Source organism: Vipera ursinii, assembly GCF_947247035.1.
Source record: "Vipera ursinii genome assembly, chromosome: Z".
In the NCBI taxonomy this organism is placed as follows: domain Eukaryota; kingdom Metazoa; phylum Chordata; class Lepidosauria; order Squamata; family Viperidae; genus Vipera; species Vipera ursinii.
Window position 1 is genome coordinate 119587143 of NC_139517.1, and position 144179 is coordinate 119731321.

At 39.8% G+C, this 144179-nt stretch overlaps 3 protein-coding genes across 6 annotated transcripts; 1 reads left to right on the forward strand and 2 right to left on the reverse strand.

The window, feature by feature from the left end:
* Positions 1 to 34137: 34137 nt before the first annotated feature.
* Positions 34138 to 92226, forward strand: LMBR1 (limb development membrane protein 1). Of its 4 annotated transcripts, XM_083376714.1 has the most exons (17): positions 34138 to 34425; positions 49050 to 49122; positions 51358 to 51397; positions 55449 to 55588; positions 59537 to 59640; positions 65747 to 65873; positions 66394 to 66462; positions 69615 to 69679; positions 70985 to 71057; positions 73526 to 73606; positions 75597 to 75673; positions 75911 to 75988; positions 76775 to 76848; positions 77099 to 77189; positions 80217 to 80283; positions 87645 to 87806; positions 89201 to 92226. In XM_083376714.1, the coding sequence occupies exons 1-17, from the start codon at positions 34363 to 34365 to the stop codon at positions 89284 to 89286; spliced, it is 1470 nt and encodes a 489-aa protein (XP_083232840.1). In that variant the 5' UTR covers positions 34138 to 34362; the 3' UTR covers positions 89287 to 92226. The 4 variants fall into 4 exon arrangements, with proteins under 4 accessions (XP_083232840.1, XP_083232841.1, XP_083232843.1 ...); XM_083376715.1 differs by lacking the exons at positions 76775 to 76848; positions 77099 to 77189; XM_083376717.1 differs by lacking the exons at positions 80217 to 80283; positions 87645 to 87806; positions 89201 to 92226 and adding an exon at positions 77795 to 77907.
* Positions 92227 to 94020: 1794 nt separating this feature from the next.
* Positions 94021 to 112078, reverse strand: RNF32 (ring finger protein 32; the record flags this gene model as incomplete). Its single annotated transcript, XM_083378630.1, has 8 exons — positions 94021 to 94260; positions 95109 to 95276; positions 101600 to 101708; positions 103727 to 103851; positions 106653 to 106685; positions 107997 to 108139; positions 111227 to 111512; positions 112058 to 112078. 8 exons carry the CDS (start codon positions 112076 to 112078, stop codon positions 94021 to 94023), a joined length of 1125 nt encoding a protein of 374 aa, XP_083234756.1.
* Positions 112079 to 142132: 30054 nt separating this feature from the next.
* LOC310650217 (putative deoxyribonuclease TATDN2) lies at positions 142133 to 143884 on the reverse strand (the record flags this gene model as incomplete). Its single annotated transcript, XM_083379049.1, has 1 exon — positions 142133 to 143884. The coding sequence occupies one exon, from the start codon at positions 143882 to 143884 to the stop codon at positions 142133 to 142135; it is 1752 nt and encodes a 583-aa protein (XP_083235175.1).
* Positions 143885 to 144179: the final 295 nt, after the last annotated feature.

Here is a 144179-nt window from a genome sequence, read left to right on the forward strand (position 1 = left end):
ACCAAAACTATATTGTATAAAGATTATGGAGCTGAAGTCCATATAGCTTAAAAGTCTCCAAAGTTGAGAAACACTGGTCAACTACTGCATAAAAACTAGAAAAGGGTTATGTCCTTCCCTTGGGGTGTGCATATGATCCTCTTAAGTCGAGAACCCCTGGATTACACTAATTTAGGCAGAAGCTCCCAACAATCCTTAGGAAGTGACTAGAAGTTTAGCCATGCAGGCTGCTAATCAGCCAAGCCTGTGAGCCATGCAGGGTTCCTATAATATAAAAATTCAGACATCAATGGAAAGCTTACCTTTTTATCAGCATTTAGTAAGATTCTAAAACTAATGTGCCGGTCTTAATTTTTTGCCATTTATTTGTTTAAACATTTACATGGATATGGATGGTATAAGGATATACCATTTTCCCCTCAACTTCGTAACACGGAATATTTTGGTCTCAGGCACTCCTAGGCTTCTTGTGGCCTCAACATTTATGGTGAGAAGTTATATGCAGTCCCTGAATTATTCAGCACCTGAATTGTTCTGTATAGTTCCATGCAGAGGATTTATTTATTAATCAAACATATACACTGTCCATCTCACTATCTAAGTGATTCTGAGCAGTTTTACAAATAAAAGGCATAAAATCCATATAAAAATAAGACAATTTAAAATAAATAAAGTTAAGCTAAAAAGATGGAGAGAGCACCTTCAAACCACCAATCACCTCCAGGGTTGCCTGCCACTACTGAATCTCCATGTTAGTTGACAGAGTCAGATTTTGACTCTTCCAGGAAGCCAAGTTGAAATAATGGCCATGAGAGCGAGCCTAAAATTAACCATAAATTACTAAAATAACAGTTTGATTAAATCAACGATAGACTAACTTGATGAAAACCCTTCTCCAAAGACAGGACTTCAGCAACTGGTTATTCAGTGGAAAAGGTGGAGTTTCTGCCTTTGCTGTATACTTCCTTAGCAAAGTTCTACATCCAGTGTTTATTGTGGTTAAATCATAGCAGCTATACAATCAATCAATCAATCAATCAATCAATCTTTGTTCAGCATAGGCCGCACATAGCAACTGTAAAATCAATGGGCTCCATTTAGAAGGTTCTTTAAAGTTGTACAATAGTTTCAAAATTCCTCCTGCTCCCATTCCAAAGATGCATTTTCAAGAGGCAATTGGACTTTATTGTTTTTCTTTGATGTTTCGCTTCTCATTCAAGAAGTTTCAGAGCTGAAGAAGCTTCTTGGATGAGAAACGAAACGTCTTAAAAGAAAAACAAGAAAGCCCAGTTGCCTCATGAAAAAGCATATTTGGGATAACTATGACCTGGTTGACTGAGAATCCACACAGACATCCTACTCCTATTGCACTTAGACCAATTCCCCAGGTTGTCTGAAGATTTCCCTATTTTGTAAAAATAGGAAGGCTTGATGTTAGTGGGAAGGGTCAAGAAAGACCTCTTGAATTCATAAACTGTCCTGTTTGGTATTAGTATGGAATATACAGGTAGTTCTCAATTTACAACAGTTCATTTAGTGACCAAAGTTACAACGGCATTGAAAAAGGTGACTTATGACCGTTTTTCACACAACCGTTGCAGCATCCTTATGTTCATGTGATCAAAATTCATTCACTTGGCAACTGATTCATATTTATGACTGTTGTGTCAGTAGCTTAGTGGGGAGTGGTTTCTCCTGAAGCGGGAAACCTGGGTGCAGCTATTGGTTATTGTATTCTTGGCGGGAGATTCTGGGTTGGAGATTGGCTACTGTTCAAACGTATCAGAGTATTTAAGACGGAGTTTAACGGTTACAGTTCAGTTGACTTATGTGTGTTAATAAACGTTCTTGTTCTTAACCTCACTGTCTCGACCGTCATTTCCGAACACAACAAGTGGCGACGAAGGTGGGATAGACGGCGGACCAGTGAAGGAGCGGCGATAGTCAGCTGCGCGCAAGGTGGAAAAATTTAAAACAGTCAACCGCTCGATAACCGCAGCGGAAAATAAAAAATCCACAAATGGCGCAAGTCGGCTCCCTGAAGGAGTTTGACCCGAACTTCCCAGAGGACTGGGAGGAATATGTTGGCCAGGTCGAGGGGTTTTTGCTAGTTAATGGCATAACCGACGACCAAAAGAAAGCCGCAGCCCTTTTGACCATCAGCGGCACACCAGTGTACCGGGTTGCCGTCGGCCTTTGCCAACCGATGCCTGTATCCAGTGTCTCATATGCAGACTTATTGGCCAAACTGAAGGTCCACTTCACGCCGAAGAGGTCTGAATTATTTTGGAGGCGAATATTTGAGAAGCGGAATCAAAGACCAGGCGTGTCGATTACGCAGTTCGTAGCAGCGGTTAGAGAGGCGGCTCTGCGCTGCAAATATGACAATCTCGAAATCAGAATTCGAGATAGAGTGGTGCTGGGCTTGCGAGATGAACAATTACAAAATCGCATAATCGCTAAGCCCACTGGAGATCTACAAGAAGTCCTCGACGAGTTGTTAACGTATGAATCAACAGGGAGACAAGACCCCCCCCCACAACAGCATGGGCACTTCTGCTGAAATTAATCTTGAGAGCCATGTGGACAGTGGGGAGGTGGATCAACAGTGGGAGGCCGACATAGCCGAAATCACCAGAAGATTCGGGAAAATGGCGGCAAGACCCTCACGCATCGAAGGACCCGACCAGGGACGAAGACAACAGTCGCAAGCACCGCAGAGACCACCGAGGGACAACCAGTCTAGACCGCGAGACGCAGACACCAGATGTGGAAGCTGCGGGGGTAACCACCCCAGAGCAACATGCAGATTTCGCTCAGCAAAATGCAGGATGTGCGGGAAAACGGGCCACATCCAGGCTATTTGCCGTAGTCGGCCGCGCGACAATTGCATCCACGAAATCGACGTTTGGGCCGAAGGTAAGGTAACCCCTAGTTGTCGTGGCATAGAGACCCCCAGGCCTAAGGCACTTCAGCCCAACCGCGGGGAGGCGGCGCGAGTCAACCACATAGGGAACCCAAAAATTAATCACGTACTGAGGCCTAAATTGAAAATTGTAGTCCAATTGCAAGGAATTCCCTGCAAAATGGAAGTAGATTCAGGGGCCTCAGTATCAATAATTTCTAGGGAAACCCTGAAGTATATTGAACACAAAAGTGGCCACACAATTCCACTTAAACCAACTAAGATCCAGTTAGCAGATTTCCAAAAATCTCCAATAGAAATTAAGGGAAAAGCCACCATTAGGGTTAGATATAAGGGGTTCAATGGGTTGTTGGACCTGTTAGTTACCGAAGGCCAGAGAACCAGCTTGGTAGGCCTTAATTGGTTTTCGGCCCTGGGAATTTGGGTCGGGGGAATAAATACAATCCATAGCAAGACCCTCAAATCTGTCTGCGACGAGTTCGCAGACGTGTTTGATGGGTCTTTAGGTAAATATAAGGGCCCCCCTATTAATTTTAATTTAGACCCTGCAGTGAAACCCATTCGGCTTAAGGTCCGGAGGGTGCCTTTTGCCCTTAAACAAAAAATCGAGGCCGAACTAGATAAGCTAGTAGGCCAAGGCGTGTTAGAACCGGTCGAGGGAGGCCTTTGGGAGACACCAATCGTCACACCCCTTAAACCAAATGGGGATGTGAGGATTTGTGCCGATTATAAGGCCACCCTAAATTTAGGAATGAAAAAACATGCTTACCCAGTCCCGACGGTGAAGCAGGTCCTCGCGACGATCCAGGACGGCGCCATCTTTGCCAAGCTTGACTTGGCGCAGGCGTATTTACAGCTTACCGTGTCTAAGGAAGCCGCCGAGGCCCAAACGATTGTTACCCACAAGGGGGCGTTCTGCGTTCACAGGCTTCAATTCGGCATTGCAGCAGCTCCAGGCATCTTCCAGGAGGTGATGGAGAGGACCTTAAAGGGCATACCTGGTGTATGCCCTTACTTCGATGATGTCCTGATTGCTGGAAAAACTGAAGGAATTTTGGCTGACCGGTTGAAACAGGTATTGGGGAAATTTAGAGAGGCAGGGCTTAAGTTAAAAAAGGAAAAGTGTTTTATTGGAGTTAAATCAACTGAATTCTTAGGTTTTAGAATAGATGAAAAGGGAATACACCCAACTGCTGAAAAAATTAAAGCAATTATATTGGCACCTGAACCAAAAAACAAGGCTGAATTACAAGCCTTTTTAGGGTTAGTCAACTTTTATCATACATTTTTGCCACATAAAGCTGCTATCGCTGAACCATTACATAGGCTTTTAGACAGGAAAACCCCTTGGCAATGGCAGGAAAAACATAGAATTAGTTTTCAAACCTTAAAGGATATTTTGTCTAGCCAATCAACAGTCACACACTTTATTGAAAATAAACCAATCTATTTAGTGTGTGATGCTTCACCTTACGGTGTAGGGGCAGTCATCAGCCACATGGATGATCAGGGCCAACAAAAGCCTATTGCATATTATTCCAGGACGCTTACCAAAGCTGAACGGAATTATGCACAAATAGACAGAGAAGCATTAGCAATAGTGGCAGGTGTAAAAAAGTTCCATGATTACCTTTATGGTAGGAACTTTACCATATTTACTTACCACAAACTCTTATTGGGACTGTTTACCACTGATAAACAGACACCTCAGATCATGTCTCCTAGGATGCTTAGGTGGTCAATTTTCCTGTCAGCATATTCATTCTCTCTGGAACATAGACCTGGCAAGGAGATGGGCCATGCAGATGCCCTGAGCAGACTACCCCTAACTAACACCGAAGGTGATCCTGCACCAGTGGGCCAAATTATGTCCTTACACGAAATACCTGAATGCCCATTAACAGCGAGGGACATTGCTGCAGCCACTAAGAAAGACCTAATCCTCAACAGAATTACAGCCTGGGTACAAGGGGGGTGGCCCAATAAAAATCCAGACCCTAAATTCACACCCTATTTCAGGAGGAAAGATGAATTATCATCACATTTGGGATGCATCTTGTGGGGCAACCGGGTAGTGATTCCGGAAAACCACAGGAATTCAGTGATTGCAGAGCTACATGAGGGTCACCCGGGGATTGTCCGCATGAAAGCGTTAGCTAGAAGTCATTTGTGGTGGCCTGGGTTAGACACTGCAATTGAAAAGTGCGTATCTGGTTGTTATCAGTGTCAACGCTCTAGGCCTGAACAGGCACACACATCAACACACAAGTGGGAGGTGGCCAGAAACCCATGGTCTCGAATTCATATTGATTTTGCAGGGCCATTTCAGGGCCTGACATTCCTGGTTGTGGTGGACAGCTTCTCCCGGTGGTTGGAGGTTGTGCCTGTTAAATCTATGTCTTCTGCTAAAACAATTCAGGTTTTGAGGGGCCTCTTTGCCACCCATGGGTTACCTGACGTGATTGTCTCTGACAATGGGCCCCAATTCACCTCTGCTGAATTTCAGGACTTCCTCAAGGCCAATTGGATTAGGCACGCGACATCGGCACCCTTCCACCAATGGCTTGGCTGAACGGAATGTCAGAACAACGAAAGACGCTTTGAAATGGATCATCCGCGGCAATTGGCAACAGAGACTGGCACAGTTCCTGCTGGCTCAGCACACTATTCCCTGCACGGCCACGGGAAAAAGCCCAGCAGAAATGAGGTGGGGCAGAAGGTTAACCACAAAATTGGACAGACTACACCCCGACAGAATACCCACAGAAGTGGAACCAGTTATCCCAACTCGGTCTCTCAATATCGGAGATTTAGTTTGGGCCAGGAACTATGGGCAGGGGGACAAATGGGTACCAGGGGTGGTCATCAACATAACGGGGCCGTTGTCTTACACTATTGAGGGGGAAGGGAATAGAGTAATTAGGAGACATATAGACCAATTAAGGAAGAGGGCCCCGGAAATTGTACAGGATAATGCGGGTCGGAACGTGCAGACATATGACACAGCAGTATGTGGGGATGGAGTGGAAACTCAAATCAGGGTAGCAGAAACAATTCCACAGCACAGCCTAGCAGAATGGGAATTGTTTCCTGTAGAAAGCACAGCAGTTTCCCCTAACCCCCCAGTGGAACAACAACAATCCACTAACATTGCAACACCAGAGTCATTGCCCCAATCAACTGGGCCCATAACAAATTGCCAGACAGCGGATACAACTATTGCAAGCAAGACTAATAGATATCCAACTAGGGTTCACAAGCCACCAAAATATCTGAAAGACTATGTTAATAAATAACATTGACTAGGGGGGAAGGGGTGTTGTGTCAGTAGCTTAGTGGGGAGTGGTTTCTCCTGAAGCGGGAAACCTGGGTGCAGCTATTGGTTATTGTATTCTCGGCGGGAGATTCTGGGTTGGAGATTGGCTACTGTTCAAACGTATCAGAGTATTTAAGACGGAGTTTAACGGTTACAGTTCAGTTGACTTATGTGTGTTAATAAACGTTCTTGTTCTTAACCTCACTGTCTCGACCATCATTTCCGAACACAACAATGACAGTTGCAGTGTCCCGGGGTCATGTGATTGCCTTTTGTGACTTTTTGACAAGCAAAGTCAATGGGGAAGCCAGATTCACTTAACAACCATCTTTCTATCTTCACAACTTCAGTGATTCACTTGACAACTGTGGCAAGAAAGGTTGTAAAATGGGGCAAAACTCACTTAACAAATGTCTCGCTTAGCAACATAAATTTTGGGCTCAATCGTGGTTGTAAGTCAAGGATTACCTACCTGTACATGGCCATTTTTTGCCTTCTCTAAGAGGCAGCCATAGAGGAAGAAAAATCTGCTAACTTGAAGCTTCACAGATTGAAAAACCTATGATAAATTGGAGAAGCTCTGAAGAAAGAGAAGAACAGAGTTGTAACAAGAGAAGAAGTCTAATTAAATCAGGTGTTTGGGGAGATACCTCGCCTATGGGATTGGCCCATTCCACTTGCTCCAGGAGAAGAGGCTAGCTATGGACGCCCATCTGTCAAGGAACTTCTGCTGGCAGGATTCAGGAGGAGAACCTTTGAAATATTCTGTCATTGCAGGTGAGATCTGCCTCCATCCTCTTGGACTTCTGGAAGGGTCTTAAAACCTGGTTCCTCCGGCTGGCCTGAAGCCCCAATTGGGGGCTCTACAGTAGGGGTGGCTGATGGGGTAGAGAGAAAACCCTAACCCAATGCTGCCTGTCCTCTTGGTTTTAAGTTTCTATTTAATGCTGAAAATACTTATTTTTGATTGCATATTTACCTTTTTATCATTTTGTAACTTGCCCGGAATCACTTCCATGCGATTAGCGGCATATAAATTTAATAGATAAGTAAATAATATGCAGAGCTATTGAAAAATTCCAGAGCTCAGTTCCTTGATGATCAAGATGCCACATTAAGCCCCCATGATTGCACTTCAAAAACTCAGTTCATGTGAACTGGGTTTATTGGGCATTGCATTCTCATGTGTTTGAGCTCTCGGGAGAGGTTGGGAGAGTAATTAAGTTTCCTTGCTTTCTTGCTCTGCTTTTGACCTCCAAGATAATGGCCTAAAGGTGAAATGGAAACAGGATCATGTCTAGCCAGCTTTCAAGTCATCATACTGGTAACTGCCAACAAGGAATCTAGTTGCCAGCTGCCTTATTTGCATCCACCATAGTGCTGAGCCTGGAGTGGACGCAGTGTCCTCAGGCTTGTGTCCCAAAGCTGTCATTTCTTGTCCTTCTGAACACTGAACATTTGTATCCTGCTCTGGCTGCAAAACTTTAATAACTCATTAATTTTTAGAAGATGGTTTGTTAGCATCTCTGCCTTTCTCCTTTTTCAGTCATTACATCATGTATCTGAGGTGGCAAGCGCAGTGAACAAATAGCTTTTCAGTTCCAAGACCAAATCCTTTATACCTAATGAATATTTCTCATTTATTGGCACAAAAGGTTCTGCTGATCTTTCAAAGTATTCAGACATCAAATTTATAACTTTTTTTAAAGAGCACTTTCCTCATACAGGATTCCCTATGCATATATGGAGTTACCGAGTTACATATGGTGCTTTTTGCTTCCTTCCTTGCTGTGCAACCCATTTTAGGGATTTGAATCCAGAGCACTACCTAGCACAAGAGTAGGCAACCTTGGCTCTTTTATGACTCGTGGAGTTCAACTCCCAGAATTCCTGAGCCATCATGGCTCAGCTCGGAAACCTTTCTCAGGGAGAAGGGCGGCATATAAATTTAATAAACCTTAACCTTAACTCCCAGAATTCCAGCTGGCTCAGGAATTCTGGGGGTTGAAGTCTACGAGTTATAAAAGAGCCAAGGTTGCCTACCCCATGCTAGCATTTGCTAGGTTGGCAGGAACTGGGGTAAGAATGGGAGTTCACTCCATTGCGTGGCGTTCAGGTCTCAAATCTGGGCTGCCAGCTTTCCGGCTGACAAGCCCAGTGTCTTAACCACTGAGCCACTGTGTCATCCTAGTCGGCAATGACTAGCAGAGCTAAATCTGCAGGGACTCCTTTACCTTTAATTTAACTAGCATTTTAAACGTTTATGATACCCATTTTTGGTGTTTCAGCTTCTAATTAATTTCTGTTCCTCCAGGGAGATCGGGCAGAGTCGGTATGCATTGGGTGCCATTAATTTCAGTTTCATTTACTGAGATCCAGGAAGTACAGGAGCCTCAACTTAAAATTATTTGCTTAACCATTTGAAGTTACAATAGCACTAAAGAAGTGACTTACGATTGATCCTCACACTTAACGACCATGCAGCATCCCCATGGTCATGTGATCAAAATTTGAGTGCTTGGCAACTGGCAGGTATCTGATGGTTGTAGTGTCATGGGAGTCACATGATCACCTTTTGCAACCTTCCCAACTGGCTTCCAACAAGCAAAGCCAATGGGAGAAGCTGGCTGCATTAAACAACCACATGATTCACTGATCAATGGCAAAAAGCTTATAAAATTGGATGTGGCTCTCTTAACAACCATCTTGCTCAACAACAGAAATTCTGGCCTCAAGTGTGACCTAAGAACTGTAAACCATCAAGAATCACCAGCCTGTATATCAAACCTGATCCTTTTATGCAGGGCTTTTTTTCTCATAGAACGCTCAGAACGGAGTTCCGGCACCTTTTTTGGATGGAACCTTGTAGGGTAGGCAAGGCGGGTTGGATGACATGTGTGAGTTCCGGCACCTTTTTCTTTTACAAAAAAAGCACTGCTTTTATGACTTGTGGACTTCAACTCCCAGAATTCCTCAGCCAGCCTGTAGCACTTTTTTTTCCAAGTAGTAACATGATAACGTCAGTATTTTGTTTGTCAAATTCTCCAAGGCAACATTATTTAAATAGACAAACTTAAATAATATAAGCCATTCATTGTTTTAATATTCATCTATAATGGTATATGGGAAAATCCTAGGCCAGGGGTAGGCAACCTTGGCTCTTTTATGACTCGTGGACTTCAACTCCCATGCTGGCTCAGGAATTCTGGGAGTTGAAGTCCACGAGTCATAAAAGGGCCAGGTTTGAAGACTGCTGTAAATTGTTTAAATAAGCAAATAAATATGGGTGGGGGGAAACGTCACTACTTCGTCAAAGGTGATTTTATAAAGATCTTCAGAACTAAAGGTTGCCATCTCTGACACAGTTCCATTGAACTCGATGGGATTTAATTTAGTATATAAAATAATCTTTTAGAGAAGAGTAAGAAAATATGCAATGTCATGCAGATTGATACTGATAACTACATTTGTTTAAAAAAATACAATTTAGTTCTTTATAGTAAGTTGAGTGCCAATACCTAAATACATATTTGTGGCTCTCTTTTGGACACTCTAAGCCATTAATAGCCCTAACTTCACAAATGGAGGGAATTAGCATGAATGGCAAAATGTTCTACTCATGTCCATATGGATTAGGACAAGTTTCCATTGCAAAAAAGGCCAAAGGTGTAGATAACCTATGGATTGTGTAGGGCATGTATCATCTATTTTTCCATACACTTACTTTAGCCTACATGAGTTATTACAAGAATAATTATTATGCTTATTTTGAGCATGGTTTCAATATACTCAGTTACGGGCCAGGTGGAAAGAAGATCAGAAAATTGGTTTTGCAATGACTGACGAAAATTTGATAAAGCAAATTAGAAATCAGGGTCCAGCACATATCAAACGAATATATCTTGCATTGATAGAAATTGACTCAGAAACAGAACTTGTTAAAGACTGTATGATAAAATGGGCCCAGAATATCCAAGAAGTTATTACAATGGACACGTGGGAAAAGATCTGGGTGAGGAACGTAAAATTTACACAAGCTCAAAACCTAAGAGAGAACTTTTATAAAATGTTTTATAGATGGCATTTAGATCCTAAAAAGCTTGCAAGTATGTATCCGAATTATCAGCCAAAATGCTGGAGGTGTGGTGGCGAAGATGCAACATATTTTCATATATGGTGGACCTGCAAAAAGGTTAAGGCTTTTTGGATAAAAATTTGGTGGAATATGCAGAAGATCTTCAAGCAAAGGATAAAGTTTTGTCCGCAATTGTTTTTGTTGGGTATAATTACAGATGCTACTGTTGTGGACACTAAGTTGATGTTGAATTTAATTACAGCAGCAAGACTTTTAATAGGTCAATATTGGAAGAAGGAGGAACTGCCGACTATAGAAGAATGGACTTTAAAGGTTTCTGACCTGGTGGAAATGGCAAAGATCTCGGCTTATTTGAAAGATCATTCGCAAGAACGTTATATTATGGAGTGGAAAAAATGGATTGAATATATCCAGAACAAATATGGGACTAAAAAGTTTCATTTAGCATTTGAATAAGTCTTCCTTTCTATTTTCTTTTCTTTTTATATGTAATATTAGTATTGCTTGTAGTTTATTTATTTATTTATTTATTTATTTATTTATTAGTTTTTATAAACCGCCCTTCTCCCGAGGGACTCGGGGCGGTGTACAGAGGAAGGAAGGTCTACAGATGAACAATAAAAAGTAATAAAAACAATATTGAAAACAAACTGGGACCCCAATTAACGCTATCATGCCAGGCTGGAACAGGAAAGTTTTTAAGTCGCGTCGGAAGGTACGGAGGTCGGGGGCCATCCGGATTTCGGTTGGTAAGCTGTTCCAGAGGGCTGGCGCACCCACTGAGAATGCCCTCCCCCTGGGGGCCACCAGCTGACATTCCTTGAGCGGTGGCACCCTGAGGAGGCCCTCTCTGTGGGAGCGCACAGGACGGTGGGGTGCTGACATCGGCAGAAGGTGCTCCCGTAGGTAGTCCGGACCCATGCCATGTAGCGCTTTGTATGTCATTGTTAGCACCTTGAACTTCACACGGAAGGCAACCGGAAGCCAGTGCAGCGCACGGAGGAGAGGTGTGATATGGGAGTATCGGGAGGCTCCCAAGAGTGTCCGTGCCACTGCACTTTGCACCAGCTGAAGCTTCCGAGTGGATCTCAAGGACAGCCCCATGTAGAGAGCGTTGCAATAGTCTAGGCGAGAGGTCACAAGGGCATGGGTGACTGTACGTAAGGAATCCAGGTCCAGATAAGGCCATAGTTGGCGAACTAGTCGTACCCGGGAGAAGGCCCCCTTGGTCACAGCTCCTATGTGGTCTTCTAGGGAGAGCTGCGAGTCTAGGAGGACACCCAGGTTGCGGGCCCTATCAACAGGGGGTAGTAACATGTCCACGATGTTAAGCGATGGGACATTCTGAATATCCTGGTTTGCCGGAACGTACAGCCATTCAGTCTTGTCCGGGTTCAGTTGAAGCCTGTTCCTCCCCATCCATTCCCGGACCGCTTTCAGGCAGCGGAACATCACGTCTAGGGCATCACTGATATTGTTTGGAGTTGAGATGAAAAGCTGGGTGTCATCAGCATACTGATGGTACCCTACTCCAAAACTGCGAATGATCTCACCCAGCGGTTTCATGTAGATGTTGAACAGGAGAGGCGAGAGGACCGACCCCTGAGGGACTCCGCAAGCGAGAGGCTCGGGGTCGACCTCTGTCCCCCTGTCAGCACCGACTGCGAGCGACCCTGGAGAAAGGAGGAGAACCAACGCAGAACCGTGCCTCCCACTCCCAGTCCCCTGAGGCGTCGCAGCAAGATACCATGGTCGATGGTATCGAAAGCTGCCGAGAGGTCTAATAAGACTAGGACAGAGGAATGGCCCCTGTCCCGGGCTCTCCAGAGATCATTCATCAGAGCGACCAATGCCGTCTCCGTGCTGTAGCCCGGCCTGAAACCCGATTGGTACGGGTCTAGATAAACCGCTTCATCCAGGATCTGAGGAAGTTGGTGCGCCACCACGCTCTCAACAACCTTCGTGAGGAAGCGAAGATTGGAGACTGGACGAAAGTTATTCAAAGAGGATGGGTCCAAGGTGGGCTTCTTGAGGAGAGGTCTCACCACCGCCTCCTTCAAGGCAGTGTGGAAGTGACCCTCACTCAGAGAAGCAGAGATGACCGCTAGGAACCAGCCACGTGTCCCCTCTCGAGCTGCATAGGCCAGCCAGGAAGGGCACGGGTCCAGTAAGCATGTGGAGGAGCTCAACCTTCTCATAATCCTGTCCACTTCCTTAGGAGTTACAGGATCAAATTCTTCCCAGATGACGTCGACAAGACTGTCCATGTCTTGTTCTTCCATCTCAGCCCAGTTGGAGTCCAGGCCAGTTCGAATCCGAGCAATTTTATCCAGCAGATATTGACCGAATTCCTCGGCTTGACCCTGCAAGGGTTCCTCCCTCACCTCTTGGTTTAATAGGGAGCGAGTCACCCTGAACAAGGCAGCCGGGCGATTATCTGCGGACGCGATGAGGGTGGAAAAATAGTTGGATTTTGCCACCCTTATCGCAGCGAGATAAGACCTGGTGAGGATTCTTAGTCGCAATCGGTCGGATTCGGATCGGCTGGATCTCCAACGGCTCTCTAGGCCCCGTCTCCGCCGCTTCATCTCCCGGAGCTCCTCGGTGAACCATGGGGCTCGCTGGGATCTGCGCTGGGTCAGAGGCCGCAAGGGTACAACTCGGTCCAGAGCCTCCGTGGCTGCCTTTTCCCAGGCTTCCACTAAGGCATCCGCCGAGCTGTGAGCAGGGAGTGCATGCGTGTCCCTAAGCGCTGCCTGGAACTTATCAGGGTCCATTAGGCGCCTAGGGCGGTACCATCTGACTGGCACCGTGTACCCACGGTGGGGGGTGGCAAGGGGGAAGTCTAGCCACAGGAGGTGGTGATCGGTCCATGACAGGGGCGTAACAGTTGTGGTACCCCCACCGATATCATCACGCCACCGTCCAGACAAGAACACCAAGTCTGGGGTGTGGCCTCTCTCATGAGTCGGTCCAGAAATTATTTGCGACAGGTCCATGGCCGCCATGGAAGCCATGAACTCCCGAGCCAGTTCGGACGATCCTCCCAGGGACGGTAGATTAAAGTCGCCCAAGACCATGAGTCTTGGGAATTCAACCACCAACCCTGAGAGGGCATCGAGTAGCTCGGGCAGGGCCGCCGCTGCACGATTAGGTGGTAGGTACGCCAGCAGCAGGCCCAACTGCGCCCCTGGGCCGTATCTCAGTAGGAGAGACTCACACCCGACCATCTGAGGGACGGTGGTCTCTCGCGGGCTAAGGGATTCCCTGATGATAACTGCCACTCCCCCACCCCTCCCATGAGCCCGAGGCTGGTGCAGCACCTGGAAACCTGGTGGGCAGAGGTCAACCAGAGGACCACCACCCTCTGGGCCCAGCCAGGTTTCCGTGATGCAAGCCAGGTCCGCATGCTCGCTCTCCACTAGGTCACGAATGAGGTGAGCTTTGTTAGCTACGGACCTTGCATTCAGGTAGACCAGCCTTAGCATGGGAGGGGGGGCACCTTTGCTCCCGGGTCCTCCGGGGGAGAACAGAGGGTCGGAGCGTCTCACCGCTTTTACAGAGCGGAGATGACACTCCCGGTGACGATATGGCCCTCTGTCTGTGCACCTTCTGCCATTCCCCACCATCCTAGGGATGGGATGTTTGTCAGTACGCCACTGGGTGTTATCGGCGACTGGTCCTCGTTGTACGCCGTCGCGAACGGTCGTGGGCCTGGCATGCGTTATGGTGGCTGGAAGGCGTGCCTTTCCCGCGCAACCATAGTCTTTTCCCTCCCCCCTCCCTAACCCCACAAAAAACTTAGCTAAGAACTTAATCAGGGGCCTCTTGTTGGGCTTATGCTGGAGGCCCCTGACCCTGCCCGGCCATCTCTCAGAGGCCCAGTGGTTGGGCCCGTCATCGAGATTGGATGTGATGCAGGCGGGTCGCACCCAGGAGAGTGGGGAACCCCTGAGGGCGTGTAGTACTGTGCTGGAGTATTGAACGAGCATAGTCACAAGGGGTTCCGGGAAGGCAGTCCCCTGGATGGTGAATTTGTAGGAGGGTCGAGTCGGGTAGGTGCGTTCCTGGTTCGTCGCCCTGCCACTGCCACTTGGCCGGGCGAACCCCCAGAAGCAGGCCATTCCTCATCCTCTCACAATGGGTTGTGACTCTGCTTCCGGGGGTGGTCCAGAACGTACTCTGGGTGAAGCATACCCCATAGAGCTCTCACCTCTATGGGGTTGCAGGTGTAAGGCCAAGCCACTCTGCCACCGTGGCTTGCACCCAGGCCCGTTATGTCCTGTGGGGAGAGAGTGGGCAAGGATGGTTGAGAGTGGGTAGAAGGCAAGATGGAGGGATCCATTAATCGGCGTCAGCTCTGGTGGTTCAGCCGCCCAAACAGTTCTCTCCCTGATCCTCTGGGCGTTGTTCCTGGCCACAGCTCCATAGGCCCCTATTGGTTGGGGACCGTCCAGAGCGTGGCCTCCCAGAGGTATGGGAGTCCCTGGTGTCATGCCGCTGCTGTTATCTTATATGAGCTAGAGAGTGATAAATTTAAGAATTTATTGTTGGTAGCATATGGATGTTTATGATTGTTCTTTGTTTTTATACCTTGTACTTAGCTCTGGGAAGTCGGGGGGGGGGAGGGGGAAAGGGGGGGGAGGGGTAGGGAGGGATAGGTAGGGGTGGGGGGAGGGGGGGATTGTTAAAGATAAAATGTATTTTAAAACTTTTCAATAAAAAAAAATAAAAAAAAATAAAAGTACAGGTGCCACCAAAATAATAATAATAATAATAATAATAATAATAATAATAATAATAATAATAATAATAATAATAATAATAATAATAATAATAATAATAATAATAATTTAATTTCTATACCGCCCTTCTCCCGAAGGACTCAGGGCGGTGTACAGGGCAATACAATAAAATACAACATACAAAAATTAAAAAAATATTAAATATTACCGCCCAATTCAATACATTAATACAATAACATTAAAATACCCCTAAACCCATCAGACCAGGCCGGCTTGTTCAAATAAATATGTTTTTAGGTCACGTCGGAAGGAGAGAAGGTCGGGAGCCATCCGAAGCTCCACTGGTAAACAGTTCCACAGGTCTGACGCGCCCACAGAGAACTCCCTCCCCCTGGGGGCCGCCAGTCGACACTCTTTGACCGACGGCACCCTAGGGAGGCCCTCTCTGTGGGAGCGCACTGGACGAAGGGAAGTTGATACCGGCCGCAGGTGCTCCCGTAAGTAACCCGGACCCATGCCATTTAGGGCTTTATAGGTCGTAACCAGCACCTTGAATCTTACCCGGAGGACAACCGGAAGCCAATGCAGCTCGCGGAGTAGAGGTGTTACATGGGAGTATCGGGACACCCCCACCACAACTCGCGCGGCTGCATTTTGCACCAGTTGGAGCCTCCGAGTAGTCTTCAAGGGCAGCCCCATGTAGAGAGCGTTGCAGTAGTCCAAACTGGAGGTCACGAGTGCATGAGTGACTGTGCGCAAGGCATCCCGGTCCCGATAGGGCCACAACTGGCGCACCAGGCGAACCTGTTTGTCACAACTTAATAGGGTTCAGTTATGAGCCAGTGTAATAATAATCAACATGTCTTATTTTTTGGTGTCAGGCAGCAAGCAATATAACAATAAAGGGCAAAGAAATACAGGCAGTCGTTAACTATTCTTTTAGTTTACTGAAGTTACAACAGCACTGAAAAAAATAATGTATGGCCGTTTTTCACACTTACGACCATTGCAGCGCCCCCACGTTCACACGATTAAAATTTGAGTGCTTGGCAACTGGCATGTATTTATGACATTTGCACTGTCTTGGGGTTATGAGGTCATGAAAGGTCACCATTTGTAACCTTTCCAACCAACTTCTGACACCCAGAGTCAATGAGGGGAAGCCATATTTGCTTACTGACTGAATGATTCACTTAACTGCAGTGATTTGCTTAACAATGGTGGCAAAAAAGGTCATAAAATGGGGCAAAACTAACTTAATAACTGTCTCGCATAGTAATGGAAATTTTGGGCTCAATTGTCATCATACGTTGAAGACTATCTGTATAGATTGTTATACGGTAATGTTTTTCTGGATCCTGCAAGAGGAACAATGACACAAAATTTCTGGTTCTGGTGCAACAATGGTTTAATATTGGTGTAGGCCAGGGGTGGGGAACCTTGGCTCCTTTATGACTTGTGGACTTCATCTCCCAGAATTCCTGAGCCAGCATGGCAACCTCTCCCTTTCTCCTCAGCATGACTGGCTCAGGAATTCTGGGAGTTGAAGTCCACAAGTCATAAAAGAGCCAAGATTCCCTACCCCTGGTGTAGGCTATTGATATAGCTTTAAGTACCTGAGTTCTTTTTCAAGAACAGCTGAACAGATCAGTGAGAGACATTCCTTCAAGTAAGGAGAATGGAAGAAACAAATGTAGCGCGCTTTGCTATTCAAAAATAATTCTTTTGTCTATGAGGAAAAATGTAAATTTGGAGCCTGGCTAGAAAAGTGTTAAACAGACCAATTTCCATGTTACTCACGGGACTGCTGAAAGCATCATAAAAGTTGTGACTGAAACCTAGCTTTTAAATTAGCTGCTTGTTAAAAAACAGAGTTCAAAAATACACAACGATAAATCAAGAGAGTGGCATTAATCAATGCCATACATTATAGGACTCTGCATTTCCTCTATGAAATTTATATAATTAATGCGTCTATGCCAAGGAATGTAACTCTTTCTATTAGGAGAGACTTAACTTCAACCTGAAAGTTGACCTCACCTTGGAAACAATTTTCTGAATTATATTGCCATTTACAGGGTGGTTTTCATCAACACTGCAGTAGTAAATGGTTAGAAAATGTCATTTTCTTTCTCCTTGTCCTTTCTACATTATTTGCTGAATTGATGGGTTTAGTTATATATATGAAAATGTCCATTCTTTTTTTACCTAGCGCTCAATGTCAACCCTTATTTCCATTAAACCCCATCCATGTCTGTAATGCACATTTAGCAGCTATTATGCATGATTATAGTGAGGAGAAAAGAAAGTCAAAATGGAAGAAGCAATAATGAACATAAGCCAGAAACCTTCAATGGCAACATTTTTCATTTTAGGCTTTTATCTTTTCAACTGGGAAGCAAAACAAGATCTGCTGGATAGTCTGTTTGAACAGAATGTGATTTATTTTTTAAATACAAATAGGAAACATATTTTTCAGGTTTTTTTAGATGTCTTTTCAAAAATGCCACCTTTTATAGTCCTTTCTTTTTTTTATTAAAGAGTTTTACAAAAACAAAATTTTACAATATATCCCCAAATCCCTCCCACCCCAAACCCCCCCACTTCCCAGAGCTAAGTACAGGATTATAGTTACAATAATCATATTCTAAATAAAAATTATGCATAATATACAATTAACCAAATTCATAATGTGCTTTAACTCCCCTTTAACATAACTACAAACAAAGTACCAATAACAATATCCCCCTAAAATCTACTCATAAGCTAAATGGAACTTTTTAGTCCCATATTTCTGTTTATTTGATTTGTTTATTTGATTTGTATACCGCCCTTCTCCCTAGGGACTCAGGACGGTTCACAGGGCATACATAAACAACAAAACAAAAGTTAAAAGAAAATTAAACCAGTGCCCAGTTAAAACAACCATAATAAATACTAAAAAAAACCAATTTAAAAACCCATATTCCCCCATCAGGCCAGACCAGCTAATTCAAATAAGTGGGTCTTCAACCCGCAGCGGAAGGATCGGAGGTCAGATGCCATCCGGAGCTCAACCGGCAGTTGATTCCATAATGCCGGAGCGCCCACAGAGAAGGCCCTCCCCCTGGGGGCCGCCAGTCGACATTCCCTGACCGGAGGCACCCTGAGGAGGCCCTCTCTGTGGGCACGTACTAGGCGGAGGGAAGTTGACGCCGGCAGCAGGTGGTCCCCGAGGTAACCCGGACCCATGCCATGTAAGGACTTAAAGATCATAACTAGGACCTTGAACCTCACCCGGAAGACAACTGGTAACCAATGCAGCTCGCGGAGCAAAGGTGTAACATGGGAGTACCGGGAAACTCCCAAGACAACTCTCGCGGCCGCATTCTGTACCAGTTGGAGCCTCCGAGTGGTCTTCAAGGGAAGCCCCATGTAGAGAGCATTACAGTAGTCTAGGCGAGAGGTCACGAGCGCATGAGTGACCGTACACAGGGCATCCGGGTCCAGATAGGGCCGCAACTGGCGCACCAGGCGAACCTGGGCGAAAGCCCCCCTAGTCACAGCTGCTACATGATCTTCCAGGGTAAGTCGTGAATCTAGGAGGACTCCCAAGTTGCGAGCCCTATCCACGGGGGGTAACAGCTCACCCCCAATAGAAAGAGATGGAACATTTTGAATGTCCCGGGATGCCGGAATGTACAGCCACTCAGCCTTGTCAGGGTTGAGTTGAAGTCTGTTCCTCCCCATCCAGACCCGAACCGCCTCCAGGCAACGGGACATCACTGGGGTGGTTTGGGGTCGAAATAAAAAGTTGGGTATCATCAGCATATTGATGATACCCAACTCCAAAACCATGAATGATCTCACCCAGCGGTTTCATGTAGATGTTGAACAGGAGAGGCAAGAGAACCGACCCCTGAGGAACTCCACAAACGAGAGACCTAGGGGCCGATCTCTGCCCCCCTCCCAACACCGACTGCGAGCGTCCCAGGAGATAGGAGGAGAACCACTGAAGAACTGTGCCTCCCACTCCCAATCCCCTGAGACGCCGCAGCAAGATACCATGGTCGATGGTATCGAAAGCCGCTGAGAGGTCTAATAGGACTAGGACAGAGGAATGTCCCCTATCCCGAGCCCTCCAGAGATCATTCACCAGAGCGACCAATGCCGTCTCCGTGCTGTACCCGGGCCTGAAACCCGATTGGTAAGGGTCCAGATAATCCGCTTCCTCCAGGACCAGAGGGAGCTGACGTGCCACCACACTCTCAACAACCTTTGCAAGTAAGCGAAGGTTGGAGACTGGACGAAAGTTGTTCAATACAGCTGGGTCCAAGGCAGGCTTCTTGAGGAGAGGTCTCACCACCGCCTCCTTCAAGGCGGTGGGGAAATAACCCTCACTCAAAGAAGCAGATATAACCGCCTGGAGCCAGCCTCGTGTCCTCTCCCTAGCTGCATAAACCAGCCAGGAAGGGCACGGATCCAATAAACATGTGGTGGAGCTCAGCTTCCCTATAATCCTGTCCACTTCATCAGGGGTCACAGAATCAAACTCTTCCCAGATAACATTGACAAGACCGCCCGTGTCCTGATCGCCAGACTCTGCCCAGCTGGAGTCCAAACCGGTCCGAATCCGAGCGATTTTATCCGACAGATGTTGGCTAAATTCCTCGGCACGACCCTGCAAGGGATCCTCCCTCACCTCCTGATTAAGAAGGGAGCGAGTCACCCTAAACAGGGCGGCCGGGCGATTATCTGCGGACGCGATGAGGGTGGAGAAGTAATTACACCTCGCCACCCTCATCGCTGTGAGATAAGACCTAATATAGGTTCTTAACCGCAACCGGTCGGATTCAGTTCGGCTAGACCTCCAGCAGCTCTCTAGGCCCCGTTTCCGACGCTTCATCTCCCGGAGCTCCGCGGAGAACCATGGAGCTCGCTGGGATCTGCACCGGGTCAGGGGCCGCAAGGGTACAACCCGGGCAAGTGCCTCAGTGGCTGCCCTTTCCCAGGCTTCCACTAAGGCATCCGCCGAGTTGTGAGCAATGGAGGCAGGTGGGGACCCCAGCGCTGCTTGGAATCTATCAGGATCCATTAAGCGTCTGGGGCGGAACCATCTAATTGGCTCCGTACCCCCACGGCGGGGGGTGGCAAAACGGAAGACCATCCGCAGGAGGTGATGATCGGTCCATGACAGGGGCATAATAAATGGAGAGCCCCCACCAAGATCATCCAACCACTGTCCAGATAAAAAAATCAGGTCAAGGGTGTGGCCTCCCTCATGAGTTGGTTCAGAAATTACTTGCGTCAGGTCCATGGCCGTCACGGAAGCCATGAACTCCCGAGCTAGCTCAGATGAACCTCCCAGGGATGGTAGATTGAAGTCTCCCAAAACTATAAGTTTGGGAAACTCAACCACCAACCCCGAGAGGGTATCGAGCAGCTCGGGCAGGGCTGCTGCTGCGCGACTAGGCGAAATGTACACCAGCAGCAAGCCCAACTGCGCCCCAGAACCAAATCTCACAAAGACAGACTCACACCCGACTATCTGAGAAACGGTGGTCTCCCGCGGACATAAGGTCTCCCTAATAATCACCGCCACTCCCCCACCCCTACCATGAGCTCGTGGCCGATGTAGCACCCGGAAGCCTGGTGGGCAGAGGTCAACCAAAGGGACCCCACCCTCTGGGCCCAACCAAGTCTCCGTGATGCAAGCCAGGTCCGCGTGCTCACCCTCAACTAAATCCCTAACGAGGGGAGCTTTGTTAACCACGGACCTGGCATTCAGGTACACCAGCCGGAGCTCAGGAGGCTGCACATCCTCGCTCCCGGAGCCTCGGGGAAGAAGCAGAGGGTCGGAGCGCCCCACCACTTGCAAATAGTGGAGACGGCCCTCCCGGTAACGATACGGCCCTCTGTCTATCCACCTGCTGCCATTCCCCGTCGTGGGAATCGGTAATCCCACGACCCGCTCATGAGCCCCGGAGACAACCACACCCCGCTCTCCCCCCGAGCGGTCGGACCCAAGTCTGGCCTGAGCCATGGTTGATTGGCCACCCCCCATAGCCAAACAACCCCTATCTCCCACCCCTCTCCCTAACCCCATAAAAAATTTCGATAAAAAAGTAATCAGAGGCCTTCTATTAAATTTGTATTGACGGCCTCTGCCCCTGCCCGGCCATCTCTCCGGGTCCCAAAACCCGGGCCCGTCATCGAGGTTACGAGTTTGTTCTGAATATAATCTATCCATCTCCTCCAAACTGAAATATATCTTTCCTGTGAATGATCTTTCAAATAAGCAGAAATCTTAGACATTTCTGCAAGATTCGAAACTTTAAACACCCATTCTTCTATAGTGGGCAAACTATCCTTCTTCCAATATTGTCCCACCAGTAACCGTGCTGCTGTTATCATGTTCAACATCAAGTTAGTTTCTTTAACAACACAATCTACAACAATACCCAATAAAAACAATTGCGGAGAAAACTTTATCTTTCTCTTAAAAATCTTTTGAATGTTCCACCAAATTTTGATCCAAAAAGCTTTTATATTTCTACAAGTCCACCACATGTGAAAATAGGTAGCTTCTAAACTACCACATCTCCAACATTTAGACTGTAAATTAGGATACATGTTGGACAACTTCTTGGGATCCAGATGCCATCTATAAAACATTTTATAAAAATTTTCTCTTAAATTTTGAGCCTGAGTAAATTTAACATTTCTAACCCAAATTATCTCCCAGGTGTCCAACGAAATTGGTTCCTGAATATTTTGTGATCACTTTATCATACAGTCTTTAACCAGTTCCGTTTCCGAATCCAATTCAATTAAAGCATTATATATCCTCTTTATATGTGCACAATTTAAATCTCTAATTTGTTTTACTAAATTTTGATCTGTAATTGTGATAGTCCTTTCTTAACCATCAGTAGCGAACAGAGTACATAATGAGTGTTTTAGTCAGCAGTTTTTGTTAGACTGGAGTATAAAGACCCATGGCTCAGTATGGAAACCTCTTCATTTCCCCTCAGTATAGCTGGCTCAGGAATTCTGGGAGTTGAAGTTCATGAGTCATAAAAGAGCCAAGGTTGCCTACCCCTGGGATGGAGGCTAGAAAATGACTTGTTTTAAGAAAAAGAGTAAGTGAAGTCTTTCATTTCAAGTCAATTGCACTAAGGACAAACTGTGCTTTCAAAATTTGGGCTTTCAGGAAGCCCTCAACTTAAAATCACAACTGGGACCGGGACTTTTGTCTCTAAGCAACGTAGTCACTAAATCACTCATGGCCAATTTTATGACTTTTTCAGCTACAGTTATTAAGTGAATCTAACATCCCCCCATTGCTTGTTGGTAGTTCCCTGGGAAGGTCACAAATGGTGATCACATAGGATGCGACTGTAAGTGAAAGCTGTTGCCAAACTCTCAGATTGTGATCACCTGAAATGGTTGTAATAGTGAGGACTGGTTGTAAATCAATTTTTCCAGCACCATTATAACTTTGAACAGTAATTAAATGAACTATCATAAGTCAAGGACTACCTGCATATTTGTGAACATGCTATCCCTTAGTCCCCCACCCACTCACCCAATTTCTTTTCCTTACCTGGCACTCTTCTTTGCTCCTCCCTTAAGCACTGCATTCAATAAAGGAAGGGATTCAAAATTGGGGGTCCTCCAGAGAATTGCAAGCAAATTTAAGAGAGTCATACATTGCACCTGAAAAGCAGGATTGCTGCCATAAATTGTTTCTGCTTTTCCTGGGTAAGCAGAGAACAGTCAGAATTTTCTGCAACTGCTGCTACAAAGCATTAGCTTTTGACCTCAAATTGATGCAGAATAAAAAAAATAAGTGCCTGTCTGAAAGAATAGAAACATAAAAGAAACGACAGCAGAAAAAGACCTAGTGGTCCCCTGAGTCTGCCCTTTGAGTTTTTTGTTTTGTTTGTAATGTATTAATTTATTATTTTTAATTATTATATTTATATTCTATCAATTTTTATTTTATTCTAATTAATTTTATATTTAATTTTTAAAGTTTTAATTTTAATACTTAAAGATGATGTACACGTGTTTATCCCAAGCAAGTTTAAACTCAGTTACTGATGACTGAACCACTGGAAGTTAGTTCCAAGCTTCCCCTACTCCCTTCTGTGAAATAATACAGGTAGTCCTTGAGTTACCACAACTGAGCCCAAAATTTATGTTGCTAAGTGAAATATTTATTAAGTGAGTTTGTGATAGCTTTAGGAGGTAGTGATAGTTCCTAAAAACAGATTTCAAGAATTTTGCAAAACCAAGCAAAGACAGAATGCAAAGAATGTTCCCGTTTCAAGTTTCACTTATCTCTCTTAGTAATAAGGTATTGCTAAAAAATTTGTAATTTTGACTTCACAGCACATGGAATGAGGACTGCCAAAAATACAAGTTTGTTTCACAACAGCAGAAGGATGTAAGAACACATTGCTAACACCTGAAGAATAGTAAGATGTTTATTTTAGCTTTATTAATTTTACAGATCCTTCTGATTGTACATCACAACAAATCGGGGATAGTCCTTGAAAACATGGATGTACTGGGCCACTTAATATGCCCACTGAACAGTTGTATGATGCCTAAGAAAAAACAAAATGGAATATGAAGCAGTTAAATAATTCAAATGTAGAAAAAGAGTATGTCAAAAGAATTATAGACCTATTTATTTAATGCCTATGCACTAAATGTATTACTAAAAATGCTGAACAAGGAGAAATAGAAATTGGAATTAAAATTGCTGGTAGAAACATTAATAACCTCAGAGATGCTGATAATATTACTTTGATGGCTTGAAGAAGACCTAAGCCAACCCAATACAATTAAGCATAGAAGGTCAAACAGACTTGTATCTCCTTAGGGTCAAAAATTCACAGGGGCAATGCATTTTTGTAAAAAATGGAAGGCATTTGAAAAAAAGACCAACTGAAGATGACATGGCTAGATAACATCACTGATGACACAAGAATGAGCTTGCAAAAGAACTTAATTATAGACACACATTCCTGGTAAAATGATGTTTCTTGGGAACTGAGGTCAAAAGTGATTGTACAGCAAGCTCATCCTTCCTATTAATATATGATTCCAAATTGGATTGTTTTATTAGTTCTAACAAAACAAATTATTTTATAAGGTTGCAAGATTTCATTTGATATATAGATTAACATGTCATTATTCAAAAGTTGCAGATTTATTTCTTCCCCAAACTTAATTTTATTGAATGGGGAGTCACACAAAGCAAGTTATCATTTGAGGGAACCATAGCACTGCAAAATTTGAACTTTATAAAAAAGCATAATGTTTAATAGTGGCAAAATTTGTAGTATGAACTGCTGAATTGTTTGCTGAATTAACCATGATTTGTTATTTCTATTCTCCCCTTTTATTAAATTTATTTATTTATTTAGATTTATATACCGCCCCTCTCCGAAGGGACTCGGGGCGGTGTACAGGGCAATTAAAACACTATAAACAACACATAATATATAAAAATTAAAATGAGATTAAATCGAATAGCCCTAAACAATAAACACATTCTAAAATTTAATTTTTTAAAAAATTTAAGATCTAAAATCCCAATCCCTTAGTCCAGGCCGGCAAGTTCAAATAGCCAAGTCTTCAGGTTGTGGCGAAACGAGCGAAGGTCGGGAGCCATCAGGAGCTCAACCGGATGAACCTAGTATGCTTAAATATTTAATGTTATCCCCCTTTTTACCCATTAAAGTTCTCTTAAAGTGTTTCTTTTCTGAGAGATTGAACATCTTAAAGATGGGCTGGAATCTACATGAATAGAAAAGCAAGTCTGTTGGCTATAAAGCAAAGTTGTCTATCAACCTTGATGATTTCAGGTTATCTGGACTCTTAACTCCCAGAATTTCCCAGCTAGAATTCCCCAGCCAGAATTCTGGGAATTGAAGTCTACAAATCTTGAAGTTGCCAAAGTTGACAAACATTGCCATAAAAGATCAGCCAAGCAACAGTTAGCCTTCTTAAAGCCTATGTTTCTTCTGCAGGTTAACACCATTCTGATGCTATTTTGACAGCAAAGAATTGGACATTATTATTACATTACTCACAATTGCAATGTAACACTAAAGTAAGAAGGTTAACTTCTTGACAGAAGGAAGACAATCATGTCTGAAACATTTTAATTGAAATGGCAATTGTAAATAGATTCTCTCTGATTTATCATCACTCATTTGGTGACTTTTGAAGTTACAACTAAAAAAAAGTGGTTTATGACCTGTCCTCACACTTTTGACCATCGCAGTATCACCATGGTCAAATTTTGGGGGCTTTGCAACTAGCATTTATTTATGATGGGGCCACATGATCACCATCTGTGATCTTCCTAGCCAGCTTCTGATAAGCAAAGTTAATGGGAGGAAACGAGATTCACTTAATGATCACATGATGTACTTAACAACTCCAGTGATTTTCTTAAGACCAAAACAGCTTGTAAAATCTGTAAAATCAGATGTGGTTCCCTTAAACAATCACCTTGCCTAGCAATAGAAATTTTGGTCCCAATTGTGGTTATAAATCGAGGACTAACTGTAGGTCATCCTGGCACCTTTCTAAAATCTGCACACTAGCCCTGTTGCAAAGAAATAATCAACATAATGCATTGGTTAATGTGGCCTACATATTTACATATAAACATAATTTTTTAGCTCTAAAGACTGAATAGACCTTATCCATGCTCTAATTCTCCCAGACGTCAGTATAAATGTTTCCTGTGGATTAAAGCAAATCTATTTCCATTCTGGGAGAGGACCAAATCCTTTCAAAAGTCTTTCTCAAAAGAAATATGAAAGTAGCAATAACATAATGGGCCACAAGGTTAGAGTCCCCCATTAAATCTCATTTCTCAATAAACATATGCAGATTAAACTGAGATCATGTACAGAGATTGTTGTCAACAGTGTGATGGATGCCTTGCAGAACTTCCTCTCTTATGAGAACAAACATCTTGGAGGGCAATGTGTACTGCACAGTAACAATTGTTAGAGGTCTTTGTATTCTTCCCAGAACAATTGCAGAGGTATGTGTCTCGCAGAGAGTAAGTCTTTTGTCCTTCAGAATAGGCCTCTGATGAAGATATCTCATGAAACTGCAAACTAACAATTATGTGACTTGCAGCTCAACAAATTTTGCTTTCTTATCAACGCTGAAAATTAGGTTTGAATCCACATGAAGCTGAGGGAACCGTAGGTTTATACATTTCTAATCTTATCTTCATAGAAGATAATAGTGATATATTGATCTGGTATGTAGTTATGGATCCAATTTACAACTTGTGAGCTTTTGATGATTTGAGGTGTCCTGCTGTCATAACACAACTGTACTATGAACTTGAGAAAATATATTTCTCCTACAAAAGTTACATAGCATCAGATATGGACTCAGCATGGGGACTATTTTTCTCAGCCATGGTCATCTATAAAGAAGGGCAGCACCACCTTATTGTTAGTTTCTCAAAAGGTAAGCCTGGTTTAGTGACTGCCATGTTAAATACCTGTTTGCAGCTACAATGGTGATGGAAAAGTAATTTTGCGACCAATTCTTTCTCCACAGGTCAGTAAAGCAAAGGAAAATCAGTGTAAGAGTAGAAACACAGTTGTGATTTCAAAGGCTTCCCTGAGTTTCTGCAACTAGTTGTGGTCACCTAGTTATAAGGAATACCTGTATTGAAGTAGAACTGAAAATATGATCAAGCTTTAAATGCTTCCCATCCAACGGAACAGTTCAAGGACCAGGAATGCATTGGGTGTATTATGTTAGTCTATATAAGCACAGAATTTAATGCCTTCTTAGTGATAGTTACATAGATAAGAAATAAGATAAAGGGCATTTATAATTGAATAGCTGATGAAGAAATGAAAAAAGGACATTGTTTTTGTTTTTGCTCCAGCTAACCTCCATATCACTAAACCTTCCTGTGTTGTCAGTTATCTCCTGCAGGTAATAGAAAATACAGGTAATCCCTGTATTGTTTAGTGACTTTAAAGTTACACTGAATAAAAAATGACTAACAGCAGATCTTGCAACCATCGTAGCATCACCATGGTCAAGTGATCAAAATTTGGGCTTTTGGTAACAAGCGTGTATTTAGGATCACCATTTGCCAGTCAACAAAGTCAATGGGGGATGCCAGATTCACTTAATAATCATGATTGCATGATTCATTTAAGATCTGCAGTGATTCCCTTAATAACCATGTCAAAAACGGTTGTAAAATGGAGTGTGACTCATTTAACAATTGCCTTGCTTAGCAATGGAATTCCTGGTCCCAATTGTGGTTGTAAGTCAAGGTCTGTCTGTATTTATTTCTGCTGGGATAGCCTTCCCTTTGGCTGGAAGGAAAGTAGATTCCCACAATGTGGGAAATGCATCTTTCTGAAGGCAATGCAAGAACGGTTTCTTCCTTACTGGATATTGTCAGATGTATATAGCCAAATTTTATTCTATGGGACTCAAACTTTGTATCAGGAATTGAACTCTTGGATCTTTGCTTTTTAGAATATGATATACACTGTGTTAAAATCAAGAGCCACATTCCAGGTAAAACCCATATACATGTGTATGAGATACTGCAACATGCATATTCTTCTTGCTGTCTGAGGGCTTAAGAAAAATTGGGCTAGATTTACCATTCTGACTGCATCCTTTTGCACTTGTCCATAATCAGTCAAAAGAACAAGCAGAAAGGATAGTCAGAAGAGTGCATGTTGAAAATAGAGGAATTTTATTAATATTCACTTAGATATAGGGAACACTACAGGTCTCATTCATTAAATGCTCTCTTCATATCAATGTTGACTCCAAAGTCCAATGGTTTTTTACTCAACCTCTGCAATTTTAAGAATGGTATACTTCAATTGCCAGAATTCCTCAGCCAGTATTTGGGGTGTGGGGGGGAGAATAAGTCATTAATTAATATTAAGAGCTGTGGCGGCGCAGTGGTTAGAATGCAGTATTGCAGGCTAATTCTGCTGACTGCCAGGAGTTCGATCCTCACTGGCTCAAGGTTGACTCTGCCTTTCAACTTCCGAGGTTGGTAAAATGAGGACCCAGATTGTTGGGGGCAATTTTCTGATTCTATAAACCACTTAGAGAGGGCTATAAAGCACTGTGAAGTGGTATTTAAGTGCTATTGCTATTGATTGATTTCAATGGATCTTCACTAAATATGGTTATATTGGGATATATCTAATTTATTTATTTAATTCACTTTATGCCAACTCAAACTGAGTCTGAACACTATACAATATGAGATCATTTAAAATCTAGTACAAACCAAAAACAAGATGGGACCTGGTCATTACATACAGATAAAACCATATATCACAGACACATTCAACAAGGGCCCCCATCCATGTTAACTCACGACCTGGAACATTCAGGTCTTTAAAGCATTATGGAATGTCAGACTCAAGCCTCAGGGCTGATCACTGAATTCCTCTTGAATTGTTAGAGGTCAGTTGTGTGACACTACAAAAGCATAAGATAAATGTTCAGTATGTACTTCATATCAAAGGTACTTTAGAAGTGATTAAATATTTGCATTAATTTATGCAGAGTTTCTCCTTCTGAAGCAACATAGCCTGCTTACTCAGCTAATTCTAGCAGATCTTCAATTAAATTCCATCAGTTTCTCCCTCAATATATCTTTGAGTGCTTTGGAATGAGTCACAGTCTAATTCAGATCTCCTTTTACAGCAATCTGACAAGAACCACACCATCTTGTCCTTTGCCTTTGGCAAAGTCACAGATGTGTCCTGACCAAAGGGGTGCCTTCCAAAAGAAGCTATAAATGGAGGAGTTGTGATACGGGGAATGTAAATGTGGAATGCAAATGTGTCAACAAGCTTAATTTAATACAACCTGTCCTTTAGTAAAGGATATATTGTGTTGACTTAGCCCAAAATGGCTGGCCTTCAAACCTAAAGTATGTTTTGCTCAATACCGACACATCTTAAATGTTGTCACAAAATGTTGCATGAATCATGGTTTGTTTAGTTAAGGTTCTGGAATAAATCACAATTAGCTGTGTTTGTGCAACTTGCTGAGCCACAAATTGTGACTGATAAATCCTATCATTTATATACTGGCTAGGTTCATAACGCACATTAAATCTAAACGATTATCCGATAGTGCTACTAGATGTTTCTCGCAATTTTACAGGTTTTTTTAAAATTTATAATATAAAACACAAAAAAGCAAAAGCAAATAGTAGGAAAAATAAGGGAGGGAAAGGGGAAAGGAAAAGTTAGAAGAGAAGTGTGTGTGGGGGAAAGGTGTTTACTTCTGACTCCCTCTGGTGCAGTAGAATAAAACAGTAACATCAAACCTCAACTTTTTACTTTAACATAATAGGAGAAGCTAGCCATTTCTATAACATGGTTATTTAAAGGTAAGCATTTTCCCCTCCCCTGTGAGATGAGTACTCCCCTGCTCTAGGGGGCAGTACTCATCTCCGTTTTTTAGCTGAGGGAGCCAGCATTGTCCATAGACATTTGCAGCGTCATGAGGTTCACATGGGTCTATGGCGAGGCGCATAGAATGCTGTTGTTCTACGCTCATTTGCATGCTTTCAAACTGCTAGATTTGCAGGAAGTGGGGCAAATAACAGGCGCTCACCCCATTACTAACCCGGGCTAAGGGCTTTCTAGCTGACCAGTGTCTTTAACCGCTGAGCCATCTTACCCTCTGTTGGATGTCAGGTTAAGGTTATGGCTAAAAAAACCCCAAAACCAGTGAGAACCTCATAGAATGCAAGAGCTGTGCTCGCTGGGAATTACAAGAAAATCCAAAACATATGGAGGGCTCAGGTTGAGGATGGTGAGCTCAATCTCCTCTGACTACAGCAGGGGTGTCAAAATGCCGGCCCATGGGCCGGATGCATCATGGCAAAACAGCGCCCATCCCATTGCCAGCAATGGAAAAAAAGTTGCAATACATTGCGACATGTCACGTGGCACCTCTGAACTATAGGTACTCCTGAACTTACAATCATTCATTCAATGACTATTCAAAGTTACAATGGTGCTGGAAAAAGTGACTTAGGACAGGTCCTCAGAATTACAACCATTGCAGCGTCCACATGGTCACGTGGTCATGATCTGAGTGCTTGGCCACTGGCTTGCAATTACAATGGTTGCAGTCTCCTAGGATCACATGACCACCATTTGTAATCTTTTCATGGGTCTTCCAAAAAGCAAAGTCAATGGATTTTGGTTTCCAGTGAAAACTCCCTATAGCGCACAATGGGTTCACTTAATGATTGCAGCAAAAAAAAGCTAATAAAATCATGTCTGTCATGTGTTGACCACGGTTTTAACTTTAGTGGGCAGGCTCCATTCTGGTTGTTAGTTGAGGGTTATCTATGCTCCCCTTGCTATTTATACATTTCAGTGGAAGGATAACTTAACCACACATTAAGACATACATTTAACATTTTCATTTCCACTGAAATTGCAGTTTATTTCAGTGCATTTTTGCAGGAGCCACAGGTCTACTTCATATCATGTATGATGTCCAGAATCAAGGGATAAATGTACCATTCAGTTGAAAAGAACCATGCTTTTAGTTCCTTTAAAATCCTTTACAAATTGTCCAAATCACCCTCCCCACAAAAAAATCCAGGCAAAAATTGCAATGTTTAATATAGTAAATCATCTGATTACTCATCGTCAAATAAAAACGTATCTGTTACATGTAAACTCATTTGCTAAAAAAGTTTGAGTTTGTAAATGGAAGTTTTCTTTAAATGTGCCAGAAAATCAGGCACATGAACGATGGGAAACTGAAATGATGGATATAAATACTCTTTTTTGAATCAAGGCCAGAGATTGATTAAGATAATTACCACTGTAGCAACTGGCCACAAAACCTGAGACTTGGAAATAACTGCTTTATAAAAAAAATTAAGACACACGATTAGAATTTGGTGAATAAGTCAATTATTATTATTTCCTTCCCTTCAATCCTGTCCATTTCTCAGAGACTGCATGGATAGGTCCCTAAAATTATCTTGGCAAGGTTTTTTGTTTGCCATTGCCTCTTTCCTAGGACTGATTGGCCAAAAGTCACCCAAGGGGCTTCATGTTCATGATGGGGCTAGAATTCACGGTCTTGCACTTTCTGTGTCATTTGCATAGAACCAATTTCTTCTCTTTGGCCTTTTACAAAAGCCAACTTTTTGGGGTTTCCACACAACTTGATTCTTAATTCAGCTAAGGAATCTGATACATGGTCTACATCAAATAAAAAGCTGCAGTTTTGGTTTAAACTGTCCAGAGAATTGACTAGTAGTGTATCCATTCTACAGTATGCTTTTGAGAAGGCCTGTTCTCCTATACCCCATCCCCACCCCACCCCAATGACTAATTTATTTTGTTGCTTTGGAGAAAAGCATGAAATAGGAAACTTTTCAAACAGACGCTCTGGGCTAATTATTACAGAGCAATAGGTTAATATATTTGCAGAGAGAGCTGAGCTTTGAATAGAATATTATTGAGGCAGCCAACCTCAATTAGGCATAGATGGAATTTGGCTATTTTGACTGGGAATTGAAATTCTGGGAATTGAAATCTAACATATTTTGGAGTAGCTGCTACAAGGATGATCATGTTATGAGGACCTTAGCGCTCTCTGACCTTGGTTGTTTTCTTGCAGATGTTTCATTACTCATCTAGATAACATCACCAATGCTATAAAGGAGTTTGCAAACTCCACTGCTTTCTAGTACCGATGATGTTACCTAATTGGGAAATGAAACATCTGCAAGAAAACAACCAAGCTCAGAGAACACCAAGGACCCCACAGTTCAATCCTGACCTACAGATATTCTCTTCTTTGGTATCATCTTCAGTGTCATTTATGATAATACAACATTGGAGATGACATCCATGGTTCATCGTATTTTAGGGAAGTATGCTTAAACTACCCTTTATCTTCTCTTTGCACTCTTTCATTTTCTGGAGTGGATTAAAGCACACTAGTTGCACAGTTTAGCTTTCCATAATTATAAAAATTAATAACATAAAATAACTGGAAAATTATTCAAGCTGAACACTTCTCAGAATTGTTCATACTAAACAAATTACATATGCCAACATTGAACATGTGTTTAGATACATGGCAGGCTTATAAACTGTTAATCAAATGTTTCAACTGCTCTGCACAGGAATTCGCAATGACTACAATTCCTCTTTGCATTTTTAAAAGGTTGTCATTTTAAATTTATAGATTTTTACTACAATTGTTATTGATGGGGAACTGATGCATTTTCCATGCAATGGAAATTCAGTGGGGAAAAAAACATGGAAAGGGCCATTTTGTTTCAGGAAATGTACTATAAATCTCATTTTTTATGATATTTGAAGCTCTTACCCTGATGACTTCAGGGTCAATTTCCAAAGCATGTGCATCTAAAAGTAAGTGCAAAGATTTCTCTCTCTCTTATTTTGGCATGGAAAGTATTAAAAAGACAAAGAAATCCAAGACAAATCTTATTAGGAGCTCAGCATTTTGAATTCATGTAAAAACTTTAATCAAGCATACTTGAGAAAGAGATTTTTTTTGAAGAAAACATTGGCACAAGAGATTCTAAATTAGAATAGAAACATTGTATACAGTACAGCAGGGGTCCCCAACCCCTGTTCCGTGGACCAGTACTGGGCTGCAGCATGCCAGCAACTGGCAAAGCCCCATCTGTAGGATGCAGGCAGGACAGAAGACCACTCTTCCTCCGATCCGTGGAAAAACCTTTCCATGGAACCGGTCCCTGGTGCCCAAAAGGTTGGGGACCTCTGCAGTATAGTAAGTAGCTTTTGTATTTTCAGAGTTGGGGGCAAGGAGTACAGATAGTCCTCGACCTATAACCATTCATTTAGTGTCGATTAAAAATTACAAGATCATTGAAAAAAATAACTTATGATTGTTGCAGCATCCCAACAGCCATGTGATCACATTTTGTGCCCTGCTGATGAAGTCAATGGGGAAACCAGATTCATTTAACAACTGTAGTACTAATTTAAACAATGATAGTGATTTACTTATCCCAGGGGTAGGCAACCTTGGCTCTTTTATGATTTGTGGAATTCCTGAGCTCAGGAATTCTGGGAATTGAAGTCCGCGAGTCATAAAAGAGCCAAGGTTGCCTACCCCTGACTTATCCAGTGAGGCAAGAAAGGCTATAAAATGGGGTAAAACTCACTTAACAACTGCCTTGCTTAACAATGGAAATTTTGGGCTTGATTGTGGTTGTAAGTCAAGGACTACTTGAACACATCCCCACGTCTCTGAGTGCTAAACTACACTATCTATTAATATTTTAATTCTACAGCCTTCACCTTGCAGCACTCATGTCTGAAACATGGGACTAAATTTTTGGATTTCTCCTGGTAAACTGAGTCCACACACAACCTACGCTTTTTTTATGCTATGGGGCCCTATGCTACTTTTTACTTGTCTGCCATTGCTGCTCTTTGTCGGTCCACTTAAGAGCAGCCTCGACTGAAGAGGCGAATAGAATAGAATCTGAAAGGGACCTTGGAGGTCTTCTAGTCCAGCCCCCCTGCTCAAGCAGGAGACCCTATACCGTCTCTTACAAATTTACAAATTAAGAATTTGTCTGCTTTTGGCTTCGCATATTACAATCCTTAACTAATACACTTTACCTTCAATCTACCACTTATTTTCCGTAGCGCAAGCCTGGCGGACTTCTCGTCCACTGGCGCCTCGAAAGAAAGCCGAGCACGCCGCCTTAAGAGAGGGGCTCGCTCGCGCGCTTTCAGCGCCCCGCCGAGCCCCGAAGCTCCGCCTCATTCCTTACCATTGGTAGAGAGCGGGGGCGCCCCTCAGCCCCGCCCACCACGGACAGCGACTCCTCCCCCTTCGAGCCTGACAAGTCCCCGGGCAGCTGGTGCCCTTACAGCTTGTCAATCTTTGCGCAGGCGTAGTTTTCCCGTGAGAGTTCGTCCTCTCCGCCGCAAGATGGCCTGGCGCGAATAAAGGGGCGGGGCGGCGTCGGAACGTGAGGCCGTCCGCGGGGCTGCCGCCTTCACCGCAGTTGTTGTCGTCGCTGCCGCCGCCGCCGCCGCCGTCGTGAGTGGCGCCTTCGGCCCGAGCTTCGTCCCTCCCGGCCTGAGGAGGGTCCCGAACGCCAGGCGTCGCCCACCGGCCATGGTCTCTCGCTTGTTCCCTGGGAGGCAGGAGGCGCGGGGGCAGCAGCGGCCATTGCTGGAGGGGCTATGACAGGATGGACGCGGACGAAGTGAGCATCCGCGAGCAGAACTTCCACAGCCAAGTGCGGGAATACACGGTGCGTAGCCGTCCTGCACGGCGGGGCCGCCTTCAGCTCCACGGCTGCTCTCCGGATGCCCGTCCGCCCCTTGTCCCCGGCCGAGGCGGGGGCTGCGCTGCACCTGAAGCCACGGCCTGCCCGGGTGGGGAGGGAACGGGGCGAGGGGGCGCTTTTGGGAGTCACTTTCTTGCAAATTACACGGGACTGCTCGGCTTTGGGTCTTTCTGCCTTTTAAGGCGCTTTCCCTCTTCCCCGCCCTCCCCTTTAAGAAAATAGGTTCACCGCTTGTGTAAAGCGTTTATATTTTTTTTTCCCCTTGGCAGTTTTAATAATGCAGCGTTTCCCCTTGTGTATTGGTTGTGAAGGGAAAATGCAATAGGAATGTGATTACAGATCCTTTTTGTTGCTGTTCTATCCTCTGCAGGTCAAGATGTCCATTTCCATGCTCTTTTTGAGTCCTGGGAAGCCTCGTTTCTCGGGAGAAGCAGTCAAAACATAAGACTTCAATAGTTTCGCACTTTACAATTAAAGCGGGTAGAATTGAGAGTGGAGGACTGCAATCCTCCCAAAGCAGTTAGCATTGTACAGATATTCCTCGAATTATAACTACAAGTGAGCACGACAATTTCTGTTGCTAAGTGAAACAGTTGTTAAGTGGGTTTTGCCTCCATTTTATGACCTTTCTTGCCCCAGTTAAGTGAATCACTGGTTGTTTGTAACATGGTTAATTTATTTATTTTTTATTTTAATCCCATTTATATCCCGCCCTTCTCCGAAGACTCAGGGCGGCTTACAATCTAAAGCACAAATCAATGTGCTTAGCAATAGCCTTCATTCTATGTATATGCCAGCTTATTAGGGCTTTCGCCCCCCCCCAAGCGGCATTATTACAAAGTCAGCTTATTGCCCCCAACAATCTGGGTCCTCATTTTACCTACCTCGGAAGGATGGAAGGCTGAGTCAACCTTGAGCCTGGTGGGACTCGAACCTGCAATAATTGCAGGCAGCTGGTGTTACTTAAGGGGGCATTAGCCCACTGCTCCACCAAGGCTCATGTAATCTGGCTTCATTGACTGCTCCTCAGAAGATTGCAAAAGATCACATGACCCTGAGACATTGCAACTGTCATAAATACATACCAGTTGTAAGCATCCAAATTTTGATAATATAACCACAGGGATGCTGCAATTATGGTAAATATGAAAAACAGTCATGTCCCTTTTTTCAGTGCCAATGTAAGTTTTAACGGTCGCTAAATGAATGGTTGTAAATTGAGTACTACCTTTATTTCTAATAGATGTAAGACAACAGGCACCATCGGAAATGAATTTCAATGAATTTTACCACTGATAGACATTTGCCTCACAAACATAAATAATAGCAATTATCCTTTTGCCACAAGAAAACATGCTTTAGATGTATTTCTGGTACATATGGAAACTGAAAGGTGGTATATATGATGCAATCCTTTGAACTCTTTATACCAAAATTATGCGGTGCATGCTATATGTTTACAGCCTTAAGTTATAAAGTAATAAACGTGGGATAAACATCCTAAATAATTGTAAACTTTGGAAATCTATATAATACCAGGAATGGGGAATACAGATTACCAGATATATTACAATATTATGCCAGATTAAAAGAAATCATATATATGTAACTTTTCATATTAAAAATTTAGAGACCACCCATCACACCAGGCAACTCTGGTTAGTGTACAATTAAAGATTAAATACTGTATTTTTGTAGATAGCAGTTAAAACAGGAATATAATTAAAATGAAAAAGGCAAGGGTGGGCTTCAAGGCGCTAGCCAACCCAAAATTTGCCTATTTCTCTGCAAGCCCCAAGCAAATAATCAGAGCCAGGTATTCAAACTGTTCTTAAAGACCAGGAGAGTGGGGTTTCACTTCCTTTTGGGAAGGAGGCTATTCCAAAGGGCAGGACAATGGCAGAGAAGGCTCTCTTCCCCTACCCTGTTAGTCAAAATTGGTTCCTGAAAAGCTGGGTTTGAACCCTGGTTTAATTTAGTATCTATTTTTCATCTTCGTGTTAAATCGCTTTATAACATTAAGTGATTTGATGAACTCTAGGTCATCATTTAACTACTATCCAAATAAATAATCCATGATTTTCCTACTGGCACAATGGCTAAATGTGACTTTTTGTTCCCATACTATGCCTGTGGCAGATGCATTTCATTAGTTTCATAGGATTACATTATCTTTCACATTTCATTTTTCATCCAAAAGAGAAATGTAGGAGTTGTAATCCACTTTTCCTTTTACTATATTTATTTGTAAAAGTATATGCCACCTGTACCATTGTATATTAGCTTTTACTGAGCTGCCTGAAATTTAATAATACCATATGTTAATCATTACAGGCAGTTCTTGCTTAAGAATGGTAATTAAGAATGGCAACTCTGTTGCTAAATAGATAAAATACTATGTCATCTGACTGCACCAACTTACAATGTTAGATGCAACAGTCACAGTTGCTGTCATTAGGTGAAGCCTGTACACTCATAGGATCCTGTGGTCATTTGCTACTTCCTGTCAGTTTCCCCATTGACTTTGCTTGTCAAAATTTTTCAGTGAAGGTCAAATAGGATGATTATGTGATCGTGGGATATTGCAACTGTCATAATTGTGAACTGGTTGCCAAGTGCCCTAATCACAATCATGTGATTGTGGGGAGAGAGTAGTGTCCACAACTGAGGACCTGTCATATGTCCCCCTCATTTAGCATCGTCACAACTTTGAACATTTATTGAACGAGTGATCATTGAGGATTACCTTTATACCACATTGAATGGTATAACCATTAATTGCAAGTGTACGTAGTTTGTCTCATCTCCTTGATATTATATTGCGTGCTTTAAATCAGTTTCCTAATTCCTGTGTATATTGAGTTTTTCATTGTAATGTTACAGTGAATCATTCTGATTGGTTTTTGTTTTCCAACTTTGCGTTGTTTCACAGTGCACACAGTACATAGTGTATCACATAAGCTATTAAACATATATTTTCGATTCTTCTAATTCATGTTGCCATAAAGTTCAAAAGGAGAATCTGTGGACAAGCCGGTATAGCCTGTATTAAGCTATAGCTATGCCTCTCCCATTAGGTGTAACACCAAGTGAGCAAACAAAATGGAAGTGTGAGCAAATGGTACTTTTGCTTTTTATTTACGTTAATGTTTAAAGTCAATCAGATTTTATATTTAGTAGACTTCTACCTCTCCTATTATTTAGTTACTTTTAAATGTATTCTTGCATATCTCCAGAATAATATGTCTCCAACCTGGCTTTTAGGTATTCCAATAGTGTACCCATTGCTGTTTCACTTGAGTGAGTCCATCCGCTTTACTGTTGGTCACTCTTTCCTTCTATTTTTCCTAGCATTATAGATTTCTCTAGAGCTGGGTCTTATGTGTTATACGTCCTAAGCATGCAAACTTGAGCATAATCACTTGTGTCTTGAGTGAGAACTCCGAGTTGATTTTTTCACTGATCCGCTTGTCACTGATCCATCCACTTCTTGGTTTTCTTAGCTGTTTATGATATTGAAAAGTGTCAATACTGTTTCTATCCTCTTTAAAATCTAACTTTCACTTCTTTATAGTTTCACAAAAGAAACTTCCTTGCATGATTTTGATCTTTGTAGATATGGAGATATCCCACATCTGAATATCTTTTACAAGGCCTTTGTGGCTACTTTATCAAGTGCTAGTCTGCTAGTTCTTTTACTATTGTAAATCAATTATAAAAGGCAAAAGCTACCCACCATTTCACTATCTTCATTGTTAAATTCAAGGCTCGTTGCTATACCTGTTAATACTGGTTTGATCTTTTTATTTAATTGTCCAATTTTTTTCATTGCACTTCTTGACTTTCATTACTTTCATTACTAGAGCTTGCAGTTTATTTGCCTTTTCAGAGTAGCATCATCACTACAGCAGAAATTACTGATGTTTGTTCCTCCAATTTAAAAGCACAGTCATCTTCTAATCTGGCTTCTCTCAATATATTCTGACTAAATTTGGGGAGAGTATACAGCCATATTTATAGCTATGTCTCACTCCTTAGCCAAGCTGGAGCCAGCATGTTTCAACATGATCTGCTCAGACTATGGTTTCCTCATTTTTGTATATATAATTTTCATGAAGACGTTCCATGATTTCGGCATTCTATGGCTTGATATGGTTGATGCAATCAGGGGCATTTTCATAATTAATAAAACACACATTCCCTTATTTTGGGTATTCTTTGACTTGCTCATTGATTTAATGTGCCTCAGCAATAATATCTTTTGTTCCTTGCCCTTTTCTAAAGCCAACTTTAACATCTGGCATCCTCTTCTCCATACAGGCGTCTAATTTATGTTAGTTGATCTTAGGCATTATTTTATTGTCTTGTGAAATTAAAGATATTGTGTAGTGTTATTGTTTGCATACTCTGTTGTGCCTCCTTTCTTTGTTGCTAATATATAGACTGATTTCTTCCAATATGTTGAAGACTGTTATTCTCCAGATTTTCTGATACAGGTTGGTTGAAATCTTTACAGTGTATTTTGCTGCTTGTCATATTTCTGTAGATGTGCCATCAGTTCTGATAGCTTTCCTATTGGTAATGATTGGAATGCTGAAACTGACACATCTGCTGTAGAGAATTTCAGTATCTTTCCATGTTTGTTGAATTGTTTTAGAATCAGTTATCAACTGTCCACTGGTTTCTTTTAACCTAACAATTTGAGGTTGGAACTTCTTTTTGAGTTTGGAGATCTTCTGGAAGACTTTCCTTGTTTTTAATGTTTATTTCCATCTTCAGTGCCACTACAGATATTGTAATCTTTTCTAACAGCTGTTTGAAATCTTATGTTAAGTTCCCTCCCGAGATCTTTATTTTTCTTGGCTTTCATTTCTCTTCTCAGCAATTTCCACTCTTGTTCCGACATGTAGTTTGTTTTCTGCTTCTTAGTTTTTGGCAGTTTTTCTTCAGATTCATCCTTAACAACTTTGATTTCATTCCACAATTCCTCTAGAGACCACTGACCATGAAGTTCAAGTCTTCAAAACTGTCCTTGAAAATTCTTCCTATAGTGCGTGCTGCCCAATGTTGGAGCTTCCACATTTTAGCTGGGCAGATAGTATTTATTTTTATTTTATGTATTTACTTCTATCCTGAAACTGAAGATAGCCAATATATCTAATACTCCTTCCTCCTCCTATTTTCCCCACAACATCAACCCTCTGAGATGGGTTGAGCTGAGAGAGGGTGACTGGCCCAAGATCACCCACTGACTCTTCAGTATGACTTCATGCCTAGGGTAATTGCTGAGCTTATAGATGCATTAATGATGCATTCCCATCATTCTTTGCTCATTCCTCCTAGGGTCACTTTCCCCCATCGTAAGATAATATACTAGGACTTGTGGAAGACTGACATTTTGCCATTTCATAAATGTCATTGGCAGGTTGATGCAGATCTGTTGCATTTACTTTTTAATGTTTGATTATTCCAGATTTATAGCAGACTAGACTTATTCAAATCAAGGTTTAAGTTATTAACATCTAGTAGTTCTCTTTTATGAATTAATCTGAACTGAACTGTATTTTGTTGTCCTTAATACTTTCTTTCTAGAAATATGAAGCATGTTAAAATGGAGTTTTGTGATTATTACCCCAGCCTCATACAACTGCATCATTTTCATGCGACAATGATTTGGGAAATTAGTTTTCTTGCTCATGTGACTTGGTTAAATTCTTTCTTAATTGGAAGGGGATATACAGCACATTTTCTTTAAACAGTTTTATTCTTATTGACGGATTACAAGATGCTTTGATAAAACTAGTTTTTCTAGCCATGTCCAATCACATGGATCTTTCTATTTATATATTAAGCCTACCTTTCAGATTAGAAGCACATGAAATATATTTTTAATGTCTGTGGTTTTGTATAGTAAACCTTGTTATTTGTTTATTTGTTTACCTGTGCAAAATATTGAAGAGTAGAAATACAGAAGGCAGAATAAAGAAGTAACATAAGGTAAAAACATTTGTTTGCAAATTGTGAAAAGGGAGTCGATCTATTCTCCAAAGCAGCTGAAAGCAAGACAAGAAGCAATGGATGAAAGGTAATCAAGGAATGAAGCAACCTAGAACTAAGGAGAAATTTCCTGACAGTGAGAACAATTAATCAGTAGAACAACTTGCCTTCAGAAGTTGTGGATGCTCCAACAGTGGAGGTTTTTAAGAAGAGATTGGACAGCTGTTTGTCTTAAATGGTATAGGGCAGACATGTCAAACACAAGGCCCGGGGGGCCGGATCCGGCCCACGAAGTGGTTTCATGCGGTCCGCGAAGCCATCCTGGAAACAGTGAGGGAACGGCCCCCACTGCCTTGGCCCTGGCCCAGAGACCCTCCTCCTGTCAGAGACGCTCAGATCTGTCCCACTCCTGCCCAGGCCCCCATAGGCACCCTTGATGCGAACGATGTAGAGCTGGCCACGCCCACCCAGTAGGCCATATGCACTCTGGCCCCGCCTACCCAGTAGGCCCCGCCCACCCTGGCCATACCCACCCGGCCACTTGAGGGCAACCACAATGCTGATGTGGCCCTCAATGAAATTGAGTTTGACACCCCTGGTATAGGGTTTCCTGCCTGAGCAGGGGGTTGGGTTAGAAGACCTCCAAGGTCCCTTCCAACTCTGTTATTCTGTTATTCTTTTAAATGCTAGGATTTTCTGATGGTTTGCTTTGAAGGTTTTTTCCCCCTTGAAGATAGCCTTGAATTGTCTTGCATTTCCTGCCATTTGGAGATCAAAGTCTCTTTCAAGTCAAACTTCATTTTTGGTTACTACATAAATATGATCGTATAATACTTTGGCAGCAATACATAAGTGACCTATCACTGTTGTTTTCTGGAAGTGTTTTATTTCTCAGTCTAGCCTGTAGTCCTGAGATTTTCTGTGGTCTCCCATCCAACACTAATCAGATCCAGCTGTGCATAGAGAATAATTAAGGTCTGCTAAATGTTTCCTGTTATATAAATAAATAGGAGCTGAGAATATTTCCATTTTTATTTCTGAGGACCTACTTATTCCTTGTTAGTCGCGAAGTTGTGTCCGACCCATCGCGACCCCATGGACAACGGTCCTCTTCTGGAGTCCATCTAGGCTCACACCTACTGCTTCAGTGACTCCATCCAGCCACCTCATTCTCTGTCGTCCCCTTCTTCTCTTGCCCTCAACCTTTCCCAGCATGAGGCTCTTCTCCAGTGAGTCCTTCCTTCTCATTAGGTGGCCAAAGTATTTGAGTTTCAGCTTCAGGATCTGGCCTTCTAAAGAGCAGTCAGGGTTGATCTCCTCAAGGGTTGATCTCCTCACTTATTCCTTATTCCTAGCAATGCTTTTTTTTCTTCTGAAAACACCTTTTTAAATGAAAGCTAAGAAATTTAGAAAACTGAACTTTGGACTTTTTTGAGTGTTGACTAGCCTAGACCTTGCCCAGTATGGTTGTTTTTTTTTTTGAGGGGTAGAACGTACATGATATCAGTTTCTTCTTCACTATTTACGTCACTATGAGGATTAAACTCGAAGTTAACTGAATAGAATGTAGTTGCCATTTAGGCTTTTCTTTTTATCTTCTGGTGCTAAAGGCATGTGGGGACATGAACACGATTAAAATCCTTATTCTGCTTTGCAGAATATTTTGTCTACAGGATTTAAGAATGTTAAGACTAATAACTTCTTTTTTAATGCTCTTAGATTTTACAGAAGAAATTGTTATGCAGTAGATGGAGACAGGAAATTTTAGGCCTTTGTAGTAATATCATTTGTCTTGATACTTATGTTCCCATTAAAAAATTGAAAGGGCACTTTGAAATTGCGTCTTTTATGTATTCTATAATTAATCTTCCAGTCCTACTGTTTTATGGGTATGTGTGGACTAATTCTTATTGGTGACTTTAGTTTATGTGATATTGTACTAGCAGTGTAGCTCTTTGTTTTCCAGTGAAACGTAAAAGCAGAATCTAATACAATTTTTATTACTGTATGTCCCTCCTATATTTATATACATGAAAACACAGCTAAATAATTTTGGTCATAAGTTATTATGGTCATAAGTCATCACTAGGCTCAATTTTATGACCTTTGGCAAAAAAAAAGAACGAAAATGTGATCACATGACCACAATACGCTGCAACCAGTTGTACATGCAAGTGAGTTGCTAAGTGTCTGAAATGTGATCACATGACTGTAGAGATGATGCAGCAATCGTAACTTCCAGAATGGGTTGTAAATAACTTTTTTTTGAGTTTTTTTGTAACTTTGAATGGTTGTTAAGCATGTGGTTGTAAATCAAGGACTACCTGTACAAAACATTCAAGAGTAAAAATACAGAATGCAGAATAAAAAAAAATAGAGCATGGTAAAAACATTGTGAAGGAAAATTTGATGAGATACTCTTCTCTTCCATTCTTTTTTCTACAATTATTAACCAATACTTAAATATTTATGCTGTGCTTTTAATATTTAGTATTAAACATAGGAAAACTTTGTTTATATCTATTTAAATGATTTCATCTATTGTTTTTCATTAGTCTGTTAACTCTTCATAGAAACTGTATTTCAGATGTATAAATCTGCTTTGCTATGTACTTTGTTCTATAAAGGGGAATCCATTCCTGCTTAAATTTAGTCAAACATCTATTATATACACTGTCAGTTTTGCCACAGCAGGATATTCATCAATTTTGGTCTCTCAGTCTTGCATCTTCAACAGAATTTCACTTTTCTAACATTTTTGCCAGGTTCATTCTTCCGCTGTCAGTGATCAACATATCTAATACTCCTTCCTCCTCCTATTTTCCCTAGAACAACAGCCCTGTGAGGTGGGTTGGACTGAATGAGAGTGACTGACCCAAACTCACCCAGCTGGCTTTCATGCCTAAAGTGGGACTAGAGCTCACAGTTTCCTGGTTTCTAGCCTGGTGCCTTAACCACTAGATCAGTGATGGCAAACCTTTTAGAGACCGAGTGCCCAAACTGCAACCCAAAACCCGCTTATGTATAGTCAGGTGCTGGGTGGGCGTGGCCAATTGGCTGCGTGTGGCCCATTGGGTGGGTGTGGCCCATTGGGTGGGCATGGCTGCGGTGGTAAAGGCAGACTGGGTGGGACTAAACAGTTCAATCAATTCCAACTTTGTGAAATCTTTTTTTCCCCGCGAGAAGTTGAAATTGATTGATTGATTGAACCTTTTTTTTTGTACATGGCGGTGGAGGCCTAAAGTGTAAAGGTTTTATAAAACCCAGCTAAATGCCTAGGACTGGGGCGACGGCATGCGTGCCCAAAGAGAGGGCTCTGTGTGGCACTCACCACCATGGCACTAGATCAAACTGTCTCTGAAGCTGTGATACTTTTCATTTATACCTTCTAGAATTATTCTCAATATTTGTGGTTTCAGTTCAAATTTCGTTTTTAAAATTTTATGAATTGTGTGATGTATTTCCTAATACATTTATTTATTTACTGAATTCATACGGCCATCCATCTCACAAGAAGTGATTGGGGAGTGTATAATGAAAAGTAAAACATGTCAAAAACAATCATATAGAAACAAAAACATACAAAAGATTAGATCAGCAGACCTTCAGAACCTCCAGGCCTGATGACATAGCCAGGTCTTGAGGGACTTCTGGAAAATAAGTAGGAATGGAGAAGATAACACTTCAAGAGGGAGAATATTCCATAAGGTGGTTACCATGCCAGAGAAGGTCTATCTCAGGGGTAGGTAACCTTGGCTCTTTTATGACTCATGGACTTCAACTCCCAGAATTCTTGAGCCAAGTCCATTAGTCATAAAAGAGCCAAGGTTGCCTACCCCTGGACTACCTCCTTGGGCCCACCGTGTACTTACCTCACAGATGGGACCTGCAGCATGCCTCATGGCAGATATGATGGGATAAGCAGATGTAGTTGGGATAAGGTGGTCCCTCAGATAACCCGGTCATGAAGAATTTTAAAACCAGCACCTTGAATTGAACTCAGAAGCAAACTGGCAACCAGTGTAGTTCTTGGTATGGAGGTGTAATATATTCTCTTCTAGAACCACACATAACTGCCCATGCTGCTGCATTTTGTATCAGGTGAAGCTTCCGGATAGTCTTCAAGGGCACCCCATGTTGAGCGCATTACAGTAATCCAGTCAGGTGGTGACTAGGGCATGAGTGTGACTTTTTTTTGCATGACTGCATGTGATAAAATGTTCTTGGGGTATTTTCAACATATATTGGTATATGATTTGTCCATCTTGGTAATAATTGGATTAATCACTGTCTACTAAGATGGAACAGAATGAACAGAGATGGAACAAATTAAAATCACTGTTTTCTAAGGACATAAAGGTAGGAATGTCTAATTCTGGCTACTCCAAGCCTGCCCGGGTTTGCAAAAGTTGGTTTACAAAGGTGATGTATAAATCCAATTAGTATGCAATTTGTTTTTTGCTACTGTAGATTTGCTTTTGTTATAACTATAGTTATTACATTAAATTAGATGCATTACACTATTAAATACTATAACAATGGGATCAATCCTAGTTAACCCACTTTTGTGACAATTTTAGTGAATGTAATGCTAAAGCAAATCCAGCTGTATATATTTGCTTATTATTAAAACATTTAACCTGTCCAATAGGTGGAGCTCTCTGGATGATTTGGAATAAAATACACTTAAAAATACAATCTGAATATAAGCCTATATTATAAAATAAAACCATATATTATAGAATCAAATAAAATACAAAATTTAGAAACACCATATAAACTAGGTAGCAATATGGTGGCATTTAATGATGATGATGATGAAATATAATGATGATGATGATGATGATGGAAAGGACCTTGGAGGTCATCTAGTCCAACCTCCTGCTCAGGCAGGAAACCCTATACCATTTCAGACAAATGGCTGTCCAATCTCTTCTTAAAAACTTCCAGTGTTGGAGCATTCACCGCTTCTGGAGGCAGGTTGTTCCACTGGTTAATTGTTCTAACTGTCAGGACATTTCTCCTTAGTTCTAGGTTGCTTCTCTCCTTGACTAGTTTCCATCTGTTGCTGCTTCTCCTGCCTTCGGGCGCTTTGGAGAATAGCTTGCTAAATTGCTAAGAATTAATATCAAATTGAAAATCAATGAAAAGGGAATTGTGTTCATTTCCTTTATCTCCTTATGTTATTTGTCATCATATCTTCTTCTTTGCTTAGATTTATATAAGCTGCCTCACCCAGACCTTTTCTGCTGCTGTAGTCTGCGTGATGGATGAGTCAGTCCAACTTAAAATATGGGTTACTATGAAGCAACTGCTAACGTGTTCTTGTCTGCAAAATGGGTAGTTAAAGTGCATAGGGAGGCATATCCAGAGAAGCATCTCATACATCTTTTAATGGAATTGTACATTTCAAACACAGAGCTGGTTTTTTATGCATTAAATATTGTTATTCATGACACAGATGGGCTATTTCAGCAATTTGAAAGTCAGTGTGTTTTTAAATAATACATGTTTCTTATCATATCAAGATAGTTGCCTTAAGCTTTCCCTTGTGAAAGCTAGAATATACCCTTCTGAACCTGATACTATTCAGTTGTTCTGAAACTGAAACTGTATTTCCCAGCCAGCATGAAAAGCATTAATGGAAGAAGAAAAAAATCACTTTTAAAATAATGCCATTAAATGTCCAGGTAGGAAAAGGAATGCATGTGAAATGGAAAAACCCAGAAAAAAAATCACACTCAGAATTAACACCCATTGAAGTCTGTCTTTCATGTTACGTGGTTGTACTGAGATGCACCTATAACAGGCTATGCTGCTGTATCTTCAATTGCCTGTAGCTTCTTCACATGCGCTTCCATGTAAAGTGCATTGCAGTAATTTAAGAGGGAGAGGATTAAAATATCAGTGGTTGTGAGAAGGGCCTCCCAAACCAAGAATGGGTAGCCCTGTCTCATAACATAAATCTGGATGAAGATTCTTTGGTCTTGGTTGCCACCTGTCCCTGTTCAAACCTGTCCCTCCAAACAACACCCTATCTGGAAATGTGCTACCCCATCCAAGTCTAAGCTGAAAGTTCCTAGGAACTTCCCTCGTGCAGCAACTACAGCCACTCAAATTTCAGACACCCCCCCTCCCCCGGCCTCCTAGCAATATGGCAGGACCTTGACAGCATTATTTGCCAGTTTTGCGATTAAGTTGTATAACTGGGTGTCATCAGCATTAGAAGACACTAGATTCTGTGTTGCTGGATGACTTCATGGAAATGCTGAGTGGCAAGAATCTTAGATTGCTCTTTGAAGATTGGCTGGAACTGAACTACAGAGATAACAGAAGAAGCATTGCAACGTCTAGACTGACAGGGATTTTAATTATGTTTACAATTTTAACTCTAATCTTTAATTTATTTCAATTTTTAATTTTAATTTACTGTACAGAGACCTTTAATTTTTGTTGTTGTTAGCCGCCCTGAGTCCCTCGGGAGATAGGGCGGGATATAAGTCCCATTAATAAATAAATAAATAAAATGTCCCGTCTCTTCCCCCCATCCCCTCTCATAGCTGGTTCTGAAGGATACCATGTTTGATAATAATGAGCTATCAGTGTTGTTAGTTGCGAAGTCGTGTCCGACCCATCGTGACCCCATGGACAACATTCCTCCAGGCCTTCCTGTCCTCTGCCATCTTCTGGAGTCCAGTAAGGACCAGCATAGTTTCACCATCTCTATCTGGCCCTTTCAGAGGTCATCCCCAAATGTGATCAATACCATCTACATGGTGTAGATTATTTAGATAAATAAAATAGAATATGAATGGCTCCTGTTGTATTCTTTTGCTATATAGAACTTACAGAGGTGGGATGTAGAAATGCGGATGACTACTAAAAAGTTACCATTATGTACATCTCTTTGTTGCACTCTCCTGGTTGTCTGGATTTTGTAACAGACCTTGTAACCCTGTCAGTGTCTGTTTCTCTATTAAGTAGAAATGTTGCTACGTTAGATACAGATCTTTTGATTTGTTGGCATTGTTTTATATTAGTAATGTAGAGTTTTGATTTATGATGATTTCTGGCAAGGGTTTATTATATAGAAAAAATGTGAAGGACTGTCTTTAATTGAGCCTTAGAAATTCCTAAGGTGAAATGATACTTATTTTTTCCTGTAGTGAAATGATGCTAGAAGTAGAGGTCATATCTGTACATGGGGCCAAGCCCTTTCTGCAGAATTTAAATCTGCCAGTCTAAGGTAGACCAGACGGGAAACATGACCAAATAAGCTAATTCTACTTTATTGTACTAGTAGTCCTCAACTGCAGATGATACCACTCTGCAGATGATACCACTCTAATGGCAGAAAGTGAAGAGGAACTGAAGAGTCTCTTGTTGCGAGTGAAGAAGGAGAGTGCAAAAGTTGGGTTGAAACTAAACATTAAGAAAACCAAGATCATGGCATCCGGCCCTCTCAATTCCTGGCAAATAGATGGGGAAGAAATGGAGGTAGTGACAGATTTTATTTTCCTGGGCTCCAAGATCACTGCAGATGGGGACTGTAGTCAAGAAATTAAAAGACGCTTGCTCCTCGGGAGGAAAGCCATGGCAAATCTAGACAGCACACTAAAAAGCAGAGACATCACCCTGTCAACAAAAGTGCGTATAGTCAAGGCTATGGTCTTCCCAGTTGCAATGTATGGCAGTGAAAGCTGGACCATAAGAAAGGCTGAGCGCCAAAGAATTGAGGCCTTTGAACTCTGGTGCTGGAGAAGACTCCTGCGAGTCCCTTGGACTGCAAGGCGATCAAACCGGTCAGTCCTAGAGGAGATCAACCCTGACTGCTCTTTAGAAGGCCAGATCCTGAAGGTAAAACTCAAAATACTTTGGCCACCTAATGAGAAGGAAGGACTCACTGGAGAAGAGCCCAATGCTGGGAAAGATCGAGGGCAATAGAAGAAGGGGACGACAGAGAATGAGGTGGCTGGATGGAGTCACTGAAGCAGTAGGCGTGAGCTTAAATGGACTCCAGAAGATGGTAGAGGACAGGAAAGCCTGGAGGAACGTTGTCCATAGGGTCGTGATGGGTCGGACACGACTTTGCAACAAACAACAACAAAGTCCTCAACTTACAACAGTTCATTAGGTGACCTTTCAAAGTTAGAATTATAATTACAAAAGTGATTTATGACCATTTTTCACACTTATGACCATTGCAGCATTCCAATGGTCACGTGGTCAGACTTCAGACTCTTGGCAACGGTCACGTGTTTATGACCGTTGCAGTGTCCCGGGGTCATATGATCACCTTTTGCAATTTTCTGACAAGCAAAGTCAGTGGGGAAGGCAGATTCACTTAACAAACTTGTTCCTAACTTAAGCAACTACATTACAGTGATTCAGTTGACAACTGTGGCAAGAAAGGTAATGGGGTAAAATTCACTTAGCAAATGTCTCACTTAGCAACATAAATTTTGGGCTCAATTGTGGCCATAAGTCGAGGACTACCTGTATTTATAAAGCATTTTTGTTTTAAAATGTGCTCCATTTTAATATTTTTAGAAATTAAATTGTTGCTTCAACTGTGAAACTTTCTCTTTCAGATCTGTTTTCTCTTGTTTGCGATATTGTATATTGTTTCCTACTTCATTATCAGAAGATATAAGAGGAAAGCAGGTAACTGGTTTCACATTCGTTTATTTTCTATAATAAATTATAATAAGCTGGAAAGTGTTCTGGAAAGGATACATATCTATTTATGGAATAAGTATTGTAATATAATGGCAAGTGATCTGAGAGCTTTACCAAACAAATTACACCACCATTTTCTTTTTTTCCCCCAATTTCATTTATTTTATTATAAGCCCTTCCAGTTTAATTAACTTTTTTTAAAAAAAATATTTTTCCAATCTTGGATTGGAAGTTAAAATGGGCTTGGGTCCAGATTATCTGAGGGAACACCTGCTGATGACATTAACTCCCCATTGTCATGTGCGCTCCCACAGGGAGGGCCTTCTTAGGGTACCGCCGGTGAAGGATTGCCGGCGGGTGACTCCCAGAGAGAGGGCCCTCTGTGGGTGCGCCTGCCCTTTGGAACCAACTTCCTATGGAACTTAGGACTGCCCCCGACCTCCGTTCATTTCGCTGGGACCTAAAAACTTGGCTCTTTGAGCTGTCTGGCCTAGACTGAGTGGTTTTTAATTGGGTTTTAAAGTTTTAACTTTTGGGCTTAAATTTAATTAATTGTTTTAAAGTTATTTTAACTTTTGTATTGTATGGCTTTAATTGCCCTGTAAACCGCCCTGAGTCCAATGGGAATAGGGTGGTATATAAGTCAAATAAATAATAATAATAATAATAATAATAATAATAATAATAATAATAATAATAATAATAATAATATCAACAACAACAACAACAACAACAACAACAACAACAACAACTAAGAGATTCTTTTTAGATGCTGCAAATTTCTTTTAACTGGAAGGACTGCATCTGATAAGAAATAAGCTCGGTTACAAAGTTAATTCTTTAGGTAGTTTGATTTTATGGTTGTTTGCAACTGATTATCTTATAGATACAATATTTATACATTTTAAAGTCTATTGAATGACTCGTTTATGAAATAATTACTGTACAGGTTAATCAGGAGAGCATCCTAATCAATGATTTATTTAGATCTGGACCCATGACCAGTCTAGAAATGTTTCTTTTGAACACTGTAGGACAGTTACATGATATAAAATAATAATGTCCGAAAACCAGCTTATAGGAGGTAACTTTAACTGATATCTTTGATTTGTTAAATGGAGAGTTTTGTGTTGCAGTTTCCCTGGCTGCTTGCTGTCTGTTCAAAAGAAAACCAAGATTTTTGTGTTATACCACCACCTAGCTACCAAGCTACTTCCAAGTGCTTTGCTTATACTTCACGAATAGTTGCACCAGTGTGATGCCTCTAGTACAGGGGTGTCAAACTTGCAACGTCACGTGACGTGTCGCGACGTATTGTGACTTGTTTTCCAATGGGTGGGTGCGGTTTTGGCATGATGCATCTGGCCCGCGGGCTGGCAGTTTGACACCCTTCTCTAGTAAAATAAGAATTCAAAATAGCTAATGTAATTTATAGCTACATTATATGAATAAATCAGTATATTTTAAAGAATTTAATATTAAATTCTAGTCATGAGTAAATATAATTTTTCTTCTTCATTATATTAGTGGCATGCTTTATTTTCTAAGTGTCATCATAGCATATATGTTCACCCACCCACCCACCGACACACAGATCGATAGGATTTGCACACAGATGCAGGATTTTGAAGAGTGACATTGAATGTGGAATGTTTCAAATTTATGGATTAAAAACAATGAGAATAAATCAGGATGTACTTGAGCGTAATCTGTCTATTCTTTCAGTTGGATGTGAATTAAAACATGCATTGCGATTCTCATTTTGGTGCATCTAACATGCGTTTAACTACTGCTTTGTACTGATGAACATTTCTAAGTCCTGATAATAGCATCTTTTAATTTACTCTATTGTATGATAGTATTATGCATTATTATATAATTGACAGGACATCTAAGTAATTCTCAGGTACTTAAGGCTAAGCAGCTTGCAATACCATTATTAAACCTTTCAGCAAAGAACACTTTAATGCAAATATTGGTAGAATACCACATTAATGAAGACTGCTGTCTTTTGAATGATAACCATATCCCCTCCTCCGCAAACTATCATGCATTTGAGATTTGTGAAATAACAGCCAAATATTAGAATTAAAGATAAGTACATTTTGAATTTTGATCATGCTACTGTTTCTCTTTGCCAATTGCTATTAGACAAGAAGTAAAATACTTAAGAATGGCCATGATATCAAAATGTAATCTAAAATATGCATTTTTTTTCAGATGAGCAAGAGGATGAAGATGCTATTGTCAATAGAATTTCGTATGTATATCTTTACTTTCTTGGTAGATGTTAGAATTATGTAAATATAGCAACTCAAGAAGAATTTCCATGTTTATGATTCAGGATGATGAGAATTGGTGATTGTAGTAATGCTGAATTTTTATATTGTTTGGAAAGCATTTTTAAATAAAATATAATACATCTGGCTATTTTGCTCACATTTATGTGTGAACAAATTAGGTATATGAGGACCACATGTGAAGATAGCTTATTCCAATGATGGCGAACCTTTTAGAGACCGAGTGCCCAATCTGCAACCCCAAACCCACTTATGTATCATTGCGTGCCAGGTGGGCGTGGACCATTGGGTGGGTGTGGCTCATTGGGTGGGCGTGGTTGTGGTGGTAATGGCAGACTGGGTGGGACTAAAAAGTTCAATCAATCCCAACTTTGTGAGATCATTTTTTTCCCGTGAGAAGTTGAAATTGATTGATTGATTGAATCTTTTTTCTTTTTTTTGCACTCGGTGGAGCCTAAAGCAAAAAGGTTTTATAAAACCCAGCTGAAGGCCTAGGACTAGGGGATGGCGCACGTGCCTACAGAGAGGGCTCTGCATGCCACCTGTGGCACCCGTGCCATAGGTTCGCCACCACGGGCTTATTCTTTCCTATACAGGCTATATACAGATTTAGTTTTATATAAGGCAGATTTGTTGAAAACAATGTGACAAGTACAAAAGTTTAATGAATGAGTTCTAGGTTTGATTTAGACTATCTGCTTAGAAAGTTAAAAGGCTTAGAATATGGAATGCACTTCTAAAATTATTAGCCATTTATTGATTTTATGTAAAAATATTTTTATCCTTTTAGTGCTTACACATTAATGAAGGTAGATAACAGTTCCAATGAAAATAATGTAATAGTTAACTATTAAAATAGGGCATGAAATAAACTGAAATAAATTAAAAGATAGGTACAAAATAGAGAAAGTTCCTTATTTAGTTTTTTTATTTTTAACTAAAGCAATAATGTGTAAGTTATATTTAGTTATTTATTTTAAATTATTTTTTAACCTCTAAGTTAAATTGCATTTTTGTACAAAAACATTTTTGGTGATTATATAAGGAATTGTACTTTCTATTCTTTAGAAATAATGACTGGCATTATGTTGCTATGTCTGCCAAAATAACGCTCTGGGTTAAGACCTTAGGCCTGAAATTATTTCCGTGCTATTTGCATTGTAATCCCTTCCATTAGAACGTGTGAATAGCTATTTAATTAAGTATAATATGATCATGGATTATCCTGTTGAATTATTAATGGGTAACAAACGTTGCCTTTTTGGAAGATTTGCTTGAAATGCACTGAGTTTGGTTATGATTCTGATATATTTTTAAATTTGCCACCTTTTATGTGCTAACTATAGCGAAAACACTAATTTATATTGGCTATATATCTTTCTGAAAATGTGAAACTTAGTTTGGTAATATACAGAATCAAAAATATAACATGAGGTCCATAGATTAAGCTTTTTTCTGTTTTATAAAAATGAAAGTATTGGTCTAATTACTTTGTGCAAACTTTAGACAGTGGACAAGACATTATAAATCAAAATGATTGGCAAACTGGTTTAAATGGCTACTTCCTTCTATGCCATTTCTGACAGCTCTTTTATCAAGATCATTGCCTTTCATTGCAAGTACAAGTAGTTTTTCTGTGAAGCTGAATCTACGATAATAATTTCCTTTTCTGAGCAAGGTACATGTTTTCCTGCATATTACGACAACTGGCTTCTTTTCCTTTTCATGTGACTAATCTTTCAAATTTTGGTATTACTCTAAACCCCAAACTTAAAATGCATCTGGAAATTAAAAAAAATCTGTTTATTTCTTATAATCAGTTTTTCATAATGGAATATTTAATAACTGAGGCGTTTTTATTTTCTGGATTCCCATTATTCCTTGATCCGAAAAATCTATGAAATGTCTTGATTACGGCTACCCTGGGGTAAGCTAGGTGACCAATAAATTTAATCAATCTATCAATCATTATTATCTACTCCCTTTCAAGCCAGGATATTATATAGAGCACAGAAAATGAGTAAGAGATAGTAAGCTAATTAAAGGTATAAGCAAAGAAAAGATGGTTAAAACAAGCATTTGCCCAAACTACTCGGTACACCCCTCGGAATCTTTCTGTTCTTTCAGATCATCCTCCATTCCACCACATTGACATGCTCCTTCAGATATGGTCTTTTGTCCTTCAAATGTCTCTTTCATCAGCTCTCTTCAACCATAACTTTTTCAGGCTTCCTCTTGACTCATTGATTCTTCTTTTATGTATTTGTTTTGCAACATGATCCTCATTCGTTCTCTCTATTTGACCACACTACTTCAATGTATTTCTTTTGTCCTGGTCCATCATTTTTGTATTCACCTCACATTCAGTCAGCACCTAATAATTTCCACCCTTTATCAATTTATGTTAACACAGATTTAAAAACTCAGCTCCCACTGCATTCATTGATTTTATGTTTCTCCTAAAAACATAAAAGCTGTCACTTCCATGTAGTTAAAAGGGGTAGGAGCACGGTCCTATATACATTTTTATTCCAACAAGTATTCATTGTTTGGAACCACCAATGCGCTATCCACTACTTATTTGCCATCTTAATATTTTTCCATCTGTCATCCTGTCTTTAATAAACATTCTGTCAAGGTACACTTAATTGTCTATTTGCTCCATTTTTTTTCTTAATAAATCCTGGCAATCCTCAATTCCTCTGATACCTATCATAAAGTCAATTTGATTTTTAGTGGAAAATATGCACCAAGCTTTCCAAAATTTTCTTATTATTACCTTTTTTACTGTTTTGATTATAATTCTGTGAAACACCATTCCAAGTGAATATTAAATCAACTTCTTTATAGTTTTTGCATTCTGTGTTGCGCCTTTCCAATAGTATGGGGAAATATAACAATATTCTTTAATGGCAGTGCTTGTACAGGTTCTCCTTAAAAGATTTTTGAACTGAGTATAGCTCTAGAAAATGCACTTGGTTATTTCCTGCTCCATATAGAAAACAAACCAATATATTTTAATCTTAACAAGTTTTGGGAGCAAAGTTGGCAACTGCAAAGACCCATCTATGTACATGGAACATCTGTCCCCTCTCTCTAATTCAGGTCTTTGAGTTCCTGCAATTCTTTGGTCCAGAAGACAGTTACAATTCCAGAAGAATTTCAGGAACTCAAAGATCTGAATTGGGAAGAGGGGCTAGAAGTTTTATGTAGGTAGCTGGGACTTTGCAATTGCTGACTTCGCTTCAAGAGCTTGATAGAATTAAAATATATTGGTTTGTTTTGTATATAGACTGTATTAAGGAAAAAATGTCCTAAGCAAATATCAGTTGGTTTACTTAAAACTTGATCTTTAGTGAGTTAATCCCTCCCCCAATAAAATCTTAAGGCTGAGATCCAAAAAGCTTTTGTAGGCATGCTTACAGATAGGCTTAGCGTTTACTTTTCTTTTTTTTCCAGATGTGGATCATCATTATCTCTGAGAAACTTGTTTACATTTTCCTTAATTTCACTGTTGGGATTGCCATGAGTGATGAAAAGATATCTGAAAAAAATTGGCACCCATTTGCCTACAGAGTTAGTTGCCACGTTCCTTGACTTTTGAGATAATGTATATGCTTTTTTTGGTATTGATGTGCCCAGTTCTAGTCTTCTCCAGTAGAGGGAGTGCTTCCATTAACTCTGGACAGATGTTTGCTTGAACTGGCCTAGTATGTGGATGACATACTTTTTTTAAGTACAGAATTTAATCCTGTAGAAGAAATATAGATGATTCTATGATAAATCAGCATAGAAAAACCTATTAGGGTATCAGCTTCATAGGTTTTATTTTTAACACAGGTTCAATTATATTTGCAGAAAATCTTCGATTGATGCAAATTATACAACATGTATTCTACTTGAAGCATGGTAGCTTACTTATGCTTTTAGATAAAATACTTGCTAAAACTTCTGTTGATTTCAAAATTGCTCCATAGAGACTAAAAATGTTACTGCCACTCTGTCTTTCAGGCTGTTCCTGAGCACTTTTACTCTCGCAGTTTCAGCGGGCGCCGTGCTCCTCTTACCTTTCTCAATAATCAGCAATGAGATTCTGCTTTCTTTTCCCCAAAGTTACTATATCCAGTGGTTGAATGGTTCTCTAATTCACGGTTAGTATGATGTCATGTAACATTGCTATTTGAATGTGTGATACGTTATAGCTTGCGAATGCCTTTAAAGGTAGCCCTCAGCTTACAACCATCTGCTTAGTATTTTTTTTATTTTAATTCCATTTATATCCCGCCCTTCTCCGAAAACTCAGGGCGGCTTACAAGCTTAGCAATAGCCTTCATTCAATGCATATACCTGCTTATTAGGGCTTTCGGGGGGCCCCCCAAGCGGCATTTTTACAAAGTTAGCTTATTGCCCCCAACAATCTGGGTCCTCATTTTACCTACCTGGGAAGGATGGAAGGCTGAGTCAACCTTGAGCCTGGTGGGATGCGAACCTGCACTAATTGCAGGCAGCTGGTGTTACTTAAGGAGGCATTAGCCCACTGCTCCACCAAGGCTCTTAAATAGCTGAAGTTAAAGCAGCACTGAAAAAGTGACTTATGACCAGTCCTCACGCTTATGACCAGCACTCTGCCCCCATGATCAAATTCTGGGCACTTGGCACCAGTATGTACTGTGTTTCCCCGAAAATAAAGCCCACCCTGAAAAAAAGACCTTCCCTGATTTGTGGAGGTGGGCCTAATATAAGCTCTACTTCAAAAATAAGCCCTAATTAGGACCCCGCCCACTCCGTCCCACCTGTCTGCCACAATGGGGCAGGAGGCCGCGTGGCACATCATGCTGTAGAGCTTGGTGCACCATTGCACAGCTCCTCTCTCTTCTCGAGAGCATTTCTTCACTAACCTGCTTTCCAGCTCTGCCACATTTCTCTCCTGCTGTAGGGAAACGGAGTTTGTGAGACTAAGAAAAGTTCAGTCAGACCTTCCAACTTCTTGTGGAAAAAAAAAAAGATCTTGCGAAGTTGGAAGGTCTGACTGAACTTGTTTTAGTCTCATGAACTCGTTTCTCTGCAGCAAGAGAGAAAAGCGCCAGAGCTGGAAATCAGGTTAGTGTTGACTTTTTGCTTTTGGGAAGAGGGAGGAACTGGGCGATGGTGCACCAAGCTCTGTTATAGCAGCGCCAGGAGGAGAAGTGGCAGGAAACAGGGCTGCCATTTTCAGAACGGAGAAGAGATACGGGGCGACGCAGGGTGGTAAGCAAGTGCTCTTCTCTGCTCTGCATTGCTGTGCAGAGCCGTTCCCCTCCCCGTTCTCCATTCTCTCCGGTGGCGGTGACGGAGGGCTGGGGAAAGGGGCATCAGGGGAGGCTTGCGCTGCCCAGTCAGGGCTCAAGCCATGGGAGAGTTGATGGAGGAAGAGGAGGAAGCTGCCTCCGGGCAGATGATCTGTAAGGTGAAACGCAAAGAAAGCCCCTCCAGCGGCACATAGCGGCAGTGGAGTTTTTCACTGTCACTCCCGCCTGGCTCCGAAACGGTGGAGGGTAACCAGGCCTACCCCGTCCATCCTCTGTACTGTAGCTTGGCAGTCCGGCTCAGGAGGAGAGTGAAAGGAAGCAAGGAATGGCCTGGCTGGGGGGAGGGTCTGAAGGAAGTGGGTGCAGGGCACGTGGGACAGCTCCCCCCCTCCCCCATTTGCCTTGCCTTGTTGTGGTGATAGTGGTGCGATGTGCCACGCGCCTTCCTGCCGCAAGTGGCCACAGCAGAACTGGACCAGCAGCCATGCAGGCTCCTGGATGGGGCTGTTGGTGCCGCTGCTGTGAGGCGAGGCAGGTGTCACGGAAAACATAAGACATGGCCAAAAGTAAGACCTAATGCCTCTTTTGGAGGCAAAAATAATATAAGACCGGGTCTTACCTTCGGGGAAACACTATATTTCTGATAGTTGTAAGGTCCTGTGGTCATGTGATAACCATATGTGGCCTTCCCAGCTGCCTTACAAAATGCAAATCAATGGAGGAAGCCAGATTTGCTTAATGACAACGTGATTCACTGGAATTATTCACTTAATAGCTGTGGCAAAAAAGTCATAAAATTGGGGGCAACTCATTTAACAATCATTTTTCTTAACAATGGAAATTCTGGTCCCAATTGTCGTCGTAAGTTGAGAACTATCTCTGTACACTTCCTATCAGAATTATACAGGTATGGAAAACGGTTGTGAGAATAAAGTGGAGTAGAAACATATGGTAACTGGAGGATTTTTAATAAATGAATAATTTGTGCAATCTGATTATTTTAATAGAATTTGGGAGCCATATCAGGAAATTGTGGGTGAATTTTCTTAATAGCCAGTAATATTGTCAGCATCTTGAAGTACTGAAAGTAAACATTGTGTAAAGTTTGAATACAGGGGTACCTCCGTACTCATTGTTAATTGGCTCCGGGAGGCATGACAAGTACTAAACATACCATGTGACTTAACACATGACCCTTTGTTTCGGCTGGAAAGGCTCAAGAGGTAGCTGACACCAACACGTTCTAGCTTGCGTGTCAAGTACCAAACAAATGACAGATATCAAAAATTTCACATCAAAATGCTTTTGAATACCAAATTCAATGAGTTTTAAAGCAGTTGAGTATTGAGGTATGACTATATGTTACCCTGGTGGTCCTCAATCATTATGAAATGGATTATTTTTGCAATTATTTCTTACTTAACATTTTCATAGAAGATACTCTTAGAAGAGTTTGTCAACCAATATTATAAAATATTCTGTGAATTAATTGATATAGCTATTTTTTTATTTGGAATTATTTCAAAATCTTAGAAATGTTTAAACTTAATGTAAACGTGCTGAATTTGTAGAATTTAAACAAAATCATATAATGATTGTGCCATTTTTATATAATAATTTTGACAAATAGGTTGTTTTTTTAAAATAAAGACAAAATTGTGTTCAACTTTAAATCTCAGTGGGGGAGGGAAAATGAAAAAGTCATGAAATTCTAAAAATGCACTTGCCAAACATGAGTGTTTCTTTTTCTATTTCACGTTTGTCCAGCAGATGGCGATAGAATATAGTACAAGTGGCCCATGGACATAAAGCTTGTCATTTCACAAAATACTATAGGCAAGGGTGAGGCTTTATTAGAGCTGGTGAAATCCTTAATTTCTGTTTATCTTATAATAGATATCTTAATCCGATATTGCATCAGACAGAAGCTGGCAAGAATTTTGTGTTTATTTATAAAATCCAAGATAAACTGTAGTTTTCTCTTTGAATACATGTATATTTTTGTCTATACATTCAGCAACCCTTATCTCATATTTTCCATCATTGTGTTACATCAACATACTTTTGATGTTAAAGAACTATCTTCAGAGGGGGTTAGGTAGGCAAACCTGAGTCCAGTATTTATGAAGGTATCAGACATAGTATAAAATAGATCATGCATGCAGATATTTACTGAAGGATTTTTTTCACGCACAGTTTTTGCCTGAACTGCTTGCGTTAAATGAATCAGTTCTGCTACCAGTAGTAACTTTCAAAGAATCAAACAATGTTTGGTACCTAATAGCATGATTAAACGTTTGCATTTGGCATTCAGTCTGATATATGCTTTAAAAATTATTTGGAAGCGGGAGTATGAGAATGTAAAAGAGGCAGCTGCTTTGCCTTTAATGTGGCTCCTTAAAATAGTTGCATTTGCTTTTTGGAAACCTGAAAAGACTTGCATCGATTCTGAAACACCTTGAAACACCTCATGAAGCATACAGAGCTCTTAATATCTGGAATCTTAAATCTTCAGAGCAGTGAACTTGTCAGGAGGAATCCTGTGATTATGCTGCTAACATAACATGAAAGCTAGTAATCACCAAACAGCATTTGAGAATGCATTTTAATTTATGGACAAATACGTTGTATGAAAAAAATACAGCTTAGAGAACCAGATATCTTTTCAAGACCATTTAAAATTGTCATTACATCTTAAAAGATGGCCAGGAGGGGAAAAAATTAAAAGTAATTTTTTTTTATGATATGTTTAAAATTCTGCTGTCTTTGAGAAACAATACATTGACATATTTATTTTCTTATTTTGTTTAGGTTTATGGAATCTTGCTTCCCTCTTTTCCAATCTTTGTTTGTTTATATTGATGCCCTTTGCTTTCTTCTTTCTGGAGTCAGAAGGCTTTGCTGGCTTAAAAAAGGTGCGTAGCTATTAGATATTCAGTGAATGGGATATCAGAAGTACCATGTGATGGGGGGAGGGTACTTGATACTTTCTGAGCTTGGTTGTAACAACAACAACAACAACAACAACAATATAATTGTGCCTTGGGTGCAATCCCAAAATAACTGGAGCATCACTTGAACACCAGTGGCATTGACAGATTTGCCATTAGTCAATTGCAAAAGGTGCCCTTACTAGGAACTGCTTGCATCCTACGACGATATCTGTGATACCATCAAACATCCACATCTGCCTATCCCAGGTCTTTGGTAAGGACTCGATAGGTGGACAAAAATGCCAAATCCAGTCTGAACATCTGGCTGACTGTGCGATGATCAATAATAATAATAATAATAATTGTTTATTAGTATTAGTATTAGTATTTGGAAGGGACCTTGGAGGTCATCTACTCCAACCCACTGCTCAGGCAGGAAACCTATACCATTTCAGACAAATGACTGTCCAGTCTCTTCTTAAAAACTTCCAGTGTTGTTCTAACTATCAGGAAATTTCTCCTTAGTCCTAGGTTGCTTCTCTGTTTGGTTAGTTTTCATCCATTGCTTCTTGTCCTGCCCTCAGGTGCTTTGGAGAATAGCTTGACTCCCTCTTCTTTGTGGCAGCCCCTGAGATATTGGAAGACTGCTATCATGTCCCCCCTCGTCCTTCTCTTCATTAAACTAGACATGCCCAATTCCAGCAACATATAACTTCCTTATATGTTTTAGCCTCCAGTCCCCCAATCATCTTTGTTGCTCTTCTCTGTACTCTTTCTAGAGTCTCAACATCTTTTTTACATCGTGGTGACCAACACTGGATGCAGTTTTCTTACAGACGTGTTATTACAGTACTAGGTAAAATCATCATCATCATCATCATCATCATCATCATCATCATCATCATCATCATGTCAATATTCACACTGACATAGACAGTAGCCACATACTATGCAAAAGAGACAACCAGCAAGCCAAAAAGGGATCAGAGAAGACCAAAACCCCTCCCACCAGCAATCAGTATCCGGATAAGCATAGATTTAAGTCCAAGATTAACATCACAACAGCAATCAATATCCCAGTCAAGGAAAGGCCAAAAAACCTCTTAAGGCCTTTCCCACCAGCACTGACAGGCCACACTGTCTATAAACTGAGACCAAATTAATTGGTACTGATGATGTTACCTAGTTAGGGTAATAAAATGTCTGCAAGAAAACACCCAGGCTCAGAGAGCACCAAGGACCCCTCATTTCAACCCTGAGCTACAAATATTCTCCTTTATTGATACCATGTAATCCCTGGCAAAGCTTTATTTTAAAAAAGGGGAAGCTGTAAAAATCTATGCTAAAAGTATTGTGTTTGAGCTAAATGTAATAGAACTTGACGTAGCGAGTTTGACATGTCTGTCCTAGATGGATCTATTGACTTCTAGTAATGATGCCACATTAAGCTTTTTCAAGATACAAATTACTTTATGATCTGGTCTAGAATCTTTCAGGTAATGGGATCATATATTGGTCTCTAATTCCCTCAACCCTTCCCCAATTTTTGAGTTAATTATTTCAAAAAATTTCTAAGTAATTTTCAAACATGTTTGGGTATAAATCTCCCTATAGTTCAAATATATATTTTACATATTTTCTGTGAAGAAATTCTTGTTATAAGTAAAACACAATAAAATTTCCCACTTATATTGGAAACAATTTTATTATGTAAAATGGTTAATTATTAATAATATAATATTAATAAACATATTCTTCATCTCACAACTCAGCCTTTAACTATAGGCAAGTACAAAAGGCAGCATCTTTTCCAAACCAGGTGTTTCCAAAAAATCCAAACAGAATCCTAAAATAATAACAATAGTTAATAAATGTAAAACTCATCATTCCATATCTCAGCTCTTTAATTGCAAGCAAATCCAATACACAACATCTTTTCCAATCCAGATGTCAGCAAGTTCTAGAGAGAACACCCCAAATAACAAATTCCATTTTAACCATTTGATCAAATAAGCAACTTATGTTTCTTCTTTTTATAAAACAATCTTAAACCTCTTTTGTAAGTCTAGGAAGAAGAAAAAAATATTCTGATTGTTCTTGGGACTGCCATTTTTATTTTTTTCTTAATTTTTAAAGCTTTGTCTGATTTTTTTTCTTGTATGTTTAATGACAAAAGTCTTGTTCATGTTTTTCTCAATTAGGTTGGATAGATTTTGTTCCAAATATTTTTCTTTAACAGCATCTTTGGTGTAGCAGCTTCTTCTGGGATCAAGTGTTCATAAGAACACCAACTTTGCTGACATTGTTGATTCAAAGTCCTGATGCAATTCTTGAAAGATGTCTCTGAATACCATTTCAAGTTCCTTATCTTGTTATATCAAGGTCTTAGTTATGATCTTTAAGTCCCTACATGGCATGGGTCCGGGGTACCTCGGGGACCACCTGCTGCCGGCTTCAACTCCCCTCCGCCCTGTGCGTTCCCACAGAGAGGGCCTCCTCAGGGTGCCTCCGGTCAGGGAATGCCGACTGGCGGCCCCCAGGGGGAGAGCCTTCTCTGTGGGTGCCCCGGCTTTGTGGAACCAACTGCCGGTGGAGCTCCGGACGGCATCGGACCTCCGAACTTTCCGTCGTGGTCTGAAGACCCATTTGTTTGAATTGGCCGGTCTGGCCTGATGGGGGAGTTGGGTTTTAAATTGTCATTTTAGATTGTATTATTGTTTTTTAATTGGGCACTGATTTAATCTTTGTTTTAACTTTTGTATAGTATTGTATTTTTATTTATATGCCCTGTGAACCGCCCTGAGTCCCCAGGGAGAAGGGCGGTATATAAATTAAATAAAACATAAACATAAACATATCCCCAGTATCGAAAGTGATTATGGTTTCAAAGTTAACTTCAAAGTCTTGATATTCAAAATCAAATATTTCAACATTTTCTGAGCCCTTAATCATTTTAAAACTTTCTACAGTCAGAACCTTGCCTTGCTTTTTGCTATTTTGAATTCTTAAAACTTATAAAGATGAAGTTTCATTTTGTTACATTAAGGGTTGGGGGCATTCACCCAGCATTTTCAGCCTTGTCATTTTGAAGGTGTTTAACTTGTTTCGAATTAATAGGCAATTTCCAAATGTGGTTAGCAAAAGAAGTGCAGATATATTGTCCTTTGAAGGCTCCAACACTGGCACAATGGGACAACTTGCCGTGGCCAACTTGTCACAGCCAACTGTGGCAAGTTCAACAATTCAATTTAATTATTTAAAATAATTTAAAAACTGTGTTAATTTCTGTCATTCACATTTCATTTTGTCCCTCCTTTTGCATCCTTTCTTTAATTATTCTGTTCCAACATTTCTTCGATATTAGTGTAACTCTTGTCCCACAGTGAACTGGCCACAGTAAGTTGTCCCAATTTTTGGCTGAGGCGAGAATGGCAGATTACCTTGCAGATGTCTTGCAGCCTTGTCATTGTTGAGGAACAATTGTATGGAGCATCATGTGGGCAATCTCTCCTCATCTCTTTCTCCAGGCAGGGTCTAAAAACCTGATCTGCTCTTCAGCCTCTTGTTCTTAGTTGCAGTTGTTGGCTCTGTTTTCTGCATTTTTTGTTTTGTTTGTAAAAAGGGAGTTTAGTGTGCCTTGTTCCTGAGGATGTCCCATAACTGACATTATTTTTCCATACACAAGTGTTATATGTAGTATGGCAAATGTACTATTTGTTACTGTATTATTACAGTACAGGAAATAGTACTATTTGTACTAATTTGTTTCTGTAATAATGGCCATGATCATGGTTATGCCTGTTGCATTAATATTGTTGGTTCCTTTAAAAATGATTATTTTTCCTTCGTCACCAGCAAATTTAAATGCCAGTGAATGGTGTTCATTCATAATAACCTAGGATTCAACAAGTGTCTCATATCAATCCCTTTTTGCAACCAGTTTTAATAATTTTTTTTGAATGTAACATCAAGATTCATATATAAAAAATGGTTGCTCATCATGGATAGGTGTAGTGTTTGCTTGAAAAACAAAACTGAACATGACTCTAGGATTTTAGTTAAACTATTTCATTAATTCAGACAGATTATTGTCGGCCTAGAGGGGTTAGCTTGCACTTTTGAAAAAAGAGATATTCCCCCCCCCTTAGAGCACTGAGGAAAAAGGTATCTCAAATAATTCTGTTTGACCAATTGTGTCTGTCATGTAAAAAGGCAGTTGGCGGTGTGGGACTTGGAAGCAAGAAGTACTTTCCTAAGAAGAAACCATCTTCTACTGATGGAAGGGCTGTGTTATATCTTGTACTAGGTTATTTACCCCACTTCCCCAAAGTGAAGCTGAAGCAGATTTCTTCTGCCTACATAAATGGAAGCATAAGTATTTGGAATAAATCTAACTGCTGTGTGATGGGAAGATTTGAGCAAGCTTTTATGGAAGTAATTTTAGAACTGAGTTGTGCCATGCATTTAGATATTTCGGTGTTTGGTACTCAGTGCAGAAAATCTGTGGATTCAGAGCTTAACCAAGAACATCCAAAGAGGATGCTTAATAAAGGGACATAAATTCTAACTAATGCGTGGTGGTGCAGTGGTTCGAATGCAATATTGCAGGACTGTTGCCAGCAGTTCGATTCTGACCGGCTCAAGGTTGACTCAGCCTTCCATCCATCTCCGAGGTCGGTAAAATGAGGACCCAGATTGTTGGGGGCAATAGGCTGACTCTGTAAACCGCTCAGAGAGGGCTGTAAAGCACTGTGAAGCGGTATATAAGTCTAAGTGCTATTGCTGTGGCTATAAACCATTAGCTAATAAAAGGAAATAGTAGCAATTTCTTTAATTAATTAGGCCAGATGGAAGCGAAGAGGCCAGTCTGTGAAGCTGAACAACATGATAGCACAATGGAAGAGGAGCACACATTGTTTTAATCTACTTCTATCCTGTTTCACAGTTTGAAATTGTCCTAATTGATGTTCCTTTTGGCAAACTTACATAAAAGTGACTGCATTGCATTTTGTGATCAAATGACTTTTTCTCCTTTTCTAGCTAATTTATGTCAGGCCTTCATTAGTAAAGAGACAGAAAAAGAAGTAGGAAGTTTGTGGGAAAAAATGGAAAAATAAAAATGAATATAAATTAAAAAAATAAAATAAAAATTGTAGCATCCCCAAGGTCACATGATCAAAATTCAGATAGTTCATATTTATGACGGTTGCAGTGTCCTGGAGTCATGTGATCAGTTTTTGTGACCTTCTGACAAGCGAAGTCGATGAGTTCAGATTCACTTAATAACCATGTTATTAACAAATGCAATGATTCACTTAACAATTGTGGCAAGAAAAATTGTAAAATGGGGCAAAACTCATTTAACAAATGTTTCACTTAGCAACATAAATTTTGGGCTCAATTATGGTTGTATGTTGAGGACTACCTGTATTTAACATGATGATTTGGAGCCCTACTGTTTAGCCTCTTGGCACTGTAAACTTTGGGCTGGGAATTCTAATGAGAGTTGGCTTCCTTTTGCTCCACAGCAATTAAATCTCTTCAACTAGCCAGATCTAGGAGAAAAGCAATGTTGCATTTGCATTTTTTCCACTTGTGCTGAATAAAAGTTGAAGTTATTTGGGTGATTTTTTAAAAAACTTGTTTTCTAGATTTTATAACGGCTTTATGCTTGATGCTATTGCATGGAGCAGATAAAAGTTTTTTCCAAACGTTGTAAGAAAATTTGTAACTGAAGTTATAACGGACCTATTAATTCTCAGACTAATTTGCTTTGATAGGAAACAAATTATTATTATTTATTATTGTTGTTGTTATTATTTTGTTTGAAATTCAAAGTATTGTTTGCTGATATAGCTACCAAATTGAGTGTCTTAATGAAAAAAAAGCCTTTGTGAATCTAGTATGAATAACTTTAATGAACATAAATAAAAATGGAACAGATGATACTTATTAAGGATTATAAAAAAAAATTCTCCAAGGTGTTTCAATTTTGGTTTAGCTTCTCAAAAAAGCAAATTTTAAGAAAATATCAATATATCTATGTTTGTATTTATTTCTTCTTTACTTTGTGCATTTTTTAAAATAGGGAATTAAAGCACGTATTTTGGAAACCCTTGTTATGCTCATTCTTCTCGCGTTGCTTATCCTTGGAATTGTGTGGGTAGCTTCAGCTCTCATAGACAATGATGCTGCAAGTATGGAGTCCTTGTATGGTAAGAAAATCTTTTCTCTGTTCTGCTTTTCTAAAGAAAGGTAACTGAGTAGCCATTAGACAAAACAAATCTACATTTTTATAGGCTGACGCTTTTTAAATATTTTTATTTCTTCCCATCTTATGTTTCAAACTTGGGTTTGGGTTTGAGATAACTGCTGTGTGGGATAACAGTGACAATTTGTTTCTTCATTTCAGGAACAAAAATGTCAATTTAAAAAATTATAAAATGCTAATTGAAAGGTTGTAATCCAGTTGAGAGCAAGAGAAAGTGTTTTGATTTTGCAGATGTTGAGATTGGATCTCCTGGATGATCTGCCTTTCCCACAGAGATTTGTTTTCTGATTTTAAAAAAAAATCATTTGAAGAGAAGTGATTGCCTTTAATCAATTTTATTTTTATTAGCAAGAATGCTGTTGCATATTTGAGGCCAGTAATAGAGTACATGAAAACATTCTTTTTCTTACTTTCATGTATATTAGATGAAATAATATACTAAATTATGTATTCTTTAATTTCAGATCTTTGGGAATTCTACCTCCCTTATTTATATTCCTGTATATCTTTAATGGGGTGTTTATTACTTCTACGTAAGTTTTCCATGCATATATTAGAAATAATATTTAGTAAGGCTTTTTGGCCTCTCAATGCAGGTATCAGACACTTGCTATTTACTGTGTGAGTGTCCTATATTTGGCTTTCATTGCCCCCAATGAAGCAATAAATAAATAAGTAATAAGTCAAGTAAAAAGTAGGAGTAATGTTTAAAATTGCTGTTCAGTCCACATGTATACTGGACTAGTAATAATGAAATCCTGAACAAGAAACAAAGCAATATAAATCATCTCAGACAAATGCCTATGTCCAGCTGGAGGCCTCCAGCAAAGTGGAGCCTAACATTTCACTGGGTCCATTGGATTCAATTTTGAACCACTGTTAACTATTCTTACTTATAGAAATTATTTGGAATGTCTCTTTGTGTAGGTTAAATCCATTATTCTATCCTCTGGAAGAAGAAAGGACAGGTTTTAAATCTCTGTAGCCGTCTTTTTTAAAATATAGCCTGAGCTTTCCTTCAAGACCCTCGCAAAGGTCTGCAGTATCAAAATTATTTGTCATATTTATTTATTATTAATTAATTTATTAATTCAATTTGTATACCGCCCTATTCCCGAAGGACTCAGGGCGGTTTAAGGGGCAAAATTTAAAAAACAATACAGTATAAAATTAAGTTAAAATAAAATAAAATTAAATATGGCCCCAAGAATTAAAATCCCAATTTAAAATCATTAAAACCCCTCAGTCCAGGCCTGATAGCTCAAAGAGCCAGGTTTTTAGGTCCCGGAGAAACGAACGAATATATTGAATATATTTGCAAAGATATAAAACAATGTCTCTTCTCATTACTATATTTGTTGAAAAAATCATATAGGTTTCTTTCATGAAAAATATCTTAATATCTAATCTTGTTACTTTTACATTGTTCAGCAGTGATTCATTTCTGTGAGTGAATCAATTTTAAAATTTAAAATGGTGAATCTCAAAAAATATAGTACATATAAACAAAGCTCTTTGGTGGTTCTTAATAAGTTTTAAAAGTAGGAAAGAGTCATGTGGATAAAAGATTTAAGAAACACTAGCATAATTTTTTGAAAACAGCTTGTCTCCTCTCTCAATCACCTCTTTTCAAGCCTAACCATCCTCGTCTCTTTCCATGTCTTTTTAGTCTTGCATACTAAGCCTTGGTGGAGCAGTGGGCTAATGCCTCCTTAAGTAACACCAGCTGCCTGCAATTAGTGCAGGTTCGCATCCCACCAGGCTCAAGGTTGACTCAGCCTTCCATCCTTCCGAGGTAGGTAAAATGAGGACCCAGATTGTTGGGGGCAATTAAGCTGACTTTGTAATAATGCCGCTTGGGGGGTGTATGAAAGCCCTAATAAGCAGGCATATACATAGAATGAAGGCTACTGCTAAGCTTGTAAGCCGCCCTGAGTCTTCGGAGAAGGGCGGGATATAAATGGAATTAAAATAAAAAATAAATAAAATAAGCATTAGACACCAAAATGTACTATTATAATACTTAGGTCAGTATATATAAATAGAGAAATTCTGACTTATACTTAACACCAAAACTACAAAAAGCATGAAATAAGGAATATAGAATGTAAGATACAGGTAACGTTCGACTTATAACACTTCATTTAGTGACCATTCAAAGTTACAATGATACTGAAAAAAATGACTTACGACCATTTTTCACTGTTACAATCTTTGCAGCATCCTCATGATTATGTGATCAAAATTCAGATGCTTGGCAACTGGTTCATACTTAGACCGTTGCTCTGTCCCTTTTGCAACCTTCTGACAAAGAAAGTCAATGTGGAAGCCAGATTCACTTAACTAGGTGACAACCTATCCACTGCAGTGATTCACTTAACAACTGTGGCAAGAAAGGCCGTTAAATGGAGCAGAACTCACTTAATAAACGTCTCACTTAACAGCAGAAATGTTTGGCTCAGTTGTGGTTTTAAGTGAAGGACTACCTGAAGTATAATGACAAACTAACATTAAATAATTTTAGTTTACAACAGTGAATACAAAGAAATATGGGAATTGTCTCTTGTAAGATCAACTCCACATGGATTTTACACACTACATCACAATAATAGTAACTTCTTATAATATGATGGGATTAATAAATGGACATAAGCTTGATCTATGCAAAGTGACAATATTTTCAGTACAAGGAAAAGAAGAGAACTTTAGATATCTTTGCAAAATGAACACTGAAGAATAGTATGTTTGATAGATTAAACTCGCCCAGATCCATCATCTGGTAAAAATTGAATAAAATAAAATTAAAAAACCCTCAAAGGGCAGACTTCATGGACACCTAGGTCTTTTTTGGTTGTCAGTTTTCTATGTTTCTATGTATTTCCAGTTTTCAGATACGAGTTGTTTAAAATCTCCAAGTTTTTTTATATTGCATTTTTGTAGGATACTTTTTTTTCTTATTTTATTCAAATATTTTTATTCAAATAAAATAAAACTTCAAATGTAAAAACAAAACTTTATTTTTTTTCTTTCAAAAAAGGGACAAAAATACAAAATAAATATTTTTAAAAGTGCATAAAACACATATTATTTCCCCCCCAGTTGAATACTTTTATTAGTATATCACACTATTTTGGTGAGGTACTTTTAAATTAAAAATCTAGGAAACTGACTTGATGTTGTGTATCAACTGATCTAACTACTGGGTTGCAAACACTGTGATGAATTTAAAATGGATCTTTTCATTTTCAGAAAGATTAAAAGTTTCAATAAAAAAATGAAGTTAGTTGTGTCATCAAGTTAGTGTGACCTGAGCTTTCAATATCTTTGGCACTAATTATTGCATTTGAAAACTGAGGTGAAGTTATTTGTCCTACCACAGGAGAAACTGCCTTCATCTTATTATTTACCAATATACAATAACAACTTAATCTACCATTTATCTTTTTCCTGGAACTATTTTATAGAATATGCTGTTAGATTGTTTATTGGTTTGGTAAAAATGTACATTAGATGTAAAGTATAAGGTTTAATCCTAATTATAGCTATGTATTTTAAGATGCTAACTTAACTTCTTCAAGAAGATCTGAGGTATTTGGCTTTTTTTAAATAAAAACTTCTCGATAAGGATATTGTAATTTTGGATAATGAATCAAAGATGATAGATAATATGTGTGTTCCTCTACAGTTTGTACACCAGTAGGACTTTCCCGTATGTTTACAGTGATGGGACAATTGCTTGTAAAGCCAACAGTAAGTATTGTTAATGTTAAATTGTTATCTAACATATGGACATAAGTTGTTTGGGCAGTGGTCTCCAACCTTTCTAGCTCCATGGACCTGGAGTAGTGACGGCAGAAATGAGGGAGGGGATGGTTTTGCACATTTTATTTATTTTATTTTTATTTTTATTCCATTTATATCCCGCCCTTCTCCGAAGACTCAGGGCGGCTTACAAGCTTAGCAGTAGCCTTCATTCTATGTATATGCCTGCTTGTTAGGGCTTTCATACACACACCCCCAAGCGGCATTATTACAAAGTCAGCTTAATTGCCCCCAACAATCTGGGTCCTCATTTTACCTACCTCGGAAGGATGGAAGGCTGAGTCAAACTTGAGCCTGGTGGGATGCGAACCTGCACTAATTGCAGGCAGCTGGTGTTACTGAAGGAGGCATTAGCCCACTGCTCCACCAAGGCTCATTTAACCTAGCTCCCATGTATGCACAAATGAAGCTTTGCACACTCGCCCAGTTTGGGCAACATACAAAGTGAAATTGCAGATATTATAGCAAAGGGGGTTTCCCCCCTTTTTTTTCTCTTCCTGTTTTGTTGGATTATTTCAACTTTGGGTATTGTTTAATCAGGGAAGCTTGCCCTCTGGGTGAGATTCAAGGTGCTGGTGATGACCTATAAAGCCCTAAATGGCATGGGCCCGGATTATCTAAGGGAGCACCTGCTGCCAGCGTCAATTTCCCATCATCCTGTGCGCTCCCACAGGGAGGGCCTCCTCAGGGTACCACTGGTCAAGGATTGCCGACGGGCGATCCCCAGGGGGAGGGCGTTCTCTGTGGGTGCACCTGCCCTATGGAATCAACTGCCAACGGAACTCCGGACTGCCCCCGACCTTCGTTCATTTCGCCGGGACCTAAAAACCTGGCTCTTTGAGCTATCTGGTCTGGACTGAGGGGTTTTAATGTTTTTAAATTGTGATTTTAATTTTTGCGGCTAGACTTAATTTAAATTAATTTTAATTTTATATTGTATTGTTTTTAAATTTTGCCTTGTAAACCGTACTGAGGCCTTTGGGAGTAGGGCAGTATATAAACTGAATGAATGAATGAATGAATGAATGAATGAATAATAAATAAATAAATAAATAAATAAATAAATAAATAAATAAATAATAAACAAACAAACATCAATTCACATTGATTTTGCATATATCCAGGTTTGTTTTTTTGTAAGGACTCTTAGTTCTCTTTCTCTCTTATGCATAGTAAATTGAGTGCAATCTTCAAATATTTTATCTGATATGGTATCTGTATATCTAAACATAGATTCTTGAAGACTTGGATGAGCAGATATATATTATTACTCTAGAAGAAGAAGCTATAATGAGAAGGTTAAATGGTAAGTTACTACAGCCTGGCTTTTATAGTATTGCATTTAGGTATTATGGCAGTTGTATCCCAATATTTACAGAGGATGCTAGTTTCAGAAATCCTGAACACCACATATTTGGTGTAAGTTTGGAGCCAGTTTGGCTTAGTGGTGAAGTTGCTGGCCTAAAAATTAGGGCAATATGAGTTCTAGTCCCACCGTAGCCATGAAAGCCTGTTAGGTGATCTTGGGCCAGTCTCTTTCTCAGCACAACTCACCTCAAAAGTTTGTTCTTGTGAGGAAAATAGGAGGAGGGAGGTGTCTTGGATTATGTTGGACATCTTGAGTTACTTATAAAGTAATAAATATGGGATAAAAATACCTCAGGTAAATAAATAAATAAGAAAGAATATTCTTCTTTTCAGCAGGTGTGTAATGACTGATTGTGGCCCAGAAGCATTGTACTATGTCAGTTCTTTTATAATTAAATATTCCAAAAAATTATAAACTAATACGAACTGAATAGCAAGTTAACATAACCGAGAAACAAAACTGGTTGTACAGAAATTATAAGTAACACTGGTCATATGTTATTTTTGAGTAGGACTTTTGCAAGTTTTAATGGAAAATGCAGCTTGCTTAAATGTAGTCAAATCATTCAGTTTGACTAAGTTAAAAGCAGAATTCTGCAAATGATAAAAATGATTCATTTTTCATGCATTTTAACATCTGATCCTTTGGTAAAATTTAAAATTATTCTGTGGCAACCTTTGGAGGTGCTCTGGAAACCATACTCTGCAAAATGATGCCATAGGGTATAATATCTTTTCTTTATATGTTCTGAGAATTAAAAAAATGTATAAGATCAAACTGAAAACATATCACTGATGTTAAATCATAGTTTGGCAGAAACTCACGATTTTATTATAAATAAAGGATTGCAGTACCCCTTCCTCTTGAGAAGTAGAAGTAATTTTAATAGTTTTCTAGTAGGTAAATTTGAATCCAATGTAATTCGGTATTATGTTAATAGGATTCAAATTGCAGAATCCTGAATTACAATTAGTTGTGTGTTTTAAAATTCTCACTTTTTAAACATAGTATAAATAATTAGGAAAGTGTGTACTTTTGAACTTCAGATTTCATATAATTTTATTGACACAGGAAGTTTGGAGAAGAAAAATTATCTCTGCAATGGTTAGCCTGTATAAATTGTTTTGTTATTAAAGAAATTGGAGAGAAAATGTGTTTCTTCCATATTGTATTTTAATACCCACATTATTTGTGCACGAAAAGAATAAAGCTCAAACTTTCTTTATATTAAAAAGGAAAAGTTGCTGTTAGCTATTAGTTTTCCTAAATCCCAGGAGACGGGTGGAGCAGGATCAAAAATACTTATTTGATCAAAGTTATTAGGTCTGAAGGTATTCTAACCTATGTAAGAAAGATGAAAGGTGTTGTTTTTATTGCACACTAGTAACAGTGTAATTTTGAACTAATTGGAGTTGAACTGCCAATCACCTACAGGGAATGCAAATAGATACTCCTACAATTTCCTTTGAGGTACTGAAATATTATGTTGGGACCGAAGAAAAAACAAAATAATACTGTTAAATTGACCTTAAATGAGCCGCTTTGTGGTTTTCTTGGAGAATCCCTTCTAATTTTTCATGACTAGTCTGAACAAGTTCTGTCTACCAATTTGATTTATTGGCCAGACAATGCAGTCATTAAACTTTTGTGCTTGTTTGAAATAAAGTTGAGAGCCCATGGTGCTTTGAATAGCTTGCATTCAATACTTTTCTCCGTCTTCCAGAGATGTGATTTGATTGCTCTAAAATATTGCTTCCTTCCTTGGAAATTTACCAGGATTAGTTCTATTAGTTCCACGCTGTTATCATTTTGGGGAGTGTTGTTGTAAGGGTTATCATTTTTTTTAAGTTAAGATGAATATTAAGGATCTGATGCATTTCCCATATAAGTGGTGAATATGTAAATTTAAGGCAGAGGCTCACAGTTGAGCATGCAAATATGTGGATATATAAAAGAATTAGTTTAGTTACCATAGTGAAAAGTGAATTTTGTTTGAGTTTGTTTGAGATTTCAAGGAAGTCACAAACTTAAATAGTCAGGATTTTTAAAGCAAAATTCATTTAATTAAAAAAACCCCATGAACCACACCCTCTGGTAGTTTAGAAATAGCTAAATGGCTATCTGAAGGTGTGGCCCAGTTCTTTTTAAAAATTAAATAAACTTTGTTTAAAAAATCCTGACTATTTGTCACCACATATAAAAACCATTTTCTTTAGCCCACACCTGTTTCATCTAGAAAAATGTATTGTAATGGGAGTGAAAACTGCCATTAGAGTACAAGATTTATACTTTACAGAGACATTTTCCTTACCTTAATCTGTTTTTCCTCTTGTAGTTAACAAAATGGTTGGGTACTATTGATGGAATATTTTAATAGAGATGACGGTATTTTTATTTTGGCACAGGAGGATTTTCCGCCGTGGAGTACAATACAAAACAACTTGAGCAGGAGTTGAATAATGTGAAGAGCATGAAAACAAAATTGGGTAATTGCCTCCTTTTTTTGGTTTGGTATCTACTGTGCTTTATCTTGGAGTAAAACCTCTTACTTTTGGAAATATGAGAAAAATATTATCTACTGTTCTTACAAAAAATACTTTAGGTATATATTGGATAAATATCCTTTTAGTGTAATACTTAGACATTTCCAGAATGTCAGCCCTTCAAGGTTGGCCAGATCTGGAAACAGATTTCACAAGAAGACTAGAACTTTGCTATTAACAAAGTCTCACAAATCTGTCTGTGTCTCCTCTTCTTAGACTGAGGGAATCAGGAACTTTTATCCTCTGATGGCCTCTGGATTTTCTCCAAAGACATTTCCATGGCTCTTTACACTAGTATAATGTTCTTATTTTGAGTTCTGTTTCCTTATTATTATTTTTTAAAAAAATGAGAATCATTTCTAATAGAAATGGGGAAAGATAAATAAGTCCCTGCGGATTTTACTCCACTAATCGTTGCCAACTGTAGTGGGCATTGCTCATTTCCGTTTCAAGGCCATTGAGCCAGCGCCGTCCGAAGACATTTCGCGCTCGTGTGGCCAGCATGATGTCACAGGGTGCTGTTACCTTTCTACCGAGGTGGTACCCGTTTATCTATTTTCATTTGCATGCTTTCAAGCTGCTAAGCTGGAAGCAGCTGGGATGAGGACATCGGGTCTCAAACTTGGGCTGCTGACCCTCCAGCTGACCAATCCAGGGTCTTAACCCCTGAGCCGCCATTTTGCTGTCCACAGTAATGGAGCCTGGGAAACATCAGATTAAAACTATAGGAAGAACCCTGTCATGGCACATCAAAGAGCTTTGTAAGCTGGCATCCTGTGTCTCATATTAGGCTGTAAAAGACATTGAGAGTGCCACTCACATCAGGGCAAGGTTGGCATCAGAAGCACCATGTCTCTAAATTCTAGATTTTCTCCTGCAGTCTGGAATTTAGAGACATGATTCTTCTGATGGTACTGGTTTCTTAAAAACTTATTTTTCATACATTAATGTATTCCCCCCTTTTAGACACTAGCCACCTCATATTATAATTGGCCCCTACCAAAAGATGTTGTTAATCAGCTTTGTATTCTATTCATATTTGTATTAAAGTGTTGTTTAATGTTTATTATTTTTTAAAAAAAATATTAAATTCATTTGGTACCGATCTCGCAGTCCGAGGCAACTCAGTTTTTAGCTGATTTTTGCGAGGAAGAATTCTTATTGAAAAGATACATAAAAAAAAATAAATACTGTTGGCATGTTAGTTTCCTTCATGCCTTCCTTCTGCTATTGCTTATCTCCATTTGTAAATAAAATAATTTAAGTCAGATTGGAAGAAATTCAATATTGCTGAAATACTCCACTTCTGATTCCAGTCCAGGGGATCAGATCTTTTGAAAGCCGTTCCATTTCAGTTTTAGTTTTCAGTTTTATTAAATTTTTATACCGCCCTTCTCCCTAGGGACTCAGGGCGGTGATTTAAAGTACTCACACTTTTTTAAAAAAATAACTGGAACCTTATTAGTGGAACCTTATTCCACTAATAAGAACTTTTATTTTAAAAAAAGAACCTTACTCCATTTTGGGAAGCAGATTCGTTCAGAATGATTTATTTATTTAGCCTTTATTACAGTGCTTTTTTTTAACCTTGGCAACTTTAAAACCTTTCAACTCCCAGAATTCCCCACCCAGCATGATTGCCTGGGGAATTTTAGGAGCTGAAGTCCACACATCTTAAAGTCGCCAAGGTTGAGAAACATGTCTTTACTACTTATGCTGGGGAGTGGGAAGACTGGTGCTTGGCAGGATAGGATGTTTGAGCTGAAAGTACATAAGTAGGCCAATTTGCTCTTGAAGTTTTAGTGGTCCATCTCAGAGAATGCTTGGACTGCTTTTGGTTGTTTGGCTAAGGTTATGGCTACAGAGCTTCTAATTTTAAAAGGATTGTATATATTTGTCTCAAGCCACCGCGACATTTTTCTTCTGTTTAAAGAGCGACGGAAAAAGGCTTCTGCCTGGGAAAGGAACCTTGTGTATCCAGCTGTAATGATACTACTGCTAATTGAAACGGTAAGCTCTAATTTCTTTACATTGCTTAAGACCCACTTGGCCTCTTGAAGATAGTAATTTATTCCACACACGTGTCTGAATTGAGGATCATAAAAAAAAAAGGAATTGCAGGAATTGTCTCCTTTAGGGTTTTTTTTTTTTGGTTTGTTAAATCTCAGAAGTGTTCAAGCCATTGCTGCAAAACGGAGCAAACAGTTTTTGCACAAAACTGCTTGGATTTTCTGCTTCTTTTTTCAGGCATTCTCCGTGCTCTTAGTTGCTTGCAACATTCTGCGTCTGTTGGTTGATGAAACTGCAATGCCAAAGGGATCAAGGGTAAAGTCTTTTCCTTTCGCAATGTCAGTAATGTCAGATTTGATCGCACAATCTAGTTTACCACACATTCCCTTCCCCCCCCCCAAATAAATTTACTTCTGAGCGAGCAGATACAGATCTCTGCTCTGAAAAGAGTCTTTAAAAGAATTAAATCTGCACATGCAAACGCTGTTTTAGTGTTGCGGTTAAACTTGGACTAGAAACCAGGTAACTGTGAGTTCTAGTCCATCTTTAGGGACAGAAGCCACTTGTGCCACTCTAAACCATTCAGTCTCTCTCTCTCAGCCCTGGGAAATAGGCAACGGCCAAACATTCTGTCAATCTTGCAGAGAAAATTGTAGAGACTTGCCAAGCCGTTGCCAGAGTCAGGGTTGTTGAAAATGAACTAATACAACAAAAATGGAATACAGTTAGCTACTAAAATCCTGCCACAAATACTTTCCTGCATTTGTGGCAGGATTCTAGTATCTAATTAGGGGAACTGCTTTTAAAATTTCTCTAGTTCCCTTACAGCATTTTTAACCATCAAATTATTTGAAAATTTGTATTTGTTTTGAATCCCGAAAAAAACCCCCGGTATTCTGATATAGCTTCTTATTTAGGTGAAATCCTGTTTCTAATCCTGAGGCTTGCAGTGATTATTACTGCCTCAATATTAGCCAATAAACAAAATACAAACGATATACAATTGAATTGTCCAAGGCATTCAGTCTTTAAAAAAATAAGTAAAAGAATGGCATCTCCTGTCTTAATACCTTTTTTTTTTTAAAAAAAAAATTCTTGCAGGGGCCTGGCATAGGAAATGCTTCTCTGTCCACATTTGGTTTCGTGGGAGCAGCACTTGAGATCATTTTGATTTTGTATCCTTTCTTTCATGAGGCGTGCTTGTCTGTTAACAAGTATTCTGTCTAATTTTCTGGGAGGCTGCTAATTTACTAAGATGCCTGCTTAGTAGAGAGGAGACAATAGGCCAGCTATTCCCAGGCACTCAAAGTGTATGTTCTTTCTCTCTTACCCCTCCTCCTGCATACTTTGCAAGGCTTAAAAGACCTTTAGGACTCTGAAACTTGCATTCTTTAGGAATTCTTTTTTTTCCTTTAATTCTCACAGCTACCTTATGGTTTCCTCTGTTGTTGGCTTTTATAGCCTACGTATTTTTGGAGACTTTACCCCCAGGAAGGATGACACAACTATGACAAAGGTGGGTGAAAAAGCCCGAGATCACGTTTTTTCTTCTCCCTCTGGTCCCATTTCTTCTACCAAAGCAAATCTGATCCTGCCAGACAGTAATTGCATTCTGAACAGCGATTAGTCGTTTAAACTTTCATCAACAAATTTTATTTTTTTTTGCTTATTTGGGGTAGCTTGGAATAAGCTGGAAAAGGCCTGAAATTGCAGAGATAGGTAGCCGTAGAAAATATGATGAGTCATTCTCCCACACCCTTTTTTCTAGGATGTGTGTGTGTGTGTGTGTGTGTGTGTGTGTGTGTGTGAGAAAGGGGGGGGCTCTTTAGGTTATTACAAATAATATCAATAGATTCTTTTAATTTGAATGGATTAAGAGATTCTGTTCAGCAATTCTCAGTCTGAGGCTGTTTACACAATCGCAACCAACAGTTGCGTACATGTTAAGAGAGATCTTAAAAATGGGTTTTCATAAATAGGAGGGGGAACATTACAAACAAGATGAATAGGAGCCAATTTCTTTTAGGAGTTTCCTCTTTTTTTTTCTTTTCTTCTTTTCCATTTAAAAAAAGGCGTTCGAAGTAGGGGGGGTGAGGGTGAGATTTGCTTTAATCTTTCCAGGAATTCTCAGAAATGGGAAAGTAAACAGCCGTACAGAAGACCCTTGATTAAACCAGTTGAGCAGTGCCATTATGTTTGCTCAGTCCTTTTATACTACAGCGTTTTGAAAAAAAGAGAAATGGTAAGCCACATATCTTTCAGATTTTTCAGATTTTTTTGCATTTGGAACTCCTCTTGAAAAAAGGCCTCAGCATTTTCTGTTTCTTCGAAAGAATAATGCTATATCAGCTCCTGTTTGTTTATTGTAATTCTTTATGTCCTCTAAAGGCGACGTGTTCTTTTCCTAGACTCAAGACTGTGCTTTGGGAAACAAAGGCAGTTGATAAATTACTGCCCAGCTATAGCCGGCACCTCCCTCACTTATTCTCCATCATTATATTAATACAATGTTCCTTGTATAAGCACCTGCACAATAAGTATACAAAAGCAAATTTGGGTTAGAGGCCAGGTAAGGGTAGCTGTGCACTCAGTTTTAAAGACTGGAGCCCTAAGGTTCAATCAGCATCTATGAACACTATTAATTTACACTTGCCTATCCTGGTTTAGTTTTGAACATGCAAGTGAATGGTTTCAGCCGTGGTGTTTGCATTATGTCTGTTAGACATTGTGCCTGCAGGCAGGAAGTTTCTTGTAGTTCAGTTTCAGCGTCTTGCTTGGTGTATTTTAGTTGCTCTATCTCTTGATCTTCATTTGTTCAGAGTTTATTTTGAATCTGCTTAAAATTTTTAAATGCAACCTTTAGATGTTCCATGACAACAAATAAGCATTTTGAGGAATATAGATTTAATGTAAGTAGCAAAATTTCAGTTCAGATACTGGCTAAAGGTTTAGAAATTGCCACACTCCAGAATGAACGTAGACAGCTTATGCTTAAAATAGCAAAACAATTTTAAAAATTCATTTTAAGTGTCCTGACTCCGCACTGCAGCCAGCCTATCCAGGGCACCATAAATACCTTACCCAAGACCTGGGAGAAGAGCTAGCTTTTTAAAAATCTTTGAAACTTTATCAGGATTGGAGCTAAATGGCTGGTTCCAAAGGGCAAGTGCTATGACAGAGGAGGCAAGCTTCTTGGGTCTTTACAGATGGTGGTGTTTAATTGAGTGGATCCAATATGTGCCGGTTCTGCCAGCTCTTCTCTGATGGGCAGTAACCATGGAGATGAGATCCCTCAAACCATCTGAACTTATGCCACATAGGGCTTTATAGCCAATACCCAGACCCTTACTGCCAAATTGAACTGATGTCGCATGGGCATATCAATGCATGCCCATCATTTTATTGCTGTTTCATTCTGTACAAGGTCTTTATGGGCAGCACCATGTAGACTGGACATTGTAATAGTCCAATTGTGTGGTGACTAGGATGTAAGCAAGTCATCTTACGGCATACCTTGAGGAATACAGTGGTACCTAGGTACTTGATTGCCTCAAAACACATTGGCTTTGGTTTTCCACGCATTTCGACATGAAAATGTTGTACCTGTTCTTGGCCTTTGTTTAGCTAGATTCGTTGCTAAGGGAAGAGGGGAGTAGTATAGGGAATGGACAGGAAGTCAGGCATGCTGGGAAGGTGTCCGCAAATGGAGGGGGATGGCCACAGAGGACAGACAAGAAGGTCACTGACATAGGAAAAGGGACAGACAGAAAGTTCTTCCTGGCCAAAAGAAAGGTTTTTATGGTAAGCCACGTGGTTTGTTTAGGACTCGACCTTTTTAGTACCATCACACCTCCCAGAACAAATTAACACCGAGTACCAACGTACCATTGTAGATGCAACTGGTTCCCCGTATGAAGGTGTACAAATGCCCTCCTGGTCACAGCTGCTACTGACTCTTTTCACTGTAAGTCCAAGGCTGTGTCATCTGTTCATCCCACTAGGACTAGTCCACCCTACCAATGATGGCAGAGGAGGCATATTGTGGACCCCATCGGCCAGGGAAATCTGGCTGGCTGGGGCCACATGGCCTTCTCTGCTATTGCACCTGCCCTCTGGAACATCTTGCCACTCCCCCCCCCTCGAGTGCGGCCTGGTCCAATCCTCCAGACCTTCCCTGACAGCCTAAATACCCATCTGTTAGCTACTGTTTTTTATGTTTTTGTTGTATTTTATTTATATAGTTTTATCTTTTAATATTGTAAGCTGCCCAGAGTTAGCTTGTAGTAAGTTGGGCAGCCAATAAATTTGATAAATAAAATAAGATCAAAAGTTTTTGTGCTGTTGTGAATTTTTAGAAAAATTGATAAACTTAGTTTTACAGTATTATTAGCAGAGTGCTGCATAAGCCAGGGAGCCAGACAATTTAATGGTGGGCAGAATGAGATAAAGTATTGCTTTGTATGCTCTACTTACACACTGCAATTTTTATTTGCCAATTAGAAACTTCATTTTAACTAAAATAATACCTTTTTTGTCTCAACAGATAATTGGGAACTGTGTTTCTATCTTAGTCCTCAGTTCAGCACTGCCAGTTATGTCAAGGACATTGGGTAAGTTTGATTTGAAATCAGCCTTTTTACAGAAACTTGAACAAATGTAGACATCCCTTTTACCAAAAGTTCAGCTATACTTTTAGAAAACAAAATGCTAATAATGTAGGGTGGTACTTAATTATACAATTATGTTGCACTTTGTAAAAAAAATCAAAATTTGAGACCCAGTAATTTAAGTATATTAATCTATCGCCATGGAATTACAGATATATGGACAATGAAGTTTAAGCTTTCTGATCTTGGCCTTGATACGTCTGTTGAACTAGTGGCAACTTAGTTTGGCCTTGTGGTTAGCATGCTAAAGTATAGGTAGATAAGCCTGAATGTTAGTTCTGACTTGGGTGGCGTATTGACTGAAAGGTTAAGCTGGGTTTGACAACCAAGTGTGGCGCTACGGGGTGAGCTCCTGTTACTCGCCCCAGCTCCTGCCAACTTAGGAGTTTGAAAGCATGCCAATGCTAGTAGATAAATAGGTACATTGGTAGGAAGGTGACTGTGTTCTGTATTTTCATGTTGGTCACATGATGACAGAATAATCTTTCAGACAACTCAGGCTCCCTTGGCTGAGAATCAAAGATAAGCACTGCCCCTACGAGTGGGTTACAAATGCACAGGGAAAAACTTTAAAATCTTTTAGTCCTCTCTTAGGCATGGAAGTCATTTGTGTATGACTTTGGGCCAGTTGGGGAATAAACATTGTTACACCTGAATTATGGGTTTGTTTCCTGTCGAGGCTTTACGTAAGTGTTTGAGTTAAATTGTTACCTTGTTAAATATTAGCTATATTGGTGCCTCCCCCTATCAAAAATGAAATCCTACAAATCCATGGAAGTCTTGTTAAGTTTTTAGTAAAATGTATTTTACATTACAATTTTTTTTTTATGCAGAGTAAAATATCTGCAATAAAATAGAAAGTAAAAGCATAAGAAAACAACAGTTGGAAAATAGCGAGGTTTCTATGCTATAGTTGGAACATATGTTTAGGGGCACTAACAGACGAGACAAAAAAAATGTTTTTTTATATCCCCTAATTCACAATAGAACAAAAACGTCTGAGACAGATTTAGTCAACTTTTGGAAAACTCTTTTCTTCTGGAGCTCTCAGCTATTCTTCCTTTACTTCTTTTTTATTATTACTATCTTTTTTTGGATTCTTCTCTTCACTATATATTTGATTTTCCTTTCTTCATGTTGTGGTTCTCCGTGATTTCTGGAGACCAAGACATCTCTCCCTCCCCCAGCATGCCATTGGAACAATTTTTAGTTGTACCATTCTCAGCAGTTCTTCTTGTTCATCTCAAGGAATCATCTTCAGTGGTTGTTCTGGAGGTAACAGGCACTCCTCACCCTCTTCTGTTGGGTAACAGAACAGTTCCACATCTTTGAGGGGAACTAAGGGACATGTGGGTTGTATTGTTTGGAAGAGTGGATCCAAGACAGCATTTTTCTTTCTTCTGAACCTCAGTAGGGGATTTTTATTGATGGCTAAAAGAGGTCGTTTTTATCAAACTTCCTCCCTTCAATTCCAGTGCTTCTTTGCTTCCTCCCTCAAGCCCTAAAATTGACTTGAAGATAAACATTTGAGGAAAATACCATCTTGTCCAATCTCTTTGGAACTTCCCAGCAAGGACTGCCCTCATAAAGTTTCTGGGGCAAAAGCGCTTATGCTCATCCTGAATCCAGAGTCTTAAAGAGAAGGGAACACCATTAGAGTGGGACCATAATCCACTTCTTACATCTACATGGAGGGAAGCGTGCAGTGGTATATTTCCAGGTTCTGTTTTAGGTCCAGTACTCTTCAATGTCTTCATAAATGATTTAGATGAAGTGATAGAAGAGGAACAAATCAAATTTGCAGGCAACATCAAGCTGAAGGGAATAGCTAACATTTCAGATGAAAGGCTCAAGATACAGAAGGATCTTGACAGACTTGAACACCGAGCCATATCCAACAAAATGCAATTCAGAGGTGAGAAAATTAAGATTTTATACTTATTCAAGAAAAACTAAAGGCACAGGTATAGAATAGGAGAAGTGTGGTCTTACCAAAGCAATGTAAAGTGGTACTAAACACTTCACATGACCTTATACTATTCCTCTACTGATGCAGTCTAGCCTGAATTAGCTTTTTTGGCAGCTGCAGCACACTACTGGCTCATATGTAAGTGCTTGTCCATTAGGACTCCTAGATCAACAACAGTAACTGTGAAAGGGATCAGCCTCACATGGGTGTGTGTGTGTGTGTGTGTGTGTGTGTGTGTGTGTGTGTGAGAGAGAGAGAGAGAGAGAGAGAGAGAGAGAGAGAGAGAGAGAGAGAGAGAGAACGAGAACCTATTCTCCAAAGCATCTAAGAGCAGGACAAGATGTAACTGATGGAACCTTATCAAGGAGAGAATCAATTAGAACAAAGGAGAAATTCCCTACAGAACGATTAATCAGTGAAACGGTTTACCTTCAGATGTTGTAGGTGTTGCAACACTAGAGGTTTCTAAGAAGAGATTGGACAGCCATTTGCCTAGAATGTGTAGGGCAAAGGACCAGTGGCTTATATTTATGAGATTGTCTGGTACATCTTTGGCCACCGGAGGAGAAAGAAGGAAATATTCAATTTCTCGAATATTACACTTTTTGCAAGTAAATTTCAAATGGGCTGAAATCCAATACATTAACTACTTAGACTCATTGCCTGCACCTAGGAGGACAGAAGTCACAGCTGCCTTTTTATGAATGCTTATTGAGTATCATATACATGGTGGTATCTTGGTGTTCGGAAAACTCAACAGTGGCCACAGGATTGGAAAAGATCAGTTTACATTCCAATTCCAAAGAAAGGCAGTGCCAAAGAATATTCAAACTATCGCACCATTGCACTCATTTCTCATGCTAGTAAAGTCATGCTTAAAATCCTACAAGCTAGACTTCAGCAATATGTGGATCGAGAACTACCAGAAGTACAGGCAGGATTTCGAAGAGGCAGAGGAACTAGAGATCAGATTGCCAACATACGCTGGATCATGGAGAAAGCTAGGGAGTTCCAGAAAAACATCTACTTCTGCTTCATTGACTATGCTAAAGCCTTTGATTGTGTGGATCATAACAAACTGTGGCAAGTTCTTAAAGAGATGGGAGTACCAGACCATCTTATTTGTCTCTTGAGAAACCTATATGCGGGTCAAGAAGCAACAGTGAGAACTGGACACGGAACCACTGATTGGTTCAAAATTGGGAAAGGAGTCCAGCAAGGCTGTATACTGTCGCCCTGCCTATTTAACTTATATGCAGAGCACATCATGAGAAAGGCAGGGCTAGATGAATCAAAAGTTGGAATTAAAATTGCTGGAAGAAATATCAACAACCTAAGATATGCAGATGATACCACTCTAATGGCAGAAAGTGAAGAAGAACTAAAGAGCCTCTTGTTGCGGGTGAAGAAGGAGAGTGCAAAACTTGGGTTGAAAATTAACATTAAGAAAACCAAGATCATGGCATCTGGCCCTCTCAATTCCTGGCAAATAGATGGGGAAGAAATGGAGGTAGTGACAGATTTTATTTTCCTGGGCTCTAAGATCACCGCAGATGGGGACTGCAGCCAAGAAATTAAAAGACGCTTGCTCCTGGGGAAGAAAGCCATGGCAAATCTAGACAGCACACTAAAAAGCAGAGACATCACCCTGTCAACAAAAGTGCGTATAGTCAAGGCTATGGTCTTCCCAGTTGCAATGTATGGCAGTGAAAGTTGGACCATAAGAAAGGCTGAGCGCCAAAGAATTGATGCCTTTGAACTATGGTGCTGGAGAAGACTCCTGCGAGTCCCTTGGACTGCAAGGCAATCAAACCGGTCAGTCCTAGAGGAGGTCAACCCTGACTGCTCTTTAGAAGGCCAGATCCTGAAGTTGAAACTCAAATACTGTGGCCACCTAATGAGAAGGAAGGACTCACTGGAGAAGAGCCTAATGCTGGGAAAGATTGAGGGCAAGAGAAGAAGGGGACTACAGAGAATGAGGTGGCTGGATGGAGTCACTGAAGCAGTAGGCGTGAGCTTAAATGGACTCCAGGAGATGGTAGAGGACAGGAAGGCCTGGAGGAACGTTGTCCATAGGGTTGCGATGGGACACAACTTTGCAGCTAACAACAACAAATCTTGGTGCTCAATCTCTTCCTTGATGAGGTACTAAAAGCTTAACCTGTGAGCCCCTTTGAAAGTTTGTTTGTCGGACGTGTCCTTCAGCAAAAAAGACTTCATAAGTCTGTTCCAATCCCACTGAGGGCTGCTTTGGTAAGTGGTGGCTAAAGATGTTGTTCATATATTGTAGGAAAAGAAACATTAGATGTACTATGAAATGAGGGTCTGAAGATTTTTGTTATTTTTTAACAGAGGGTCGTCTCTGTAGTGCCTGTCTTTCATATCTGCTATCATTTCTCAGTCCCTACACTGGCTGAAAGGCTGCTCTCTTGTGCCACCTAGGGACCGCAAAAGAAAATTCTTGGTCTTGCCTGCCAGAGGAATGGATACATAGAGCTATCTCTGATCTGTCAGCAAAGAGCTTCCTTTTTTTTTTTTTTTGGAGCTGACTGACAATTCGTTTATAAATCTAGATACAGATTCAGCACTTCTATTCTTGACCCAGGTCAAGTGGAAAAGGCTGGTGTAGTTGAATCTGTATTGTAAATCCGTCTCACTTGGTGGCTTTTGTATAGAGACTAAAATGCTTAGATGGTCTTGTGTGCAGAATGCCACAGAACTATGCAACATTCCTAAAACTTGTCTCTAAAGTTAAAAGAGCTATTGCATTACACTGTCCCAATTTCCCAACTTGGAATCATCAAAATGATTGAAAACCGCGTAGAGGTCTAGCAGAATTAATGGGATCCTTATGATCAAAGGAATCAAAGCTAGTTTGGCAACCAAAATATCGAAACGTGTCCTGAAATCACTTTTAGTGATGCAGTGACTGGTTCTGCGTTATCAGTTAGAGAAGAGGTGACAAACTGCCAGCCCGCGGGCCGGTTGCATCAGACGGATGCCATGCCCACCCCACTTCCACCAATGCAAAAAAAGTCGCCATATGTCACGACACGTCACGTGATATGGCGAATTTGACAGCCGTGAGTTAGAGGTTTCAAACTTCTTCATCTCCTTGAAGTTGCTAAGCAGAGCGTGCTGAAAAGCACTTTCTCTTAGCCCATATCATCTCTTCACTCTGATTAACAATAGTTCTAATTCTTGAGCTACAGGGATCTCTTCTACACATTATGTGTCATCAGGTTAAATTATAAATTTGGTTAGTGGAACATTTGCTTGGGATAGATAAACTGATGTGTAGTCAGTTTCTGAACTTCACAGAATGTGTTGGTGCTTGATAAGCTAACTAATGTACAATCTGAGCTTCTTTATTTTGTTTGGCCTTTTAAGCATTATGAATGAAGAGAACTTTATCACTTCTCTTCACCTGTCACGTTCCATCATTCCATGGATGGAATGTTGGTTAAATGCCATCCTTTCAGAAGTTGTCTTTAAATTGTTGAAAGTTTTTCTAGAATTTTTCCTAGTTGGAAAATACAAACGTAAGCAAATATTTCCCAGATAACTCTATTTTAATAACTGCAAATGGTTGGCATGTTCAGTGGGAATTCTATTCAGTGGGATCACATTAAGTTGTCTTAGGCATGGTTATTTCCAGTAACTCTTTTAATGTGCACAACTCTCATCCAATTTAATGGTACAAAACATTCATTTCTTTTTCTTTCTTTCTTTCTTTTTCTTTCTTTCTTTCTTTCTTTCTTTCTTTCTTTCTTTCTTTCTTTCTTTCTTTCTTTCTTTCTTTCTTTCTCTCTCTCTCTCTCTCTCTCTCTCTCTCTCTCTCTCTCTCTTTCTTTCTTTCTTTCTTTCGTTTGTTGGATGCTAGGTGCATTTGTTGCTTTACCCAAGACGAAATACCCACTTGTTTTTGAGTCTGTAAATGTTTGTTTGCTGTACAGTTATAAAGGGGAGTAAACCAGGAATGACAAATAGCTAAAGGAGAGTTAACGAAGTACATAGACACATCAAATAAAACTAATAACCATTACAGAGCACAATGGGTCATGTGAGGCTTTGCAGAACAGTCAGTATGTATCAAAACAGCTGGTTTGGTCTAGTGCAGGGGTAGGCAACCTCGGCTCTTTTATGACTCATGGACTTCAACTCCCAGAATTCCTGAGCCAGCCATGCTGAGGGGAAAGGGAGAGGTTTCCAAGCTGAGCCATGGTGGCTCAGGAATTCTGGGAGTTGAAGTCCATGAGTCATAAAAGAGCCGAGGTTGCCTACCCCTGGTCTAGTGGTTAAAGCACAAAACTAGAAACTTTGTGAGATCTAGTCCCGCCTTAAGCATGAAAGTTGGCTGGGTGACTTTGGACCAGTCATTTTCTCTTAGATCAACTTACCTCAGAGGGTTGTTGTTGTGAAGAAAATAGGAAGAAGGAGTCTTGGGCATGTTTGCCACATTGAATTATGACCAGTAACGCTGGTTAGATGAAAAGAAATTGAACAGATTCATAAACAGAAGCTTTAGTCTCAAAATAGTTTATTTCAGGATGGTAAAAGGAGCATTGAGCTGTTCTTAGGATGGATAAGGTAAATGGGAAAGAAAATTTCCCTTTTATCAAACTACTTTTCATTTATTTGAATGCAGAATTAATTTTTGCAAACATTGTATCAAAGACTTGAAAAGATGATACAGCGTTTTCATCTTTAATAGTTTTGGAAGAGAATTTGTTATGCAGATTATCAATATTTTCCTTTATGATCTTGCTTGGCATGGAGGATTATATCATTCAATTTTATCAAATAAATACACTCATTGCTGTGATATTGGTTTTTTCCAATATAGTAGACAATATCTTTGAAGTGTAATTCAAAATAGTGATGAACAGGAAAAAATAGAGAGTATAAATATCTGAGTTTTAAAATTGTTTTATCAAATTTTATGTGAAAAGATATATTTATTTATTTATTTATTGATGGGATTTATATCCCGCCCTATCTCCCGAAGGACTCTGGGCGGCTAACAACAAAACATATAATAAGTACAGAAATTAAGATAAAAATAAAATTAAAATCATCTGTGCAATAAATAAAATTAAAAACTAAAAATAAATTAAAAATTCTAAATATAATTAATTAAAATGCCTGTCAGTCCAGGTCAGCCTGGTGGAAAAGGAGTGTTTTGAGGCCGCGGCGAAAGGATTGGAGATTTTGGGCCATCCGAAGCTCAGGGGGGAGCTGATTCCATATACATATGCTATGTATTAGATTGTTTAAAAATTCCTAAATATCTGTACAAACTTTATTAATGTATTCTCCCCTCACCCTTTATTAGGCATCACCAGGTTTGATCTCCTTGGGGACTTTGGAAGGTTTAATTGGTTAGGAAACTTCTACATAGTGTTGAGCTACAATCTTCTTTTTGCTGTCATGACAACGCTGTGCCTGGTGAGAAAGTTCACCTCTGCAGTTAGGGAAGAACTCCTCAAAGCATTAGGTAACCCACTTTCTCTTCCTTTTATGACAGTATTTTTTAACATTTATACACTTGATACTGTGCTAGAGATTGCTGATGTGAATGATTCATTATTAATTGCTTTTCTGTACCCTGTATAAAGCTTGATTTCAGAACTGCTATTTGCTGTTCTGCCTACTTGATAGGGAAATTCATGGCATACGTGCCACTTGCCAAGTGCCTGAATTTTGACCCGGTAACCCTAGGGATGCTGCAACGGTCATAAACGTGAAAAATGGTCATGTCACTTTTTTCAGTGCTGTTCTAAATTTGAATGGTCACTAAACAAATGGTTGTAAGTCGAAAACTACTTGTACTCATTATTATATTCAATCTGCTGTATTCACTACCCTCTTCATTCTTCATCTGTCGCTTCTTTTTCCACCCTGTACCTCATTCCCATTGAATTCTGATTGAAGTTGCCTTCATATGCAAGTCTCACTTCCATATACATCTATTAGTAAGTTACTAATATTTAACAGGGTTTAATCATCCTTGCCCCTTTAAAATTCTATTTTTTAAATTCTATTTTTTTACATTCTTACATGCTGTTTTATATTTTAACATTTTATTGTACACCAACCAGAGTCCCTGCCTGAGGGGAGATTCCCACCCGTGCATTCAGTCCACCTAATAAAACAATCCCTTTCCAATCCCAGTTGCATTCATTTAGACCAGGGGTGTCAAACTGCCGTTCCACGGACTGGATGTGTCCTGCAGAAGCCGCACCCACCCCATTGCCGGCAATGGCAAAACAGTCCCGATACGTTGCGCAACGTCATGTGACGTCGCAAGTTTTACATGTTTGATTTAGACAGTTGCAGTTTATCCCAAAACACATTTCTGGTTCTTCTACCAATACTACTCACCCTCATCCAATCACCCACCTAGATTGCACTTTTACAGCAATCTAGATAATCCCATTTCATACTTTGAGATACATTTTAGCTCTCTCATTTATAATTAAAAGAAAAACAGAGTTGGAAGGGACCTTGGAGGTCTTCTAGTCCATCCCCCTTCTTCAAGCAGGAAACCCTATACATCAGAGGTCTCCAACCTTTTGGGCACCAGGGACTGGTTCCGTGGAGAGAGGTTTTCCCACCTATCGGAGGGGGCGTGGCTTTGTGTGCTGCCTGCATCCCGCGGATGGGGCTTTGCTTGTTTGTGCGGCCCGGTTGTTGGCATGCCGCAGCCCAGTACCAGTCCACGGACCGGGAGTTAGGGACCCCTGTTATACATCTTGCACTTCTTTCCCTTCACATATTTTAAATTCAACTTAATTCTGATAATTCATCTTATACTTCCTTCCTTATTAACTCTTCACAGAAGATCACAAGAACGAAACAAACTTTACTGTGTTTTTTTCTGTTTTGCAGGTTTAGATAAACTGCATCTCTCGTACAATGCAAGAGACTCTGAGACAACAAAACCTTCTGCAAATGGACATCAAAAAACACTGTGAATCAGTTGGCGGAAATGAGCCTTATAGCTTCCTGACATTCCTCTCACTGCACTATACTTGTTTTTTAGTGCTCTTCTGGTTTATACCTTGGTTGCAGGTTGATGCAGAATAAATCTGGTGGCATTGGATTGTACTCTTCTTCCCTGGATCGATCCACTTTTTCTGTCAACTGGAGACGTCTCTTGAACATTCCTCTTTGAACAGACCTTCATACTGATCTCTGAATCCAAGGATAAAAATCCTCTGCATGTAAATACATTGTTGAAGATGAATTTAGGAGATGAAGTTACTATCTGGAAATGGCAAACCTCTACTCAAGAGGCTGATTTTTTTTCTCCAGTAAGATGCATTCTGAAAACTTGTGAGAGCACAATAAGGCTCAGGATCAGTACATTAATCTTCCCATCAAATCAGTTTGCACTATGATTGTATCTAAGATAATAGTACTTAGTTCTAAAGGGTAAACTGTCCTATTTTTTGCTAGGGATAATTTCCTTTGCAAACCCTGATTATGCAATGACATAATCTCACAACTGCAGTGCTAAATCTGAGCCTGGGAAACTAATTGTAGATTTCTGATCATTGTATGTATAATCATACCTAAAAACATGATTGTCATACTTGGCTAAACAATGTGAGCAAAAATGTGTATAAAATATACATTATGTATAAACTCCGAGAAGAAAACAATTGCACCCAATTTTCACAAAGTTGTCTTTAAATGATGCCCATTCCTGTGACTGATAAGTGTATTTTATTTCGCTGAACAAGGTATTTTTTTCATTAATTCTTTTAGTTGTTCATATGTGTACATATGTCTACTTTTTATGAACACAGAATTGAGCTAGCATTTACTTAGCTTATAATATGAAAACTTAAGATTCTTGTTCAGGGTTCTAGATATGGTATAGTTGAGACAGCATGTACTTGGATGTTGCTACACTGTTGAAGTTTACAAAATCCTGTGAAGTTGTAAAAAGGCAGAAGGAAGTTAAGCTGCATTTGTTTAGTAATGTACTGTGAGTAGAGGCAGGTAGATGGTAAACACCGTTACGATGACATGTTCCAATGGAGTGATCCTACTCCCTGTATAATCATTTGATCAAGGTTAGTTTATTGGGACTTTGTAACTTCAAGTATTTCTCTTTGTGGAAAATCTGTTGCTGTTAATCTGTTACTGTTAATCTCTGCAAATATCTGTAAATCCAAAGTCTCAAAATAGTCTCAACACATTACACAGTGTCCAGATATTTAATTCAGGTGTTTTGGATTATGATGTTGCTAATTTCATAGGATTCATAAACATGTTTTATATTGAGTATGGAGTTCTTGGACATCAAAAACTTGTTTCTTAACTTTTGTACTGTTTCTTCTATTAATGAATTTTGCATTATTTGGAATGTAAGAATTGTAGCAAATATATAAGAAATTTTTCTAGCATAACCAATAATAGTGTGAAATAACATACTCAAAAAGGAGATTCTAAGAATTTGCAATGAAGTGCAGTGGATTATGCACTACAGTGAATGCTATAGCAAAATTAGCTCACTGAAATGATTTCAAATATTGAAGTATCACAAGTTGAAATGGTAATAATGTTTAGGTCAGTTTAGCTTCCTTTCATGATAATTTAATTCAAATATATTGTTAAATATGAGCTACTTTGATAAATTAATATTTTATTTAAGTAAGCTGAATTCTTGGAAATCCTGGTTTAGGGCTACAGTCATGAAAAATACACTAAATTTAGTCATGGATGTGATTTAGGATTTTGTTTCCTTGTGAATTTATGTCTTAGATGAGGAACAGTCTGAATTTTTAATTTTCAGCAAGTTCTAAACCAATTTTTAACAACACATAAACAACCATCATAATTCTCAAGGGAAGAAGCATCTCCTACATGGATACTTATTAAAGGCTTAACCCATTGCAACTCCTTTGAATACAAATCCCCATTAAAATAAGGGCATATGTTGGAAAGTAAATACTTCTTTAGTTATTTTGGATTAGTTTATATTAATGATACTTAAGTTGAGATTCCCCTTTTAAAAAAATATTTTACTATTGAAAATTTAAACTACTTGCATATTTTGTAATCAGTTCAATTTTTCATCCCGTGTATTGACATGCATTTGAATATTCTGTCTCTGCCTTAGAAACATTTCACATCTTAAGCTGGTCCTAGTGCAAGCATCACACCTGTTTTGTAGGATAGAAAGATTGCATAGAATCTCATTTTTAAAACGCTGCTCATCTTTTATCCTCATACACAGATTTATGATAATGTTGTGTTGAAAGTGGATGTTCGATAAGTTGCGTCAGAAAGATACATATCTTTGAGCTCCTCTATTTCTTGGCTTTGTCTCTGTGAAATGACCTGTTGTAGACTACTTTGAAAATGATGTTTTTACTTGCCACTATGTTTTAAAAAAATCACTCAGAAATATTTTATAAAGTCATAAAAGACATATTTTGGTTCATAATTCATTGGATATAGGCAATGCATTCCTAGCTGTTTGATTCTTAAGAGTTAATACCCTGTACTTCTTGAGGTATAAAAAAGCTTATCTTCAGGTATCAACCTTTGCCTCATTTATTATGAGGCTTAAGCACAAATATGCTTTCCTTAAATGTACTAGGTATCTACCAAAGCACACCAAAAATGTGCAGAGCAAGTGTTTCAAGTAGGCTTTTGTTTGCCTTTCTCCATGATAGATTGATAATACAGTATGGACATATTATGACAGATCTGTTGTTACGACTTGAGCACATCTTTGCTATTCACCTTTTAAAGCTAAACTTAAGTGGACATAGGTTAATTCAGAAGTACAGATTACTAGGACGTTTGGTTAGCTGAATGTAATGTGGTGACCCTCACCCTTTTTTATTCACACTTATACACATTTGCCTGTTTAGTGATGATTAAAGTATTTGACAAGACTTTCTTCTATGACTTGATTCTAAGGAGTTTTATTGAAATTTTATAATTGCATACGGTGATATAAAGCTTGGAGTATGCATCACATTTGCTTACTTAACAAAGCGTGTTGCTTCCATATCCCAATTCAGAGATATTTTACATCAAAACAGTATTTTTCTTTGCTGATCCGCAGTACTTGATAATATTCTTGAAAAAATCTTGAGTTACTGGTTTTGAAAAATATATCTCTTTTAACTTTGTACTTATATTGATATGATTTTAAAATGCCCTGTAAACCGCCCTGAGTCCTTCGGGAAAGGGCGGTATATAAATCTAATAAAATCTAAATCTAAATCTACCTTTCTGCATAAGTGAAGTCTCTGGGTACATTAACAATGTCCCTAAAACCTTATCATTTCTAAAACTCTTATTTAAATTAGAAATAGGTACTAATGTACAGTCACAAGGTCATATGCATCTCTTATCTAATTTCCCCAAGTTTAATAAATACATTTTTCTACAATCAACCCGGGCCTCAGGAAACAGTAATCTATCTCCTTTTGCTGACACAGAAGAATGTGGGGTGGGGAGGAGATATAATAGTGTGCAGAAAAGCAGATAGCAAAGAGAGAAAAGGGCTCTTAGGAGAAAAAATAGGCCATCCCATTCAGCTTCAGCTTCATTCACCAGTGGCATGCAGCTTCTAACAGATTATCCTCAAGCCCCTGATCAAAGAAAGCATATTGCCTATCTCAGGCATAAATGGACTGAACAAAGCCCATGTGAGAACAGGGGGTACCCTTTGTTTTTAAAACATTTTGTGAGGAAAGTTCTTGAGTTGTACTAATGCAATTCTTGCCTTAGCCTGAACAAGTATCAGGATTATAGAATCTTGCAAGTATTGTCAAAAAAAAAAAAAAAGCTGAGCTCCAGGCAAAGCATCTCCACCTCAAATAAGTTAGTGGTTTCTTCAGTTAATTAATTCTACCCCCATCTCTTGAAATATGATCTCCCTCTTCTCCCATTAGATAGGTCTACAAGAATTTACAAAAAAGCATTTCCTGACATTGTCCAAGAGGAGAGTCCAATGTTTCACTTCCAAAATTAGTTGTTTTGCACATCACCAGCTATGTTCTTTGGCCGTTGCATAGAATTAAGAGGAACACCTCACTTCCTAAAACAATGCATTAAAATGTACAGTGAGCAGAGGGGGAAATGATACAGTCAAGAAATTTACAGGAAAATCTCACCTCTGGCTTGTGGAGACACATTCTACATATATAGCTCCCAACTATCCAGATGAGGAACACTGGTCACCCAATAAGGATTTCCTGTCAGGAAACTTGCTAGACTTACAAACCTTTGTAAAGCATTATGCAGCGCATCAATTATTCTTTCTGTTGCCTTTGGGCCTTGGCTAATAGATACATACAGAACCCTAGTTTTGGTCGATAGAAGACTGACAGACTGGGAATATTAGATGTTGTAGCCTACAGAATTTTATGAAGAATTGTTTGATTCAGTTGATTCCGGTTTCCCCAGGGATTTGGAGCTTTTTTCCCTTTTTGACAATCCACTAGGATTTGTGGGACTGTCCACGCATGCAAATATTCAGCTGAAGTGAGACGGAAGAAAACGTGAACCCCACCCCAGACCTTAATGACTGCGAGATCTCTAGTGATAGCACTTCCTAGATTTACACAGACATGCACTCATCAAAAAAATAATAATAATAATTTGTGTACCCCCTCCTGCTGAAATGCAATTAAAATACCAGGTCTCTTACAAATATATCCATAATTTATGTTAAATTGTTAGCTGAGAATTTTCTTCTGATAACAGGAACGACATAAAGGACAGATAGGTCTTTCTCCTAAAGAAAACTCTTCAAATGCTTGAAGACAGGTACTATGGAACATGTGAGAACAGGAGAGCAGGGCTGTCTGACGGGGGCATGACTGATAGCCATCCTGGGAAAGTCCATTCTGAAGTTGAGCAGGCTGCGTGAGTGGCATAATGCAAATAGGACAATCAGCAATATCTTGTCGGAATGCCTAAAACAAAGGTTGGCAAGGTCAGGGAATACAGTGTGTGGCCATAAAAGCTGCTTCTATGAATTTATTATGTCTTTTATACTTCGGGATGATTTATTCTGGTTATAGTAATAAAAAAGCTTTGTTCAAAAACTAAAAAAAATATTTTAAATAAAGATACAGTTTTACAGTTTAAATTTTTGGATATTAAAATACTAATGCTGAACAGCAAAAATAAAATATCAAGTAAGGCAAAATCACATCTGTGCTGCTAATGCTAAATTGGAGAATTTGGCAAGAATCAACAACTGTCTTCGTTAAGTGAGCAAAATACCCAGCATTATATACAAATATGGTTTAATGGAAGGGATGGTAGAATTAGAAACACAGCATTGGTCTAACTCCAGATTCAGCCACAAATTTACGTTAGTGGCTGTTTGTGGCTCCTCAGACTATAGATTTATTGTAAGACCAAAGTAGGCCTGAACCATGTATATAAGTCAAAGTACAGCTAGTTCTTCCTTACCAAACGTTCATTGTTCAAGGTTACTATGGTGCTAGTCTTACAATCAGCCCTGGAAATTGTGGGCATAACTATCTCTAGTCATGTGATCACAATTTGGGAGTTTGGCAACAGATGCACATTTTTGTTGTTTGGAGCATCCCGTGGATACATGATCATGACCTGCAACCTCCACGGCCGCTTCCAGCGAGCAAAGCCAGTGCAGAAGCTGCCAGGAAGTTGCAAGTTGTAGCCATGTGACATTGTACTTAACAAGCAGGGCTAGAATCGACATAGGATGATGTGTTCACGTAACATTTTACTTAGTGCTCTCTGAGCTTGGTTATTTGCTTACTCAGAAACCAACCTGTATCTGAATTTTCTCCCATTCAACTTCATGTATCTCTGGGCCCAACTTTTCTTCTAGTTGCTGAAATACTTCGTGACTTGCAGCTACAGTGGAATCTATCTCACAGAAGAATTCGTCAATACAGGTATCGTAGGAATTCAGTAATCGCTGGCAGATCTCAGTAAGCTGGAAGATGAGAAAAACATTTTTTATTGTTAATGAGTTAAGAATGGAGAGGGGGATGGGGTGTCCATGTAGCATTTTATCAAAATAAATCTCTTTTGTAGGATGTTAAAACTGTGGCTCAATTGAAGAACAAATCTAATTAGAATCCTATCTCTTTTTGATAGTCACTAGAATGGCGGGAAAGAAAATTATTTTCTGCATCTGTTGTTAGAGATTGTAAAGCAAGACGCTGGAAAACAGTATGGCGATTGCTTTCATTTTCTGCATCAAACCTAGGGGAACAACAGTACAATGAAACAACCCTTTTCAAAGTTCTAAATTAAGTATCAGTCAAATTAAATTCTATTAATAGCTTAATAGGACAGGAAGGCCTGGAGGAACGTTGTCCATGGGGTCGCGATGGGTTGTACATGACTTCGCAACTAACAACTACAACAACAACAGCTTAACAAGTGGAGCTCTGCAACAGATTATAATTCATGCTTTTTTATTCTATAATATCACTCTCATCTGCCAGATAGCGAAGGATGCATTTGGGGTACTTGACGCAGGCGGCTTCAATACTGATTTCTCCACTGTATCTTCCCCAAGTATCTTCAGGCCTATTGAACTGGCTCACTATTTCTTTGGCCTACAGGTAGTCCTCAACTTATGACCACAACTGAGTCCAAAACTTCTGTTGCTAAGTGAGGTATTTATTAAGTGAGTTTTACCCCATTTTATGACCTTTCTTGCCACAGTTAAGTGAATCAGTACAGCTGTTAAGTTAGTAACATGGTTGTTAAGTGAATCTGGCTTTCCTAATGACTTTGCTTATCAGATTACAAAAGATGATCACATGATCCCGGGACACTGCAACCATCAGAAATATGAGTCAGTTGTCAAGCATCCAAATATGAAAAATAGATTTTATATTGAACGTTGGATTGTTTGCTGCGGTCCCAGTTATTCTATTATTTCTTATTTTCCCAAGATTTCTTGTGAGGGATGTTAAAGGTGGAATCCAGCATGCAAAGTATTTCACTGTAACTGACCTTCCTTAATCAGGGAACAAATGTATGCATGCATACATACATACAAATACTCACAGACAATGCACCCTGGAACCATCTGCAGTAGTTTTTCTACTTGATATTGTGGAGTCCTTGGTTCTCTGAGAGGTCGGTTGCTTATGCAGATACTTTTATGATCCATCTAGGTAACATTAGTGTGCCCAGTTCAATCCTGAGCTGTGTGCATTCTCTTTTACTGTAAACAGGATTGTTCAGCTTCAGCTATAAATTTTAAACCACAAACCAAATTAACCATATCATGGTGTAGTGCATTGGGTCATTATGATGTTAATGTTGTTGTTGTTGTTAGTTGTGAAGTCGTGTCCGACGCATCACCACCCCATGGACAACATTCCTCCAGGCCTTCCTGTCCTCTACCATCTTCTGGAGTCCATTTAGGCTCACACCTACTGCTTCAGTGACTCCATCCAGCCACCTCATTCTCTGTCGTCCCCTTCTTCTATTGCCCTCAATCTTTCCCAGCATTAGGCTCTTCTCCAGTGAGTCCTTCCTTCTCATTAGGTGGCCAACGTATTTGAGTTTTAGCTTCAGGATCTGGCCTTCTAAAGAGCAGTCAGGATTGATCTCTAGGACTGACCGGTTTGATCACCTTGCAGTCCAAGGGACTCGCAGGAGTCTTCTCCAGCACCAGAGTTCAAAGGCTTCAATTCTTTGGCGCTCAGCCTTTCTTATGGTCCAGCTTTCACTGCCATACATTGCAACTGGGAAGACCATAGCCTTGACTATACGCACTTTTGTTGACAGGGTGATGTCTCTGCTTTTTAGTGTGCTGTCTAGATTTGCCATGGCTTTCCTCCCCAGGAGCAAGCGTCTTTTAATTTCTTGGCTGCAGTCCCCGTCTGCGGTGATCTTGGAGCCCAGGAAAATAAAATCTGTCACTACGTCCATTTCTTCCCCATCTATTTGCCAGGAATTGAGAGGGCCAGATGCCATGATTTTGGTTTTCCCCCCATGGACAGTACCAAAAGGGAAAAAAAAGATGATGCTAATATCACCCCAATAAAGCCTTGGTTGGTTTTGATGTGTGTAGTACACTTTGCAGGCATTCAAAAAAGGGATGCAGCTTCAATGCTCTGCCGTGCCTACTGTTTTGAAACCATTGTTTCTGTACTGAATATTTTCTTAGCATCCCTTTCAAATGTTAGCACATTGTGTATCTATCAAGAATGAGCAGTACAGTGACCTCAATCTCCTCTTGTGACAAACTTGTTTGACTAAAAAAGGTCCCAATTAATTGCTGCGATGGGTATGTTTTTCTGATTTGGTCGTAAACTCTTGATGGAAGCTGGGATATAAATGGAAGATACTTATTCTGATCTAGGACTATCACAAAAAATTATTTAATTTGGAGCTTTTGTACCAACCTTGACTGGGGTCCTGCACTTCATTTTTTTCTTCTTCTTCAAGTTTTGCAATCTCACATAGTTTGTGATAAATTCTTTGGGAAAGTTTTGGTTTCTATTGGAACTATTTGGTATTAATATCTGACTTAGTTGGATGGCATATACTATACAACCTGCCCTCTTCTAAAGCTATTTCTTTGTCAGTGAAAGACTCCAGAGTTTTTTCATGATTTTTATTATTGTTTATCATTTCCACGCACCACTGAATTATGTGTGTTCTGATCTACTGATATTGTATCTTGCAGCAGCCGTAGGATGTCTTATGTTTAAAGTAGAGGAACTAGCACAACAACATTCTCCTTTCCTTTTTATTTTTCAGGTGAGATTAAAGAAACAAAACGGGGACATTTGCAGAAAGCAAGGCTAGATTAATCCTTAATTTTTTCCTCTTCTGACTTGTGTTTTTGGGTTTTTTTGCTTCAATTCTAGAGATGGGTGCATGTTGTATAGTTATGAATAAGTAAAAAATGGTTTTTGCTTTAAAACCTGTATGTTTAAGACTCACATACACATCGTTTTCTGTCTGAAGCTTCCTTCCCATGCCAGTGTGAAGGAGAGGCAACAGACATTAAAACCTTTTATTTTTTTCTTCAAAAAACGAAAACAAAAAACAAAACAAAACCCATTTAACAAGTGTAAAGAGCACTTGCAATTTTAAAAAGGAGAAATTTTGATTTCCATGAAAATAGCTGTTCTGAAATGATTCCCTATCTAAATCAAGTGCTTTCCTTTGTCACCCCTGTGCTTTTCAGCATAAACCATATGACAGTGGAGGCATTCTAAATATTTTTAGCTGTATGTAAAGCACCATCAGTCACAGGTTTTAGGTGACGCCCAAGAACATGATTAAATAAAGATGCACACAAAAGCATCAAAATGAACTTTGTCTGCCAAGAGGAGCTGTTTTAAAGCAATCCATCTTGATGTCAGCAAATTGCTTACTAATGTGTTGACTTAAAAGTAAAATGAAAAGCCTGGAATTTACAGCGTATCAATGAATCAGTTGATAAGCTTTTACTAGTTTAATATCCTCTTAGCTTGCTGCCTGGAGCCACATCAAGTTAGCAACAGAATGTTTGCCATCTCTATGTGATAAAGGAAGTCAAATGGCTAAACAAACTCCTAGGCCATTATGTTGTTTGGTGAGATTTAAATTAAAAACTTTGGGTAAGAGTCACATGGTGAGGAAAGAGCGAGCAGTACCATTTTATAAATAATATACCTTGTTTCAAGCAACAATACTTGCCTTTTTAGCTGCACTGAAGATAATGGAATGCATTTGAAAAGATTTAATTATAGCAATAAATTTTTTGGCTCAGTTAGGTGACATATACAAGCACTGTTTATAGCTAACAATCAAAGAGGTTCCTTATCTAACCCAGGGAAATACAGCACCATTTGATTCTCTGTGGACGTTAGTGTTAAAAATTAGCATGGATTGCTTAGAATAACTTTTCCTATTTCCTTTGATCTAAATTAGCAAGGTTTCTAATTGATTTATGTAATAAAGCAATTAAGTGATTCAACTGATCACGCACAGGATCTGTCTTAGGAATTTATCACTCCCAAAACCTGACCCTTATCAATGAATACTTTTTTTAAGCTTGGCAACTGAATACTTTGTGTTGTCCTTTGAGAAATAAATTTATATTTCAGAAACCTTGGGGGGTCTTCCTACAATCTATAAACCAGGTGGACCAATGCATGTTTACTCAAAACTGAATCACTATTAAATCAATGGGTTTTGCTCACGAGACCAGCTCAGAGTGGTTTGCAGCTCAGAGGCTTTTGGAAAATAGCAATTAGAAATAAGTTGATTTATCTAGAAAAAAGCTGTTAGTAATTTCCCATTTTAGCAGGTGATGGGGGCTGAGGGTTGGCAGTGGTGTATTTTTAGAAGCAATTCCATTCTTTTGGAATAGCTTCCCAATGGATATCCAAAGGGCTCCTATTATGACAGCCTTGTGGAAACAGAGCAAAACAGAACTTTTCCAGAGGATGTGGATGTTTGGGTCATGACACAATCTTGGTTGGGTTATAAATGAGTTTTGGAATTTAGAATAGAATAGAATAGAATAGAGCTGGAAGGGGCCTTGGAGGTCTTCTAGTCCATCCCCCCGCTCAAGCAGGAGAACCTATACCATTTCAGACATGTGATTGTCTAGTCTCTTCTTAAAAACCTCCAGTGATGAAGAGCCCGTGATTTCTGGAGGCAAGCGGTTCCACTGGTTGATTGTCCTCACTGTCAGGAAGTTTTTGCCTTAATTTCAGGTTGCTTCTCTCTTTGATCAGTTTCCACCCGTTGTCTCTTGTCCTGCCCTCTGGTGCTTTGGAGAATAACGTGACCCCCTCTTCTTTGTGGCAGCCCCTCAAATACTGGAGTACTGCTATCATGTCACCCTGATTAGTATTCTACGCTTATTCCTTGGCTTACCTATCTTTTAACCAGGTGCACTAACTGTCTATTGTTTATTGAGTATTTTATCTTATAAACTGATGAAACTGCAATGGTCTACCCAAGTGACAAATAAATGAGGCAAAATTAGAGATTGGGGTCTACTAATATGCAAACTACAATATCTCAGCCAGCTAGATTTAGGCTTGACCATCTTGAGGACAAATGAAAAAATTGGTTCAAAAAATGGAAAGGAGTCACATTATTAACAGAGACGGTCTCTGAGACTGAGAGAGTGTTTTTTTTTTCTGCAGACATGAAGAGAGGTAGTAATAAACTTTATACATCTAACAAGCTGGGAGAAAAGCACACTTTGACCTTTGATCTTCCTTCTCAGTCCCTTTTAAGGACTCCTATTCATTTCAGATTCTCTCCTCGTGTGTATTTTATGCATTTTTTTAGATGCTACTCTTACTCTGGGAGCTCATGGAGACTTCCATTGCATTTTCCCTTCATTTACAACAGGCTTGCACAGGAGATTGGGCTGGGCAGTGGTGACTGCCACAAGTCTTCCTGTGAGTTTCCACTGCAGAAGATGGACTTGAACCTGGATCTCCTTGGTTGTAGTGCAACCAACTTTAACTGCTCTACCTCACTGGCTCTGATGCACATGTGGAACCGTATGGCGCTCAGTATGTGGAAAAAAATGAATTATAGGTAGTCCTTGACTTATAACCACAACTGAGGCCAGAATTTCCATTGTTAAAGCAAGATGACTGCTCAAAGAACAATCCGGATGTTATCATTTTGCCATGGTTGTTAAGCAAATAGCTGCAGTTGTTAAGTGAATCACCCAGTTGTTAAATGACTTTGGCTTCCCCCATTGACTTTGCTTATCAGAAGCTGGCTGGTAATCACGTGACCCTGGGGCACTGCCACTATCATAAGTACATGGCAGTTGCCAAAGGCACAAATTTTGATCCTGTGACCATGGCCAGGGATCATGCAAGGACCGGTTGTCAATCACTTTGAACAGTGATAACTTTGAACAGTCAATAAATGAATGGTTATAAGTTGATGACTACTTGTATATACTTTCCTTCGTATTTTTAAGGCTCCAAAAGCTTACGAGTCTAAGCATTGGGGTGGAGGAAGAACAACCTTTTTTCTGGAGATACATTCAGCCACACTGTTCATGGGACCAGCATTTAACCACACTGTTCATGGGACCAGCATTTAACCACACTGTTCATGGGACCAGCATTTAACCACACTGTTCATGGGACCAGCATTTTGAGGTAAACCACCCGCCAAACTGAAAAATGCATGCTTAAATGTCAATCCAGATGTGAACAGAGTCAGGCCATTTTGTTCTGAATGCGTATTTGATCAGCACTGAATTGCTTTGATTTTTAGCATTGCAGTATACTTTGAAATGTAAAAATTTCTTACCTTTTCTTCGAAGAATTTCTTTCTTAATCTCACATCTTTGGGGGGTACCGTTTTCCTCAGATTTTTATACCACTTTCTAACAATATGTCCCCTCCAAAAAGCTTGGATTCTGTGGCATTAAAAAAAAAGAGAGTGTCTTTTACAAATCTGAAACTAGAATGCAGTTTCAAAACTAAAAGATTGTTTGCTTCCAGTTTTGGACAAGTATGAATGAAAGAAAAAGCTTGATCTCTTTCAGCAGAATTTGCCTCAAAGAATAAGTTTTCAGTAAATTTGCTCTGCACAATTGGTGCCGTATAATTTGGTCACTATCTAGCTGAATACAGGTAGTTCTCGACTTATCATAATTATGCTCCAAACTTCAATTGCTAAGCAAGACAGTTGAGTTTTGCCTCATTTTATGATCTTTCTTGCCACAGTTGTTATGTGAATCACTGTAGTTATTAAGTTAGTTACATGGATGTTAAGTGAATCTGGCTTTTCCATTGACTCTGCATGTAGAAGAAGCTTGTAAAAGGTTATCACATGACTCTGGGACACTGCAACCATCATAAATACATGCCAAGCATCTGAATTTTGACCATATGACCATGGGAATCTGCAATGAGCATAAGTCACTTTTCATAAATGTGGAAAATGGTCAGAAGTCACTTTTTTCACTGTCATAACTTTGAATGGTAACTAAATGAATCATTGTAAGATGAGGACTAGCTGAATGCTGGAAACAGAGCAGGTTCTCTTGTAAACAGAATAGATGCTCCAATGCTGATGTATATGTTTTATTTAATTTCACTACTTCTTTACACTAATTAAACATATCTACAGATCAATATTTCCTAGAAACGTGAAATCCTACTAGCGTGTTACTTGCCCTAGCCCAAATCACATTAAAAAATAAGGTTTTTGTGGATCACTAATTAGAAAGTGGATTCAGGATTCAATTCAATTTTTTTGTTTAAAATAATGTTAGACTTGAAGTTGCATGGAACAATCAAATAATAGGGAGCTTAAAAAAAATGAAGAGGAAGAGAGAGGAGGAGGAGGAGAAAGAAGAGTCAAGCTATTTTCCAAAGCACAAGAAGGCAGAACAAGAAGCAATGGATAGAAGCTTATCAAGAAGAGAAGCAACTTAGAACTAAGGAGAAATTTTCTGACAATGAGAACAATTAATCAGTCGAATGACTTGCCTCCAGAAGTTGTGAATGCTCCAACCCTGGAGGTTTTTAAGATGAGATTGGACAACCATTTGTCTAAAATGGTCTAGGGCAGACTTGTCAAACTCACGACATCACAAGAAGTCGTGCGACGTATTGGAGCTTTTTCCCCCATTGCCAGCAATGGGGTTGGTGCAGTTTCCTGGTGACACATCCAGCCCGCGGGCCAGCAGTTTGACACCCCTGGTCTAGGGTCTCCTGCCCGAGTAGGGTTGGACTAGAAGACCTCCAAGGCCCCTTCCAACACTGTTATTCTGTTGTTTTGTTAAATAACAGGAGTGTTGACTTGGCAGAAGGAGGCCCTGCACTACTTCACCTCATCAGATAAAATGGCTGAAACAATCACATGAGATCCTCCAAGCTGCAATGGAGGGAAAGCAGTGAATTTTAAACATCGTATTTCGTTCTTTTAAAAGGATACATTCAAAATGTATGCAGAATGATATAGTGATGTGCTGCTTATTTTGTGTTATCACATGACCAGGAGCAGTTAAGCACTGTTAATAGAACAAAGCTTCATAATCCACATACAAATTGTTAATATAGGGGAAAGAAACATTATTTCCAGCAATTAAATAATTTAAGACCTTGGAAAGTTATTTCTTCCCTTATTCGCCTTACCCCTATTAAACCAAAGGCATAAACCACATGGTTTGGAGTATATCTAACAAAGTGTTATATATAATGAGGCCAAAATATTATCTTAATCTCCACTTCAAACTAAACACTTGCATGAACGTATTACATTATGATAGTCACATTATCGTATGTGCTGAAGAGGTTTTATTTTTAAGCTTTAAAACCTAGCAGTCACTTACATTGCTCCATTACTATACAGTATTTTGTATGCATGTAAATATTTCAACAAATCCTTCTTGGGGAATGGGCTTTGTTATTTGCCAGTCATTCTTACCTCGTAGCACATTTTATTTTAAAAAGGTGGGCTCCATCATGAATTACTCGTGTTTGATATTGGGTCTTTCTACACATTGGACAGCTCTTTTTAGCTGCGAATCTTTCGAAAGCTTTCAGGCATGCCTGGAAAAAAATGATTAGTTCTAGCTGTAAACCTGTTTGAACTTAGTTTGCCCCTCTCCAAGGTTTATGAATATCAATGCAAAGTTATGTGTCCAGAGTTTGTAGATTCAGGAAAGACAATAGCATCATGGAAGGCACCTTAGAGGTCATCTAGTACTATCCCATACTTGGTGCACAAAGTGTCTCTCATGGATGGCCATCCAGCCACTATTTGAAGAACTCTAGTGAAAAAAAATTTCAACATTTCCACATGGCAAACTGTTCCACTAGTTGACTCTATGTGTCTTTGTGTGTGTTTGTGTGTGTGTGTAGGAATGAACTTCACAAACAAGTAATGTTGTAGCAAGTCTGTTCTATGCTAAAGGAAGACAGCAGGTTTAACATTCTTGTTCATCTTCACATGGATAGATGCACAACAAGTTAGTTTAACACCAACATTCTGAAGCTATATGCAGATACGATTATTTATTTTAGAACAGGTATACTGCCACCTATCTTACATATGAAACTCTGGACAGATAACAAAAATTAATAAAAATAATATAATAAAGCATCTAAAAAGAAAAAAACCCTCTTAAATAATCATAACACAATAATCAAGGCACTTTGTAACAAGCTCATCTGTATAAACCATGCCAGATGGGGCTCAGCTAGTAGCTTTCCAGAAAGTCAAAAGAATTTGGAGCATCCAGATCTCACGTGGGGTGGCTGTTCCATGGGGCAGGTGGCTCACATCTCTATCACCACAGATGATATTCTTTATGACAGAGTATCCTTAAAACATACCAGTTGGATCTGGTGGGTGAGCAGAAGACCATGGAGATAGGTGATCCTGCAATTAATCTGGTTGTGTGCCATAAAGGGCTTTAAAGGGATAACCAACGTCAAATTGCATCCAAAAGCAATGGTCAGACTTTGTGCATCCTGACTGCACACCACTGTATCCTGAAGCAATTAAAATATTTTTCAAGGGCAGCCCCATGTTAAAGCACACTGTAGAAATCCAGTTGGGAAGTGACTAAGCGAGAAGGACCTCCTCATCCAGGAATGGACACAAGATGGATTTGAGCAAAAGGTCCTCTTAAGCCATAGTTGCCAACAGCTTTTCAAGCAAGAGCTATTAATTCAGGAGAACTCGCAAATTGTGCACCAACTCAGCTTGGGGAAATTGTTGAGAGTTAACAATGAAAAATCTTTAGATACAAGGAACCCCAAATTGCAAGCTAGTCTATCTTGCTAGAGCTGAGTTACAGCTGGTTCTTCCCATCCAGTCCCTTACAACCTCCAGGCACTTGGTAAGTACCTTGGCGTCATTACTTGTCCATGCACAGGTGGAGTTGTATGATAATATACTGATATTTTACCCTGGGCCACTGGCTATCCTTATCTAGTGGTTTCATGTAGAGGTTAAATAAAAAGGTGGGGGAGGAAGAGAGATGGAGAGAGAGAAAGAGAAAAGAATCTTGAGACATCTTACACACGAGCTAAAAACTTCACATCAGCACTGACACAAACCAGCCCTAGAGGAAGAAAAACTATTGCTAAACAGTGTTCCCACTACTCATCCCATAAACTGATCCAGAAGAATATCATGACTGAGGGTATCAAAAGATGCTAAGAGATCCAGGAGGGTTAAAAAAAAAAGCTATCTCCCCTGCATGCTAGGATCCAAAGGTCACACACAAGTACAATCAGTGTCATCTTGATGTTATAACCTGGCCTGAAACCTGATTGAAAAATATTAAAATAATCCATATCTTCAGAGCCCTTTGAAACTATTTACCGTATTTTCAACAACATTCCATGAAACTGAAAGGTTAGGGATTGGACAAAGGTTATTCAACACTGCTGAATCCAAGGATGACAAGGGAGTGGATCTGTGTCTGTTTCAAGGCAGTTGTAATCACCACCACCTGCAAAGAGGCATTTACCACCTCATGGTCCCAACCACGTGCTACCTTGCAGAGGACTTGATCCACCAGGGAACATTTGGATCCAGAATACAGGTGACAAAGCTTGCTAATCTAAAGATCTCATTACTTACTGTGTACTGACATGTGAAGCTCTTCCCATGGTGGCTTAGTCATTTCTATAAGAGCTGCTCAGCCACAGCAACTCAGAGCAGATCCAGGTAACTTTAGTATAATAGATGCCTATGTCAGATTAACTCTCTGACCTTAGCACTGACAGGCTGAAACAGCTAATAGCTCCTTGATATCATTAAATGCATTGTGCGTACAAGAGCCACTGTTAACTTTGCAAGCCACTTATTCTGATTCACTATAAAATTACAGATTTCAATGCTAAGCCTGGATACAAAAGTTTAGTGGCCATCACTGTACATGAACCTTTTGGGTGCATATTTAAATTAAGGGATTGTTTCTACTTTTGTCCTTCCATGTGCAGGCCTGCATGTGAAAGAATGCACTGCACCCAACAGACTGCCAAACATCTGCAACGCTTCTGGGCCTCATCAACACCACCAGCTGCAACACTGCCAAAGAGGTAATTGAGATATCAGGTATTCTTTGTGACCTGTGGTTATTTTTAATTTATCTATTGAACCATTTTGCTCTATGAGTTGTGTAGGCTTGTTCCACATGCAACCATACTGTGTAAGATAAAATATATTGTCCTAAAACAATATCCTAAAATTACATTGTGAATTACACAATTAAAAACAACAGATTTATTCTTAAGACATAAAATTTCACATTATAATTAGTTACATAATGTACAACTTTCAAGACTGACAGGATATATATTTGCCATTAATTGATAAAGAGATATGATTTACTTACTCTGTGAAATACATGAGAACAAGAGAGCAACACCTGTTCAGAAATAATAAAATCATTTTGAGATTTCAAGTTATCCAAGAATCCCCTCTATTCTTACTGTAATTACCAATAGCACAATAATGAAATAGTAGCTTTCATTGCAGAAAGAACATATTAGTGTTAATTACATTATCTACATTTTATTACATTTTAGACTTAAGCACTGCATGATTCCACCCCCCCCCCCCAATGATTATTAAAATGCTTTGGGAAAAGACACAAGTTGGCACCCAAAAAGCCAAGGGCATAAGGTGAATCATGAGTTCCTGAATACTAGGAATACATGAGACCAACTTCTTCCTAGAACAGATGGACCTTGAAGTCCTTGTCTCTGACAGCTATACAAAATAATCTTTAAAAAGTGGAAAGAATGCTGCTGATTATTTGCTTTTTGGAGAAAGAGATTATATCATATTCATGGTCAAGGAAAGTCCAGTGTTTTCTGAACATTAACAACTCACACAAAAAATTACTCTCTCCATATGATTAAACACAAGTTAATTTACCAATGAAGGAGAATATTTGTAGCTCAGGGTTGAAATGAGGGGTCCTTGGTGCTCTCTGGGCTTGCTCGTTTTCTTGCAGATGTTTCATTACCCTGACTAGATAACATCATCAGTGCACTGATGATGTTACCTAGTTAGGGTAATGAAACATTTGCAAGAAAACAAGCAAGCTGAGAGCACCAAGGACCCCCCCAATACGTTAATTTATTTCATTTTTTTCCCATTGGCAATTTTTGTGTGTGTTTCACGAGATTCCACGACTATAAGATGCTTTGGATTCAATCTGGAATTTTGCAGCTTTGGTGAGGAAACTGGAAACTGATTGGAAACAGCAGCAGCTGCATAGATGCCCTTATGAAGCATCTCTTCAAAATTGAAATTACATCATTCCCAGATATACAGCTAGTCCTCAACTTACAATCCAAATTGAGTGTACAATTATGGTTGTAAGTCATGATGGTTGTTCAGTGAGTCAACACATGACAGTACTTGATATTACCTTTATTGCAGCAGCTGAGTGGTGTGGTTTTTAAATGAACACCATGGTTGTTAAGCAAACACTGTATCGTTGAGTAAACTGACTGTTCACTATGAAGTTTCACCAGAAACCAAAAGTAAATGCCAATTCTATTAAAAATGTTGTAAATTGTGGCCACATGATTGCAGAAGTTACCGAGATAGAGTGAAATGATTGGAGGAGACGAGAGGTTTTGGACATCTTCAAATTGGTGGTTAAGCAGCCAGTGGTAAGTTGAGGACTATCGCTATTCCATAATATTAAAGGAGGCAGAGAAAATACCTGTGGCTGAAGTGCAAACTCTTCTTTGCATATAGCACAAGGTTGAACAGAATCTCCTTGTTTTATGGATCGTTGCTTAACATATTCCCATTCCTCTAGAGTTAGTGGTATGGCAGGAAGCTCCACCAATCCGAATTTCTGAGCTGCAAGTTAAGTCCCGCAAATGAAATAGACTCATAATTTGTTTCATTATAGGATCTTCTGTGTGGCAGTGCATATTTAATATTTCTACTGTAAGCATTCTTATGGCTAGTAATGTTATTTGGAGATAAACTTGAATTAATACTTTCTAGCTCATATTTAATTATAAATCTAAATGTAGTAAATTCAATGAAAGTAACTGAATAACAATAATTTCATAAATTACAACATACATTTTATGGGATGGTTTATTTTGGAAAGAATGAAACTTAATGGGAGAATTCTTAGGGGCAACTGAAATGCACAACTTTTCCTGTAAATAATTCATCAAGAATCACTGCTGACAGAAAAAGAACTAGCCATAACTAGAATGTGTACAAATGCACAGAAATATCCATATTTCATACATGCATAGTATCTTAACCTAACATTTTATTTCATCAGATATGAAATTCCCTGCATATCTGCTTAGGAAGACATAGTATAAAATGGATATTCCCATGAATGAATGTACAATATGTTGTACAGAATTGGAACTAAATTTGCTTAGCCCTCCTTGTCCAAGTAAGCAAATGTGCCATATGACAGAGGAATTTGACAGGTATGTCACATTTTTCTCGGACAACCAAGACTTCTGGATTCCACACTGGGGTTTCTATCCGAAAGAATGTTTGCAAGGCTGGGCGATAATGAGCAAACCCCAAAACAAACAAACAAAATCTCAACTAAAATCAAACAGGTCACCTTAATATCTTATTCTCTAGATTTCAAATCTATTTTGTTACTTAATATTTTTATTTGCCTACTTCAGCACGGTAACTACTTCATAATATAGTATTTTTTAAGACAAATACTAATTTGGTCATTTTAATTTTCCCAGAAACCAAGAGTTTATCTATTTGAATAGATGTGATTTAGATTTAAAGAAATCACTCAATGAACAAGTAAATTGATTATAAAAATAGCTAAACAAAGCATTATTTAAGCACGTTCATAAATCTTCCTTATTTTAATAGTTTTTAAATCTTCTGCAGTGATAGTATTCCAACAGGGCAAAGCTGGGAAATCTGTGAATATTTGAATATTGTTGAACTACAACTCCCACCAACTCCAGACTGTTCTCTTCAACAAGTATCAAATATTTCAGTTTGTAGATATAGGTGGATAGTTGAATCATCTAATTAACCTACTAATGTGCATTAGCACACATATACAAAAATATATATTCTATATCTGTCTAAATATATGACTGCAGAACTGGGCTTTCAGATTGAATGATCTTGAAACAGAAATATACTGCTTTTTTTAAAAAAAAAGAATGGATGGGAGGCAAAACAGGAGGCAGAAGGTGTTCATTTTATTTATTTATTAAATTTATATGCCATCCAGCTCACTATCAAGCAACCTTGAGAGGCTTACAATGTAAAAAAAACAACAATATAAAACAATTAAAATGTTAAGTATTAAAATTAAAACTTTAAAATTAATAACAAAAAAAACCTGGTTAAAAAGGGACCAATAAGTAAATAGGTAGAAGTGGGATTCTAATTTCCTAACCAATTCTGGAGTAGCATGCCCTCACCAGGAGCCCAAGCCATATGGCAGAGCCAGGTCTTCAGGGCCCTAAGGGAGGCCAAGAGGGTGGGGGCGGATGTCGTCTCAAGGGACATGAAGTTCCCAAGGGTAGAGGCCACGGCAGAAAAGGCTCATCTCCTGGACCCTGCCAGCCAAAATTTTCTTCCAAGGCTCAGAGAGGGCGACTGGCCCAAGATCACCCAGATGGCTTTTTTTTGCTTAAGGACGGACTTTGCTACGGTGCACCATCTTCTGCTTTCTATCCTGTGTCTCAACCGTTACCTCAAACTACCCTCTGTGAGATCTCTACTAGTGATTTAAAAGGATGAAAACTCTAGTAAACAAAAATTTAAAGAGTGTAACAGTAGCAGCTCGGTAGTTCTTCCTAGTTATTAGTCAGACCATGTAATGTTATTATCTCATGACAGTGTAATATGTTGCCGCTGCACCTCCTGTTTCCTCAGGCAGGAAGCTTATGTATCCATCTCTCTTTATTATAATACAGTAAGTCTCTTGTTTCTTGATCTGAAGTTGGATGTTTAGCTACAGGCATTATTCATGGATCTGCTCCCAAATCATTACAAAAACACAAGTTGTAAATTTTTGAGCAAAGGGTAGTTAAAGGTGAAGGTTTTTTTTAATAAAAACAAACTATGCCCAACCTAGTAAATGAATGTTTCTTTTTTTTTTGTTTGTAAAAACAACAGTTGCCCAAGTGCTTATCCCAACTCTAGATGGTGCTAATGTAACTTCACTGGGTGTTAGGCTTGCTTCTTTTTGTATGAAGACTTTCTCCTTCCTAATGGCAAAAATATTTGTGTAGGCACTAAAGTCTTTTGCTATTGATCACAGTGAAAATAAATTTAACATACACATCAGGTGGTATCAGGGCAAAGAAAAAATTCATTCTCTAAGCAATTCTCCTTAACTTGGTGGCATTACCTTTTATTTAAGACAGATTCGTTAGATTTTGATATTTTATGGGGTTATTTAATGCAACATGTTCCTATTCTTTTTTTCCCCAGATTTCTCTTTATGTAAGCAAAGAGAGACTGTCATATCAACGACAAAGTCATCAGTAATGTTTGTAATGTTAATGTTATATTTTTTAATCACATAAAGTGAGTGATTCTTCACCCAGTTCACACGTGTTCTCACCCAAAATAAATTATATGAGTTGCTTTTATATAATGCTCAGAATCCAAAATATATAGCCAAAGAAAAAAAATATAGTAATTGCTTTTTTTTTCTCCCTGCTTGTAACTTTCCAAGAAATATTTATCAGCAAACCTAAGCTGAAAAAGAAAGTAAAAAAAAAATGCTTATAAGGACAAGCGGTTCTTCAAACAGCTGTTCTTTTATTGTGATGCTATTGGGCCATATGGAAAAAATTATCTATTTATTATAATATAACTAATTATTTAGTTATTTATTAACCAAATCCTTCCATACCTAAAAGGCATTAAACATTTATTAAAATCAAACAAGAACAGACTGGAAAATTAAGATTTTACCTAAAGTCAGAGGCTGAGGATATGGATCAAGGACATATTCTTTCTCTGGATCTTCATTTTGCGGGTTCTTTTGGTTGTTTGGCTGATTGTTTGTTTGTTTTAATCCAGTATCTATCACTGCTCTGATTTTCTCCTTGTTCACAGGCCTGTATCTTTTTTTTTTACTCCCTGTCTTTGACTTTAAAGGATCTGCTAATGAAAGATTTTGCAGTTGAAGATCATGTAAAATATGATCTTGTAATGCCACAGCAGTAAGTGCTACAGACTCTGGTTTGTAGGAACTCCCCTAAAATAAAGTTTCATAATTAGTTTTTATAAATTACTGTTATATATGAATGATATGTATAGCACATTAAACAACAAAAGAAATTCAGCCTTTAGCCAATGATTTTTTTAGCCTGACAGAACCTTTATGCCCATACAACTCCCATGTTTGAAGTCTTACTAATATACAATTACCACAATATGAAACATAAGATTGATATTTGACACATCCCACTTTAACTTATATAAAGGCAAAAAGAAATCTTTGATTTATCATTTATATTAAATAAAATAGCAGCAATTTTAAACTTTTAATTACTGAACCCATAATTATTGTGTGCAATAAACTCATTATGAACTATAAAAGTTTGACATGCCTAAACATATTTTGTTTCAGTGTAATTAAAAATAAAACCTAAGGCTACTTCTCTCTTCCAAAGCAACTGCATATTAAAACAATTATAGGAGTAGATAATATTTTATATGCATTAAATCGGCCTATTTATAAAGCTTTTATTTTCAAAGCTCTTTCTTAGCATGTGTTTTACAAGTATAAGATCTGTGCACCTTGAAATATTTTTTTTGCATCATGGAACAGAGGCAGTAATAATCTCTTTATCTTCAATATACAAAGAGGTCCTGCACGCACTCCAAATTAGTACAATCCTAAAAACAAGCAAACAAAAAACATTGAATACTGTAAACAGCATGGTAATTAAAATATATGATTGGTGTTTGCAGATAGTCCTTGACTAACGGCCACAATTGATCCCAAAATTTCTATGCTAAGCAAGGCAGTTGTTAAGTGAGCTTTACCCAATTTTAAGAGCTTTTTTGCCATACTTGTTAAGTGAATCATGTTAAGTGAACCTGGCTTGCCCCATTGACTTTGCTTGTTGGAAGCTGGCTGAGGTCACATGACCCCAGGATAGTACAACTGTTATAAATATATGTCAATTGCCAAGTGCTCAAAGTTTGATCATATGACCATGGGGATGCTGCAATGGTCCTAAATGTGAAATATGGCCATAGGTCACTTTTTCAGTGCTGTTGTAACCTTGAAATAAGTGGCTGCAAGTTAAGGACTACCTGTCTCTAATACTTTGGTGTATGTTTTTAGCACTTTGTTACTATAATGTAAAAGTTCTTGTGAGAGAGGCCCAATTCTAAGTTTATACTTGCTATTGATTTGGACAAAAATGGTATAAGGAAATAGGCTCTTGTTTATTAGAGATACCATGGTTTATCAGATAGTCAGCCAGACGTTCAAACTGATTTGACATTTTTGTCTGCCTATCGAGTCCTTCCCAAGGATCTGGGATATGGGGATGGGGATATCTTAATGGTGTTAGAGGTACTGTCTCATTTATTATTATTATTTGTTAAAATTATTTCCCACCTGTCTTGCTGCAGGCCTACTCAAAGGGGGCTTACAACAATAAAAAGAAAGAAATTAAAAGGATGTGAACAGAGCAAAAATAAAATAAACAATGAAAAACCTATAAAGCCCTAAATGGCATGGGTCTGGATTATCTTACGGAGCACCTGCTGCCAGCATCAACTTCCCATCGTCCTGTGCGCTCCCACAGGGAGGGCCTCCTCAGGGTCCCGCCGGTCAGGGAGTGCCGACGGGCGATCCCCAGGGGGAGAGCGTTCTCGGTGGGCACGCCTGCCCTATGGAATCAACTGCCTGTGGAACTCTGGATCGCCCCCGCCCTTTGCTCGTTTCGCTGGGACCTAAAAACCTGGCTATTTGAGTTAGCCGGCCTGGACTGAGGGATTTTAAGGTTTTAAATTTTAAATTTTAAACTCTTTTGGGGCTTATTAATTTAATTTTATTTTAATTTGTACATTGCACTGTTTTAATTTGCCCTGTAAACCGCCCTGAGTCCCTCGGGAAAAGGGCGGTATATAAATCTAAACAAACAAATAAATAAATAAACAGAACACAATGAGAATATATCAATGCAATAACGAAAAAAATGGAGGGGAGCAGGGAGCAGGGGGTGAGGAGTGAATCAGTCCAGCAGCCACTTCCAGAATGGAACCCCTCCCCCATCTGCTCCCCTGGCCAACCAGCACAGCCAGGTCTTCAGGATCTTGCAGAAGGATAGGAGGGGAGGGACAGATGTTACTTTAAAGCAGCGTCCCCCAAACTTTGGGGCATGAGGAAGCGGTTCCATGCAGGGAGTTTTTTCCACAGACCAGAGGGGGGCGTAGTTTCACACGCTGCCTGCATCCCACAGATGGGGCTTCATTTTTTTGCATGGCCCGGTTTCTGGCATGCTGCAACCTAGTGTGGGGCCATGGACCGGGGGTTGGGGGACCCCTGCTTTAGAAAGTTCTTCTGGAAATCGAAGTTCTTTGACCAACAGGATCCAAAGTAGGCCCTTTCTGCTGGCACAACTAGAACCAAAGGACTCTTATACTAAAACAAACTCTCTCAAGCCATATGACATCAGAGTAAATATTTTAGTGTTTATTTATTTATTTATTTATTGATGGGATTTATATCCCGCCCTATCTCCTGAAGGACTCAGGGCGGCTAACAACAAAACATATAATAAGTACAGAAATCAAGATAAAAATAAAATTGAAATCATCTGTGCAATAAGTTAAAATTAAAGAATTAAAAAATAAATTAAAAATTCTAAATATAAATTAATTAAAATGCCTGTCAGTCCAGGTCAGCCTGGTGGAACAGGAGTGTTTTGAGGCCGCGGCGAAAGGATTGGAGGTTTTGGGCCATCCAAAGCTCCGGGGGGAGCTGATTCCATAGGGCTGGCACTCCCACAGAGGAGGCCCTCCCCCTGGGGGTCGCCAGCCGACATTGCCTAGCTGACGGTACCCTGAGGAGGCCTTCTCTGTGTGAGCGTACTGGACAATGGGAATTTGTTCCCGGCAGCAGATGGTCCTGCAAGTATCCCGGACCTAAGCCATGTAGGGCTTTAAAGGTAAGTACCAGCACCTTAAATCTCACCCGGAGGGCAACCGGTAGCCAATGCAGCTCACGCAGGAGGGGTGTAATATGGGAGTATCGGGGTGCTCCCATCACAACCCGTGCAGCTGCATTCTGCACCAGCTGAAGCCTCCGGGTGGTCTTCAAGGGCAGCCCCATGTAGAGAGCATTACAGTAATCTATATGGGAGGTAACGAGTGCGTGGGTGACTGTACGTAGGGCATCTCGGTCCAAAAAGGGGCACAATTGGTATATAAGACGAATCTGTGCAAATGCCCCTCTAGCCACGACTCCAATATGATCTTCAAAACTGAGTCGTGAATCTAGGAGGACGCCCAGATTGCGTGCTCTATCGATGGGAGGTAACATCTCTCCTCCTATAGTCAGAGATGGAACCTCTTGGACTAAACGAGATGACATATGTACAGCCACTCAGTCTTGGCCGGGTTGAGTCGAAGCCTGTTTTCTCCCATCCAAATCTGTACCGCTTCCAGGCAACGGGACATCACATCGAGGGCATCACTGGGTCATTACTTCTATTAACACTGAATTTAGATAAGATAACCATTATTGTCATTTTTCTTACTGTGGGCACAACGGCACACATCAAAAATGAAATTTAGTTACCCACTCTCAATTTGCAATTTTTTTTATTGGAATCTAAAACTTAGTTTAATAAAGGATACTTGAATGCTTTTGGACTAGAAAAATCAGAAAAAGATATCATAAATATTAGAGCTCAAATGATTTTTACTATTAACCTGCAATAAAACATCCAACAAGGAATTAGTATATTTCTTTCTTTTCTGCCTCTGAGAATCACACCTTTCAGAGAAGAAGATTCTCTTGAAAAAATCAAATATCCCAAGGCTTTGAAAGCAGAGGTGAAGACACATTGACTTCTCAGCATTGGCCATTTCATTGAAGTGCTAGGAACACAGTTCAGTAGCATCTGTAGAGCCACATTTTCCCCAATTCTGTCTCAGAATACAGAAGCTCTCTGCAGGTTACTTTTCTCTGTACTTTTTAAAACAATACTGGCGCAAGAATTGACCTCTCCTAAGAACAAAAAGCTATCTATTTAAAATTAATATTTTTATTTGCCTAGTTTCTTTACCATCATTGTCCACTGAAGCAAAAGTTAAACACAAACAATGCAAAGGAAATATCCTTTTTCTCTATTATCTTCTATCATCACTTAGCACCCCAAGGTCATTGGGGCAGGGATCCATTTTCCCTTTTACTGCAAAATATTATTCACACATAGCAACAACCACCATCAAAGTTATGGCCTTTTAAGAGTAAGTACCTTTACTATCCTGCAATCTGGCACATTTAGTATTAAAGGTAGGGGTTCCCCCACACAAGCGTGCTAGTCGTTTCCGACTCTAGGGGCTGGTGCTCATCTCCGTTTCAAAGCTGAAGAGCCAGCACTTGTCCGAGGACGTCTCCGTGGTCATGTGGCCAGCATGACTAGATGCCAAAGGCGCACGGAACGCTGTTACCTTCCCACTGTAGTGGTCCCTATTTTTCTACTTGCATTTTAGGTGCTTTCAAACTGCTAGGTTGGCAGAAGCTGGGAGGAGTAACAGGTGCTCAACTCTGTTACGTGGCACTCGGGATTCGACCCGCCAAACTGCCGACCTTCTGATCAACATATTGCATTTTCCTAGACAGAGAATTGAAGGGCATGACATTGGCTTCTGCTACTAGTCTGACCAAGGACTGATCATGGATCATCTACTTTCCTTTGTTTGGAAAGGACGAACAATCTACCTTCTATCTAGTACCATAGAAATGAGCTATGGCTTCTTCTCCATCATCATCATCATCATCATCATCATCATCATCATCATCAAGTTGGAAGAGACCTTGGAGGTCATCTAGTCCAACCCCCTGCTCAGGCAAGAAACCCTATACCATTTTGGACAAATAGCTGTCCAGTCTCTTCTTAAAAACTTCCAGTGTTGGAGCATTCACCACTTCTGGAGGCAGGGTGTTCCATTGGTTAATTGTTCTGTCAGGAAGTTTCTCCTTAGTTCTAGGTTGCATCTCTCCTTGACTAGTTTCCATCCTTTGCTTCTTGTCCTGCTTTCAGGTGCTTTGGAGAATAGTTTGACTCCCTCCTCTTTGTGGCAGCCCCTGAGATATTGGAACACTGCTTTCATTAATTCCTCTTTCTTTTGTATATTTCCATTGTGTGGTGAATCTGTATGCCCGGTTTTATTTGCTTCCTTCTTATGTATGCTTAATAGTTGGATGGGAAATCAAGCTTGGGAAGTGCATGTGTTAGATGGCCTGCCAATATCTCAAACATTGGGGATTGAAATTCCAGCGCCAATCATTGTTAGTGGAGGATTTGAAGAACATGAGGGCATCCAGAATATGAAAACTCCCCAATCCCACCCCAAAGATGAGGCCTTCAATGGTACCCTATGTTGGGACACTAATCTACAACGATAACGGCACCCTATAACAGTGTTTTTCAAACTTTGGTCACTTGAAGACGTGTGGACTTCCAGCTCTCAAAATTCCCCTGCCGGCATGCCAGCTGAGGAATTCTGGGAGTTGAAGTCCATCATCTCAAAATGGCTGTAATAGGTATCCCTTGCACTTCTTCCGTTTTCTTCGTGCCCCCTCCCCCCTGTACCCAAGCACTTGCCGCCACCCCAGGCGCTTCTGGGGCTAATATTATTCTGAAGGCGTCCTTCTCTCCCTTCAGGAATCAGAAACACTCACTTCCCTTCCCTGCAGATAGACGCCTTCTTTACCTCTTGCTGCTGCTGCTGCTGCTGCTGCCCGGCTCGAGCGCGCAGCAGGTTGCTAAGCGACCAGATTCACACGAGCCCCGGAAGGCCGGCCGATTCTTTTTAGGGCGCGCGCGCGCGCGAACGGACGCGCAAGCCCGTGCCTGTCCTCTCGCTGCCTCGCGCGCTTCCTCTCTGGGGGAGGGGGGCATTTGGGCGGGGCCTCCCAGAGACCTCTCCCACCAAGGCTGCCAGGTAGCAGCTGAGGGAATCCAGGTGGGAGTGTGGTGCCTCTTTGCAGCCACCTAGGGGTCGTCTGGATGTTTGCAGGCCAGGTTTGATAACAGTTTGCAGCTGAGGAGGGATGTTGAGACACCTGGTGAGCTTGGCCCCTTAGGCTTTTCCCCGGGTTAGGTGGCTTTGAGATCTGGGGTGAGATAAGGCTAGTCTCTAGGAGTGAGAGATCCTTTTCTCTGGAAGTCGCTCCTCAGCTGCCAAGGGCTGTTTTCCCAAGCTTCTTCATTGGTGCCCTAATCAATTCTTATTACCTTAGGTTTTGACCACTCCCTGGCTGCTGCCTAGTTTCTATGATGTCGTTATTTTTCATTTCATTTTATTGGTTATGTTTAAACTCAAATTGGATTTTTAAATTTTTTTTGGCATGTTTATGCTCAAATGATCTGCAGCTATAGGGTGGTTTGATTAAACAATTTTTTTTAAAGATGATGTACAAGCAGTTAGGTTTGAATATAATATACTGCTAAGCTTGTAAGCCGCCCCGAGTCTTCGGAGAAGGGCGGGATATAAATGGAATTAAAATAAAAATTAAAATAAATATAAGGGACTATAAAAATAATGTCCCTCAAATGAAGCTCAAGTCCTGATAACTCCATAGTGCTGATTTTTTCCAAACTGTACGGTTCCCAATGGGTGTTTTGACTGACTTCTTACCCAAGATATATCCAAGGACAACCAGGTTCAAACTGTATTTAATCTCTTTATTGAGATTAACCAAGATCCATTATGTGCTGTACCTATGTACTTGTAAGGTATCATTAAAAAAATGGATGAGTGGGCATACAGAATGGCATCCTAAACCATGGTTTATTTATCCATAATTTATTAATTAAATCAGAACTGGCAAGTTTGCACAAAACACTAAGCCATCAACCATATTTTACATACAACTGAAATTTTCTCAAATTTTCATATAGTTTCTTAAATCACATTTTGTCTGAGGATACAAGCATGTTCCCCTTTCTTGTTAAAGATATCTTTTCTGGGATGCTATCCAGCTATTTTGGATTGTTGACGTGGGATTAGGGGAATTGAAATTTAAACAGTTGGGAAGACACCAAGCTGAAAAAAGCCTTCTCAGCTCAGCTAGTCTTAAATAAGATTCATGATTTGCATGCAGAAATCTTTTAATTCCCATTTGAAAAAAATCATGGAAAGTTTTGAGGACTGTACAAAACTGTTGATTAAGTCATGTTTGTGTGACATTCTGAGAAAGAAAACTTTATTTAATATACCTTCCCGGGCATAGGTTTTATCAATGACAATTTTAATATGTATTCTACATTATGCATTTATCTCATTTGGTGATTTAAGTGTGTCTTTAAAATATGAATTTTATAAACCAATATTCATTTAGTAATTTTGATATTTATTTTAGTATCATATGGTTTCCCCCCCCCCCTAGTTTGAGGATTCCAGTATTTTACCTTTTTCGCTCATTTTCCCCCCAATATATAGTCAATATTCCTCTGGCATTTAAAGACAAACTAATTGATTACACCATAAGCAACAAAGAACTGAAACTATTCTTTCAAAATCTTGATGATGATGATGATAAACAAGAAGCTTTTTGATGTTTTTATTCTTTTTTTGCAAATGCTATTTACTTAATATTTGTGATCATTTTTATGCATTAGTTCTCAAACACACTCATGGTGATTCAATGGAATAAAATTATATATACCATTATTGATGACTATACAGTGAAATTGAAATATTAGCATTCTTGGAGCAGCTGCGTCTTTGCTAACTGAAAATAATTTCTGAAACTCATTTTGATATCAACAGGGATTGGCTATGCAACAGTGAAGGAGAGATGGGGATTTTCTTAGAAAAGATACAAATAAAACCTTATGGGTATATATTACATAGCTGTGGGATTCAAATTTTATGCTTAGTCATAAGATTGTTTGCTAGATATAGCTTAGCATGTTGTTATTAGCATGTAATTATTAAACAAATCATGGGCTAATACAGTGTGAATCAATGAATTGTGTGTTTCTTTGGTTTTAGATCAAATTGTTTCATTTTAACATCTCTACCACCATTTAGTCAATAATGATATTATACTAAGATTATATTAATATTATAAATAATATATGACCCAGATAAAGACTACATAAACATTTATGCATAGAACAAGCATAAAAACTGATCTGTATTTTTTCTGAGGATAAAAATTACAAAGATTGTTCTATGAAGAACAAATAATTGTTTCTATGTTGGAAGTTCAGATTTAATTTTCTTAGCGCAGTTTGCTTCCAATGTACACATTTAATTCACACATAATACTAAGCTAAGATTTCACTGTTGCTTATTGAATAAACCACAGTTGGCTGCATTTAGATGTTAACATGCTAAGTCACAGAAAAGCAAACTACGTATCTGTTTAATATGAAATGTGGGCTCAGGCGTTCCTTTTCTGTAATACCATATCTATTATTATGTAACTGGGTAGACTGCAGCCAGCCAATCATAGTCATTCAATCTAGCCATTTGTCCCTCCCTCCAGTGATTTCCATACTGACTGCTTCAAAGGACTGGAAGTCAGTTTATAATATAACAAAAATAAAACCATTTGTGAACCAACATAAAAGAGATAATCAATTACAAAAATAGATCTATTACATGAATTAATCGATCAATTATATTTATTTTGTCAATAGTCCATAAAAAATATAGGCTTCACCAACAGTCTGTGGAACAATGATTCTCTACTGCTTTGTGAAAAGCAAGCCATATCTTGTACAATCAAAGAAGGTACAATAGTGTATTTGTATGGTGTATTTTACGTGGATTGAATTTCCATGATCAGATTGCCTTATAGTTAAATTTTGGCTTTGCTTTCCAATTCTATGAAACATATGCTCAGATTTGTGGTATGTCATAATAAGTAAAGTAAGAAAGTTTTTTTAAAATGTTATTTGTTTGCTAAATACTAACATTATTTTATACATAGACTTTTATAGTATGCAATTGTAGAGAACATATTAAAGCAGAGAAAATATTTTAAAAATCAAGATGTTTCCTTTAGGGAAACTGGAACTGTACTTTCTGAGTTTTGAAAAACTTAAAACTGTGATAGGTTGATTTTATTTTTGCCAACCTATTTAAAATATTGAAAAGATTCATTGCTTGATCATGAAATGAATGTGTAGTTTTTAGCATCTTAGCCTTCAGAGTTAAGGCAGAAAAGAGACGATTTTTTTTGTTAACCAACAAAAATTTTTTTGTTTGCTTTGCTATGTCAAACAAAGCAAGCTATTTGTCACTGTGGTTTGTGTATTTTTTTAAACAGCTTTCAACTTTGATCTGAAGCAAAGTGCACTGGTAGAAAAGATGACAGAAGTAACAAATCCACAATGTCCGTTGTCGCTCAGACAAACTCTTTAAGTCAATAAAGGACGAGATTTAGAGGTAGAAAGCCATATGACTTAGGATGAGGCTTGTGCATGCTTGTGAGAAAATGTAGACCTTTGCCTCCCTTCATTCAGACAAAGGTGCAGGGAAATTTATTAGCCAGGAATTCAGTCCAATATGTACAATGAAAAGGTGCCTCGTTTAGGCCTGGGTTTTGCTTGCTTTTCCAGGCAAACAATCCCCTTTAAAAAAGCAGCACTGATCTAGGCTTGTGTCTTGTAACAGCTGTTTTATTCAAAGTGTCAGCCTAATAGATCTCAGGCCATGCTTTGGTTATCTCAGAGATGACATTGATGTCTTTTAAATATTACATTTTGAATTATATTCAAATTACATGTAATTTTTTAAAATTGATCAAAGGAATTTTGCCCAGTATGTGTAATGATGATGTCACTGAATAAATAAATTAAGCCCCAGCATTCTTATTTGATACTGACCCCAATACATTGATCCATATTTGATTTTTCAAGAAGTTTTGTAAACCTATTTTTATAATCTTTAGTGAGATTAACTTTCCTGACTACACAGTTTATTTATTTTATTTATTTATTTATTTGTTTTATATACCGCCCTTCTCCCGGAGGACTCAGGGCGGTGTACAGAGAAATAAAGTAAGAATACAATAAAAATATAATTATTAAAGCCCAAATCCATCAGGCCAGGCCGGCTTGTTGGAATAGATAAGTTTTTAGATCACGCCGGAAGGAGCGAAGGTCGGGGGCCATCCGGATTTCAGCTGGTAAGCGGTTCCAAAGGATTGGCGCACCCACCGAGAATGCTCTCCCCCTGGAGGTCACCAGCCGACATTCTCTGACCGGTGGCACCCTGAGGATTTGAATCAGAATGAATCTTAAGCATGCTATTTTGAAGTAGTCTTAAGAAAGAATAATTAGCACTTATACCAATGAACCTTATTTCAGTGCAAAAATATTTGTCTTGCTGGTGATGTTTTCAGGGCCTGTTTCTTAACTGGTATTTCTGAAGGATAATCTATGGTCAAAGTGTACTGCTATGAGACACAATGTTTACTTATATTGGTGGTATCTACATTGACTCTCTCATGAATAAATTAGTCAGGCTGAGGACTGGCTTCGTTGGAACATCATTTTTGAGGAAGGAGACCAAATGGGAGGATTATTTCTTCCAAACCTAAAATCACAAGTCAGCAGTTCATTTGATCAAATAATTCTAATATTGTATATATTGTCCAAAGGGGGCTACTGAAAAAATAATTTCCCAAATGATTGCTTCTCCATTTGAGCAACAGGGCAACAGACCTTTTCCTACTATTATATTCTTAATAGTTGGCACAAAAAGTTGGTAAATAGGATTTGTTTGATTGAGGGACCTTCTGTTTCCTCTAGTATCTGCCTGGACAATCTGATCTGGCAGAATTGATGTACACCAGATTCCTTTGATTAAATGTCATCCATTGGGACCCCAGAAGTACACCTTCTCTATAGGACAGCCTGGCCTCTGGATTCTCTCTCCCCTCCCCCCTACCCGCCAAAGAATCCAAAAGCCTTTGACAAATGAAGTTGAAGCCATGTTTCTTTTTCTTTCTTGGTTCTCATTTGGATTTGTTGACTCATCACCATTTGTATTCTGTTTTATCTTTTTTTTCCTTGGTTTTAGGTCTTTTAACAATTTATAAACCATGAGAGTTGCTGGAGTCAAATAACATACACATTTAAGCAACAGATAGAATTAATACATGTGCTTTTATTTGTACTTTAGTCTCCGCACAAAAGTGAAGTGGTTACTGTCCAAGCTAGTCTATACCTTAATTGCCCCTATTCTCCAAAATTAAGCTTATGATAAAAAGCTCAAACATCGGTGTGCTTCTTAAAATTATTTATTATTAAATTTATATGCTGTCCATAAACCCTATGGACAGTACCAAAAGGCAAAACGATATGACGCTGGAAGATGAGCCCCTCAGGTTGGAAGGCGTCCAATATGCTACTGGGGAAGAGCAGAGGGCTAGTACTACTAGCGCCAGAAAGAATGAAGCGACTGGGCCAAAGCCGAAAGGACGCTCAGCTGTGGATGTGTCTGGTGGTGAAAGGAAAGTCCGATGCTGTAAAGATTTTTTCTCCATAGGAACCTGGAATGTAAGATCCATGAATCAAGGAAAGCTGGACGTGGTCAAACAAGAGATGACAAGACTGAACATCGATATCTTAGGTATCAGCGAACTAAAATGGACAGGAATGGGTGAATTTAATTCAGATGACCATCAGGTATACTACTGCGGACAAGAATCTCTCAGAAGAAATGGAGTAGCCTTCATAGTCAATAAAAGAGTAGGAAAAGCAATACTGGGATACAGTCCTCAAAATGACAGAATGATCTCAGTTCGAATCCAAGGCAAACCATTCAATATCACAGTAGTCCAAGTCTATGCCCCAACCACCAGTGCTGAAGAGGATGAAATTGACCGGTTCTACGAAGCCCTACAGCACCTTATAGAACTAACACCAAAAAATGATGTCCTTATCATCATGGGGGATTGGAATGCTAAAGTAGGAAGCCAAAAGATAACCGGAATAACAGGCAAGTTTGGCCTTGGAGTACAAAATGAAGCAGGGCACAGGCTGATAGAATTTTGTCAAGAGAATGCGATGGTCATAGCAAACACTCTTTTCCAACAACCCAAGAGACGGCTCTACACATGGACATCACCAAACGGTCAACACAGAAATCAGATTGACTATATGCTCTGCAGCCAAAGATGGAGAAGCTCTATACAGTCAGTAAAAACAAGACCAGGAGCTGACTGTGGCTCAGACCATGAACTTCTCCTTGCAAAGTTTAGGCTTAAACTGAAGAAAGTAGGGAAAAGCACTAGGCCACTCAGGTATGAATTAAATCATATCCCTGTTGAATATACAGTAGAGGTGACAAATAGATTTAAGGAATTAGATCTGATAGACAGAGTGCCTGAAGAACTATGGACAGAGGTTCGTGACATTGTACAACAGGTAGCAACCAAAACCATCCCAAAGAAAAAGAAATGCAAGAAAGCAAAATGGCTGTCTGAGGAAGCTTTGCAAATAGCTGAGGAAAGGAGGGAAGCGAAAGGCAAAGGAGAAAAACATAGATATGCCCAATTGAATGCAGAATTCCAGAGAATAGCTAGAAGAGATAAGAATGCCTTCTTAAATGAACAGTGCAAAGAAATAGAAGAAAACAATAGAATAGGGAGGACCAGAGATCTTTTCAAGAAAATTGGAGAGATGAAGGGAACGTTTAACGCAAAAATGGGCATGATAAAGGACCAAAATGGCAGGGACCTAACAGAGGCAGAAGAGATTAAGAAGAGGTGGCAAAATTACACAGAAGAACTATACAAGAATAAGCTTAACGTCCCTGATAATCACAATGAGGTGGTCACTGACCTCGAGCCAGACATCCTAGAATGTGAAGTGAAGTGGGCCTTAGAAAAGCTGAGCAACAACAAAGCTAGTGGAGGTGACAGTATTCCAGCTGAGCTATTCAAAATCTTAAAAGACAGTGCAGTAAAAGTGCTACACTCAATTTGCCAGCAAATTTGGAAACCTCAACAGTGGCCACAGAATTGGAAAAGATCAGTTTACATTCCAATTCCAAAGAAAGGCAGTGCCAAAGAATGTTCAAACTATCGCACCATTGCACTAATTTCTCATGCTAGTAAAGTCATGCTTAAAATACTACAAGTTAGACTTCAGCAGTATGTGGATCGAGAACTACCAGAAGTACAGGCAGGATTTCGAAGAGGCAGAGGAACTAGAGATCAAATTGCCAACATACGCTGGATCATGGAGAAAGCTAGGGAGTTCCAGAAAAACATCTACTTCTGCTTCATTGACTATGCTAAAGCCTTTGATTGTGTGGATCATAACAAACTGTGGCAAGTTCTTAAAGAGATGGGAGTACCAGACCATCTTATTTGTCTCCTGAGAAACCTATATGCGGGTCAAGAAGCAACAGTGAGAACTGGACACGGAACCACTGATTGGTTCAAAATTGGGAAAGGAGTCCGGCAAGGCTGTATACTGTCACCCTGCCTATTTAACTTATATGCAGAGCACATCATGAGAAAGGCAGGGCTAGATGAATCAAAAGTTGGAATTAAGATTGCCGGAAGAAATATAAACAACCTAAGATACGCAGATGATACCACTCTAATGGCAGAAAGTGAAGAAGAACTAAAGAGCCTCTTGTTGCAGGTGAAGAAGGAGAGTGCAAAACTTGGGTTGAAACTTAACATTAAGAAAACCAAGATCATGGCATCTGGCCCTCTCAATTCCTGGCAAATAGATGGGGAAGAAATGGAAGTAGTGACAGATTTTATTTTCCTGGGCTCCAAGATCACTGCAGTTGGGGACTGTAGCCAAGAAATTAAAAGACGCTTGCTCCTGGGGAGGAAAGCCATGGCAAATCTAGACAGCACACTAAAAAGCAGAGACATCACCCTGTCAACAAAAGTGCGTATAGTCAAGGCTATGGTCTTCCCAGTTGCAATGTATGGCAGTGAAAGTTGGACCATAAGAAAGGCTGAGCGCCAAAGAATTGATGCCTTTGAACTATGGTGCTGGAGAAGACTCCTGAAGTAGCCTAAGGACCACTCGGGACGACAGGCTAGTTAACAACAGGGTTTATTTAGTACAAGGCAAACATAGAATAACTTGTCCGGCTTTTATAGCCGGCAGCTGGCAGCGAGGGCCAATCAGGAGTGTTCATTTTGGCGCCGCGTCAAACCGGGACCAATCCGCGTCGTCTTCTGTTGACAGCTCCGGCTTCCGCATGGTTTGGTGTTTTGACAGCCGCGAGCTGTCAGTGGTTGCGCCTGCGCTGTGCGGGGAACTTTGACAGCTCAGGCTTCCGCCTGGTCCGGAGTTTGACAGCCGCGAGCTGTCAGTGGTGGCGCCTGCGCTGTGCGGGGAACTTTGACAGCTGTCAAAGTTCCCGCGTGTTTTTCTGTCAGGCGGCTTCCCTAGTTTTTACAATCTGTTAATGAAGTATTATTACTGTTTACATATACAACACACCCCTTACCCCTCCCCTGGCGCGTTTCCTCCCCCTTGGACGTTGGAACCTGCCCACTGATAGTCTCTTAGGTAGGTGGGGGCTTTTCGATTCCTGTTGGAGCGGCGAAGGGGTGGGGGATTGTCTGGTTCTGGTAGTTCGTTCCCCTGCTGTTCTTCTTCCTGGTTTGGCATAGGAAGTATTTCCGGGGGGGGTTGTAGCTCGGAAAGCTTTGGGTGCTCAGAGTTGTGTGGTGGTTGTCTGGGTCTGAGTTGGTCAATATGGCGGCGTATGTTGCCGTGTGCTTGTGTGGCAATAAGGTATGAAATGGGTCCGGTTTGTTTTAGTACTGTCCCTTGGACCCACTTGTTTTTATCCGTGTATGACCGTGCCCATATCAATTGTCCTGGGTTGAGTGTGCGGTTTGGGTAGGGGTGCTCTTTTTCTTCTGGGTATGTGTCAGGGTGCAGTCTATCGAGTCGTGTTATTAGCCTCCTCCCCCATCTCAATTCCGCTGGTGATTTGCCCGTTGTTGTGCATGGGGTTGAGTGTTGTGACAAGAGGAACTGGCTGAGACGCCTCTGCCAATTCCCTTTAACGAATTTTTTCAAGGCTTCTTTTGTGGACCGTACCATAATTTCAGCCATCCCGTTCGACGATGGGTGGAATGGCGCCGACGTTACCAGCCTAATACAATTCTTCATAGCGAACATCTGAAATTCACGAGAGGTGAATTGAGGTCCGTTGTCTGAAACTATGGTGTCTGGAAGGCCATGTGTGGCGAATATTTTCCTTAAGGCTTGAATAGTGGATTCGGACGTTGTTTTTCTAAGGGGAGTGACTTCTAGCCATTTAGAATAGCTGTCCACTACAATTAAGAAACTTTGGCCCTGGATAGGTCCTGCAAAATCTAAATGTATACGTGACCAAGGGTTCCTTGTAGTTTCCCATTTGTGGATCGGTGCTTGGGGTGGCTCGTTTCGGGTCGCCTGACAGGTATAGCACCCTCCCACGTACTTTTCTATTTGTTTATCAATGCCTGGCCACCATACATAACTTCTAGCCATCGCTTTCATCTTTACAATGCCTGGGTGTCCTTCATGTAAAATGTGTAATGTTTGGTCTATGTTTTTCTCTGGTATGATGACCCTATTTCCCCACAGCAGGCATCCCCTATGGGTGGAGATCTCATTTTTCCTGTTAAAATATGGTTGGAATTGGGGTTGTGGGTTTTGAGCTGGCCACCCTGTTGTGGCCCATTTGAGGATTCTGGTAAGTATTTTGTCTTTGGCTGAATTGTTGGCTATAATGTTTGCAGTCAGGGGGCAATCTGGAAGTTGGGAGATTGCTAAAATCAGACCGGCTGGGGCTGGGTCAGAGTCCTTGTTTTGCATGGGCAGTCTGCTGAGGCAGTCTGCGTGTCCTAATTCTTTTCCTGGTTTATGTATTAGTTGATAGGAATAGGCTGCTAAGAATGTGGACCACCGTAATATTCTCGGAGAGAGAATTTGTGGTGTAGTTTTATTCCAAGTGAATATGCCCAGCAGGGGTTTGTGGTCAGTAAATATAGTAAATGGCCTCCCATAAAGGTAGTCATGAAATTTTTTGACCCCTGCAACTATTGCTAGGGCTTCCCTGTCTATTTGTGCGTAATTTCTTTCTGCTTTGGTCAGAGTACGTGAATAGAAGGCTATGGGTCTTTGTGTACCGTCCTTGAATAGATGACTTAATACAGCCCCGATTCCATAGGGAGAGGCATCGCAAGCGATGCATATTGGGGTATCTTCTCTGAATAGGGTGATAGTTGAGCTGTGACAGATAATCTGTTTTAATGATTGGAAACTATTCTCATGTATCTTGGTCCAGGACCAAACAGTGCCCTTGTCCAGGAGCCTATGCAGGGGCTCCGCGATAGTGGCTTTATGGGGGATGAAGGCATGGTAGAAGTTTAATAACCCTAAAAAAGCTTGAAGCTCTTGTTTATTCCTTGGGCTGGGTGCAGTTTGAATAGCCCTTAGTTTATCTGTGGTGGGGTGGATGCCCTGGCCGTCTATTTTGTACCCTAGGAATTCAGTGGATGTGACTCCAATAGAGCACTTTTCTCGCTTTAGTTTGAGGCCGGCTTCTCTGAGCCGGCTCAGCACAGCTGACAGCCTGTCAGCTAAGTTTGCTTCGTTTTCTCCGGCGATGAGAACATCGTCGAAATAGGGGCAGACCCCGGGTATTCCCTTCAGGGTCTTCTCCATGATACCCTGAAATATACCTGGGGCCGCCGATATGCCGAATTGGAGTCTCTTTACTTTAAAGGCACCGCGGTGGGTGACAATTGTCTGGGCTTCCGCGGTGTCCTCAGTGACAGGCAGTTGTAAATACGCCTGCGTGAGATCGAGTTTGGCGAAAATGGCGCCAGAACGGATGGAAGCAAATACGTCCCTTACCGCTGGCACCGGGTAAGCGTGGGGGCTGAGGGCTAGGTTGACTGTCGCTTTATAGTCTGCGCAGACTCTCACTTCTCCATTAGGTTTAATTGGGGTGACAATAGGGGTCTCCCAGGTCCCCCCCTCCGTTGGTTCAAGCACCCCGAGGCCTATGAGGCGATCAAGTTCGTTTTCTATTTTTTCTTTTAGGGCAAAGGGTACTCTCCTAGCTCTTATCTTAATTGGTTGGATTGCTGGGTTTAACTGTAAGGAGATGGGGGGTCCAGTGTATTTTCCTAAAGTGCCATCGAAGACGTCTGCATATTTGTTGCAAACGGCTTCTAGGCTGGGTGATTGAATTGTGTTTACCCCCGTTATGGCGATCCCTAGCGGCCCGAACCAGTTTAACCCTATCAAGTTGGTGCGGTTCCCTGGCGTAACTAAAACCTCTAAGGGACCCTTGAACCCCTTGTACTGCACTATGACCTTAGCCCTCCCTTCCAGAGGAATGGGGCTTTTCTGGAAGTCAGCTAGGTGTACTTGGGTTTGCCTCAGGGGAATTTGTCCCTTGCCTTGCCGACAGATCTCCTGATACGTTTTTAATGAAATTAAGGAGACTGCTGACCCTGAATCCACCTCCATGTGGCAGGGTACCCCCTGAATTTTTTACCCAGACCTTAACCTTTGCGCTTAGGCTGTTTACCCTGTCAATTGTCTCTACCAGGGGCCCTGGCGGTTTTTCTCTGCTGGCCTGGGTAGCTGGCCTACCTGGGGAGTTTGCCTCCAGATCATGGACGTTGTCACGGCCCTTGCTGCGGCACACCGGCTTGATGTGGTCGGTCTTTCCGCAATTGTGGCATTTAGCGTTTCTGAATCGGCAGCTTCCCCGGGCATGGTTGCCCCCGCAGCTGGCACAGGTGGCCCGTTGCTCGTAACGTGGCGGCGGCGGAGGGGGGTTCCTGGACCTACGGCGGTCTGAAGTGTCGCCTCTCCTTGGTTGCCTGCGTTCCATTCTGTGCTGCAGGGCTTCTCCGTCGGTGAAATCCACCGACTCTTCGCTGTCGCTGAAGGTTGCGCTCTCTTGGAAGACGGTCGCTGGGCTCTCTGGGGTCGAGGTTGTCGGCTTCTTCTTGTGGCTGTGCTCGTAGGCCATTATTTCTCTGGTCAGCTCTGCCAGGCTCATGTCGGGTTTGGATGTTAGCTTCTTCTGCAGCTTCTCGTCCTTCAGACCGATCACCACCTGGTCTCTGATGCGGTCCTCCAGGTCGGGGAAACAGCAGTTCCGTGCGGCGTGTCTGACCCCGGCGATGAACTCGTTGGCGGGCTCGTCTGGCCGCTGTTTCTTTTGGGCGAATTGGACCCGCCAGTACAGTTCTGAGCGAGCCGGCATATAGTACTTGTTCAGCTGGTCCACCAGGTCCGCGTAGGAGACTTCTGTGATGGGCACCGGGCTGAACAGGCCAACGGCTGCATCATACACTGGTGGTCCGCTGATGTATAGAAGAGCGGCGGCCTTTGCTCTGTCGTCAGTGATTTTACTGACGAGGAGGAATCCCTCGACCTGGCCTAAGTGTGATTGCCATCTCTCGGGATGGCGGGTATCAAATTCCCTCACACGCCCGAAGTTTGCCATGTCGTCCGGTCCTGGGTTGCTCCTTTGGAAGTTAAAACTTCCCGTGACAGCTCTTGCCGGGAACTCTCTTCCTCGGCCGTGACTTCAGCTCCGGAGCGATCCCATCCTCGTCGCCAGTGAAGTAGCCTAAGGACCACTCGGGACGACAGGCTAGTTAACAACAGGGTTTATTTAGTACAAGGCAAATATAGAATAACTTGTCCGGCTTTTATAGCCGGCAGCTGGCAGCGAGGGCCAATCAGGAGTGTTCATTTTGGCGCCGCGTCAAACCGGGACCAATCCGCGTCGTCTTCTGTTGACAGCTCCGGCTTCCGCATGGTTTGGTGTTTTGACAGCCGCGAGCTGTCAGTGGTTGCGCCTGCGCTGTGCGGGGAACTTTGACAGCTCAGGCTTCCGCCTGGTCCGGAGTTTGACAGCCGCGAGCTGTCAGTGGTGGCGCCTGCGCTGTGCGGGGAACTTTGACAGCTGTCAAAGTTCCCGCGTGTTTTTCTGTCAGGCGGCTTCCCTAGTTTTTACAATCTGTTAATGAAGTATTATTACTGTTTACATATACAACACAACTCCTGCGAGTCCCTTGGACTGCAAGGCGATCAAACCGGTCAGTCCTAGAGGAGATCAATCCTGACTGCTCTTTAGAAGGCCAGATCCTGAAGCTAAAACTCAAATACTTTGGCCACCTAATGAGAAGGAAGGACTCACTGGAGAAGAGCCTAATGCTGGGAAAGATCGAGGGCAATAGAAGAAGGGGACGACAGAGAATGAAGTGGCTGGATGGAGTCACTGAAGCAGTAGGCGTGAGCTTAAATGGACTCCAGAAGATGGTAGAGGACAGGAAGGTCTGGAGGAATGTTGTCCATAGGGTCGCGATGGGTCGGACACGACTTCGCAGCTAACAACAACAATGCTGTCCATCTCACTGTCAATTGATTTTGGAGGGCTTATATTATTATATCCTTAATTTTCAGCTTAATTCTTAAAAAGGAGTAAGAGCCAATTAAAGAATTCAGTGATATAGTGAACAATGGCAGCAAATGGAAGCCTTGGTGGAGCAGTGGGCTAATGCCTCCTTAAGTAACACCAGCTGCCTGCAATTAGTGCAGGTTCGAGTCCCACCAGGCTCAAGGTTGACTCAGCCTTCCATCCTTCCGAGGTAGGTAAAATGAGGACCCAAATTGTTGGGGGCAATAAGCTGACTTTGTAATAATGCCGCTGGGGGGGGGCAAAAACCCTAATAAGCAGGCATATCCATAGAATGAAGGCTATTGCTAAGCACATTGATTTGTGCTTTAGATTGTAAGCCGCCCTGAGTCTTCGGAGAAGGGTGGGATATAAATGGGTTTTTTTTTAAAAAAAAACAATTCTAAGACGGTCAGTAAGATGAATGAAAAGTGTGGGAATTTTTTCCCGTTGAGAAAAGTATGTTTAATTAGCTATTCCCAGCTTTGCCTGGGGAAGGGAGGATTATTATTCTTATATTTCTAAGTACTATTGCCTCAGGATACTTCATATAGCAGAAATTTTAATTGTAAATAGAATTTTCATATTTTCTGTCTTGAGTTCCTCAAATATCTCTGTCTTGTACAGACCACTCACATCCTGGACATAAACGATTTCAACTTCTTCCCTCAAGATGACGCTATAGGGCATTACACACCAGAACAACTAGACACAAGCACAGTTTTTCCCCCCATGCCATCACTCTGCTTAACAACTAATTCCTACAATACTGTCAAAATACTTAGTAAAACTGTATTACCATAATACTCCTCATCTTTCCTATTACCTATCCTTATCTTCTTATGACTATAACTTTGTTGCCTGTATCTTACAATTTATATTGTTTTTTAGTATCCTACTATGATTTATGTTGTTTGCTTAGCTAGTACTCTATGACTATCACTAAGCGTTGTATCTTATGATTTATGATGAAGTGTTGTATTTCACGATTTATGATGAATGTATTTTCTTGTTGTATATGATCATGATTATCATGATTACTTGTATGTACACTGAAAGCTTATGTACTGGAAAGAAATTCCTTCTGTGTCCAACCACACTTGGCCATATAAATTCAATTATTCTTCTGTTCTTCTTGTCACCTGTGAAAGTTAATGTCTTCCTTCTTTATCAGCAGGGGGTGCTCTGTGTGTGTGTATCTCTGTGTGTGTGTGTGCGTGCGTGTGCGTGTGCTTTGCATGTGAGTTGCAAAAATTCTTTATGCTCAATTAAATTTGAGTGGAACTGACTGATTTCCATAGCAATTAAACGTCTTTTTACCTCACTTACAGGTGAACCAATTATTTCTTTAATTTGTGTACTATTGAAAGAGACAGACATCTTTTACTGGATAATTAGCTCTCCATCTATTCTTCCTATATTTTGGCATCTTTCTTTTAAACTATTACTAAACAGAATTTTAAAATGTGAGTTGAGTATATATATTTAAATATTTATATAGATGTTTCCGTCATCTTAGAAATGAATATTTTATACAAAACCATGTGGGGCATGTGAAAGTTCATGTGTCAGCCTCTCCAATTTTTAATATTTTATATCAACTAAATCAATTTCAAGTTGTTAAAAGTGTTCTGTTTCTATTCTTGTCCCCTTCTTCTTTCTCCTAAAAAAGACTTTGAAAAAGAATTGCATCTTTAGAGAACTGAAATGTTACCTTAATACAGTTGGTTCCTTTGCATTTAGAAGTAGCTAGCATAATAGCAACTATATATTATTTTTCATACACTCTCATTCAATTTTCATTAATGCTTTTAAAAAATATAAATCGGCTCTTTGCCTTTGGTATGAAAATCTGAATGTTTGGTTTCATTGAATATTTCCCTTATTTATTGCCCCATTAATTTGGGTGCCCCAGCCAAAACTTGGAGCTATGTGTTTTGCTCAATTTATAAATATATCAGAATATATTTTCTGCATATTACCGAAGTCTACTTTTATGTCAGCTATTAATGAAAGCAGCTCAGTTCTGTTCAGTTGTGGCTGCCATTAGTTTTGAATTTGGCCTATTATTTCTCTTCTGTCTTTTTCCTTTCTGAATCTTCTTTATTATATTGCCTGATTATTGTATCTGACTCTCTTGTTTGATCTATGACCATAAGTAAATTAATTGCGAATGTGTGTCTTTTATGAACAGAATTTAGTGTGGGCGGGGTGGAGTTTTTTATGGGTTTTTATTATGTGATAGATTTTTGAAATCTTGTAAGCTGCCTGGAATCATGCATTAGACAACCATGTAAATTTGTGTAATTATAAGCAAATAAAAATATATGTGATATTGAGATATTTTTGCTTTTGTTATTTACTCTTAATAAGGGACGCGGTGGCTCAGTGGGTTAGGACGCTGAGCTTGTTGATCGGAAGGTCGGCAGTTTGGCGGGTCGAATCCCGAGTGCCGTGTAGCAGAGTGAGCGCCTGTTACTCGTCCCAGCTGCTGCCAACCTAGCAGTTCGAAAGCACGTAAAAAATGCAAGTGGAAAAATAGGGACCACTACAGTGGGAAGGTAACAGCGTTCCGTGCGCCTTTGGCGTCTAGTCATGCCGGCCACATGACCACGGAGACGTCCTTGGACAAGCGCTGGCTCTTCGGCTTTGAAACGGAGATGAGCACCGGCCCCTAGAGTCGGAAACCACTAGCATGCATGTGCGGGGGAACCTTTACCTTTTTATTTACTCTTAACAAATCAGAGGAGGTGCCACTGAAACAATTTTAGTAAAATGCAAAGAGAAATGAAACGACCATCTTGTTTTTCAGTTTCATCTGATGCTGGCCTGATGGTGAAACGTTTGAACTTGTACCGCTATTGCAATATATTATTATTTTTTATTTAAAGTATTAATAAGTTGAGAAAAGTGTCCTTCCACTATTGCGGATCAACAGCTCTTAGAATTCATCCATATTGGGCATGCTGACTGGAACTGCTGATATTCTAATCCAGGAATAATCTGAATGGCCATAGATAACATAGGACAGATTCCTGCAGATTCTACTTTTCTACAGTAGCACCTGTCCTTTGGAACAAGGTTCCCCCAAAATCTGAACAGCTCCAAAGTTGCTATTGTTTAGAAGAGCCATGGAGATTGGTTCTTTACCCAGTTTTTGGTGTGAGAGTGAGAGCCTTCACTTCGTTCTTTTCGGTCTGTGGCCCTTGCACTAATTTAGATTTACCCTTTATCTTTTATTGGTGTTATTGTGATTTTTTTTGTTCCATTGTTGTGAAACCCCCAGAGTTATTGAGAGTTGGGTAGTATAAAGTTAAAATAATAACAATTTGTCAAAAACAGCTTGCTAGTCAGTATGAAGTGATCCCTTTTAGTTAAGAGGTTTGGGTCTCTGTGTTTGTGCATGTATGGGTATTTGTACGTATGTGTATGTATATGCATTTCTCCTTGAAAACTATTAACACGTGAAGCAATGCCGACAACAGTCAAAACTGTGTAATTGTAATGGGAATACCTCCTGATATATTAAGGAACAAGATACCTTATTTGCTAGACGTTCAGTATATCTGACTACAAATCCTTTAATCTTCTGCAAATCCAGTTTTGTTTTGTAATGTGGGATAATGAGTATTCTGATATACACTGGGGGATATCCGCATGGGTCAGAAAAGTCAAAATGGCAGCTACAACCATACAATTGAAGTTCCATCTATATTTAAGATGGTGTATGTAAAAATGGCTTGGCTTTGATTATATAATTGTAGCCACCATCTTGACTTTTTTGACCCCCCCCGTAGATGTTCCTGGTTCAGATTAGGGAAAATAATTACTGACTCCTTGCCAAGAAAGTTATATGAAGCCAGTGCTTCCCTTCATTGAAGGAAAATATGGATAAATGTATCATAAATAGATTATTTGGTTCTAAACATTATTTTTGTCAGTTTTGATCTGGAGATGTTATATAATTGCACTGAGATGATAGATTAAGTTGGCAGGCAATTTACTTCAAAGAGACAAAAGTTAGGACAGCTCTTGCCTGCCCTCCTCTTGTTCAAAGATCAGTTCCAGAATGGAAGAAAGGAAGTGTTTTGAAGCGGTTAAGTGATTTTTCTCCCTTCACAGACAATTCTTAATTGAGTTTAGGCACATTCTGTACATTTTTAGATTGGCATCAAAGCTAGTGTCCATCCAGTGATAAGCAGTTAGTTCTCAGGTTTCCAAAAAAAAAATACACACATACACACAGAAACAAAGACACACACACACACACACACACACACACACACACACACACAGCGTTTACTTTTGACATTTTTTCCATACACACACACACACACACACACACGTGTATGTGTGTGTGTGTGTGTGTGTTTATACACACACAGCCTTTACTTTCCACATACTTTGCACACACACAAATATATTTTCCATTAAGTTTTTAAGACTGTAATGTCCCTATCGCCATAAAATAAAAGCAACATAGAGCAAGACATGGCCTCAAATGTTCAGCTGGGAATATATAAATACTGTGAATTGAATTAACTCTAGGTTTTACCCAGAAGATCACTATGTAGTTGTGACTGGTAACACAGCCAGATATTTAGACTGAATTTGGCATTTTTATCCACCTATCGAGTCCTTCCCAAGCACATGAGATTGTTTCTGCCTGTTTGACCTATTAATCCCACGTAAACCTGTAGATTACAACTAATCTGGGTGATCAACAATATTATTTGTATTGCAATATATTATAAAAGTCTTACAATATTAGTTATTAACAGTGCTAAATTGTCTTATTTAGAAATGTTATTTGACTTGTGTCTGCATCAGAAATAACTTCCAGGGAAATGTGTGTTTAGAAAAATGTATTGATTTCCCTTTAGGAGAGAACAATATATGTATGTAAGAGAATAAAAGAAGGGCCAGTTTCATTCTTTTCATTGCAGTTATAGCCATCGGTCAGAATAGATTCCTTCTTCTCTCAATGTGTAAAAATTATGTGTATCTTTACTATGCGTATATGTAGAACTTCCCTTGAGAAGTATTCACTGTTGCGATTGGTGTAAAATCAGGTCGCTGGGCTGTTTATAGTTTCAAAGTGTATCATATAATTCCTCCATTCTAAGATCAGCATTTATTAATAATCCAGTACAACCAAAATGTACAACCATTGTGTCAATAATTGTGCAAATGTCACCATAACACAAGTGACATCACTTGCTAGCCCTTGCTCCCTCAGCAGTTTTCCAATTGTCTCTGCTGGTTGCCAATTGTGGACCAGGACCAGGCATGCCAGCAATGGGCCACACAAACAAGCAAAGCCCCATCCACGAGATGCAGGCAGCACACAAAATCACGCCCCTTCTGGTCCGCAGAAAAACCTCTCTCCACGGAATCAGTCCCTGGTGCCCAAAAGGTTGGGTCCTGTGGCTTAGCAGATGCGATTTAAGAAGTTAGTATGAAGCTCTGAAGTCTTATTATTTAATAACTAGTTTCTTTTCTTACAAATCTATCCAGGAATTATACTCTACAGGAGAAGATTTTTAAAGAACATGCTCCCATGGTTATAGCCCTGTCTTTCCAGTGTGTGGAAAAAGTCGTTCTCCTGGGTTGTTTGCAGGGCTTTTCTCTCTTTAATTTATACAAATAAATTAAAGCCCAGCAGTAGCACTGATCCCAACTTGCTTGCAAATAATTCCCCCCCCCCGAAGATTTCATTGAAGAAATCCAGAGGGATTTTTTTTAAACTGGACATAAGAATGTAAAACAATATTTGTACTAAAGCAGTTAAGCTGTTTGTAAACATGTCTTTCCTGGATCTTAATTTAAACAGGACAAAGAAAACGTTTTGTTGTTCTTCCTGGGATTTGAGTTAATTCAAAATGGGGCAACAAGTTAAAAAGAAAAACCTACCATGTGTTTCCTCTTTAATTAGCTAATAGGTATGCAGGTTAAATCCAAAAAAGATTTGGAAAATGAGTTTAAAATAAACACCTTAAACTGCTCCTCTCGTTCTGTTTGAAAATTACTTGTTTTTTTCCCCTCGCTCTTTTATCCCTCCGTTTTTTCAATTATTGACTCTGCTTTGAGGGAATTCTAGGTTCAAAGCACCCTTTTGCATAAAAAACACTCTTGAAAGCATAATTTCGTTTACTGTTGGCTTGGAACTTGTGATAAATGAGCCCTTGCCAGTAAAGTGATGGTGACATAGCATGCTGGCAAACTTTGTATCAGAACAGCTAGAGAATGAATGTGGCTATCAACTTTGCTAAGAGAAAAGCTCACTACTTATTCCTTGATTCTAAGCTGTCTTGTGTAAGTAGAGAGTGTGCATTTTTGTAGGATAGAATCTCTTATTTAGATGGATGTCTTTTAGGCACATCCTATCTCTGATAAGGGTTACTTATGGTTAATGGATAATCCACATTAATGGATGGTCAATGGATGAAACACATTAATAGTCACACAAAAATGTGTTCAGATGTTTAGGAATTGCAACGCCCAGGGATTGAACAAAGCATTTGGCAAAATCAAATGAGCCAAATTAAGGTTTAATGGGATACAGTATGCCAATTCAGTCTTCTATGGAGATTCTCAGTCATCCAGGTCATAGTTATCCCAAAGGTGCTTTTTCAGGAGGCAACTGGATTCTTGTTTTTCTTTGAAGATGTTTCACTTCTCATCCAAGAAGCTTCTTCAGCTCTGACTGGATGGTGGGGAATGGAAGGATTTACAATGAATGGGTGTACTATTTTAGATTTCTGGTGTAGATGTGGAAGAGGATGTGGACAAGAAATAATGGTTGGAAACTGAACAAGCAACCTGGAATTAAGGAGAAACTTCCTGACAGTGAGGACAATTAACCAGTGGAACAGCTTGACTTCAGAAATCATGGACACACCATCATTGGAGGTTTTTAAGAAGAGACTGGACAGTCACTTGTCTGAGATGGTGTGTCCATGATTTCTGCTTGAGCAGGGGCCTGGACTAAAAGATCTCCACAGTCCCTTCCAGCTCTATTCTATTCTATTTAAAAAGCACATTTGCAAGTTGTGAAGTTTATCTGGAGAATTGGAAAGAGGATTTATAAGCTTCATCTGAAAATTTGAATGAACACCAGACATCATATGTGAAGTTAAAATTGCCACAGAGTTCAGCAGCTTTATGAAAATAATTAATGTGGCCTAGAAAATGGTAGGTACAGGTAGTCCTCAACTTATAACCTCAACAGAGCCCAAAATGTCCACAGCTAAGCAAGGCCCTTGTTAAGTGAGCTTTTGCCTCACTTTACAACCTTTCTTGCCACAATTGTTAAGTGAACATGCGGTTGTTAAGTGAATCTGGCTTCCCCCATTGACTTTGCTTCTTAGAAGCTGGCTGGAAAGATTAAAAATGACCCTGGGACTATGCTCCAATTTTGATCACATAAGGGGATGCTGCATTAGTAAGGTGTGTATGAAAACTGATCACAAGCACTTCCGGTGGCTCCGCGGCGACGGAGGGAGCCTTCCCGGGCTGCCCGCGGCTCAGCTGGTTTTTTTTCGCCCGAAACAGCGCCGATCAGCTGTTCGGGCGAATCCGAAGCCCCCTCCTCGGGAGAAGAGGAGGGGGCGAGCTCCCAGGTAGGGGTAGAGTTCTCCAGGGCCGCCTGAGCTTATGGCTTGGGCGGCTGAAGGATTGAACTCCCCCGTAGCCTGGGCTGCTCCCAGCTGGCCGTCGCCTTTGCTCCTGACTTCTTGGAGCAGAGCCAGCCATCTGCGACCACCCCTGCCTGAAGGAATGACTATGATTTAAAGGAGCAGGCAGAGCGATACAAGAGGAAATGGTAAAGAGGATTACTATGTTTTACTCTCCAGCTTGATGGACTTTTATGGATTACAAATCTGAAGTGAAAGTGCGTCATATTTGGTAAAAGATGGCGGCTAAACCACCCCCTAAAACTCTTCGGAGTGCTGGAACTTCTCCCGTGCAACAATCATTATTGCAGGCGCTGCATCCTCCTGATGTATTGACATCAAAGGACTTACAAGATGCTCTTGAAAAACATACCCAGGTAATTTTGGAATCAATTAATATTAGATTTGCACAGATGGAGGAGAAATTGGAGAAATTGGAGGAGAGAATGGAGGAGAGGATGGAACAGAAGCTCAAAGCGATGAGGGTAGACATCTTGACTTCAGTGTTTAAAGTGGCTCGGTGTGTGGAAGAATTGGAGGAAAAGATAGAAGACTTGTCTCAAAAGAATGCTATATTAGAAGCAAAACTATTGGAGAATGAAAATAAAATGGAAAGGGAACTGTGTCTTGCTCAATATTTCCAGATGCAGTTTGCCATTAGAATTAGAGGCTTAAAGGAGAATACTAAGGAAGATCTAAAGCAGCTGGTTTCTGAGGCTTTTGAAATAGTGTTGAAACAGCCAGCATCTGAAATAAAAGGAGGCATGGACAAAGTGTTTCGTGTGAATTCATGGATTGCCAGACAGAGAAAGTTGCCTAGAGATGTGGTGGTATATTTTGCAAAAAGGGAAACTAGAGATGAAGTTATACAAGCTGCTTATGATACTAAAGTTATGATTGCTAATCAAGAAGTTTTGGTCTTAAAAGAAATTCCTCCAAAGATTCTAAGGAGAAGGAAGGATTTTACATTTCTTGAGCTCAAGCAGCGAGATATAAGGTTCAGATGGGAGATCCCAGTGGGGTTGATGGTGACGCACGAAGGTAAAAAGTACCGTTTGGTTACTGTGATGCAAGCGCGTGATTTTTACAATAATGTTTTAAATGCAACGCCATTATCACTTTTGGAAGCTGGAAAGGGATCTGGAGAAGGAGTGCATCAAGAGGCCGAAGATGGTCAGATAGAAGACAAAGGTGTTGGAGGAGATCAAGATACAACCTCGTCGGATGAATCTATAAAACAGAGGGTGACGCGTGCTGCTGCAAAACGATCTAAGAAGAGAAAGTAGCAGGAATTGCAGAAGTCTATGGAACTTTTACGATATAGTCAAGTAGTCAAGTAGGGGAGGGGGAAAAAGATTTGGGTGTAGACGTAATATATTTTTATATTTGGTGGTTCTGTGGAAAGGGTGAGCTTTTTTGGATTGTGGTACTGGAAGAGGAACGGCCGATTACAGAAGAGGTGACTTTAAAGTTTTTTGATTTGGGATCCTTGGTTAATTTGGAAAATTATTTGTAAGAATGTTATATCATGGAATGGATAAAATGGATGGAGTTTATTTAGGATAAGTATAGGGTTGAGAAGGGGTTTTTTTTCTTCTTTTTCCCTTTTTTTTGTCTTTAATATATATTTAATACTATTAAGGTTTGTTCCATTCTATATAAGCTAGAGAGGGTCTTTTTCTTATTCTAGTTTTTTTTTATACATATATTTAATATTGTTAAGGTTTGTTTTATCCTATATAAGCTAGAGAGTGATGGATTTTAGAATTTATAGTTGTTAGTATATGGTTGCTTAGGTTTTTTTTTTTTAATATATATATACCTTGTATTCAGCTCTGGGAAGTGGGGGGGAGGGGGGAGGTAGGGGGGGAGGAGGGAGGGGGGAGGAGGGGAGGTAGGAGGGGGAGGAGGGAGGGGGAAGGGGTTTTTTTTAAAGGAAAATTGTATTTTAAAACTTTTCAATAAAAAAAAAAGAAAACTGATCACAAGCCACTTTTTGCAGTGCCATTATAACTTTAAACAGTCACTAAATGAATGGTTGTTAAGTCAAGAACTACCTGTAATTTAAAATGGGAACTGATACTGCAGGAACCTGAAAATGGATACTTATTTTAGGTTTATGACAATTAGTACAGCTAGGTACCAACTTCTAGGGCTCTCATCCTAGATTTGAAAGTACAAATGGCTTATAAGTGATGTGGGCAGTAATAGATCTATATACTGTGAAGACCTTCCTTTTGGTGATTGACCTGAACATTTTTTGTAGATTTTGTTTTAGATTCTTTCCATTTTCTAAAAATATATATATGAAAAGATTGAATGATTGTTTGAACCATAATCCTTATTTCTGTGAATAAGAACTGTCTACATAAGCTTGGAGACATTATTGAAAAATTAAAAATGGGAGGTGATAATAAGTTGTTCAAAGTCAAAATAATATATAAAATTATAGAAGCATATAATCACTTATCTAATGAATTCTCCGAAAAGATTAAAATTACAAAATCCAAATGCAAATTAAAACTCAATCAGTTTTTCATGAATAACCTTGACATCCTATTTTATTCTTTTAACTTTGCTTCATTATTCTGCATGTATGTCGGTATTTTTCATTTCAGCAGAATGAAGCTAGGGAACATCTGTGGCATTTACTATCAGTGTTTGTAAACAATATTTGTGTATCTTACAATATTTCTGTTTAAAAAATAATTCATCATTTATTTCTATCTTTGAAAAGAGCAAATGGGTTAACATGCTGAAAAAAGCCAATTAGAAAAGGACAGACACTTCATTACTTCTTTAAGGCTATTTCTACAAACATGTTACATGAATGGGTAATGTTTTTACTGCAGCAGTTAAGTGGTTTGCCGCTCAGAAGAAATACTTAGATTTAGGTATGTTTCTGTTTTCTTTCTTGAAAAATTAAAACATTGACAAGGATCAGCAACTAAACATAAAGCTATCAGAAATGAAATTAACACCGAGGCACCTTAAACAGCAGGAACAAATAACAGAATTGGTGCAATTAATAAAAGCTATGAAAAGGGACGTGGTGGCTCAGTGGGTTAGGACGCTGAGCTTGTCGATCAGAAGATCAGCAGTTTGGCGGGTCGAATCCCGAGTGCTGCGTAACAGAGTGAGCGCCTGTTACTCATCCCAGCTTCTGCCAACCTAGCAGTTCGAAAGCACATAAAAATGCAAGTAGAAAAATAGGGACCACTACGGTGGGAAGGTAACAGCTTTTCGTGCGCCTTTGGTGTCTAGTCATGCCGGCCACATGACCACAGAGACGTCCTCAGACAAGTGCTGGCTCTTCGGCTTTGAAACGGAGATGAGCACCGGCCCCTAGAGTTGGAAACGACTAGCACGCATGTGCGGGGGAACCTTTACCTTTACCTATGAATGGGTATTCAGTATTAGTGTAGAAGCCCAAATTTATAATTACATTACAAGATAAATTTAAAGGAATCCAGTCATTTTACAAAAGAGTTTCCTGTTTAGTTCTTCCCCCTTTCTTTTGATGTGCTTACAAGTCATATATTTTGTTGGCGTTTTGCCTTAGAACAGCTAACATGGCAGGTAATGACATTTCTTTCAGGCAGGCAATCTCTTTCACTGTGTGCAGTGCTACCCCTGGATGTGAGAACTGGCTTACATGTTTTGGCACCTGTCGAGGAAGGAAATAAGGTGCATCTATTTCTACCACTATTCTGTTTAATGGGATTTTTCGAACAGAATCTCTAACCTCATTTGCTGATGGGTAAGACAGCAAAGCTGTGAATCCAACAGTTAGATTTGGAAAGTAGTCTAAAAGTGGTTCAATGACATTATAGCGGCTAGTGAAACAATGTCTGTGTATTTTGTAATGTTTGGGTACATATTTTTTCATGATTTCTAACAGATCACCATCAGCGTCTCTGCAGTGAATGATCAATGGTTTCCTTAAGGAAACATCTAGATTCAGTTGCCTCTCAAAAACCTCATGCTGCTTTGGAATTTCTGTATGACATTTATAAGAGCAATCCAGTCCTATTTCACCAAAAGCAATAGACTTGGGGTGTCTCATTGCCTGCATGAGATTTCTTTCATGAAGATCTGTGTAATAACAAGCAAAGTGGGGGTGGCAGCCAAATGCTCCCCAAACCATATCTTCCTTTAATAAATCTTCCCATAAGTTGTTTTTTAAAGTACGAGGATCACAAAAGTCAGTTATGCAGCCCTGAAATTCTTTAGGAAAGGTGCTGCTGTATCTTTTCCTAAATTCAGAAAAAGTTCCTCTGAAAGATGTTTTTGAATATAGCATGTCCAAATGGCAGTGTGTGTCAATAAAGCCGCCTTCTAAATATTTGGGCAAGCTCGTAGGCAAATCTTGGTCTACACAATTATTAGTGAAAGAATCTGACTTACATGATGAAGAAAAGATGGGAACATATGTTCCTCTTTCCATATTCTGAGGCCACACTCTCTCTTGCACACAATCCACTGAAGCTTTTTTATCCTTTGCTGCATTTATTGTTCTTTCTAAAGAAATGTCATAGAGATTATTGGAATATGAAATGTTTTCAGGGGATCTTGTAAAATAATGTGTTGGCTTTGGATTGCTTGTCCGGTATTTTGTACAATCATTCATTTTCTGGCTGTAGAAATGAGGAGGATACATTACAAATTCTGTTGTTGATGCTGATATTTCCATCATTTCTGAAAGTCTGCGATTAGGGATGGAATCTTCTTGTGAAAAGGCAACCAGTGGTTCTCCATCTTCCATGTTTGTTTGTTTTTTTGTGCCAGCACTGAAGCCTTTTACAAGAGGTTTCTGATTGTTGCTATTCTGCTTGGTCTCTTCACTTTCATATTTTGAATCTTCAGAGACCAATCTCCAATGGTTTTCTGATATTGTTTTTTTACTTTGGCTATTCCAGTCAGACATTTTACCTAACTGTTTAGGAGAGACTTGACTATTTTTTTTTTGCTCTCCAATTTCTGAAAAGATGAACTTGCTTTTAAATCTGTGTTTTGACTGGTAATTTTCTTTCCAAAACATTTTATTCTGAACATCCGTTTTCTCTTTTACTGGAACCTGTGAGTCATTTGATCCCTGATAAAGTTCATTTTCAAAACTTGATCCTGTATGAACATATTTGGAAGTAGTCATTGGCTTGGAAAGTTCTCTTATGCTATACTTAAGCTTTCTTTTCTGCTTCAGTCGCTGGCTTCTTAATCTTGGAAATCTGCTGAGTTTCCAATTCATGTTCAGGTCTTGATAGTCTATAACAGACATGTCAAACACAAGGCCCGGGGGCCGGATCCGGCCCACGAAGTGGTTTCATGTGGCCCGCGAAGCCATCCTGGAAACAGTGAGGGAACGGCCCCCACTGCCTTGGCCCTGGCCCAGAGACCCTCCTTCTGCCAGAGACCCTCAGATCTGTCCCACTCCTGCCCAGACCCCCATAGGCACCCTCGATGCGAACATGTAGAGCTGGCCACGCCCACCCAGTAGGCCATTCACACTCTATCCACACCCACCCAGTAGGCCATACGCACTCTAGCCACGCCCACCCGGCCCCCTGAGGGCA

Bases quoted from the DNA above. Each gene is read 5' to 3' on its own strand.
- LMBR1 (XM_083376714.1), top strand. From the start codon at position 34,363: ATGGACGCGGACGAAGTGAGCATCCGCGAGCAGAACTTCCACAGCCAA. The intron at 59,641-65,746 runs GTGCGTAGCTAT...TTTTTAAAATAG, and splicing joins GCTTTGCTGGCTTAAAAAAG to GGAATTAAAGCACGTATTTT. The intron at 80,284-87,644 runs GTAAGTTTGATT...ACCCTTTATTAG, and splicing joins AGTTATGTCAAGGACATTGG to GCATCACCAGGTTTGATCTC.